We start from the raw sequence: 106,413 nt of genomic DNA, 5'->3' as shown, positions 1-106,413 counted from the left end.
CCACAATTTCACGCTAGTTGTCCTCAGCAAAAGCCTTTATGCCAAATGCACAAAATTTGAACAAGTCTAAAAGCAATTCAAGAAATTGATTGCTAATATTTGTAATTGTTCTTGAAGACTATAAGCAATAAAAAGTCTTAGGAGTAGGCTTTGTGTCTTATGTTCTAGTTTCATGACAGGCTACTCGCTATAAAGTATAAAGTATGAGGATTAATATTTTACATAGTGATCATTTATAAAGTACAAGGATCAATTTTTTATACAGTGATCATTTTTAGTTGATAAACTTTTTCTCGTTAAATAAAGACTCTAAATTCGGACATAAATTTTTGTTAGCCTATAGAGAGACTCCATATTTGATAAATTCGAGTTGTTAGACTTGCTGAATCGGGCTTTGGTAAACCCCGACTTGGCACATTCAACAACTCTTAGGCCCAGTGTCGCAATCCGCACTAAAAAGATTAAGGTCTAGACTCCGCCCATCTTGGACATGGGCTTTAGGGTGTGCCATTCTATAGCCATGGCTCGAAGAAATTGAAGACAAATCTTCGATGGTTTCTGCAATATCGATTCTTTGAAATCTAGAGATAAGAGTCCGAGATTAAAAAAGGGGGAAAAAAAAAGGCAAGAGGTCTCCAATAAAATAAGTGCCCTGCAGCCGCAATAAAATTGGGTTTCTGCAATATCTTTGAACCTAGATTGCTATATTTGGACCAGAAGTAAGAAAAAAGAAGTTGAAAAAGAAGGCAAACATCTAGAGATAAAGAGTCTGAGAGTGGAAAGAAATAAAAAGAACAAAAAAAAAGGAAAAAAGAAAGAGTGTCCATTACAATAAGTGCAATGCAGCCGCAATAAAACTGGGTTTCTTTTCTGCAGTATCTTTGAACCTAGATTGCTATATTTGGACCAGAAGTAAAATAAAAGAAGTTAAAAGAGAAGAGAAACATCTAAAGATAAGAGATAAGAGTATGAGATTAAAAAAAGAGAAAAATGCAATTTTGGTACCTAAACTTTGACGCACGAGCGGTTTTAGTCCCTACATTTTGGACGAAAACAAATTTGGTACCCGAACTTTCAAATTTTGAGCACATTAAGTACCCTTGACGATTTTTTCCCAAATTGTTACCGGAAAAAGCCATGTGACTGTCACGTGTCCGGCCAAAATGGAATAAAAAAAGATCAAAAATGCAGTTTTGGTACCTAAACTTTGACGCACGAGCGGTTTTAGTCCCCAAATTTTGGACGAAAACAAATTTGGTACCCGAACTTTCAAATTTTGAGCACATTAAGTACCCTTGACGATTTTTTCCCAAATTATTATCCAAAAAAGCCATATGACAGTCACGTGTCCGGCCACAATTGTATAAAAAAAGGCCCAAAAAATATCAAATGCCATTCTAATACTAAGTATTAAATTTAAGGACTAATAGCGTAATAAAGAAAAAATCCAAGGGCTAAATAACATCACATGAGTCAACAAAACCCAAGAACCGATACAAATGAGCTCCAATTCCAGACAAATTTTGTGACTTGATTCTTAGATTAATGTACTGGAATTGGAGCTCATTTGTATCGGTTCTTGGGTTTTGTTGACTCATGTGATGTTATTTAGTCCTTGGATTTTTTCTTTATTAGGCTATTAATCCTTAAATTTAATACTTAGTATTATAATGGCATTTGACATTTTTTGGCCTTTTTTTATACAATTGTGGCCGGACATGTGACTGTCATATGGCTTTTTTTGGTAACAATTTGGGAAAAAATAGTCAAGGGTACTTAATGTGCTCAAAATTTGAAAGTTTGGGTATCAAATTTGTTTTCATCCAAAATTTGGGGACTAAAACCACTAGTACGTCAAAGTTTAGGTACCAAAACTGCATTTTTTGCCTTTTTAATTCCATTTTGGCCGGACACGTGACAGTCACATGGCTTTTTCCGGTAACAATTTGGGAAAAAATCGTCAAGGGTACTTAATGTGCTCAAAATTGAAAGTTCGGGTACCAAATTTGTTTTCGTCCAAAATTTGGAGACTAAAACCGCTCGTGCGTCAAAGTTTAGGTACCAAAACTGCATTTTTCTCTTAAAAAAAAGGGAAAATGATCAGTTTCATCCTTCACATTTCACAAAAATATTTTTTTCATCCCTCACTTTTAAAATGAAGCAATTTTGTCCTTGACATTTAAAAACTAAAATTATTACATCCCTGAACCCAAATTTCAATTTAAATCAAATCACCAATCAACCTGATTACAAATTTTGGGGGTGTAATTGGTAGATCACTTGGTTAACTCAACTTGATATTCATGTAAAATTTAATGAATCTAAAAAGAAAAAAGAAAAAATTATAATATAAAAAAGAAAGATTAATCTTTTCTACATTATCATTGTATATACTGACGGTTTTATGTACCACCATATCATTTTAATTTAAATTTAAACACTAAATTTTATATTTATGATACACATCTAGATTCGCAAGCGGATATACTAACGGTGTATGAAAAGATTTATCAAAAAAAAAACTCTACTATTCCAAGACAAAAAATGGCCTTTTATGTTATAATTTTTATTTTTTTGGTTTAATAAATGCCATGTGAATAAGATGAAATTGACCAAATGATCTATCAATTTTATTTTCGAAATTTATTACTGGGTTATTGGATGGTTTGATTCAGATTGAAAATTAGGTTCAGGGATGTAATAGCTTTAATTTTTAAATGTCAGGGACGAATTTATTTCATTTTAAAAGTGAGAGACGAAAAGAATATTTTTGCGAAATGTGAGGGATGAAACAGGTCATTTTCCCTAAAAAAAAGAAGGTCACCAAGCAGAAAGAAACAAAAGGAGAAAAAATTGCTGTTGTGGTACTTCATCGCATTTAATCAATCACATTGTGAAGAAGGAAATCAAGAACGAAGTAACGATAACATGCAGATTATATAGCACAAGATCCCATTTTTTGTAGCATTATTATCTAGGAAAGCAAATATTAGGGATTGCATGTTGATTATATAGCACAAAATTTCATTTTCTTGGCAACCACGGAAGCAGATATTATCCACATTACCTAATTACCATTGATAAAGTACATCAACCATGAAATGAAACTAGTTTTTGCAACTTTGCAAACTTGCGAAATGTCTCAAAAGTAGAACGTACTATAAAGTGGAGTCTAAAACATACTACAATAGTCATATCTCATAATCTCACTCATGCGTTTTTGCTTCTTCCCCTGGTCTCCACAGCACGTGAGACTCCTACCTTTGCGCGTCTAGGAATCCGCCCATTGCAAATGTATCCCTCCTCAAAAACTTGAACTATCATGCCCGGAGGATTCTTTAGATCAAGTACAAGATGAACGACAGAATGTTTTTCCATGTCAAGTTGTTCACCCACCTCGGGGGTGAATTTTTCAACCCCTGCAAACTGAAGCACCTTCATATAGTATCACATAATAGTCAGTCTATTCACATAAAACTATAACAACAATAATAGCCACATATATTCCAGTCCAGTATATTTTGCTAGGATCCAAATGCGGAACAAACAACTATTGAGATTTCAATCACACAACAATTTAATGAGCAAACAAGCCACAAGCATGAAAGATAAACGACACACAGTATTTAACGTGATTCGGCTCCACCATTGAGCCTACGTCCATGGAGAGAAACCCATTATTTATTATGAGAGAAAAATCCTATACAAGAATACAACTTGAACCCAAGTCCAACCTTTGTATACCATCTCTCATCTCCCAAGAACCCTCTCTCATCCCATGTATAAGGTTACATGATGCCATCTTGTGTGCCCTTGTGTATATCTGTGTAGTATGCCAACCCACCTATTTATAGGGAATATTATTTGGCCAAAAATCAAATAACAATAGGAAACCAATTCTAATCCCTACATTTGTAGGAAATAACTTCTAATTCTAAACTAAATAGAATATTTCTTGGCTACTACTTCAAGTAACTAAAATCAATTAGAAAACTAGTTACTTCCACACAAAACAAGAAATCTACCTAAAAGAAATTAAGCCCATTTCTTAACATATTCCAGTCGTAAGAAAATGGATACGTACCTCCTCTAAGTGTGCTTTTCTTTTCATGATCTTGTACGTCAATGTCCAAAATCACATTAGCCAACCCTAAAATGAACAACCCGAAAGACAAAATAAAACCACTGATTAAGGGAACAATTAATGTTCAGTAAACCCAATACAAATAAGCACTAAATCTGCCATATGAATATCCCAACAAATGCAAAATATAAACAAACACTCGGAGCATCTAAATCGATTCAGTAATCTAAGTCCAATCAAAACACTATTAAAAGTGAAATAGAGAGGAAAAAAGGTACTGGGAACTTTTAGAACTCAACATGCTAAAGACAAAGTCAGATTGTTTCTTCCTTTTTTCAACGCTATAAACACGATATAAAGAAGTAACACAAGTCCTTTCTGAGATTCTTAGAAAAACACACGTGTTAGACTTGAATCTAAGTCGTTCAAAAGCTGACTTAGGTATAAGATCCAAAAATCTGAAAACTCATCAACCCAACATTTTTTTTTTACCTGAATGGCATCCAGGTACATCTTCTCCTTCACCTCAGCCTCCATCTCAAAACTTTATATCTTCGCTTGGAGAAGGTTGATCCTTTTGTCGGTCCAAAACCAAAAAGATGAGTATTGTTTGTCACGGGTTTTCATCAACTCTTTCAAATTTTTTGTGAGCTGAGTAGCCTCTTTTTTGACTGCAAGTATAATCTTTCTTTTACTCTCTCTGACAGTCTTCTTCATCTCCCCACATCTTTCATCATGATTTAACTCATTCTGCTTATCAACATTCCTTGCTTATTCCATTTGTGTCACAGCTATCAAAATAGAAAGGGTATTGCTAGCACAAAACCCTATCGTATTAGGACTAGAAGCCATCTCCTTTCCAAACTTTTTAGCTATCCAAACAAACTTTTGAGCCATGCCACCAAAATGAGGAAGAACTTTCATGCAACCAAAATCAGGAAAAACTGGCATCGTTTTTTATGTGTTTGAAAAAGGTTATAAAAAGATAAAATTTTGGTGAAAAGTTGCCTTGGGTTGTATTTATTTAATAGATAGAATAGGTTGGTCTAAGGGGGATTTTGTCATTTTGATAGGAAGCTAAGCTGATGTGTGCTAGTGCAACAGTTGAGCTATACAAACAACACAACTTTTCTGTACAAACTTGCTACTTAATTTGTTCACCCCAAAGAAAGATTAAAAATAAGATTTTTTTTTGTGCTTTTTTATTCTGATTTTTTAAAATTAACCTTTACACAATTAGAAGCAGTTAAAAACACGATCAACATCAATTAATTTTTTAAAATATTAGATTACCATCAAGTCATACATACACATTATAATTAATTTGTAAATGATGCAATAAAAACTAGAGTAAAATTCTTAGAACCAAAAATTTCTAAATTTCATGGTTCTTAATTTTTCTTTTTTGTGGTTTATCTCACTGGACTTTAGCATGAGGTGAAGTTTACACCTGCTCATTCTTAGAAAAACACACATGTTAGTCTTGAATCTAAGCCATTCGAAAGCTGACTTAGGTATAAGATCCAAAAATCCGAATGCTCATCAACCCAACATTTTTTTTTACCTCAATGGCATCCAGGTACATCTTATCCTTCACCTCAGCCTCATTCTGAAAACTTTCTGGTTTCGCTTGGAGAAGGTTGACCCTTTTGTCGGTCTAAAACCAAGAAGATGAGTTTTGTTTGTCATGGGTTTTTATCAACTCTTTCAAATTTTTGGTGGGCTGAGCAGCCTCTTTTTTGAGTGCCAGTATAACCTTTCTTTCACTCTTTCTGACAGTCTTCTTCACATTTCTACATTTTTAATCATGGTTTAACTCATTCAGCTCATCAACATTCCATGCTTGTTTCATTTTTTTGGTTTAATAAATGCCATGTGAATAAGATGAAATTGACCAAATGATCTATCAATTTTATTTTCGAAATTTATTACTGGGTTATTGGATGGTTTGATTCAGATTGAAAATTAGGTTCAGGGATGTAATAGCTTTAATTTTTAAATGTCAGGGACGAATTTATTTCATTTTAAAAGTGAGAGACGAAAAGAATATTTTTGCGAAATGTGAGGGATGAAACAGGTCATTTTCCCTAAAAAAAAGAAGGTCACCAAGCAGAAAGAAACAAAAGGAGAAAAAATTGCTGTTGTGGTACTTCATCGCATTTAATCAATCACATTGTGAAGAAGGAAATCAAGAACGAAGTAACGATAACATGCAGATTATATAGCACAAGATCCCATTTTTTGTAGCATTATTATCTAGGAAAGCAAATATTAGGGATTGCATGTTGATTATATAGCACAAAATTTCATTTTCTTGGCAACCACGGAAGCAGATATTATCCACATTACCTAATTACCATTGATAAAGTACATCAACCATGAAATGAAACTAGTTTTTGCAACTTTGCAAACTTGCGAAATGTCTCAAAAGTAGAACGTACTATAAAGTGGAGTCTAAAACATACTACAATAGTCATATCTCATAATCTCACTCATGCGTTTTTGCTTCTTCCCCTGGTCTCCACAGCACGTGAGACTCCTACCTTTGCGCGTCTAGGAATCCGCCCATTGCAAATGTATCCCTCCTCAAAAACTTGAACTATCATGCCCGGAGGATTCTTTAGATCAAGTACAAGATGAACGACAGAATGTTTTTCCATGTCAAGTTGTTCACCCACCTCGGGGGTGAATTTTTCAACCCCTGCAAACTGAAGCACCTTCATATAGTATCACATAATAGTCAGTCTATTCACATAAAACTATAACAACAATAATAGCCACATATATTCCAGTCCAGTATATTTTGCTAGGATCCAAATGCGGAACAAACAACTATTGAGATTTCAATCACACAACAATTTAATGAGCAAACAAGCCACAAGCATGAAAGATAAACGACACACAGTATTTAACGTGATTCGGCTCCACCATTGAGCCTACGTCCATGGAGAGAAACCCATTATTTATTATGAGAGAAAAATCCTATACAAGAATACAACTTGAACCCAAGTCCAACCTTTGTATACCATCTCTCATCTCCCAAGAACCCTCTCTCATCCCATGTATAAGGTTACATGATGCCATCTTGTGTGCCCTTGTGTATATCTGTGTAGTATGCCAACCCACCTATTTATAGGGAATATTATTTGGCCAAAAATCAAATAACAATAGGAAACCAATTCTAATCCCTACATTTGTAGGAAATAACTTCTAATTCTAAACTAAATAGAATATTTCTTGGCTACTACTTCAAGTAACTAAAATCAATTAGAAAACTAGTTACTTCCACACAAAACAAGAAATCTACCTAAAAGAAATTAAGCCCATTTCTTAACATATTCCAGTCGTAAGAAAATGGATACGTACCTCCTCTAAGTGTGCTTTTCTTTTCATGATCTTGTACGTCAATGTCCAAAATCACATTAGCCAACCCTAAAATGAACAACCCGAAAGACAAAATAAAACCACTGATTAAGGGAACAATTAATGTTCAGTAAACCCAATACAAATAAGCACTAAATCTGCCATATGAATATCCCAACAAATGCAAAATATAAACAAACACTCGGAGCATCTAAATCGATTCAGTAATCTAAGTCCAATCAAAACACTATTAAAAGTGAAATAGAGAGGAAAAAAGGTACTGGGAACTTTTAGAACTCAACATGCTAAAGACAAAGTCAGATTGTTTCTTCCTTTTTTCAACGCTATAAACACGATATAAAGAAGTAACACAAGTCCTTTCTGAGATTCTTAGAAAAACACACGTGTTAGACTTGAATCTAAGTCGTTCAAAAGCTGACTTAGGTATAAGATCCAAAAATCTGAAAACTCATCAACCCAACATTTTTTTTTTACCTGAATGGCATCCAGGTACATCTTCTCCTTCACCTCAGCCTCCATCTCAAAACTTTATATCTTCGCTTGGAGAAGGTTGATCCTTTTGTCGGTCCAAAACCAAAAAGATGAGTATTGTTTGTCACGGGTTTTCATCAACTCTTTCAAATTTTTTGTGAGCTGAGTAGCCTCTTTTTTGACTGCAAGTATAATCTTTCTTTTACTCTCTCTGACAGTCTTCTTCATCTCCCCACATCTTTCATCATGATTTAACTCATTCTGCTTATCAACATTCCTTGCTTATTCCATTTGTGTCACAGCTATCAAAATAGAAAGGGTATTGCTAGCACAAAACCCTATCGTATTAGGACTAGAAGCCATCTCCTTTCCAAACTTTTTAGCTATCCAAACAAACTTTTGAGCCATGCCACCAAAATGAGGAAGAACTTTCATGCAACCAAAATCAGGAAAAACTGGCATCGTTTTTTATGTGTTTGAAAAAGGTTATAAAAAGATAAAATTTTGGTGAAAAGTTGCCTTGGGTTGTATTTATTTAATAGATAGAATAGGTTGGTCTAAGGGGGATTTTGTCATTTTGATAGGAAGCTAAGCTGATGTGTGCTAGTGCAACAGTTGAGCTATACAAACAACACAACTTTTCTGTACAAACTTGCTACTTAATTTGTTCACCCCAAAGAAAGATTAAAAATAAGATTTTTTTTTGTGCTTTTTTATTCTGATTTTTTAAAATTAACCTTTACACAATTAGAAGCAGTTAAAAACACGATCAACATCAATTAATTTTTTAAAATATTAGATTACCATCAAGTCATACATACACATTATAATTAATTTGTAAATGATGCAATAAAAACTAGAGTAAAATTCTTAGAACCAAAAATTTCTAAATTTCATGGTTCTTAATTTTTCTTTTTTGTGGTTTATCTCACTGGACTTTAGCATGAGGTGAAGTTTACACCTGCTCATTCTTAGAAAAACACACATGTTAGTCTTGAATCTAAGCCATTCGAAAGCTGACTTAGGTATAAGATCCAAAAATCCGAATGCTCATCAACCCAACATTTTTTTTTACCTCAATGGCATCCAGGTACATCTTATCCTTCACCTCAGCCTCATTCTGAAAACTTTCTGGTTTCGCTTGGAGAAGGTTGACCCTTTTGTCGGTCTAAAACCAAGAAGATGAGTTTTGTTTGTCATGGGTTTTTATCAACTCTTTCAAATTTTTGGTGGGCTGAGCAGCCTCTTTTTTGAGTGCCAGTATAACCTTTCTTTCACTCTTTCTGACAGTCTTCTTCACATTTCTACATTTTTAATCATGGTTTAACTCATTCAGCTCATCAACATTCCATGCTTGTTTCATTTTTTTGGTTTAATAAATGCCATGTGAATAAGATGAAATTGACCAAATGATCTATCAATTTTATTTTCGAAATTTATTACTGGGTTATTGGATGGTTTGATTCAGATTGAAAATTAGGTTCAGGGATGTAATAGCTTTAATTTTTAAATGTCAGGGACGAATTTATTTCATTTTAAAAGTGAGAGACGAAAAGAATATTTTTGCGAAATGTGAGGGATGAAACAGGTCATTTTCCCTAAAAAAAAGAAGGTCACCAAGCAGAAAGAAACAAAAGGAGAAAAAATTGCTGTTGTGGTACTTCATCGCATTTAATCAATCACATTGTGAAGAAGGAAATCAAGAACGAAGTAACGATAACATGCAGATTATATAGCACAAGATCCCATTTTTTGTAGCATTATTATCTAGGAAAGCAAATATTAGGGATTGCATGTTGATTATATAGCACAAAATTTCATTTTCTTGGCAACCACGGAAGCAGATATTATCCACATTACCTAATTACCATTGATAAAGTACATCAACCATGAAATGAAACTAGTTTTTGCAACTTTGCAAACTTGCGAAATGTCTCAAAAGTAGAACGTACTATAAAGTGGAGTCTAAAACATACTACAATAGTCATATCTCATAATCTCACTCATGCGTTTTTGCTTCTTCCCCTGGTCTCCACAGCACGTGAGACTCCTACCTTTGCGCGTCTAGGAATCCGCCCATTGCAAATGTATCCCTCCTCAAAAACTTGAACTATCATGCCCGGAGGATTCTTTAGATCAAGTACAAGATGAACGACAGAATGTTTTTCCATGTCAAGTTGTTCACCCACCTCGGGGGTGAATTTTTCAACCCCTGCAAACTGAAGCACCTTCATATAGTATCACATAATAGTCAGTCTATTCACATAAAACTATAACAACAATAATAGCCACATATATTCCAGTCCAGTATATTTTGCTAGGATCCAAATGCGGAACAAACAACTATTGAGATTTCAATCACACAACAATTTAATGAGCAAACAAGCCACAAGCATGAAAGATAAACGACACACAGTATTTAACGTGATTCGGCTCCACCATTGAGCCTACGTCCATGGAGAGAAACCCATTATTTATTATGAGAGAAAAATCCTATACAAGAATACAACTTGAACCCAAGTCCAACCTTTGTATACCATCTCTCATCTCCCAAGAACCCTCTCTCATCCCATGTATAAGGTTACATGATGCCATCTTGTGTGCCCTTGTGTATATCTGTGTAGTATGCCAACCCACCTATTTATAGGGAATATTATTTGGCCAAAAATCAAATAACAATAGGAAACCAATTCTAATCCCTACATTTGTAGGAAATAACTTCTAATTCTAAACTAAATAGAATATTTCTTGGCTACTACTTCAAGTAACTAAAATCAATTAGAAAACTAGTTACTTCCACACAAAACAAGAAATCTACCTAAAAGAAATTAAGCCCATTTCTTAACATATTCCAGTCGTAAGAAAATGGATACGTACCTCCTCTAAGTGTGCTTTTCTTTTCATGATCTTGTACGTCAATGTCCAAAATCACATTAGCCAACCCTAAAATGAACAACCCGAAAGACAAAATAAAACCACTGATTAAGGGAACAATTAATGTTCAGTAAACCCAATACAAATAAGCACTAAATCTGCCATATGAATATCCCAACAAATGCAAAATATAAACAAACACTCGGAGCATCTAAATCGATTCAGTAATCTAAGTCCAATCAAAACACTATTAAAAGTGAAATAGAGAGGAAAAAAGGTACTGGGAACTTTTAGAACTCAACATGCTAAAGACAAAGTCAGATTGTTTCTTCCTTTTTTCAACGCTATAAACACGATATAAAGAAGTAACACAAGTCCTTTCTGAGATTCTTAGAAAAACACACGTGTTAGACTTGAATCTAAGTCGTTCAAAAGCTGACTTAGGTATAAGATCCAAAAATCTGAAAACTCATCAACCCAACATTTTTTTTTTACCTGAATGGCATCCAGGTACATCTTCTCCTTCACCTCAGCCTCCATCTCAAAACTTTATATCTTCGCTTGGAGAAGGTTGATCCTTTTGTCGGTCCAAAACCAAAAAGATGAGTATTGTTTGTCACGGGTTTTCATCAACTCTTTCAAATTTTTTGTGAGCTGAGTAGCCTCTTTTTTGACTGCAAGTATAATCTTTCTTTTACTCTCTCTGACAGTCTTCTTCATCTCCCCACATCTTTCATCATGATTTAACTCATTCTGCTTATCAACATTCCTTGCTTATTCCATTTGTGTCACAGCTATCAAAATAGAAAGGGTATTGCTAGCACAAAACCCTATCGTATTAGGACTAGAAGCCATCTCCTTTCCAAACTTTTTAGCTATCCAAACAAACTTTTGAGCCATGCCACCAAAATGAGGAAGAACTTTCATGCAACCAAAATCAGGAAAAACTGGCATCGTTTTTTATGTGTTTGAAAAAGGTTATAAAAAGATAAAATTTTGGTGAAAAGTTGCCTTGGGTTGTATTTATTTAATAGATAGAATAGGTTGGTCTAAGGGGGATTTTGTCATTTTGATAGGAAGCTAAGCTGATGTGTGCTAGTGCAACAGTTGAGCTATACAAACAACACAACTTTTCTGTACAAACTTGCTACTTAATTTGTTCACCCCAAAGAAAGATTAAAAATAAGATTTTTTTTTGTGCTTTTTTATTCTGATTTTTTAAAATTAACCTTTACACAATTAGAAGCAGTTAAAAACACGATCAACATCAATTAATTTTTTAAAATATTAGATTACCATCAAGTCATACATACACATTATAATTAATTTGTAAATGATGCAATAAAAACTAGAGTAAAATTCTTAGAACCAAAAATTTCTAAATTTCATGGTTCTTAATTTTTCTTTTTTGTGGTTTATCTCACTGGACTTTAGCATGAGGTGAAGTTTACACCTGCTCATTCTTAGAAAAACACACATGTTAGTCTTGAATCTAAGCCATTCGAAAGCTGACTTAGGTATAAGATCCAAAAATCCGAATGCTCATCAACCCAACATTTTTTTTTACCTCAATGGCATCCAGGTACATCTTATCCTTCACCTCAGCCTCATTCTGAAAACTTTCTGGTTTCGCTTGGAGAAGGTTGACCCTTTTGTCGGTCTAAAACCAAGAAGATGAGTTTTGTTTGTCATGGGTTTTTATCAACTCTTTCAAATTTTTGGTGGGCTGAGCAGCCTCTTTTTTGAGTGCCAGTATAACCTTTCTTTCACTCTTTCTGACAGTCTTCTTCACATTTCTACATTTTTAATCATGGTTTAACTCATTCAGCTCATCAACATTCCATGCTTGTTTCATTTTTTTGGTTTAATAAATGCCATGTGAATAAGATGAAATTGACCAAATGATCTATCAATTTTATTTTCGAAATTTATTACTGGGTTATTGGATGGTTTGATTCAGATTGAAAATTAGGTTCAGGGATGTAATAGCTTTAATTTTTAAATGTCAGGGACGAATTTATTTCATTTTAAAAGTGAGAGACGAAAAGAATATTTTTGCGAAATGTGAGGGATGAAACAGGTCATTTTCCCTAAAAAAAAGAAGGCTCACCAAGCAGAAAGAAACAAAAGGAGAAAAAATTGCTGTTGTGGTACTTCATCGCATTTAATCAATCACATTGTGAAGAAGGAAATCAAGAACGAAGTAACGATAACATGCAGATTATATAGCACAAGATCCCATTTTTTGTAGCATTATTATCTAGGAAAGCAAATATTAGGGATTGCATGTTGATTATATAGCACAAAATTTCATTTTCTTGGCAACCACGGAAGCAGATATTATCCACATTACCTAATTACCATTGATAAAGTACATCAACCATGAAATGAAACTAGTTTTTGCAACTTTGCAAACTTGCGAAATGTCTCAAAAGTAGAACGTACTATAAAGTGGAGTCTAAAACATACTACAATAGTCATATCTCATAATCTCACTCATGCGTTTTTGCTTCTTCCCCTGGTCTCCACAGCACGTGAGACTCCTACCTTTGCGCGTCTAGGAATCCGCCCATTGCAAATGTATCCCTCCTCAAAAACTTGAACTATCATGCCCGGAGGATTCTTTAGATCAAGTACAAGATGAACGACAGAATGTTTTTCCATGTCAAGTTGTTCACCCACCTCGGGGGTGAATTTTTCAACCCCTGCAAACTGAAGCACCTTCATATAGTATCACATAATAGTCAGTCTATTCACATAAAACTATAACAACAATAATAGCCACATATATTCCAGTCCAGTATATTTTGCTAGGATCCAAATGCGGAACAAACAACTATTGAGATTTCAATCACACAACAATTTAATGAGCAAACAAGCCACAAGCATGAAAGATAAACGACACACAGTATTTAACGTGATTCGGCTCCACCATTGAGCCTACGTCCATGGAGAGAAACCCATTATTTATTATGAGAGAAAAATCCTATACAAGAATACAACTTGAACCCAAGTCCAACCTTTGTATACCATCTCTCATCTCCCAAGAACCCTCTCTCATCCCATGTATAAGGTTACATGATGCCATCTTGTGTGCCCTTGTGTATATCTGTGTAGTATGCCAACCCACCTATTTATAGGGAATATTATTTGGCCAAAAATCAAATAACAATAGGAAACCAATTCTAATCCCTACATTTGTAGGAAATAACTTCTAATTCTAAACTAAATAGAATATTTCTTGGCTACTACTTCAAGTAACTAAAATCAATTAGAAAACTAGTTACTTCCACACAAAACAAGAAATCTACCTAAAAGAAATTAAGCCCATTTCTTAACATATTCCAGTCGTAAGAAAATGGATACGTACCTCCTCTAAGTGTGCTTTTCTTTTCATGATCTTGTACGTCAATGTCCAAAATCACATTAGCCAACCCTAAAATGAACAACCCGAAAGACAAAATAAAACCACTGATTAAGGGAACAATTAATGTTCAGTAAACCCAATACAAATAAGCACTAAATCTGCCATATGAATATCCCAACAAATGCAAAATATAAACAAACACTCGGAGCATCTAAATCGATTCAGTAATCTAAGTCCAATCAAAACACTATTAAAAGTGAAATAGAGAGGAAAAAAGGTACTGGGAACTTTTAGAACTCAACATGCTAAAGACAAAGTCAGATTGTTTCTTCCTTTTTTCAACGCTATAAACACGATATAAAGAAGTAACACAAGTCCTTTCTGAGATTCTTAGAAAAACACACGTGTTAGACTTGAATCTAAGTCGTTCAAAAGCTGACTTAGGTATAAGATCCAAAAATCTGAAAACTCATCAACCCAACATTTTTTTTTTACCTGAATGGCATCCAGGTACATCTTCTCCTTCACCTCAGCCTCCATCTCAAAACTTTATATCTTCGCTTGGAGAAGGTTGATCCTTTTGTCGGTCCAAAACCAAAAAGATGAGTATTGTTTGTCACGGGTTTTCATCAACTCTTTCAAATTTTTTGTGAGCTGAGTAGCCTCTTTTTTGACTGCAAGTATAATCTTTCTTTTACTCTCTCTGACAGTCTTCTTCATCTCCCCACATCTTTCATCATGATTTAACTCATTCTGCTTATCAACATTCCTTGCTTATTCCATTTGTGTCACAGCTATCAAAATAGAAAGGGTATTGCTAGCACAAAACCCTATCGTATTAGGACTAGAAGCCATCTCCTTTCCAAACTTTTTAGCTATCCAAACAAACTTTTGAGCCATGCCACCAAAATGAGGAAGAACTTTCATGCAACCAAAATCAGGAAAAACTGGCATCGTTTTTTATGTGTTTGAAAAAGGTTATAAAAAGATAAAATTTTGGTGAAAAGTTGCCTTGGGTTGTATTTATTTAATAGATAGAATAGGTTGGTCTAAGGGGGATTTTGTCATTTTGATAGGAAGCTAAGCTGATGTGTGCTAGTGCAACAGTTGAGCTATACAAACAACACAACTTTTCTGTACAAACTTGCTACTTAATTTGTTCACCCCAAAGAAAGATTAAAAATAAGATTTTTTTTTGTGCTTTTTTATTCTGATTTTTTAAAATTAACCTTTACACAATTAGAAGCAGTTAAAAACACGATCAACATCAATTAATTTTTTAAAATATTAGATTACCATCAAGTCATACATACACATTATAATTAATTTGTAAATGATGCAATAAAAACTAGAGTAAAATTCTTAGAACCAAAAATTTCTAAATTTCATGGTTCTTAATTTTTCTTTTTTGTGGTTTATCTCACTGGACTTTAGCATGAGGTGAAGTTTACACCTGCTCATTCTTAGAAAAACACACATGTTAGTCTTGAATCTAAGCCATTCGAAAGCTGACTTAGGTATAAGATCCAAAAATCCGAATGCTCATCAACCCAACATTTTTTTTTACCTCAATGGCATCCAGGTACATCTTATCCTTCACCTCAGCCTCATTCTGAAAACTTTCTGGTTTCGCTTGGAGAAGGTTGACCCTTTTGTCGGTCTAAAACCAAGAAGATGAGTTTTGTTTGTCATGGGTTTTTATCAACTCTTTCAAATTTTTGGTGGGCTGAGCAGCCTCTTTTTTGAGTGCCAGTATAACCTTTCTTTCACTCTTTCTGACAGTCTTCTTCACATTTCTACATTTTTAATCATGGTTTAACTCATTCAGCTCATCAACATTCCATGCTTGTTTCATTTTTTTGGTTTAATAAATGCCATGTGAATAAGATGAAATTGACCAAATGATCTATCAATTTTATTTTCGAAATTTATTACTGGGTTATTGGATGGTTTGATTCAGATTGAAAATTAGGTTCAGGGATGTAATAGCTTTAATTTTTAAATGTCAGGGACGAATTTATTTCATTTTAAAAGTGAGAGACGAAAAGAATATTTTTGCGAAATGTGAGGGATGAAACAGGTCATTTTCCCTAAAAAAAAGAAGCTCACCAAGCAGAAAGAAACAAAAGGAGAAAAAATTGCTGTTGTGGTACTTCATCGCATTTAATCAATCACATTGTGAAGAAGGAAATCAAGAACGAAGTAACGATAACATGCAGATTATATAGCACAAGATCCCATTTTTTGTAGCATTATTATCTAGGAAAGCAAATATTAGGGATTGCATGTTGATTATATAGCACAAAATTTCATTTTCTTGGCAACCACGGAAGCAGATATTATCCACATTACCTAATTACCATTGATAAAGTACATCAACCATGAAATGAAACTAGTTTTTGCAACTTTGCAAACTTGCGAAATGTCTCAAAAGTAGAACGTACTATAAAGTGGAGTCTAAAACATACTACAATAGTCATATCTCATAATCTCACTCATGCGTTTTTGCTTCTTCCCCTGGTCTCCACAGCACGTGAGACTCCTACCTTTGCGCGTCTAAGAATCCGCCCATTGCAAATGTATCCCTCCTCAAAAACTTGAACTATCATGCCCGGAGGATTCTTTAGATCAAGTACAAGATGAACGACAGAATGTTTTTCCATGTCAAGTTGTTCACCCACCTCGGGGGTGAATTTTTCAACCCCTGCAAACTGAAGCACCTTCATATAGTATCACATAATAGTCAGTCTATTCACATAAAACTATAACAACAATAATAGCCACATATATTCCAGTCCAGTATATTTTGCTAGGATCCAAATGCGGAACAAACAACTATTGAGATTTCAATCACACAACAATTTAATGAGCAAACAAGCCACAAGCATGAAAGATAAACGACACACAGTATTTAACGTGATTCGGCTCCACCATTGAGCCTACGTCCATGGAGAGAAACCCATTATTTATTATGAGAGAAAAATCCTATACAAGAATACAACTTGAACCCAAGTCCAACCTTTGTATACCATCTCTCATCTCCCAAGAACCCTCTCTCATCCCATGTATAAGGTTACATGATGCCATCTTGTGTGCCCTTGTGTATATCTGTGTAGTATGCCAACCCACCTATTTATAGGGAATATTATTTGGCCAAAAATCAAATAACAATAGGAAACCAATTCTAATCCCTACATTTGTAGGAAATAACTTCTAATTCTAAACTAAATAGAATATTTCTTGGCTACTACTTCAAGTAACTAAAATCAATTAGAAAACTAGTTACTTCCACACAAAACAAGAAATCTACCTAAAAGAAATTAAGCCCATTTCTTAACATATTCCAGTCGTAAGAAAATGGATACGTACCTCCTCTAAGTGTGCTTTTCTTTTCATGATCTTGTACGTCAATGTCCAAAATCACATTAGCCAACCCTAAAATGAACAACCCGAAAGACAAAATAAAACCACTGATTAAGGGAACAATTAATGTTCAGTAAACCCAATACAAATAAGCACTAAATCTGCCATATGAATATCCCAACAAATGCAAAATATAAACAAACACTCGGAGCATCTAAATCGATTCAGTAATCTAAGTCCAATCAAAACACTATTAAAAGTGAAATAGAGAGGAAAAAAGGTACTGGGAACTTTTAGAACTCAACATGCTAAAGACAAAGTCAGATTGTTTCTTCCTTTTTTCAACGCTATAAACACGATATAAAGAAGTAACACAAGTCCTTTCTGAGATTCTTAGAAAAACACACGTGTTAGACTTGAATCTAAGTCGTTCAAAAGCTGACTTAGGTATAAGATCCAAAAATCTGAAAACTCATCAACCCAACATTTTTTTTTTACCTGAATGGCATCCAGGTACATCTTCTCCTTCACCTCAGCCTCCATCTCAAAACTTTATATCTTCGCTTGGAGAAGGTTGATCCTTTTGTCGGTCCAAAACCAAAAAGATGAGTATTGTTTGTCACGGGTTTTCATCAACTCTTTCAAATTTTTTGTGAGCTGAGTAGCCTCTTTTTTGACTGCAAGTATAATCTTTCTTTTACTCTCTCTGACAGTCTTCTTCATCTCCCCACATCTTTCATCATGATTTAACTCATTCTGCTTATCAACATTCCTTGCTTATTCCATTTGTGTCACAGCTATCAAAATAGAAAGGGTATTGCTAGCACAAAACCCTATCGTATTAGGACTAGAAGCCATCTCCTTTCCAAACTTTTTAGCTATCCAAACAAACTTTTGAGCCATGCCACCAAAATGAGGAAGAACTTTCATGCAACCAAAATCAGGAAAAACTGGCATCGTTTTTTATGTGTTTGAAAAAGGTTATAAAAAGATAAAATTTTGGTGAAAAGTTGCCTTGGGTTGTATTTATTTAATAGATAGAATAGGTTGGTCTAAGGGGGATTTTGTCATTTTGATAGGAAGCTAAGCTGATGTGTGCTAGTGCAACAGTTGAGCTATACAAACAACACAACTTTTCTGTACAAACTTGCTACTTAATTTGTTCACCCCAAAGAAAGATTAAAAATAAGATTTTTTTTTGTGCTTTTTTATTCTGATTTTTTAAAATTAACCTTTACACAATTAGAAGCAGTTAAAAACACGATCAACATCAATTAATTTTTTAAAATATTAGATTACCATCAAGTCATACATACACATTATAATTAATTTGTAAATGATGCAATAAAAACTAGAGTAAAATTCTTAGAACCAAAAATTTCTAAATTTCATGGTTCTTAATTTTTCTTTTTTGTGGTTTATCTCACTGGACTTTAGCATGAGGTGAAGTTTACACCTGCTCATTCTTAGAAAAACACACATGTTAGTCTTGAATCTAAGCCATTCGAAAGCTGACTTAGGTATAAGATCCAAAAATCCGAATGCTCATCAACCCAACATTTTTTTTTACCTCAATGGCATCCAGGTACATCTTATCCTTCACCTCAGCCTCATTCTGAAAACTTTCTGGTTTCGCTTGGAGAAGGTTGACCCTTTTGTCGGTCTAAAACCAAGAAGATGAGTTTTGTTTGTCATGGGTTTTTATCAACTCTTTCAAATTTTTGGTGGGCTGAGCAGCCTCTTTTTTGAGTGCCAGTATAACCTTTCTTTCACTCTTTCTGACAGTCTTCTTCACATTTCTACATTTTTAATCATGGTTTAACTCATTCAGCTCATCAACATTCCATGCTTGTTTCATTTTTTTGGTTTAATAAATGCCATGTGAATAAGATGAAATTGACCAAATGATCTATCAATTTTATTTTCGAAATTTATTACTGGGTTATTGGATGGTTTGATTCAGATTGAAAATTAGGTTCAGGGATGTAATAGCTTTAATTTTTAAATGTCAGGGACGAATTTATTTCATTTTAAAAGTGAGAGACGAAAAGAATATTTTTGCGAAATGTGAGGGATGAAACAGGTCATTTTCCCTAAAAAAAAGAAGCTCACCAAGCAGAAAGAAACAAAAGGAGAAAAAATTGCTGTTGTGGTACTTCATCGCATTTAATCAATCACATTGTGAAGAAGGAAATCAAGAACGAAGTAACGATAACATGCAGATTATATAGCACAAGATCCCATTTTTTGTAGCATTATTATCTAGGAAAGCAAATATTAGGGATTGCATGTTGATTATATAGCACAAAATTTCATTTTCTTGGCAACCACGGAAGCAGATATTATCCACATTACCTAATTACCATTGATAAAGTACATCAACCATGAAATGAAACTAGTTTTTGCAACTTTGCAAACTTGCGAAATGTCTCAAAAGTAGAACGTACTATAAAGTGGAGTCTAAAACATACTACAATAGTCATATCTCATAATCTCACTCATGCGTTTTTGCTTCTTCCCCTGGTCTCCACAGCACGTGAGACTCCTACCTTTGCGCGTCTAGGAATCCGCCCATTGCAAATGTATCCCTCCTCAAAAACTTGAACTATCATGCCCGGAGGATTCTTTAGATCAAGTACAAGATGAACGACAGAATGTTTTTCCATGTCAAGTTGTTCACCCACCTCGGGGGTGAATTTTTCAACCCCTGCAAACTGAAGCACCTTCATATAGTATCACATAATAGTCAGTCTATTCACATAAAACTATAACAACAATAATAGCCACATATATTCCAGTCCAGTATATTTTGCTAGGATCCAAATGCGGAACAAACAACTATTGAGATTTCAATCACACAACAATTTAATGAGCAAACAAGCCACAAGCATGAAAGATAAACGACACACAGTATTTAACGTGATTCGGCTCCACCATTGAGCCTACGTCCATGGAGAGAAACCCATTATTTATTATGAGAGAAAAATCCTATACAAGAATACAACTTGAACCCAAGTCCAACCTTTGTATACCATCTCTCATCTCCCAAGAACCCTCTCTCATCCCATGTATAAGGTTACATGATGCCATCTTGTGTGCCCTTGTGTATATCTGTGTAGTATGCCAACCCACCTATTTATAGGGAATATTATTTGGCCAAAAATCAAATAACAATAGGAAACCAATTCTAATCCCTACATTTGTAGGAAATAACTTCTAATTCTAAACTAAATAGAATATTTCTTGGCTACTACTTCAAGTAACTAAAATCAATTAGAAAACTAGTTACTTCCACACAAAACAAGAAATCTACCTAAAAGAAATTAAGCCCATTTCTTAACATATTCCAGTCGTAAGAAAATGGATACGTACCTCCTCTAAGTGTGCTTTTCTTTTCATGATCTTGTACGTCAATGTCCAAAATCACATTAGCCAACCCTAAAATGAACAACCCGAAAGACAAAATAAAACCACTGATTAAGGGAACAATTAATGTTCAGTAAACCCAATACAAATAAGCACTAAATCTGCCATATGAATATCCCAACAAATGCAAAATATAAACAAACACTCGGAGCATCTAAATCGATTCAGTAATCTAAGTCCAATCAAAACACTATTAAAAGTGAAATAGAGAGGAAAAAAGGTACTGGGAACTTTTAGAACTCAACATGCTAAAGACAAAGTCAGATTGTTTCTTCCTTTTTTCAACGCTATAAACACGATATAAAGAAGTAACACAAGTCCTTTCTGAGATTCTTAGAAAAACACACGTGTTAGACTTGAATCTAAGTCGTTCAAAAGCTGACTTAGGTATAAGATCCAAAAATCTGAAAACTCATCAACCCAACATTTTTTTTTTACCTGAATGGCATCCAGGTACATCTTCTCCTTCACCTCAGCCTCCATCTCAAAACTTTATATCTTCGCTTGGAGAAGGTTGATCCTTTTGTCGGTCCAAAACCAAAAAGATGAGTATTGTTTGTCACGGGTTTTCATCAACTCTTTCAAATTTTTTGTGAGCTGAGTAGCCTCTTTTTTGACTGCAAGTATAATCTTTCTTTTACTCTCTCTGACAGTCTTCTTCATCTCCCCACATCTTTCATCATGATTTAACTCATTCTGCTTATCAACATTCCTTGCTTATTCCATTTGTGTCACAGCTATCAAAATAGAAAGGGTATTGCTAGCACAAAACCCTATCGTATTAGGACTAGAAGCCATCTCCTTTCCAAACTTTTTAGCTATCCAAACAAACTTTTGAGCCATGCCACCAAAATGAGGAAGAACTTTCATGCAACCAAAATCAGGAAAAACTGGCATCGTTTTTTATGTGTTTGAAAAAGGTTATAAAAAGATAAAATTTTGGTGAAAAGTTGCCTTGGGTTGTATTTATTTAATAGATAGAATAGGTTGGTCTAAGGGGGATTTTGTCATTTTGATAGGAAGCTAAGCTGATGTGTGCTAGTGCAACAGTTGAGCTATACAAACAACACAACTTTTCTGTACAAACTTGCTACTTAATTTGTTCACCCCAAAGAAAGATTAAAAATAAGATTTTTTTTTGTGCTTTTTTATTCTGATTTTTTAAAATTAACCTTTACACAATTAGAAGCAGTTAAAAACACGATCAACATCAATTAATTTTTTAAAATATTAGATTACCATCAAGTCATACATACACATTATAATTAATTTGTAAATGATGCAATAAAAACTAGAGTAAAATTCTTAGAACCAAAAATTTCTAAATTTCATGGTTCTTAATTTTTCTTTTTTGTGGTTTATCTCACTGGACTTTAGCATGAGGTGAAGTTTACACCTGCTCATTCTTAGAAAAACACACATGTTAGTCTTGAATCTAAGCCATTCGAAAGCTGACTTAGGTATAAGATCCAAAAATCCGAATGCTCATCAACCCAACATTTTTTTTTACCTCAATGGCATCCAGGTACATCTTATCCTTCACCTCAGCCTCATTCTGAAAACTTTCTGGTTTCGCTTGGAGAAGGTTGACCCTTTTGTCGGTCTAAAACCAAGAAGATGAGTTTTGTTTGTCATGGGTTTTTATCAACTCTTTCAAATTTTTGGTGGGCTGAGCAGCCTCTTTTTTGAGTGCCAGTATAACCTTTCTTTCACTCTTTCTGACAGTCTTCTTCACATTTCTACATTTTTAATCATGGTTTAACTCATTCAGCTCATCAACATTCCATGCTTGTTTCATTTTTTTGGTTTAATAAATGCCATGTGAATAAGATGAAATTGACCAAATGATCTATCAATTTTATTTTCGAAATTTATTACTGGGTTATTGGATGGTTTGATTCAGATTGAAAATTAGGTTCAGGGATGTAATAGCTTTAATTTTTAAATGTCAGGGACGAATTTATTTCATTTTAAAAGTGAGAGACGAAAAGAATATTTTTGCGAAATGTGAGGGATGAAACAGGTCATTTTCCCTAAAAAAAAGAAGGTCACCAAGCAGAAAGAAACAAAAGGAGAAAAAATTGCTGTTGTGGTACTTCATCGCATTTAATCAATCACATTGTGAAGAAGGAAATCAAGAACGAAGTAACGATAACATGCAGATTATATAGCACAAGATCCCATTTTTTGTAGCATTATTATCTAGGAAAGCAAATATTAGGGATTGCATGTTGATTATATAGCACAAAATTTCATTTTCTTGGCAACCACGGAAGCAGATATTATCCACATTACCTAATTACCATTGATAAAGTACATCAACCATGAAATGAAACTAGTTTTTGCAACTTTGCAAACTTGCGAAATGTCTCAAAAGTAGAACGTACTATAAAGTGGAGTCTAAAACATACTACAATAGTCATATCTCATAATCTCACTCATGCGTTTTTGCTTCTTCCCCTGGTCTCCACAGCACGTGAGACTCCTACCTTTGCGCGTCTAGGAATCCGCCCATTGCAAATGTATCCCTCCTCAAAAACTTGAACTATCATGCCCGGAGGATTCTTTAGATCAAGTACAAGATGAACGACAGAATGTTTTTCCATGTCAAGTTGTTCACCCACCTCGGGGGTGAATTTTTCAACCCCTGCAAACTGAAGCACCTTCATATAGTATCACATAATAGTCAGTCTATTCACATAAAACTATAACAACAATAATAGCCACATATATTCCAGTCCAGTATATTTTGCTAGGATCCAAATGCGGAACAAACAACTATTGAGATTTCAATCACACAACAATTTAATGAGCAAACAAGCCACAAGCATGAAAGATAAACGACACACAGTATTTAACGTGATTCGGCTCCACCATTGAGCCTACGTCCATGGAGAGAAACCCATTATTTATTATGAGAGAAAAATCCTATACAAGAATACAACTTGAACCCAAGTCCAACCTTTGTATACCATCTCTCATCTCCCAAGAACCCTCTCTCATCCCATGTATAAGGTTACATGATGCCATCTTGTGTGCCCTTGTGTATATCTGTGTAGTATGCCAACCCACCTATTTATAGGGAATATTATTTGGCCAAAAATCAAATAACAATAGGAAACCAATTCTAATCCCTACATTTGTAGGAAATAACTTCTAATTCTAAACTAAATAGAATATTTCTTGGCTACTACTTCAAGTAACTAAAATCAATTAGAAAACTAGTTACTTCCACACAAAACAAGAAATCTACCTAAAAGAAATTAAGCCCATTTCTTAACATATTCCAGTCGTAAGAAAATGGATACGTACCTCCTCTAAGTGTGCTTTTCTTTTCATGATCTTGTACGTCAATGTCCAAAATCACATTAGCCAACCCTAAAATGAACAACCCGAAAGACAAAATAAAACCACTGATTAAGGGAACAATTAATGTTCAGTAAACCCAATACAAATAAGCACTAAATCTGCCATATGAATATCCCAACAAATGCAAAATATAAACAAACACTCGGAGCATCTAAATCGATTCAGTAATCTAAGTCCAATCAAAACACTATTAAAAGTGAAATAGAGAGGAAAAAAGGTACTGGGAACTTTTAGAACTCAACATGCTAAAGACAAAGTCAGATTGTTTCTTCCTTTTTTCAACGCTATAAACACGATATAAAGAAGTAACACAAGTCCTTTCTGAGATTCTTAGAAAAACACACGTGTTAGACTTGAATCTAAGTCGTTCAAAAGCTGACTTAGGTATAAGATCCAAAAATCTGAAAACTCATCAACCCAACATTTTTTTTTTACCTGAATGGCATCCAGGTACATCTTCTCCTTCACCTCAGCCTCCATCTCAAAACTTTATATCTTCGCTTGGAGAAGGTTGATCCTTTTGTCGGTCCAAAACCAAAAAGATGAGTATTGTTTGTCACGGGTTTTCATCAACTCTTTCAAATTTTTTGTGAGCTGAGTAGCCTCTTTTTTGACTGCAAGTATAATCTTTCTTTTACTCTCTCTGACAGTCTTCTTCATCTCCCCACATCTTTCATCATGATTTAACTCATTCTGCTTATCAACATTCCTTGCTTATTCCATTTGTGTCACAGCTATCAAAATAGAAAGGGTATTGCTAGCACAAAACCCTATCGTATTAGGACTAGAAGCCATCTCCTTTCCAAACTTTTTAGCTATCCAAACAAACTTTTGAGCCATGCCACCAAAATGAGGAAGAACTTTCATGCAACCAAAATCAGGAAAAACTGGCATCGTTTTTTATGTGTTTGAAAAAGGTTATAAAAAGATAAAATTTTGGTGAAAAGTTGCCTTGGGTTGTATTTATTTAATAGATAGAATAGGTTGGTCTAAGGGGGATTTTGTCATTTTGATAGGAAGCTAAGCTGATGTGTGCTAGTGCAACAGTTGAGCTATACAAACAACACAACTTTTCTGTACAAACTTGCTACTTAATTTGTTCACCCCAAAGAAAGATTAAAAATAAGATTTTTTTTTGTGCTTTTTTATTCTGATTTTTTAAAATTAACCTTTACACAATTAGAAGCAGTTAAAAACACGATCAACATCAATTAATTTTTTAAAATATTAGATTACCATCAAGTCATACATACACATTATAATTAATTTGTAAATGATGCAATAAAAACTAGAGTAAAATTCTTAGAACCAAAAATTTCTAAATTTCATGGTTCTTAATTTTTCTTTTTTGTGGTTTATCTCACTGGACTTTAGCATGAGGTGAAGTTTACACCTGCTCATTCTTAGAAAAACACACATGTTAGTCTTGAATCTAAGCCATTCGAAAGCTGACTTAGGTATAAGATCCAAAAATCCGAATGCTCATCAACCCAACATTTTTTTTTACCTCAATGGCATCCAGGTACATCTTATCCTTCACCTCAGCCTCATTCTGAAAACTTTCTGGTTTCGCTTGGAGAAGGTTGACCCTTTTGTCGGTCTAAAACCAAGAAGATGAGTTTTGTTTGTCATGGGTTTTTATCAACTCTTTCAAATTTTTGGTGGGCTGAGCAGCCTCTTTTTTGAGTGCCAGTATAACCTTTCTTTCACTCTTTCTGACAGTCTTCTTCACATTTCTACATTTTTAATCATGGTTTAACTCATTCAGCTCATCAACATTCCATGCTTGTTTCATTTTTTTGGTTTAATAAATGCCATGTGAATAAGATGAAATTGACCAAATGATCTATCAATTTTATTTTCGAAATTTATTACTGGGTTATTGGATGGTTTGATTCAGATTGAAAATTAGGTTCAGGGATGTAATAGCTTTAATTTTTAAATGTCAGGGACGAATTTATTTCATTTTAAAAGTGAGAGACGAAAAGAATATTTTTGCGAAATGTGAGGGATGAAACAGGTCATTTTCCCTAAAAAAAAGAAGCTCACCAAGCAGAAAGAAACAAAAGGAGAAAAAATTGCTGTTGTGGTACTTCATCGCATTTAATCAATCACATTGTGAAGAAGGAAATCAAGAACGAAGTAACGATAACATGCAGATTATATAGCACAAGATCCCATTTTTTGTAGCATTATTATCTAGGAAAGCAAATATTAGGGATTGCATGTTGATTATATAGCACAAAATTTCATTTTCTTGGCAACCACGGAAGCAGATATTATCCACATTACCTAATTACCATTGATAAAGTACATCAACCATGAAATGAAACTAGTTTTTGCAACTTTGCAAACTTGCGAAATGTCTCAAAAGTAGAACGTACTATAAAGTGGAGTCTAAAACATACTACAATAGTCATATCTCATAATCTCACTCATGCGTTTTTGCTTCTTCCCCTGGTCTCCACAGCACGTGAGACTCCTACCTTTGCGCGTCTAGGAATCCGCCCATTGCAAATGTATCCCTCCTCAAAAACTTGAACTATCATGCCCGGAGGATTCTTTAGATCAAGTACAAGATGAACGACAGAATGTTTTTCCATGTCAAGTTGTTCACCCACCTCGGGGGTGAATTTTTCAACCCCTGCAAACTGAAGCACCTTCATATAGTATCACATAATAGTCAGTCTATTCACATAAAACTATAACAACAATAATAGCCACATATATTCCAGTCCAGTATATTTTGCTAGGATCCAAATGCGGAACAAACAACTATTGAGATTTCAATCACACAACAATTTAATGAGCAAACAAGCCACAAGCATGAAAGATAAACGACACACAGTATTTAACGTGATTCGGCTCCACCATTGAGCCTACGTCCATGGAGAGAAACCCATTATTTATTATGAGAGAAAAATCCTATACAAGAATACAACTTGAACCCAAGTCCAACCTTTGTATACCATCTCTCATCTCCCAAGAACCCTCTCTCATCCCATGTATAAGGTTACATGATGCCATCTTGTGTGCCCTTGTGTATATCTGTGTAGTATGCCAACCCACCTATTTATAGGGAATATTATTTGGCCAAAAATCAAATAACAATAGGAAACCAATTCTAATCCCTACATTTGTAGGAAATAACTTCTAATTCTAAACTAAATAGAATATTTCTTGGCTACTACTTCAAGTAACTAAAATCAATTAGAAAACTAGTTACTTCCACACAAAACAAGAAATCTACCTAAAAGAAATTAAGCCCATTTCTTAACATATTCCAGTCGTAAGAAAATGGATACGTACCTCCTCTAAGTGTGCTTTTCTTTTCATGATCTTGTACGTCAATGTCCAAAATCACATTAGCCAACCCTAAAATGAACAACCCGAAAGACAAAATAAAACCACTGATTAAGGGAACAATTAATGTTCAGTAAACCCAATACAAATAAGCACTAAATCTGCCATATGAATATCCCAACAAATGCAAAATATAAACAAACACTCGGAGCATCTAAATCGATTCAGTAATCTAAGTCCAATCAAAACACTATTAAAAGTGAAATAGAGAGGAAAAAAGGTACTGGGAACTTTTAGAACTCAACATGCTAAAGACAAAGTCAGATTGTTTCTTCCTTTTTTCAACGCTATAAACACGATATAAAGAAGTAACACAAGTCCTTTCTGAGATTCTTAGAAAAACACACGTGTTAGACTTGAATCTAAGTCGTTCAAAAGCTGACTTAGGTATAAGATCCAAAAATCTGAAAACTCATCAACCCAACATTTTTTTTTTACCTGAATGGCATCCAGGTACATCTTCTCCTTCACCTCAGCCTCCATCTCAAAACTTTATATCTTCGCTTGGAGAAGGTTGATCCTTTTGTCGGTCCAAAACCAAAAAGATGAGTATTGTTTGTCACGGGTTTTCATCAACTCTTTCAAATTTTTTGTGAGCTGAGTAGCCTCTTTTTTGACTGCAAGTATAATCTTTCTTTTACTCTCTCTGACAGTCTTCTTCATCTCCCCACATCTTTCATCATGATTTAACTCATTCTGCTTATCAACATTCCTTGCTTATTCCATTTGTGTCACAGCTATCAAAATAGAAAGGGTATTGCTAGCACAAAACCCTATCGTATTAGGACTAGAAGCCATCTCCTTTCCAAACTTTTTAGCTATCCAAACAAACTTTTGAGCCATGCCACCAAAATGAGGAAGAACTTTCATGCAACCAAAATCAGGAAAAACTGGCATCGTTTTTTATGTGTTTGAAAAAGGTTATAAAAAGATAAAATTTTGGTGAAAAGTTGCCTTGGGTTGTATTTATTTAATAGATAGAATAGGTTGGTCTAAGGGGGATTTTGTCATTTTGATAGGAAGCTAAGCTGATGTGTGCTAGTGCAACAGTTGAGCTATACAAACAACACAACTTTTCTGTACAAACTTGCTACTTAATTTGTTCACCCCAAAGAAAGATTAAAAATAAGATTTTTTTTTGTGCTTTTTTATTCTGATTTTTTAAAATTAACCTTTACACAATTAGAAGCAGTTAAAAACACGATCAACATCAATTAATTTTTTAAAATATTAGATTACCATCAAGTCATACATACACATTATAATTAATTTGTAAATGATGCAATAAAAACTAGAGTAAAATTCTTAGAACCAAAAATTTCTAAATTTCATGGTTCTTAATTTTTCTTTTTTGTGGTTTATCTCACTGGACTTTAGCATGAGGTGAAGTTTACACCTGCTCATTCTTAGAAAAACACACATGTTAGTCTTGAATCTAAGCCATTCGAAAGCTGACTTAGGTATAAGATCCAAAAATCCGAATGCTCATCAACCCAACATTTTTTTTTACCTCAATGGCATCCAGGTACATCTTATCCTTCACCTCAGCCTCATTCTGAAAACTTTCTGGTTTCGCTTGGAGAAGGTTGACCCTTTTGTCGGTCTAAAACCAAGAAGATGAGTTTTGTTTGTCATGGGTTTTTATCAACTCTTTCAAATTTTTGGTGGGCTGAGCAGCCTCTTTTTTGAGTGCCAGTATAACCTTTCTTTCACTCTTTCTGACAGTCTTCTTCACATTTCTACATTTTTAATCATGGTTTAACTCATTCAGCTCATCAACATTCCATGCTTGTTTCATTTTTTTGGTTTAATAAATGCCATGTGAATAAGATGAAATTGACCAAATGATCTATCAATTTTATTTTCGAAATTTATTACTGGGTTATTGGATGGTTTGATTCAGATTGAAAATTAGGTTCAGGGATGTAATAGCTTTAATTTTTAAATGTCAGGGACGAATTTATTTCATTTTAAAAGTGAGAGACGAAAAGAATATTTTTGCGAAATGTGAGGGATGAAACAGGTCATTTTCCCTAAAAAAAAGAAGCTCACCAAGCAGAAAGAAACAAAAGGAGAAAAAATTGCTGTTGTGGTACTTCATCGCATTTAATCAATCACATTGTGAAGAAGGAAATCAAGAACGAAGTAACGATAACATGCAGATTATATAGCACAAGATCCCATTTTTTGTAGCATTATTATCTAGGAAAGCAAATATTAGGGATTGCATGTTGATTATATAGCACAAAATTTCATTTTCTTGGCAACCACGGAAGCAGATATTATCCACATTACCTAATTACCATTGATAAAGTACATCAACCATGAAATGAAACTAGTTTTTGCAACTTTGCAAACTTGCGAAATGTCTCAAAAGTAGAACGTACTATAAAGTGGAGTCTAAAACATACTACAATAGTCATATCTCATAATCTCACTCATGCGTTTTTGCTTCTTCCCCTGGTCTCCACAGCACGTGAGACTCCTACCTTTGCGCGTCTAAGAATCCGCCCATTGCAAATGTATCCCTCCTCAAAAACTTGAACTATCATGCCCGGAGGATTCTTTAGATCAAGTACAAGATGAACGACAGAATGTTTTTCCATGTCAAGTTGTTCACCCACCTCGGGGGTGAATTTTTCAACCCCTGCAAACTGAAGCACCTTCATATAGTATCACATAATAGTCAGTCTATTCACATAAAACTATAACAACAATAATAGCCACATATATTCCAGTCCAGTATATTTTGCTAGGATCCAAATGCGGAACAAACAACTATTGAGATTTCAATCACACAACAATTTAATGAGCAAACAAGCCACAAGCATGAAAGATAAACGACACACAGTATTTAACGTGATTCGGCTCCACCATTGAGCCTACGTCCATGGAGAGAAACCCATTATTTATTATGAGAGAAAAATCCTATACAAGAATACAACTTGAACCCAAGTCCAACCTTTGTATACCATCTCTCATCTCCCAAGAACCCTCTCTCATCCCATGTATAAGGTTACATGATGCCATCTTGTGTGCCCTTGTGTATATCTGTGTAGTATGCCAACCCACCTATTTATAGGGAATATTATTTGGCCAAAAATCAAATAACAATAGGAAACCAATTCTAATCCCTACATTTGTAGGAAATAACTTCTAATTCTAAACTAAATAGAATATTTCTTGGCTACTACTTCAAGTAACTAAAATCAATTAGAAAACTAGTTACTTCCACACAAAACAAGAAATCTACCTAAAAGAAATTAAGCCCATTTCTTAACATATTCCAGTCGTAAGAAAATGGATACGTACCTCCTCTAAGTGTGCTTTTCTTTTCATGATCTTGTACGTCAATGTCCAAAATCACATTAGCCAACCCTAAAATGAACAACCCGAAAGACAAAATAAAACCACTGATTAAGGGAACAATTAATGTTCAGTAAACCCAATACAAATAAGCACTAAATCTGCCATATGAATATCCCAACAAATGCAAAATATAAACAAACACTCGGAGCATCTAAATCGATTCAGTAATCTAAGTCCAATCAAAACACTATTAAAAGTGAAATAGAGAGGAAAAAAGGTACTGGGAACTTTTAGAACTCAACATGCTAAAGACAAAGTCAGATTGTTTCTTCCTTTTTTCAACGCTATAAACACGATATAAAGAAGTAACACAAGTCCTTTCTGAGATTCTTAGAAAAACACACGTGTTAGACTTGAATCTAAGTCGTTCAAAAGCTGACTTAGGTATAAGATCCAAAAATCTGAAAACTCATCAACCCAACATTTTTTTTTTACCTGAATGGCATCCAGGTACATCTTCTCCTTCACCTCAGCCTCCATCTCAAAACTTTATATCTTCGCTTGGAGAAGGTTGATCCTTTTGTCGGTCCAAAACCAAAAAGATGAGTATTGTTTGTCACGGGTTTTCATCAACTCTTTCAAATTTTTTGTGAGCTGAGTAGCCTCTTTTTTGACTGCAAGTATAATCTTTCTTTTACTCTCTCTGACAGTCTTCTTCATCTCCCCACATCTTTCATCATGATTTAACTCATTCTGCTTATCAACATTCCTTGCTTATTCCATTTGTGTCACAGCTATCAAAATAGAAAGGGTATTGCTAGCACAAAACCCTATCGTATTAGGACTAGAAGCCATCTCCTTTCCAAACTTTTTAGCTATCCAAACAAACTTTTGAGCCATGCCACCAAAATGAGGAAGAACTTTCATGCAACCAAAATCAGGAAAAACTGGCATCGTTTTTTATGTGTTTGAAAAAGGTTATAAAAAGATAAAATTTTGGTGAAAAGTTGCCTTGGGTTGTATTTATTTAATAGATAGAATAGGTTGGTCTAAGGGGGATTTTGTCATTTTGATAGGAAGCTAAGCTGATGTGTGCTAGTGCAACAGTTGAGCTATACAAACAACACAACTTTTCTGTACAAACTTGCTACTTAATTTGTTCACCCCAAAGAAAGATTAAAAATAAGATTTTTTTTTGTGCTTTTTTATTCTGATTTTTTAAAATTAACCTTTACACAATTAGAAGCAGTTAAAAACACGATCAACATCAATTAATTTTTTAAAATATTAGATTACCATCAAGTCATACATACACATTATAATTAATTTGTAAATGATGCAATAAAAACTAGAGTAAAATTCTTAGAACCAAAAATTTCTAAATTTCATGGTTCTTAATTTTTCTTTTTTGTGGTTTATCTCACTGGACTTTAGCATGAGGTGAAGTTTACACCTGCTCATTCTTAGAAAAACACACATGTTAGTCTTGAATCTAAGTCATTCGAAAGCTGACTTAGGTATAAGATCCAAAAATCCGAATGCTCATCAACCCAACATTTTTTTTTACCTCAATGGCATCCAGGTACATCTTATCCTTCACCTCAGCCTCATTCTGAAAACTTTCTGGTTTCGCTTGGAGAAGGTTGACCCTTTTGTCGGTCTAAAACCAAGAAGATGAGTTTTGTTTGTCATGGGTTTTTATCAACTCTTTCAAATTTTTGGTGGGCTGAGCAGCCTCTTTTTTGAGTGCCAGTATAACCTTTCTTTCACTCTTTCTGACAGTCTTCTTCACATTTCTACATTTTTAATCATGGTTTAACTCATTCAGCTCATCAACATTCCATGCTTGTTTCATTTTTTTGGTTTAATAAATGCCATGTGAATAAGATGAAATTGACCAAATGATCTATCAATTTTATTTTCGAAATTTATTACTGGGTTATTGGATGGTTTGATTCAGATTGAAAATTAGGTTCAGGGATGTAATAGCTTTAATTTTTAAATGTCAGGGACGAATTTATTTCATTTTAAAAGTGAGAGACGAAAAGAATATTTTTGCGAAATGTGAGGGATGAAACAGGTCATTTTCCCTAAAAAAAAGAAGCTCACCAAGCAGAAAGAAACAAAAGGAGAAAAAATTGCTGTTGTGGTACTTCATCGCATTTAATCAATCACATTGTGAAGAAGGAAATCAAGAACGAAGTAACGATAACATGCAGATTATATAGCACAAGATCCCATTTTTTGTAGCATTATTATCTAGGAAAGCAAATATTAGGGATTGCATGTTGATTATATAGCACAAAATTTCATTTTCTTGGCAACCACGGAAGCAGATATTATCCACATTACCTAATTACCATTGATAAAGTACATCAACCATGAAATGAAACTAGTTTTTGCAACTTTGCAAACTTGCGAAATGTCTCAAAAGTAGAACGTACTATAAAGTGGAGTCTAAAACATACTACAATAGTCATATCTCATAATCTCACTCATGCGTTTTTGCTTCTTCCCCTGGTCTCCACAGCACGTGAGACTCCTACCTTTGCGCGTCTAAGAATCCGCCCATTGCAAATGTATCCCTCCTCAAAAACTTGAACTATCATGCCCGGAGGATTCTTTAGATCAAGTACAAGATGAACGACAGAATGTTTTTCCATGTCAAGTTGTTCACCCACCTCGGGGGTGAATTTTTCAACCCCTGCAAACTGAAGCACCTTCATATAGTATCACATAATAGTCAGTCTATTCACATAAAACTATAACAACAATAATAGCCACATATATTCCAGTCCAGTATATTTTGCTAGGATCCAAATGCGGAACAAACAACTATTGAGATTTCAATCACACAACAATTTAATGAGCAAACAAGCCACAAGCATGAAAGATAAACGACACACAGTATTTAACGTGATTCGGCTCCACCATTGAGCCTACGTCCATGGAGAGAAACCCATTATTTATTATGAGAGAAAAATCCTATACAAGAATACAACTTGAACCCAAGTCCAACCTTTGTATACCATCTCTCATCTCCCAAGAACCCTCTCTCATCCCATGTATAAGGTTACATGATGCCATCTTGTGTGCCCTTGTGTATATCTGTGTAGTATGCCAACCCACCTATTTATAGGGAATATTATTTGGCCAAAAATCAAATAACAATAGGAAACCAATTCTAATCCCTACATTTGTAGGAAATAACTTCTAATTCTAAACTAAATAAAATATTTCTTGGCTACTACTTCAAGTAACTAAAATCAATTAGAAAACTAGTTACTTCCACACAAAACAAGAAATCTACCTAAAAGAAATTAAGCCCATTTCTTAACATATTCCAGTCGTAAGAAAATGGATACGTACCTCCTCTAAGTGTGCTTTTCTTTTCATGATCTTGTACGTCAATGTCCAAAATCACATTAGCCAACCCTAAAATGAACAACCCGAAAGACAAAATAAAACCACTGATTAAGGGAACAATTAATGTTCAGTAAACCCAATACAAATAAGCACTAAATCTGCCATATGAATATCCCAACAAATGCAAAATATAAACAAACACTCGGAGCATCTAAATCGATTCAGTAATCTAAGTCCAATCAAAACACTATTAAAAGTGAAATAGAGAGGAAAAAAGGTACTGGGAACTTTTAGAACTCAACATGCTAAAGACAAAGTCAGATTGTTTCTTCCTTTTTTCAACGCTATAAACACGATATAAAGAAGTAACACAAGTCCTTTCTGAGATTCTTAGAAAAACACACGTGTTAGACTTGAATCTAAGTCGTTCAAAAGCTGACTTAGGTATAAGATCCAAAAATCTGAAAACTCATCAACCCAACATTTTTTTTTTACCTGAATGGCATCCAGGTACATCTTCTCCTTCACCTCAGCCTCCATCTCAAAACTTTATATCTTCGCTTGGAGAAGGTTGATCCTTTTGTCGGTCCAAAACCAAAAAGATGAGTATTGTTTGTCACGGGTTTTCATCAACTCTTTCAAATTTTTTGTGAGCTGAGTAGCCTCTTTTTTGACTGCAAGTATAATCTTTCTTTTACTCTCTCTGACAGTCTTCTTCATCTCTCCACATCTTTCATCATGATTTAACTCATTCTGCTTATCAACATTCCTTGCTTATTCCATTTGTGTCACAGCTATCAAAATAGAAAGGGTATTGCTAGCACAAAACCCTATCGTATTAGGACTAGAAGCCATCTCCTTTCCAAACTTTTTAGCTATCCAAACAAACTTTTGAGCCATGCCACCAAAATGAGGAAGAACTTTCATGCAACCAAAATCAGGAAAAACTGGCATCGTTTTTTATGTGTTTGAAAAAGGTTATAAAAAGATAAAATTTTGGTGAAAAGTTGCCTTGGGTTGTATTTATTTAATAGATAGAATAGGTTGGTCTAAGGGGGATTTTGTCATTTTGATAGGAAGCTAAGCTGATGTGTGCTAGTGCAACAGTTGAGCTATACAAACAACACAACTTTTCTGTACAAACTTGCTACTTAATTTGTTCACCCCAAAGAAAGATTAAAAATAAGATTTTTTTTTGTGCTTTTTTATTCTGATTTTTTAAAATTAACCTTTACACAATTAGAAGCAGTTAAAAACACGATCAACATCAATTAATTTTTTAAAATATTAGATTACCATCAAGTCATACATACACATTATAATTAATTTGTAAATGATGCAATAAAAACTAGAGTAAAATTCTTAGAACCAAAAATTTCTAAATTTCATGGTTCTTAATTTTTCTTTTTTGTGGTTTATCTCACTGGACTTTAGCATGAGGTGAAGTTTACACCTGCTCATTCTTAGAAAAACACACATGTTAGTCTTGAATCTAAGTCATTCGAAAGCTGACTTAGGTATAAGATCCAAAAATCCGAATGCTCATCAACCCAACATTTTTTTTTACCTCAATGGCATCCAGGTACATCTTATCCTTCACCTCAGCCTCATTCTGAAAACTTTCTGGTTTCGCTTGGAGAAGGTTGACCCTTTTGTCGGTCTAAAACCAAGAAGATGAGTTTTGTTTGTCATGGGTTTTTATCAACTCTTTCAAATTTTTGGTGGGCTGAGCAGCCTCTTTTTTGAGTGCCAGTATAACCTTTCTTTCACTCTTTCTGACAGTCTTCTTCACATTTCTACATTTTTAATCATGGTTTAACTCATTCAGCTCATCAACATTCCATGCTTGTTTCATTTTTTTGGTTTAATAAATGCCATGTGAATAAGATGAAATTGACCAAATGATCTATCAATTTTATTTTCGAAATTTATTACTGGGTTATTGGATGGTTTGATTCAGATTGAAAATTAGGTTCAGGGATGTAATAGCTTTAATTTTTAAATGTCAGGGACGAATTTATTTCATTTTAAAAGTGAGAGACGAAAAGAATATTTTTGCGAAATGTGAGGGATGAAACAGGTCATTTTCCCTAAAAAAAAGAAGCTCACCAAGCAGAAAGAAACAAAAGGAGAAAAAATTGCTGTTGTGGTACTTCATCGCATTTAATCAATCACATTGTGAAGAAGGAAATCAAGAACGAAGTAACGATAACATGCAGATTATATAGCACAAGATCCCATTTTTTGTAGCATTATTATCTAGGAAAGCAAATATTAGGGATTGCATGTTGATTATATAGCACAAAATTTCATTTTCTTGGCAACCACGGAAGCAGATATTATCCACATTACCTAATTACCATTGATAAAGTACATCAACCATGAAATGAAACTAGTTTTTGCAACTTTGCAAACTTGCGAAATGTCTCAAAAGTAGAACGTACTATAAAGTGGAGTCTAAAACATACTACAATAGTCATATCTCATAATCTCACTCATGCGTTTTTGCTTCTTCCCCTGGTCTCCACAGCACGTGAGACTCCTACCTTTGCGCGTCTAAGAATCCGCCCATTGCAAATGTATCCCTCCTCAAAAACTTGAACTATCATGCCCGGAGGATTCTTTAGATCAAGTACAAGATGAACGACAGAATGTTTTTCCATGTCAAGTTGTTCACCCACCTCGGGGGTGAATTTTTCAACCCCTGCAAACTGAAGCACCTTCATATAGTATCACATAATAGTCAGTCTATTCACATAAAACTATAACAACAATAATAGCCACATATATTCCAGTCCAGTATATTTTGCTAGGATCCAAATGCGGAACAAACAACTATTGAGATTTCAATCACACAACAATTTAATGAGCAAACAAGCCACAAGCATGAAAGATAAACGACACACAGTATTTAACGTGATTCGGCTCCACCATTGAGCCTACGTCCATGGAGAGAAACCCATTATTTATTATGAGAGAAAAATCCTATACAAGAATACAACTTGAACCCAAGTCCAACCTTTGTATACCATCTCTCATCTCCCAAGAACCCTCTCTCATCCCATGTATAAGGTTACATGATGCCATCTTGTGTGCCCTTGTGTATATCTGTGTAGTATGCCAACCCACCTATTTATAGGGAATATTATTTGGCCAAAAATCAAATAACAATAGGAAACCAATTCTAATCCCTACATTTGTAGGAAATAACTTCTAATTCTAAACTAAATAAAATATTTCTTGGCTACTACTTCAAGTAACTAAATTCAATTAGAAAACTAGTTACTTCCACACAAAACAAGAAATCTACCTAAAAGAAATTAAGCCCATTTCTTAACATATTCCAGTCGTAAGAAAATGGATACGTACCTCCTCTAAGTGTGCTTTTCTTTTCATGATCTTGTACGTCAATGTCCAAAATCACATTAGCCAACCCTAAAATGAACAACCCGAAAGACAAAATAAAACCACTGATTAAGGGAACAATTAATGTTCAGTAAACCCAATACAAATAAGCACTAAATCTGCCATATGAATATCCCAACAAATGCAAAATATAAACAAACACTCGGAGCATCTAAATCGATTCAGTAATCTAAGTCCAATCAAAACACTATTAAAAGTGAAATAGAGAGGAAAAAAGGTACTGGAAACTTTTAGAACTCAACATGCTAAAGACAAAGTCAGATTGTTTCTTCCTTTTTTCAACGCTATAAACACGATATAAAGAAGTAACACAAGTCCTTTCTGAGATTCTTAGAAAAACACACGTGTTAGACTTGAATCTAAGTCATTCAAAAGCTGACTTAGGTATAAGATCCAAAAATCTGAAAACCCATCAACCCAACATTTTTTTTTTACCTGAATGGCATCCAGGTACATCTTCTCCTTCACCTCAGCCTCCATCTGAAAACTTTATATCTTCGCTTGGAGAAGGTTGATCCTTTTGTCGGTCCAAAACCAAAAAGATGAGTATTTTTTGTCACGGGTTTTCATCAACTCTTTCAAATTTTTTGTGAGCTGAGTAGCCTCTTTTTTGACTGCAAGTATAATCTTTCTTTTACTCTCTCTGACAGTCTTCTTCATCTCTCCACATCTTTCATCATGATTTAACTCATTCTGCTTATCAACATTCCTTGCTTATTCCATTTGTGTCACAGCTATCAAAATAGAAAGGGTATTGCTAGCACAAAACCCTATCGTATTAGGACTAGAAGCCATCTCCTTTCCAAACTTTTTAGCTATCCAAACAAACTTTTGAGCCATGCCACCAAAATGAGGAAGAACTTTCATGCAACCAAAATCAGGAAAAACTGGCATCGTTTTTTATGTGTTTGAAAAAGGTTATAAAAAGATAAAATTTTGGTGAAAAGTTGCCTTGGGTTGTATTTATTTAATAGATAGAATAGGTTGGTCTAAGGGGGATTTTGTCATTTTGATAGGAAGCTAAGCTGATGTGTGCTAGTGCAACAGTTGAGCTATACAAACAACACAACTTTTCTGTACAAACTTGCTACTTAATTTGTTCACCCCAAAGAAAGATTAAAAATAAGATTTTTTTTTGTGCTTTTTTATTCTGATTTTTTAAAATTAACCTTTACACAATTAGAAGCAGTTAAAAACACGATCAACATCAATTAATTTTTTAAAATATTAGATTACCATCAAGTCATACATACACATTATAATTAATTTGTAAATGATGCAATAAAAACTAGAGTAAAATTCTTAGAACCAAAAATTTCTAAATTTCATGGTTCTTAATTTTTCTTTTTTGTGGTTTATCTCACTGGACTTTAGCATGAGGTGAAGTTTACACCTGCTCATTCTTAGAAAAACACACATGTTAGTCTTGAATCTAAGTCATTCGAAAGCTGACTTAGGTATAAGATCCAAAAATCCGAATGCTCATCAACCCAACATTTTTTTTTACCTCAATGGCATCCAGGTACATCTTATCCTTCACCTCAGCCTCATTCTGAAAACTTTCTGGTTTCGCTTGGAGAAGGTTGACCCTTTTGTCGGTCTAAAACCAAGAAGATGAGTTTTGTTTGTCATGGGTTTTTATCAACTCTTTCAAATTTTTGGTGGGCTGAGCAGCCTCTTTTTTGAGTGCCAGTATAACCTTTCTTTCACTCTTTCTGACAGTCTTCTTCACATTTCTACATTTTTAATCATGGTTTAACTCATTCAGCTCATCAACATTCCATGCTTGTTTCATTTTTTTGGTTTAATAAATGCCATGTGAATAAGATGAAATTGACCAAATGATCTATCAATTTTATTTTCGAAATTTATTACTGGGTTATTGGATGGTTTGATTCAGATTGAAAATTAGGTTCAGGGATGTAATAGCTTTAATTTTTAAATGTCAGGGACGAATTTATTTCATTTTAAAAGTGAGAGACGAAAAGAATATTTTTGCGAAATGTGAGGGATGAAACAGGTCATTTTCCCTAAAAAAAAGAAGCTCACCAAGCAGAAAGAAACAAAAGGAGAAAAAATTGCTGTTGTGGTACTTCATCGCATTTAATCAATCACATTGTGAAGAAGGAAATCAAGAACGAAGTAACGATAACATGCAGATTATATAGCACAAGATCCCATTTTTTGTAGCATTATTATCTAGGAAAGCAAATATTAGGGATTGCATGTTGATTATATAGCACAAAATTTCATTTTCTTGGCAACCACGGAAGCAGATATTATCCACATTACCTAATTACCATTGATAAAGTACATCAACCATGAAATGAAACTAGTTTTTGCAACTTTGCAAACTTGCGAAATGTCTCAAAAGTAGAACGTACTATAAAGTGGAGTCTAAAACATACTACAATAGTCATATCTCATAATCTCACTCATGCGTTTTTGCTTCTTCCCCTGGTCTCCACAGCACGTGAGACTCCTACCTTTGCGCGTCTAAGAATCCGCCCATTGCAAATGTATCCCTCCTCAAAAACTTGAACTATCATGCCCGGAGGATTCTTTAGATCAAGTACAAGATGAACGACAGAATGTTTTTCCATGTCAAGTTGTTCACCCACCTCGGGGGTGAATTTTTCAACCCCTGCAAACTGAAGCACCTTCATATAGTATCACATAATAGTCAGTCTATTCACATAAAACTATAACAACAATAATAGCCACATATATTCCAGTCCAGTATATTTTGCTAGGATCCAAATGCGGAACAAACAACTATTGAGATTTCAATCACACAACAATTTAATGAGCAAACAAGCCACAAGCATGAAAGATAAACGACACACAGTATTTAACGTGATTCGGCTCCACCATTGAGCCTACGTCCATGGAGAGAAACCCATTATTTATTATGAGAGAAAAATCCTATACAAGAATACAACTTGAACCCAAGTCCAACCTTTGTATACCATCTCTCATCTCCCAAGAACCCTCTCTCATCCCATGTATAAGGTTACATGATGCCATCTTGTGTGCCCTTGTGTATATCTGTGTAGTATGCCAACCCACCTATTTATAGGGAATATTATTTGGCCAAAAATCAAATAACAATAGGAAACCAATTCTAATCCCTACATTTGTAGGAAATAACTTCTAATTCTAAACTAAATAAAATATTTCTTGGCTACTACTTCAAGTAACTAAATTCAATTAGAAAACTAGTTACTTCCACACAAAACAAGAAATCTACCTAAAAGAAATTAAGCCCATTTCTTAACATATTCCAGTCGTAAGAAAATGGATACGTACCTCCTCTAAGTGTGCTTTTCTTTTCATGATCTTGTACGTCAATGTCCAAAATCACATTAGCCAACCCTAAAATGAACAACCCGAAAGACAAAATAAAACCACTGATTAAGGGAACAATTAATGTTCAGTAAACCCAATACAAATAAGCACTAAATCTGCCATATGAATATCCCAACAAATGCAAAATATAAACAAACACTCGGAGCATCTAAATCGATTCAGTAATCTAAGTCCAATCAAAACACTATTAAAAGTGAAATAGAGAGGAAAAAAGGTACTGGAAACTTTTAGAACTCAACATGCTAAAGACAAAGTCAGATTGTTTCTTCCTTTTTTCAACGCTATAAACACGATATAAAGAAGTAACACAAGTCCTTTCTGAGATTCTTAGAAAAACACACGTGTTAGACTTGAATCTAAGTCATTCAAAAGCTGACTTAGGTATAAGATCCAAAAATCTGAAAACCCATCAACCCAACATTTTTTTTTTACCTGAATGGCATCCAGGTACATCTTCTCCTTCACCTCAGCCTCCATCTGAAAACTTTATATCTTCGCTTGGAGAAGGTTGATCCTTTTGTCGGTCCAAAACCAAAAAGATGAGTATTTTTTGTCACGGGTTTTCATCAACTCTTTCAAATTTTTTGTGAGCTGAGTAGCCTCTTTTTTGACTGCAAGTATAATCTTTCTTTTACTCTCTCTGACAGTCTTCTTCATCTCTCCACATCTTTCATCATGATTTAACTCATTCTGCTTATCAACATTCCTTGCTTATTCCATTTGTGTCACAGCTATCAAAATAGAAAGGGTATTGCTAGCACAAAACCCTATCGTATTAGGACTAGAAGCCATCTCCTTTCCAAACTTTTTAGCTATCCAAACAAACTTTTGAGCCATGCCACCAAAATGAGGAAGAACTTTCATGCAACCAAAATCAGGAAAAACTGGCATCGTTTTTTATGTGTTTGAAAAAGGTTATAAAAAGATAAAATTTTGGTGAAAAGTTGCCTTGGGTTGTATTTATTTAATAGATAGAATAGGTTGGTCTAAGGGGGATTTTGTCATTTTGATAGGAAGCTAAGCTGATGTGTGCTAGTGCAACAGTTGAGCTATACAAACAACACAACTTTTCTGTACAAACTTGCTACTTAATTTGTTCACCCCAAAGAAAGATTAAAAATAAGATTTTTTTTTGTGCTTTTTTATTCTGATTTTTTAAAATTAACCTTTACACAATTAGAAGCAGTTAAAAACACGATCAACATCAATTAATTTTTTAAAATATTAGATTACCATCAAGTCATACATACACATTATAATTAATTTGTAAATGATGCAATAAAAACTAGAGTAAAATTCTTAGAACCAAAAATTTCTAAATTTCATGGTTCTTAATTTTTCTTTTTTGTGGTTTATCTCACTGGACTTTAGCATGAGGTGAAGTTTACACCTGCTCATTCTTAGAAAAACACACATGTTAGTCTTGAATCTAAGTCATTCGAAAGCTGACTTAGGTATAAGATCCAAAAATCCGAATACTCATCAACCCAACATTTTTTTTTACCTCAATGGCATCCAGGTACATCTTATCCTTCACCTCAGCCTCATTCTGAAAACTTTCTGGTTTCGCTTGGAGAAGGTTGACCCTTTTGTCGGTCTAAAACCAAGAAGATGAGTTTTGTTTGTCATGGGTTTTTATCAACTCTTTCAAATTTTTGGTGGGCTGAGCATCCTCTTTTTTGAGTGCCAGTATAACTTTTCTTTCACTCTTTCTGACAGTCTTCTTCACATTTCTACATTTTTAATCATGGTTTAACTCATTGTGCTCATCAACATTCCATGCTTGTTCCATTTGTTTCACAGCTATCAAAATAGAAGTGGTACTGCTAACACAGAATCCAATCGTATTAGGACCAGAAACAACCTCCTTTCCAAACTTTTTAGCTATCCCAACAACCTTTTGAGCCATGCCATCAAAATGAGAAAAAACTTTTATGCCACCAAAATGAGGAAGAACTGGCATCGTTTTTTATGAGTTTGAATAAGGTTTTAAAAAGATGAAATTCTGGTGAAAAGCTGCCTTCGTTTGCATTTATTTAATACATAGAATAGTTTGGTCTAAGGGGGATTTTGTCATTTTGATATGAAGCTGAGTTGATCCATGCTAGTTCAACAGCCCTGCTTTACAAACACACAACTTTCCTGTACAAACTTGCTACTTAATTTGTTAACCCCAAACAAAGATTAAAAATAAGATTTTGTGGGTGTTTTTTATTCTGATTTTTTAAAATTGACTTTTACACAATTAGAGACAGTTGAGGACACGATCAACATTGATTAAATTTTTTTAAAATATTAGATTACCATCAAGTCATACATACACATTACAATTAATTTGTAAATGATGCAATAAAAACTGGAGTAAAATTCTTAGAACAAATAATTTCTAAATTTCACGGTTCTTAAATTTTTTTTTTGTGATTTTTCTCAATGGACTTTAGCATACTGTGAAGTTTACATCAACTCATTCTTAGAAAAACACACCTGTTAGTCTTGAATCTAAATCATTCAAAAGCTGACTTAGGTATAAGATCCAAAAATTCGAAAACTCATCAATCCAATATTTATTTTTACCTAAATGGCATTCAGGTACATCTTCTCCTTCATCTCAACCTCCTTCTGAAAACTTTTTAGTTTCGCTTAGAGAAGGTTTACCCTTTTGTCGGGCCAAAACCAAGAAGATGTTTATTGTTGGTCATAAATTTTCATCAACTCCTTAAAATTTTTGATGGGCTGAGCAACCTTTTTTTTTATTGCCAGTATAACCTTTCCTTCACTTTCTCTGACAGTCTTCTTCACCTCTCTACATCTTTCATCATGGTTTAAATCGTTCTGTTTATCAGCATTCCTTGCTTGTTCCATTTGTTTCACAACTATCAAAATAGAAAGGGTATCGCTAGAACAAAACCCTATTGCATTAGGACTAGAAACCACCTCATTTTCAAATTTTTTAGTTATCCCAACAACTTTTTGAGCCATGCCATCAAAATGAGGAAGAACTTTCATGCCACCAAAATGAGGAAGAATTGGCAGCGTTTTTTATGTGTTTGAAAAAGGTTATAAAAAGATGAAATTCTGGTGCAAAGCCGACTTCGTTTGTATATATTTAATAGATAGAATAGTTTGGTCTAAGGGGGATTTTGTCATTTTGATAGGAAGCTGAGTTGATCCATGCTAGTTCAACAGCCCTGCTTTACAAACACACAGCTTTCCTGTACAAACTTGCTACTTAATTTGTTAACCCCAAACAAAGATTAAAAATAAGATTTTTTGGGTGTTTTTTATTCTGATTTTTTAAAATTGACTTTTACACAATTAGAGGCAGTTGAGGACACGATCAACATTGATTAAATTTTTTTAAAATATTAGATTACCATCAAGTCATACATACACATTACAATTAATTTGTAAATGATGCAATAAAAACTGGACTAAAATTCTTAGAACCAAAAAATTTTCAAATTTCACGGTTCGTAATTTTTTTTTGTGGTTTTTCTCAATGAACTTTAGTATACTGTGAAGTTTACACCAACTCATTCTTAGAAAAACACACTTGTTAGTCTTGAATCTAAGTCATTCAAAAGCTGACTTAGGTATAAGATCCAAAATTCGAAAACTTATCAACCCAACATTTTTTTTTATCTAAATGGCATCCAGGTACATCTTCTCCTTCACCTCAACCTCCTTCTGAAAACTTTCTAGTTTCGCTTAGAGAAGGTTGACCCCTTTTTCGGGCCAAAACCAAGATGATGTGTATTGTTGGTCATGAATTATCATCAACTCCTTAAAATTTTTGGCGGGCTAAGCAGTCTATTTTTTTACTGCCAGTATAACCTTTCCTTCACTTTCTCTGGCAATTTTCTTCACTTCTCTTCATCTTTCATCATGGTTTAACTCATTCTGTTTATCAGCATAGCTTGCCTGTTCCATTTGTTTTACAACTATCAAAATAGAAAGGGTATCACTAGCACAGAACCCTGTTGCATTAGGACTAGAAACCACTTCCTTTTCAAAATTTTTAGTTATCCCAACAACTTTTTGAGCCATGCCATCAAAATGAGGAAGAACTTTCATGCCACCAAACTTAGGAAGAACTGGCAGCGTTTTGATGTGTTTGAAGAAGGTTATAAAAAGATGAAATTCTAGTGCAAAGTTGCCTTCGTTTGTATATATTTAATAGATAGAATAGTTTGGTCTAAGGGGGATTTTGTCATCATATATATATATATATAATAAAGTCGTATTCTCATACTTATCCCTTCAAATTTTCTCTTTCCTACGTGGCTTAACGAGACGACAAGTAGTTTCCTACGTGGTTTGCTACTTTTTTGTTTGGATATATATCAATTCTTATTTTCTAAAAAAATTCTTAATATTATATGATTCTTATTTCTTACCCAAAAAAAGGAACTGGAAAGTAATGCGATATAAATAAAAGAGACATAAATCTCCTCTATTAGATATATAGGAATAAATGATAATATATTTTTTTATAGTGTCCTATTCTTTTTTTTTTTTAACAGCTTCATCATAGATCCTTTTTATTTTAAGATAATCTACCCATATATAGAACAACATACAAACAATCTAGATGTGAAAATTAAAGAAAATTAGCTCGAGAAAATTTTTACAAGACTTACAGTCCCTATGCATAATTGATGTACAAAGAGAAATGACATTTCATCTGATTGAAAAATTCTGGAAAAGTCCATAAAGAAAATGGAGTGTCATCAACCAAAAAAATAAAATCCCATTATCATAGCTAAAGAAAGATGAGATAAAACATTAGATATTTGTTGAAGTTTTGCACCCCAAAGGCCCCTACCCAACCCTCCGTCCATAGTGTCCTCCAATCCAAGAGAAAAGCCTCCTCCGTAGTGTCCTCCGCCCGTCTTTTTTTTTAATATATTTCTGCTAATAATTCCTTAATCGCAATACATCTCTGCCCAGATGATAGGGAGTATTTCGTGCGTGGACCCACATCATCGGAGTTCATGCACTTAAAGGACTCGATATAGTGGAAGTGGTCTTTTAAGGTCGGTAAAATCTATCTTGATAATGCATTTGTAAATTTATTACGTACAAGTTTATATACGTGCATAGTATGGGTCACATAAGATCTTATTTCCTATTCAAAGTTATTTGGACGATTATGGTTTTATTTCCTATAAGAATTCTTAATATTATAGGATTCTTATTTCCTACTCAAAGTTACGTACTTTAAACAACTTAAATTAAGATAAACATACTTTTAATGTTCTTATCAATATCTCTTTTTATTCTTATCAATTCTTATTTCCTATGTCTACAATATATATAGCCTATAATATATTGATTTCAAACATCAAATTCATGGTTAAGTATTTCCAGTGCAAGCGGTTGGTATATTAAAGTATCAATTTTGGATTTTCACTCCTCTTTATTATCACGTACATCTTCTTTCAATATATATATATATATATATTTTAAAAAGGCATGTTGATCTTGAATTGTAAGAGCTTAGTAACATATCTTGAATTTTATTTTTTTAATTTTATTTTCTATTTGTTTTGTATGAAGACATAGGATTTAAACAAGTACTTTCATCGTTATTTTTTTAGGATTTTTTCTAACATGTTTGTTAATTGATTTTTGTGATCATATACTATGATGTTTGTTAATTTGCCTTCAGGAAAAATAACCAAAAACAAAATGCACTGGAAAGTAATGCGATATAAATACAAGAGACATAAATATCTCTATTAGATATATCTGCAAATTCATTAGTTAATTAAAAGATTCTGGCAGTTTATTTAATTATAATCTTTACGTATTGTTATACACAAACTTGAATGCGATAAATCATTTATTTTTTTTATACTTAGTTATCCTACTTTGCTATCATGCAGTGATAATAGAAAATCAATAAATGCTGATTTGCACGGACAAATCGAGGAGAATGTTCAAACAGAAAAAAATAAAAACAAGTTCCTGAATAGTAGAATATTATTTGATACTATTTACTGCACTTTTTATTTATTTTCAAGTTTTTGAATGTTATGGTATTGTTGATTGTTATTTTTTCTATTTTTAAATTATTATTCACTAAATTAGATGTTCAAATTTATATTATAAGAATACTTTACATTACAATGCGCACATAGTAATATACTTAAGACAAGTTATAATAGATTATACATTAAATATGTATTTTATATCGACATTTTTATAAATTGACTAAAGTTTGTTATTTTTCAACGATTCCCGTTCAACGAACGGGTACAAAACTAGTTTTGATAGGAAGCTGAGCTGATCCGTGCTAGTGCAACAACCATGCTTTACAAACAACACAGCTTTCCTGTACAAACTTGCTACTTAATTTGTTCACCCTGAAAAAAGATTAAAAATAAGATTTCTTTAAGTGCTTTTTTGTTCTGATTTTTTAAAATTAACTTTTACACAATTTAAAGCAGTTAAGGACAAGATCAACATCAATTAAATTTTATTTAAATATTAGATTACTATCAAGTCATACATACACATTACAATTAATTTGTAAATGATGCAATAAAAACTAGAGTAAAAAACTTAGAACCAAAAATTTCTAAATTTCAATGTTCTTAAATTTTTTTTTCTGATTTTTCTCACTGGACTTTAGCATGAGGAGAAGTTTGCACCAGCTCATTCTTAGAAAAACACACGTGTTAGTCTTGCATCCTAGTCATTCTACTTATCAGCATTCCTTGCTTGGTCCATTTGTTTTACAGCTATCAAAATAAAAAGGGTATTGCTAGCACAGAACCCTATCGCATTAGAACTAGAAACCACCTTCTTCCCAAACTTTTTAACTATCTCAACAACGTTTTGAGCCATACCACCAAAATGAGGAAGAACTGGCATCATTTTTTATGTGTTTGAAAAAGGTTATAAAAAGATGAAATTTTGGTAAAAAGTTGCCTCAGGTTGTATTTATTTAATAGATAGAATAGTTTGGTCTAAGGGAGATTTTGTCATTTTTATAGTAAACTGAGCTGATCCGTCCTAGTACAACAACCCAGTTGTACAAACAACACAGCTTTTTTGTACAAACTTGCTACTTAATTTGTTGACCCTAGAAAAAGATTTAAAGTAAGATTTTTTTGGGTGCTTTTTTATTCTGGTTTTTAAAATTAACCTTTACACAATTAGAAGCAGTTAAGGAAACGATTAATATCGATTAAATTTTTTTAAAATATTAGATTACCATCAAGTCATACATACACATTACAATTAATTTGTAAATGATGCAATAAAAACTAGAGTAAAATTCTTTGAACTAAAAATTTCTAAATTTCACGGATCTTAAATTTTTTTTGCTTGTTTTTATCACTTGACTTTAGCATGAAGTGAAGTTTACGCCAGCTCATTCTTAGAAAAACACACGTGTTAGTCTTGAATCTACGTCATTCAAAAGCTGACTTAGGTATAAGTTCCAAAAGTCTGAAAACTCGTCAACCCAATATTTTTTTTTACCTCAATGGCATCTAGGTACATCTTCTTCTTCATCTCAGCCTCCTTCGGAAAACTTTCTAGTTTCGTTTGGAGAAGGTTTACCCTTTTGTTGGTCCAAAACCAAGAAGATGAGTATTGTTTGTCATGAGTTTTCATCAACTCCTTCAAATTTTTGGTGGGCTGAGCAGTCTCTTTTTTGAATGCCAGTATAACATTTCTTTCACTTTCTCTGACAGTCTTGTTCACCTCTCTACATCTTTCATCATGATTTAACTCATTCTGCTCATCAGCATTCCTTGCTTGTTCCATTTGTTTCACAGCTATCAAAATAGAAAGGATATTGCTAGCACAGAACCCTATCACATTAGGACTAGAAACCGCCTCCTTTCCAAACTTTTTAGCTATTCCAACAACTTTTTAAGACATGCCACCAAAATGAGGAAGAACTAGCATCGTTTTTTATGTGTTTGAAGAATGTTATAAAAAGATGAAATTTTGGTGAAAAGTTGCCTTAGATTGTATTTATTTAATAGATAGAATAGTTTGGTCTAAAGGGAATTTTGTCATTTTGATAGGAAACTGAGTTGATCCGTGCTAGTGCAAAAGCCTAACTGTACAAACAACACAGTTTTTCTGTACAAACTTTCTACTTAATTTGTTCACCCTAAAAAAAGATTAAAAATAACATTTTTTTGGGTGCTTTTTTATTCTTATTTTTTGAATTAACATTTACACAATTAGAAGCAGTTAAGGACATGATCAACATCGATTAAATTTTTTTAAAATATTAGATTACCATCAAGTCATACATACACATTACAATTAATTTGTAAATGATGCAACAAAAACTAGAGTAAAATTCTTAGAACCAAAAATTTCTAAATTTCACGGTTCTTAAATTTTTTTTTTGTGATTTTTCTCACTGGACTTTAGCATGAAGAGAAGTTTGCAGCAGCTCATTCTTAGAAAAATACACGTGTTAGTCTTGAATCTAAGTCATTCAAAAACTGACTTAGGTATAAGATCCAAAAATCCGAAAACTCATCAACCCAACATTTTTTTTTACCTTAATGGCATCCAGGTACATCTTATCCTTCACCTCAGCCTCCTTCTGAAAACTTTCTAGCTTCGCTTGGAGAAGGTTGACCTTTTTGTCGTTCTAAAACCAAGAAGATGAGTTTTGTTTGTCATGGGTTTTCATCAACTCTTTCAAATTTTTGGTGGGCTGAGCAGCCTCTTTTTTGATTGCCAGTATAACCTTTCTTTCACTCTTTCTGACAGTCTTCTTCACATTTCTACATTTTTAATCATGGTTTAACTCATTCTGCTCATCAACATTCCATGCTTGTTCCATTTGTTTCACAGCTATCAAAATAGAAGTGGTATTGCTAACACAGAATCCAATCGCATTAGGACTAGAAACCACCTCCTTTTCCAAACTTTTTCGCTATCCCAACAACCTTTTGAGCCATGCCACCAAAATGAGGAAGAACCTTTATGCCACCAAAATGAGGAAGAACTGGCATCGTTTTTTATGTGTTTGAAGAATGTTATAAAAAGATGAAGTTTTGGAGAAAAGTTGCCTTGGGCGGTATTTATTTAATAGATAGAATAGTCTGGTCTAAGGGTGATTTTGTTATTTTGATAGAAAGCTGAGCTGATCCGTGCTAGTGCAACAGCCCAACTGTACAAACAACACAGCTTTTCTTTACAAACTTACTACTTAATTTGTTCACCCTAAAAAAAGATTAAAAATAAGATTTTTTTTTGGGTGCTTTTTTATTCTGGTTTTTTAAAATTAACTTTTACACAATTAAAACCAATTAAGGACGCGATCAACATCGATTAAATTTCTTTAAAATATTACATTACCATCAAGTCATACATACACATTACAATTAATTTGTAAATGATGCAATAAAAACTAGAGTAAAATTCTTAGAACCAAAAATTTCTAAATTTTACAATTCTTTAAATTTTTTTTTTTTTTTTGTGATTTTTCTCACTGGACTTTAGCATGAGGTGAAGTTTACACCTGCTCATTCTTAGAAAAACACACATGTTAGTCTTTAATCTAAGTCATTTGAAAGCTGACTTAGGTATAAGATCCAAAAATCCGAATACTCATCAACCCAACATTTTTTTTTTGCCTCATTGGCATCCAGGTACATCTTCTCCTTCACATTAGCCTCCTTCTGAAAACTTTCTAGCTTCGCTTAGAGAAGGTTGACCTTTTTGTCGGTCCAAAACCAAGAAGATGAATATTGTTTGTCATGGATTTTCATCAACTCCTTCAAATTTTTGGTGGGCTGAGCAGCTTCTTTTTTTACTGCCAATATAACCTTTCTTTCACTCTCTCTGACAGTCATCTTCACCTCTCTATATCTTTCATCATGGTTTAACTCATTCTGCTTATCAGCATTCCTTGCTTGTTCCATTTGTTTCACAACTATCAAAATAGAAAGGGTATTGCTAGCACAGAACCCTATCGCATTAGGACTAGAAACCACCTCCTTTTCGAACTTTTTAACTATCCCAACAACCTTTTGAGCCATGCCACCAAAATGAAGAAGAACTTTCATGCCACCAAAATGAGGAAGAACTGGCATCATTTTTTATGTGTTTGAAGAAGGTTATAAAAAGATGAAGTTTTGGTGAAAAGTTGCCTTGGGTTGTATTTATTTAATAGATAAAATCGTTTGGTCTAAAGGGGATTTTATCATTTTGATAGGAAGCTGAGCAGATCCGTGCTAGTGCAATAGCCCAGCTGTACAAACAACACAGCTTTTCTATGCAAACTTGCTACTTATTTGTTCACCCTAAAAAAAGATTAAAAATGATTTTTTTGGGTGCTTTTTTATTCTAGATTTTTAAAATAACTTTTATACAATTAGAAACAGTTAATGACACGATCAACATCGATTAAATTTTTTTTAAATATTAGATTACCATCAAGTCATACATACACATTACAATTAATTTGTAAATGATGCAATAAAAACGAGAGTAAAATTCTTAGAACCAAAAATTTCTAAATTTCACGGTTCTTAATTTTTTTTTTTGTGGTTTTTCTCACTAGACTTTAGCAAGAGATGAAGTGTACACCAGCTCATTCTGCTTATTCACAATGAACGAAGGCGGAAAAGTCGATGGATCCACTCAACCCAGAGTTCCACTGACCCATTTCAGCGTGCTGGGCCGAGAGAACTTTCCGTGGAGTCCAGTTTTCCTTCTAGAGTAGAGAGTCTTTTCTCTTCTGTTACTTAAAAAATATAACACACACCCCTAAACCCCAAAAAAAAAAAAAAAAAAAAAAGGATTAGAACCTGAAGTTGGAAAAGTAAACACTTTCGTTAAAAGTCACTGGGAAATTCAATCTCAGTTAATGCTCCATTTATTTGTATGTACACGTGTTTGAGTTTGAAAATGACTTTCAAACTAACTACTGATTTATCATTTCTGTGCTACTACAAGATTGCCTATACAGATATTTTTTTAGTAAAATTTTGTCTATCAAACACGTCTCCGTAGTTCCAGATGCACATTTTCATATTACAGGATTAGGCTCCTTAGTTCGACCGTTCTCTGTCGATAAAATTTCTACCGAGTTTGTGTCCAAATCAAATCAGCTAACTTCTACTTTATTTTAGACCATATAATATAAGTGAAGTAGGATTGAGTCATGGCATGGAATTTTCATGCCTCGCCGGGTGACCAAAGTGTCTCCCTCCGTAGAACTCTCCCTCCCGAGTTGAAAAGGTGAGCTACCTACCAAATGGATGAGCTGACTTTGAAGTATAAACTTTAAATGGAGGATCGGTCATGATTTATTTATTTAAGGATAAAACTGTTTTTCTTTTTTCGTTTTGTAATCTGTATACCAACGGCTGGTTTGGGAGTGTAGGATAGAAATGAAAAGATGAGATGTACACACATGTTTAGGAGATTTGGAAGGAAACTAGTAATATACATAGTAGTGTGTTTCAGTTAGTATTTTACTAAAGTGGCCATGCTTCTTGTCATGTCATTTTGAATTATGTGTTCACGACAAACATTATTATTGTAATTCACAAGTGATTGTATGAGTGTTCCTTTTTTTTCTTTTCATTTTATCCCACTTCTAGTTGGAAAAAAAAAAATTTTTTTTGATGGGTCTTTAAAGTCCATTTCCTTTGCTTTATTTTCCTTTTTCAAACAAATGATTCCTAAATTTTTTTTTTCTCACCACATCCTTTCTTTTCCATTATTTTCTTTCCATCCAAACACACCATATTATAGAGAAAAATAGGAAAAAGGAGGCCTGAAGTCTTCTCTTAGAGCTTTCCCACTTGATGCATATAAAGGTCTCCAGCCTCTACCCAATTTTTATGCTACTCTTATAATTCTTAACCTCTAACTAATTCTTTCCAGCTTGCACATTCCGTTAAAAAAGAAAGCAGACATGGGAATCATCAAGGTATCTCAGTCTTTCAAGACTCAAGTTACCCCAGATCGGATGTTCAAAGCCCTGATCATGGATTCCCATAATCTTTGCCCGAAGCTCATGTTTTCATCAATCAAAAGCATTGAATATCTGCAAGGAGATGGTGAAGCTGGGAGCATCAAGCAAATGAATTTCACAGAAGGTTAGTCAAATAAGTGGTATCGTCTTAAATTTCAACTTGGTTTGGTGCAAAATCCTACAGAAACACGTAATCATGTATTTTTCTTCTTGTTGAAAATTCTGTGATGCAGCTAGCCCCTACACATATGTGAAGCACAGAGTTGATGCTCTGGATAAGGAGCATTACATGGTTAAATTCACTCTGATTGAAGGGGATGCTTTGATGGACAAATTGGATTGGATCTCTTACGAAGTTAAATTTGAACCCTACGGCTATACAGGCTGCATTTGTAAGATAACATCCGAGTACAAGACCAAAGAAAATGTGGAGATCAAAGAGGAAGAAATTGAGCTTGGTAAGGACAGAGCTATTGGGATGTATGAGGTTGTGGAAGCCTATCTTTTGGCACACCCTCGTGCCTATACTTGAATAGATTTTGCACTTAATTTTTGTTGGAAATTGTTGCTCTTTGTTGCGGAGATATATACCAGATAAATAGTATAGTTATAGTTTTTTCTTCTTTGCAGAAATAAAAATTCCATTTTCTTGTACATAATTGTGTGCCAAGTTATATCCAAGAAACTTAACTACACTGAACTTAACTTACGTACTCATGTTACAGGAAGTTATAACACTAGTATCAGTTCCATCTTAGATATGTTAATTCACTTTTGAGTTTCAAATATTCTTGATACCACATGATTCAAAGTTGGTTAATCAACTGGATATGCATTCAAAGATCATTGGAGGTAACAAAGGCGAAAGAGTTGCATGCTAGAAAAACTATGAGTGAATTACAGGAAGGTTGAAAAATCACACTCCATAATTTCTGAGGACTAGCTGACACGGTTATTCTTCAAAGCAAGAGGGAGCAGATGACAGGACATAAAGATCATAAATTCAGAGATTTTTGTCTCAGACTTTGAAGAAACATAGAATTAAACATAGGCATCAGGGTTTTGGAGGAGATAGGCTTCAACTGCTTTGTCGATTCCAATGGCCTTTTCTTTACCAGCCTTGATTTCCTCTTCGGTAACTGCAGCATCATCCAAGACGTAGTATTTGCTGGTCATTTTGGAAAATGGTCCATCCTTCTTGTGAAGCCTCGAACTTAGCTTCATACGAGATTTTCTCAAGTTTGCCTCCCAAGGCATCACCTTCAATCGAAGTGTAATTGTATGTGCAATTCTCCACATCGATCACGTCAATTCTATGCTTTATGGATTTGAAATGAGTTCCTGGTTACATGTCATGGATCATATGTTAAAAGGTCTCCAATACCAATGCGTAAAGCATTTGCAATCTCTTGAAATTGAAAATGAGATATTAAAAAAAAAGAAAAGAAAAACCCAAAGGGAAATCAAGTTTCATGTAGGCTAAGAGTCTACCTTCAGCAAAGTTCATTTGCTTGATGGTTCCTTCCCCTCCATCACCTTCAACAATGTCAATGCTCTTAGTGATCTGTGGCAGGAGTTTAGGCACCAAATTGTCTGCATCAAGAATCAAGGACTTGAATATTCTTGCACGGGGGATTACAGAAGTATATTCATCAGACACAGTAGAGGTGGCAAAATGGGCGGGATTTGCTTGGGTTTGAGATGGAACCGAGTCATATGGGTTTGGGCCCAACCTTACCCATATGTGTTTTGGGACTAACTTGGGCGGGATCATTTTGGGATTGGTTTAGATTGATCCCGCCCAATACCCAAATCCATTTTCTACATATTTTTTTTCCTTTAATTCATTTTTTATTTTTATATAATTTTAATATTTTTGATTTATTAAATTTCTTTTAGTTTTATTAAATAAACATGCAAGTGCTTTATACTCAAGATTCCCACCAAAAATTGGATTAACAAATAAAGGAAAAGATAGATATACAGCCATATTCCAACATATATCAAGATGGCCAAGGTCCTTAGGATGTTGAATATTTATCCTTATCATTGTCCAAGGATGACAGGTCTAAACTAACTGAAATGCTGGAAATTCTTGTGGATAATGACTAGGAAGACTACTAGATTATATTCGCTGGTATGACTATAAAAATTGTTAAAGATAATTTTTGAATCTAAGATTCCGTTTGGATTGACTTTTTTTTCAAAAAATAAGTTTTTCAAATACAATGTTACAGTAATATACAATAACTCAAGAAACATCCCATCCATATTAATATATCAAATATTTCAAAAAAATTTTATAGTAAAAATTTTTCATATACACTGCTACAATAAAATATTTCAAAAACACCTACCAAAAACAGCTAATCCAAACGGAGCCCTTGCCATTTGAGCCCAATGGGTACCCAAGTATTTCCCATCCTTTCCCATTCATTAATGGGTATAGTTGGGATGTGTCCCAACTTAAACCCAATACCAAATTATAATACCCATCCCGCCCAAAGTTCCTTTGGGCATGGGTAGCCCATTGGGACTTGGAACAAATTGCCAGCTCGAAGACACAGTGATGATCCCCATGTCCTGAAGGCTCGAGTAAAGCTACAGAGAAATCAGAAAGAATAAACTGTTTTGTTGGATGGGGAAATGCTTCAGGGAGAAGGCACACTATTCACAAGTTCAGAGGAAGAATGCTTTGGTTGGCATCTTAACCAAATTCTAGGCAGACACATCCAAATTCTTGTCAGTTATGCCTGCCAGTTTAGACAGGATAAGCTTCCAAAGGGATTGCCATTGTGTAACAAATGTGATCACCTCAAGGCGAGATGAATCAATCTTGAAAACCGCTTCAGAAAGAAGCACGAAAATGCTGAATCTACTTGGTTCCAAACAGCAAGAGGCTTCAATTTACCTGATAAATTCGAATCCAAAGAAGAGCTGCTGCAAAATTATTGTCATTCTCTATCCAATAATTAATCCTACAGGTGCAATTTAACTTTGACTACTCTATCCAATAAATGTCATCATATGTCGGCTGTCATATGTGTTTTTTGTAGTTGGAACAACCAACAAATTTAACACTTCACAAGAATCATCTTATTTTCTAGAAAATCCAATTTTTTATTCTTATAATGCTCCACAATTTTACGCTAGTTGTCCTCAGCAAAAGCCTTTATGCCAAATGCACAAAATTTGAACAAGTCTAAAAGCAATTCAAGAATTGAATAATGGAAAGAAATTGATTGATAATATTTGTAATTGTTCTTGAAGACTATAAGCAATAAAAAGTCTTAGGAGTAGGCTTTGTGTCTTACGTTCTAGTTTCATGATAGGCTATTCGCTATAAACTATAGAGTACGAGGATTAACTTTTTACATAGTGATCATTTATAAAGTACAAGGATCAACTTTTTATACAGTGATCATTTTTAGTTGATAAACTTTTTCCGGTTGAATAAAGATTCTAAATTCGGACATATATTTTTGTTAGCCTATAGAGAGACACCAGATTTGATAAATTCGAATTGTTAGACTTGCTGAATCGGGCTTTGGTAAACCCCAACTTAGCCCATTCAACATTCGTACTTTTAGGCCTAGTCTCACGATCTGTACTAAAAGATTAAGGTCTAGACTCCGTCCATGTTGGACATGGGCTTTAGGGCCAATTCCACATGAGCAAAGTGTGCCATTCTATAGCCATGGCTCGAAGAAAATGACTTAAAAATTCTGTTTTAGTAGAAGGCGTTAATTTAATCTTTTTGTACCAAGAATATTGCTACTTATCGGCTACATGGTTTTATAATACGAAAGGAATCGGTAATGAGGTAAGCTTCCACAATTTTGTGTCGAGTTATTGTAAAACTATTTTTGAAAACCTTAATTTCTTCGTCTTCAAAGTTCAAGCTCAAAATTGCCAAATTCTGGAGCTCAGACTTGATTTTATAGGCAACGGGCTCTTATATTTGACAGAGTACCACGATGGATGAGTATGAGAAGTAATATACATACATATAGGTATATGCCCATGTATATATAGGATAAATTTTTTAATATATACTATTAATGTATAATTTTTTTTTTTGTATACGAATAAATTTAAATTATATCGCATAATATGAATTCAAGTTTAAAAGTTTTTGAAATTGTCCGGTGGTATCATTTGGGGCTGTAATGATTGAATCAAAAACTATTAAAAGGCTGTCAAAAGCGGGACAACCCAAGTCGACTCTCAATTGTTCAATGGACCATAGTGTTGGGGAACTCGAGTTTACCTTATGTGGACTTGACTGATTGGGATTTCTCAGAGGGCTGAATTTGGAGTCCCCTAACATTTAGAGTCTCCTCAAGTAACTAATCAATAAATTAGCTAAAACGGTTAGGTTGTGAACATTTAGCAGAGTAAAAAGAACACAAGTCAAATAAATGGCCTTACTTCTTGGTCCAAGCATAAAGATGATAATTTCGCCTTATGTATCCTCCTTGGATATGCAATATATCATGATTTCCTTTTGAGTTTTTTGACATAAACAACAAAATCTTTGCCTAACAAAAGATACCAACCAAATCCTTAGGTACAAGTTATCGTAAGAAAATGTTTTATTAGATACCAATTTAGAGTCTAATGACAACTTTTACGTGACATAATATTCTGAGCACGGCACGGTAAAGCCAAAAAAGATAAATTGAAAAGAATCCTCATTCCAGTAGACGGCTCCAGTTTGATCTGCTCTTAGGGCTGGTTGACTGGTCTATTTTATTTTGCATCTTTCACTCGGCCAAAATTGCCATCTGCAAATTGCAACGAAGCCAAGAGAATACGACCCCAGAAGGTCTGGAAATAAAGAGAATGGAATAAGCAGCTCTGTGATTCTAAGCGGACTCTGGTAAATGACGCCAAAAGGGAGCTTCAATGCCACAAAAAAGTCTCACCAGAACAATTCTTGCCACAGAGTAAATTCTCACCACAGCATTAAAATCCAATATTAGCTAAGAGGTTAATTATACAAGCAGCCACTAAAACTAGCATCGTTTAGAGTTAACAATACGATAATATACTAATCCAGTTCATTCACCCATTCATTCTGGTGCATGGCAAGATCCACTAGTAATTTTCTACAGCCTTCTGCGAGGACCAGCAGCCAGAAGGTTGTCATGCCCAATCTTGGACTTGTCCGAACTGGAGAAAATCATCAAACATCAAATCAGTAAAGATGAACTCCAGACAGATCATATCAGAGTGTAAGAGAATAAATTTTGGCAATATAGCCAGATTTTTACTCTTTTCTATTGTAATAATTCCCACTGAGGAGGAGGTGAAAGCAGTAGCCAAATTGCATACCCAGCAAAATTGAACCCGCAGGCCCAATAGAATTAACTGCCAAAAGAATCCAAACAATCATACGAGGAGTTAATAGTAGGAAGTACTAAAAAATGAATCCAAAAATCACAACAAAGAAAAACCGAAAAACACAACACGGGGAAATTGTAAGTTGCAACTCACGGAAGTTCAAGAAAACCCCCATTCAGCAAGTCCTGTACACATCACCAAAGAAATTCATAATAAGCGCAGTTCAATTTTCTTGGGAGTCAGGAAAGCAACAAAAATTTATTAAAATAAAAATCTAAGGAATTGACCTCAAAAGATCCGGGAAAATGGCCATTTTCGTTCCTAAACTTTTTTTGTCCGTCAATTTAGTCCCTAACTTTTATTTTTAGCCAATTTAATACGTGAATTTAATTTTTGGATCCAATTAAGTCCTTCTACGGCGGCGCCACACTAAAAGTAATTTAGCTCCTAATTTAACATTAAACAAGGGCATTTTGAGAACTTTGAATTATCTCCTCTCCACTGCCAGCCTCCGCCACCAACCACCCGCCTCCTCCTTCATGATCGGCGATTTTGGAATGCCAGCAACACCAGTAATCCACACTTTGGCAATTTGGCAACCCCAGCGAGGCCCCTGCAATCTCAAGACCCCACCAACGAAGATGAACCACCACCACCACTGCCACCCCAGCAGCTGCCCCTCTCACCACTACCACAGCCACAACCACCGCCTCAACTATCCCAAGAAAACCAACCTTCCACCTGCGAAATTTGCATCGAACCCATAATTTCACCAACCCAATTATTCAAAAGCCCAAACAATGAAAAATGCGGGCCCCACCCATTCTACAAATTGTCGACCATAACAACTATAGTACCAAAGTTCTTCCATGGCGATAAAAATCACAAAAGCCTCAAGTCTCCAAGAGTGGAATCCCATGTTTGAAAGAGAAGCCTAGCCACCTTAGGCATGCATGTTTAGAGTAGAAATAGGAATTCCCTCTTCCAGACTCACTGACACAATAAGACAAAATCAGAGCATCTCAAGGAAGGCTGAAGAGTTAACGAAGGCAAAGGCAGCAGCCAAGTTGAGGGAGCAACGGCGACTAGAGGAGAAAGCTAAGGCTCTGGAGGCACTGGAGAGGAAAAAGAGGATCGTAGAGAAAGCGCAAATGAGGGCTGAATTACGAGCACAGAAAGAAGCCGAGCTGAGAGACAAGGTAAGAAATTTTGAATTTCCAATTCATGTGCCTGAGTAAGTGTGCTTTTCTTCACTTGGCTTTCCATCAATGACGTCCGTTTGATTTCTCTAGGAAAGGGAGAAGAGGTTGAGGAAGAAGGAGAGAAAGAAGGCCGGTGGAGCAGAAGTTCCCGATGGAAACGATATTGGGGAATGCACTCCAAAATCTGAAATCGTACCTGGAACAATAAAGGAATCTGAGGTTAAGTACTGTTTTCCTACCGTTACCAAAAGATCTCAAAAACCATCAGTTGTGGTGAAGCAAAGCAAGACAAAATCTATCCCTCCGCCACTTAGGAGGTAAAAGAAAAATGCAGCAGTGGATGTGAATAATTTTGACATGCGTGGTTGTTATTGCTCTGTTCTTGCTGGGAAACATTGGCTTCTTCTCCAATCTTTCAAATTTTAGGCCGCGGAGCCAAAGTAATCCCTCCGCCGGTGGATTATTGGTGTTGCTGGAATATCCAAAATCCCCCGATCATGAAGGATGAGGCGGGTGGTTGGTGGCAGAAGCTTCCCAAAATACCCTTGTTTAATGCTAAATTAGGAGCTAAATGAATTTTAGAAGGACTTAATTGGATCCGAAAATTAAATTCTTGTATTAAATTGATAAAAAATAAAAGTTATGAACTAAATTGACGAGCAAAAAAAATTTAGGGACGAAAATGGTCATTTTTCCCAAAAGATCCCAAGGAAAAAGCTACAAGCTACAATCTACAGAGGGGGAGGAGGAAACAAAACAATTTTTTATACTCGAAATCCAGTGGACGAAGAAGAACTATTCCTACCGAAAGGAACAACAAGAGAAGATCTCAACCCCAAAGAACAAAAATGGCTACGAGTCGCAATAACCATTCAAGGAATCGAAGATCCAAAGAGAAAAGATAGTAGTTACAATAAACACCCACGGACTTGAAGATCTTAAGAGAAAAGCTAAAAGCTACACCCCAGAACCAACCGATTTGCAGCAAACCCTAAAACAAGCACCTACGAAGCAAACAGGTAGCCTAAAAAAAAGAAAACAAACAGAAAGTGCGGAAAAAAAAAGCACAATTTCAGACGACATATCCACACAAAAAATCGCAAAAAAAAAATCAGCTAAAAACCACGGATTGTCGAACCTATAAGGTAAAAAGACCAAAGAGGAACTGTATCAGAGAGAATTAGGGTTCCGCAAGCATGCAGCAAAAGAGAAAAAACATGTTATGGTATTGAACCTAATTACAGCAATGGTGACAGATTTCTTGCAGCAGAAGTGAGCTAATCTCTTAGCGAGTTATTTGAATTGGAAATGGAGAACAAATAATGAACTCCAACTTCTCATTAATAGCGGGAAAAGATCAATTTCAGAAACAGAAACAATGGATACAGAATGAAGGGGAAAGAATGAAGGAAAAAGAGAAAATGGAGGGAATTTGGCAAAGCCAAATCACCTTTACAATCACTTGGAGAATTATGACAAAATCTCCTATCATCCGGATTCCTTCATGCTTTTATGGACAATTCTGGACTAACTAACTTCTAAACAGACTAATAAGGTTATGACACGTGGAGTTCTAGAATTATCAGCTCCACTTGCGCATAACAGAAGTATAATTCTGTTAAACCAGAGGAAAGGCGTGGTTTCGAAACCACGCCTTTGTCTTCTTCAGGCTGATTGACCGCGCCTTCTTTGTAATCTTGGACACGCCTTCTTCACTCCATGACAGAGCCTTCCCCTAAAAGAAAATCTTGTCCTCAAGATTGGAATTGAGGGAACTGTTTCCTAATTTCTTCTGCAAATTCCCATGTTGCCTCTGCTGGATCTGTTCCCCACCAATGAATCAGCCATTGTCATTTGAAGGGTTAATCTTTTCTTCCGGTCCTGTTTCAGAATGAGCATCAGACTTCTGGATCTCAACCTTTTCATTAACCTGATTGGCTGATGAATTTTCTGAACTTTTCTCTGTACCCCCAACAGTATCGCTACCAGCATTTTGTCTATTGCCCACATCATTTGAACCTTCTCCATATGCTGAGCCCTCCTTCATATTTGAACTTGTATCGGATTTGTCATTGTTTGTTGCAGCATCCTTGTTCTCGGTTTGCTCCTCTTGAGTAGACTGCGCACCATCTCCCCCAGGAAGGACATCACCAATAGCATTTCTCTGGTTTTGATCAGCATCAGCCTTAGAATTGTCGCTAATGCTCTGCTGTTGATTAGCTTCCTTTGTTCCTTCTGTGGGATTGGAAGATTCCCTTGATTCCTGCTGTGTGGTCTCATTGCCGTTGCCTTGTTCTTGATTAGCTTCATGTGTTCCTTCTGCAGGATTGGAATCGTGACCTGATCCCTGCTGTGTGTTTTCACTGTCATTGCCTTCATCAGTCGCAACAGTTGATGGACTATTCTGTTCATTTGACTCACCTTCTTTTGCATTTGAACCTGATTCATTATCGTGTATCTTATTTGCCTCTGTCACATATTCACTGTTGCCTTCAGACTTGTCCTGGACCTTCTCAGTCGACTGTTCTTCCCCATTTACGTTTTCCTTATTTACTTTCTCAGTGTCTTTCATACCTTGAGCATCCTGAACCTCTTCACTCTGGGCATTCCCACCATTGGTGTTTTCCCGTGCAGCAGCTTCGTTTGTCTGCTCATTTGCTTGATGAACCTTCTCATCTGGTGATTCCTCAGATTTACCTTCTTTTGGTTCCTTCACTTCATGGTCTTCCTGTTTCTCTCTACCTTGATCTTCATTGCCTAATTGTTTCTTCTCTTCCTTTTCTGTTGCCTTGCTCTCATCGTTAACCTGCTCCTTCACCTCATGCTCTTCACCTCCATCCAGGTCATTCTTATTTTCCCTGGTCTCTTCATTTTCCCCATTCTCTTCTTCTACATCCTTTTCCTCATTACCTTTCTGCTCAGCTCCATTTTCTTGTGTGTCTTCATTAGCATTCTCATTGTTCTCCTCCTTCGTTTCATTCTCTTTTTCTGCGCCACCATTTTCTTTATTTTCTCCTGTCTCCTCACCACTTTGCTCTTCACCATGCTTTCCCCGGTCGTCTTCTCTAGTTTCCTCCTCTTCACCATTATTTTTATTTCCATCATTCTCTTTCTCTTGATTTTGCATCTCATTTCCCCCTTCACCCTCTGCATCTTTGTTCATTGCTATTTTAGTACTGCCCCCAGGATCAAATATCAAGTCATCAAGTGGTCTATTTGGTTGCGAAGGAACAATATTGACAGCACCATCCTTGCAGCTGACCGAAGACCAATTTCTGGGACAATGGAGCGGTGAAGCAGAGTTAAATATTTCCTTGTCTATAGAGCCTTGTTGCCAAGCTAGCTCCCCTATAAGCAATTCATAGCTAAGCCCTTGAGAGATAACACAATCGTTGTGAGCCAATCTATCAAACACTTGGTTTATAGCTTTTTCTTCTTGATAGTCCCTTGCTGATGTTTTATGTTGGTTCTCCTCTAAAAAATCCATTGGAGTCCTTTGGCACAATTCATCAAACATGTGGCTGACTGCACTTTCATCCTTCAAGTTAGTGATTATATCATTGTGTTCAGCCTCCATAACCTCATTTTCTCTCATAAGCTGCTCTCCTTTTGGTAAATCAAGAGCAGAATCATGCTTCTCCATCACGGCTTCCTCGATTTTTGCTCGGACATATGCTTCATACATGATCTTGGGTGGATTCCTAAATCCCTTTAGCTTCATCCGGATATTCCAATGAAGCCCAAAGTTAAAACCATCAATAAAGTATTCTTCACTGAGTTCTGGTTTCAAAGCCAACATCTCGTTTCTCCACTCTTCAAATTCCTCATAGTACTCTGCTACGTTAGTTGTTTGTTTAGGCTTCTTATGCTCCACCAGGAAGTAATTCAGCATTTTAGAGATTTCTTCAAGGGTCTCCATATATATATATATATATTTTGGTTGGTCGGAAAAGAGATGAAGATGGATAGGGAAGAAAGTGAATCAGAAGTGAAGGAAAAAAATTAGGAGGAAAGATTTTTAATCAAGCAGCCAAACCCAGACGGATCGTAGCTGCTCTGATACCACTGTTATGGTATTGAACCTAATTACAGCAATGGTGACAGATTTCTTGCAGCAGAAGTGAGCTAATCTCTTAGCGAGTTATTTGAATTGGAAATGGAGAACAAATAATGAACTCCAACTTCTCATTAATAGCGGGAAAAGATCAATTTCAGAAACAGAAACAATGGATACAGAATGAAGGGGAAAGAATGAAGGAAAAAGAGAAAATGGAGGGAATTTGGCAAAGCCAAATCACCTTTACAATCACTTGGAGAATTATGACAAAATCTCCTATCATCCGGATTCCTTCATGCTTTTATGGACAATTCTGGACTAACTAACTTCTAAACAGACTAATAAGGTTATGACACGTGGAGTTCTAGAATTATCAGCTCCACTTGCGCATAACAGAAGTATAATTCTGTTAAACCAGAGGAAAGGCGTGGTTTCGAAACCACGCCTTTGTCTTCTTCAGGCTGATTGACCGCGCCTTCTTTGTAATCTTGGACACGCCTTCTTCACTCCATGACAAAACAATCAAGCCAGTAAAAGCAAATTAATTCCGATCAAAATCAAGGGGAAGAAAATTTCTTTTACCGGAAAGTAGCGGCAAGAAACCAAGAGATCTCGAAAAAAACAGGGAAAAGTTAAAGCAGGCGAAGAATTGATAACTCTGGAGGAATTATAAGCGGAAGGACCGGATACGGTGGACATCTATACTATATATAGAGCCGATAACTACGAAAGGCGGGAAACCCCTGAGACCCCTAAGAATCTACCTTCAGCAAAGTTCATTTGCTTGATGGTTCCTGCCCCGCCATCGCCTTCAGCAATGTCAATGCTCTTGATGATCTGTGGCAGGAGTTTAGGCACCAAATTGTCTGCATCAAAAATCAAGGACTTGAATATTCTTTCACGAGGGATTACAGAAGTAAATTCATCAGACACAGTGATGATCCCCATGTCCTGAAGGCTCGAGTAAAGCTACAGAGAAATCAGAAAGAATAAACTGTTTTGTTGGATGGGGAAATGCTTCAGGGAGAAGGCACACTATTCACAAGTTCAGAGGAAGAATGCTTTGGTTGGCATCTTAACCAAATTATAGGCAGACACATCCAAATTCTTGTCAGTTATGCCTGCCAGTTTAGATAGGATAAGCTTCCAAAGGGATTGCCATTGTGTAACAAATGTGATCACCTCAAGGCGAGATGAATCAATCTTGAAAACCACTTCAGAAAGAAGCACGAAAATGCTGAATCTACTTGGTTCCAAACAGCTAGAGGCTTCAATTTACCTGATAAATTCGAATCCAAAGAAGAGCTGTTGCAAAATTAATGGCATTCTCTATCCAATAATTAATCCTACAGGTGCAATTTAACTTTTACTACTCTATCCTTAACTAGATTCTCGTTTCTCTATTTTGTCGCCATCCTGTTGAACCTTCCTAGAGAATCTAAATGACAACTCTGTCCTGTTCTTGGAGGTTACACCCTGCCTGACTGTTTTTGAGGAGGAAAATAGGAGAAGTAGAACCATGGCATGCACTAAAGACTCTCAGCTTACACTTCTATAATGTTGCATTCCCTTACCAGTACTCTGGTTGAGAATCAGCAAATTCTCAACCAGAAGGTTAACCTCCACAAATCTTGTGTCTGCATACTACTAGATCATTCAATCTGTTGTAGTAAAGTATTGATACCCTGAATTAAATCAGTCCAAATTGTACCATTTTGGATGCTCCCCAATAAAACCGAATCAATTGCTTACTTACAGGTTCCTTTTTTTTTTTTTTAGGTGTATAGGTTCATTTTTTAGGGAAAAAATGAAGTGAGAACTAGGGTTGGCTTTATTATTACTTAAAGCACCAGAAAACTGAAGTAGTAACCGATGGTGGAGTACTTCTACGAGACCAAGCCGAACTTCCCAATTGACACTTTGTTCACTTGAATCCAAATAACACGGCTGTGTCATTTTCAGGCTGTAAATGGTGATCTTTGCCATACAAACACTGCCGAAGCATATATCCTGGTTGTGAAAATTAAGTACCATCTGATTCTGAACCCAAATTACTATATCTTCTTAAGTTTGTCCTTTTTAATCTTCCCTCAACTGAAACTATGCATTCATGAATTACAAACTAAACATAGGTTTAGGAAAAGAGACTTTAGGTTCCATCCAGAAATTGATCAATATGAATAATCTGATCTTTTCAGGAACCAGCATTTCCGCAACATACTTAAAAGGGAAAAGGATTAATATAGAGATCAACACAGACTCTTCTAATTCTAATAATGCCCAAGAGCATTATTAGAAGCTCACAAGATTATTGGCATACAAACACTCATTATCCATCCAGAATGATAAATTAGAACAAATAAACATGCATAATTAGGTAAATTATGCATAGGCCTCAGGGTTTGCCAAAAGGTAGCCTTCCACAAGTTTGAAGACACCTGCAGCCTTTTCCTTGCCATCCTTGATCTCCTCTTCTTTGATCTCCACGCCTGGTTTTGTATGGTATGTGCTAACATTCTTGCCTTTGCAACCCCCATCAGGAGAAGGCTCAAACTTCATTTCATAAGAAATTGAATCAAGCTTGTCCATCAAAGCATCGCCATCAATCAGGGTATAAGCATAGGTCAAATTCTCCTTGTCTACTGCATCAATCCTATGCTTCACATACTTGAACTGGCTACCTGCATATGTTACCCAAAAAAAAAAAAATATCCAAAGCACAATCCATCTTAATCTACACATTGGTAAGTATTGTTAATGAACCATGTCAAGAGTAGAATTAATGGTCTTGCCTTCTCCAAAGTTCATTTTCTTGATGCTTCCAGGGCCTCCATCGCCTTCGATTAGCTCAACATTCTTTACAGCTTGGGGAGCAATCTTGGGGATGAGATTGTCAGAATCAAGGATCAAGGCCTTGAACAATCTGGAGGCCGGGATGGTGCTGGTGAACTCTTCAGTGAAGGTAACAGCACCCATGATTGATCTCCTAGGAAGTTTTAAAGATGCTGAACTACTAGAATGGGATGACAATTTTGGGGTGTGAAGAGAATGTGAGAGATGCGATTCTATTTATAGACTGAAACATGGCTTCATCATTCACGCACTTCACCATTGTTTGATAACATTAAAGATTATCAATTATTAGATGGTAAAAACTAGTGAGGAATTTAAATGAGGAAGTTACAAGCCCATTACTCCTGTTGTTAGCCTATTGAGGTGGGATAGAACTAACAACTTTTATTGCAACAAATTCAGCTATTCAATATATGCCATTTAGAACCACATATGCATAACAAATCTGTAATTCCCACATTTTTTCTTTTAAAAATAGATTTTGTACCTTTTTTTTTTTGGCAATTACATGTCATGTGAGCAATGCTAGACCATAGTATCCTGCTGCCATATCAAGTTTTGAACTTGAAGGGCCTGTTTCCTTCTTCTTCTTCTTCTTGTATTAAATGCTCGGCTTTTTATAGTTATAAACTCGTTACTAGCAACTGGAAGTATTGCTGATCCATCACCACAGCTGCCAACATAACTACTGTCTAGATACTATTTTAACAATGTTGCAACTTAGTAATCCTATAAAACTTTAAAATTGAGCTATGGAAAGTTTGCATATTATCCTCCAAGAGTTCTACAGGCTGATGTTTCATTCAATTTCTTCCATCCCTCAAACCCCTAATGAATTATATCCTGATTCAAGGTATGAAGCTTTAACTAAACTTGTATTGGGATGAGGTTATATACCACAGAAAAACTAATTTCGAAGTTGATTCTAAGTTTTGATTTCGCTGTCAAAAGTGGGTGAAGGGCAAGAGGAGCAGAGAGTAGCATTTTAAATGGCCGAAAAGTCTGGTTGTTGCAATAGACATCCTGTTATTAATTTCCAAAATAGGCCCCAGCATATACTTGGCAAATGCATCTGGCAAAACTATTTAGACAACTTTGATTCTTGAAAACTACCAGTGTTTCTTGCAAGATCAAGTTTCGTTATCACTAGCTTGATTCTTTACATACATGTAATCCAGAACGTTAATTTTCTGGACTTTAAAGAAAGCAAAGAGTACTAGTCTAATTGCCCTCCAGTCTCCAATCAGTGCAAAAGTTGACCCATTCAAAGTTAAACAGTCGATCTTCATTTTCTATTTATCTCTTGATTATATATCCAATTAGCAGTGAGCAAAAGCAGTCATTTTTTTTCTGTTGATACAGTAGTTAGTTGGCAAACCGCTTTTGGAATTAGGTTGGCTTTGAGTAATTGAAATTAATTGTTGGACTTGAACTAATTGTACGATGGATGCTTAGATAGTTAGACGGGTAACTCAATCTAGTTCTTTGACACCAACAAAGACTAAAACAGCAAAGAAACTTTTCAACTGATTATACAAAATATATTTCAACGTGGTAGTGAAAACTATATGATATAGTAGTATTTGCTTCTTTACGTGTATTCTTTACAAATACATATATACCATCTCTTCAATCCAAACCGTGCAACATAATCAACATCATCATTTTTATACCACCCAAAGCTTCAGTAGCATTTATTATGAAGGCAATGATCTAGTACTTAATTAATAGCCTTGCCTTGGGTGTAAAAAAAAAAAAACCCAAAAATTAAAGTAAAGGAAAAAAAAAAACCCACACTTTGGAGTTTGAAACCAGGCACACGCTAAAAGATTTATTCTTGCTTCTGCAGAAAATTCAAAATTGATGAAGAAGAGTGGAATTGATTAGTAGGCATCAGGGTTGGCAGCGAGGTGAGCCTCAATAGCCTTGAAGACTCCAGCGGACTTGTCTTTGCCAGACTTGATTTCCTCTTCGGTGATCTTGGCATCATCCTTGGTGTAGTAGGTGCTCTTGCTCTTGGTAATGGATCCACCGTCAGCAGAGGCTTCGATTTTAACCTCGTAAGAGATTTTCTCAATCACATCCCCCAAAACATCTCCCTCGAACACGGTGTATTTGAACCCGAAATTCTCCTTGTCGAGCTCATCAACGCGGTGCTTCATGCTCTTGTATTGGCTGCCTGTTTTGTTTTATTATGAATAATATATATGTAGTTCAATTGAAATAAAAGAGTACTTGTGCACGCATGCATATGTTGCATGATGATGGTGATGATGATCATGATGGGTAGAGTAGGAGGTACTACGTGCTGACCTTCACCAAAATGGGTGAGCTTGATGGTTCCAGCTCCACCATCACCTTGGAGGGTTTCGACGCTCTTGATGGCCTGAGGCAAGATCTTGGGGATGAGGTTGTCAAAATCAAGGATGAAAGCCTTGAAGAGCTTTGCTGCTGGGACTGAGGAGGTGACCTCGTGATCGTAAGTGATGACACCCATGATACCTGCGAGAAGTTGAAAGGAAAAATGACCCAGAAAACACTCGAAAGAGAAGACAGCGAATGAAGCTAGCTACTGTTGAGTGGGAAGATGTCTATCTTGGTTGGTTGGCTGGCTGGTGGGTGCACGATAGTTTGAGGAGTTTGGGGCAGTATTTATGGAGCGAAAAATCCAGGGCTCCTCATCTCATGACTGAAAACGGGCATTAAAATTTAAAATATGTACGTGTCGTGCAGTTTCTGGGGGTCAAGGTCTTCCTTCCCAGTTCATACGCAAAAAGTCAAAAGATTATACTCCAATATTTTTGCTACAGTGTTGGTATAATTGAGCCAATTATTTTCCTTTAATTTCATTGCAAATTTTGGAAAGAGAGAGAATAAGAAGAGTGAAAATTCATAAATAGGTATAAGTTTTAGGAAATTTGTACACAAGGTCAGGGTTATTATTCATAAATTATAAAAAATTTTGTTGCAATCTAAATTACAAATTAACCCTTATGCGCGCATTAAGGGCACTTGTATTGTATGTGCACACTTGCACGTGCGCATAAGGGTAATTTAGTCATTTTGCAATAAAATTATTAGTTGCTTTAATTTAATTCGTGAGTTATTTACAACCTACTATTAGATTGTTAATATTCGTATTCCTTTTTTTTCAAAATTTAATTTTCCCAAATTATTTTTACGACATCATACTCTTCTGCTTGATAATGCCGTCCCATTTTTCTGACTTAATAATGAAAGCTCTTCCAGGAAGTATGGGACATTTCCAGGAAATGGTGCCGCAAGACTTTGTTGACTCGAGGGAAAAAGCCATTGTAAACTGTACAGTCCATCATATCATGTAGCAGCCCAAATTTCTGACCCTTAAAAATAAAAGGAGGAAAAATATACAAAATGAGAGGCTGGAGGCAGGGGCCATCTTCTAGATATTGGGGAAAAAAGGTTTGCTATTTGCTATGTATATTGCCATTAGGGGGAAAAATTAGAACGAAGAAGAGGTGAAAATCGAACTAGCATTTTTTGTAAAAGATGAGAATTCTCTAATGGAATATACTACTTTACAGCATCAAGCTGTGTCTCCAAGATATCTTTCTTTTCTTAAAAAAATATATATATATATATTTTTTTTCTTCTTTTGTTAGGATGATCTCGAGCATTATCTTCTAATAAATAGCAGGGCCTAAACTGGAAAATTTGGAAAAAAAAGTACATGAAAATAACTAATTATATATATATTTACCAGGAAAGTATATTTATCGTGCATGTCAATGTTGAGTTGTTGACTGCCAACATCGTAGGCCAACCCCGCCATACGACTATTATTTGCTTCAGAAATAGAGAAGCCTACTTGGTCATTTGCCGGTACCATCATCGTAGCCTCACAAGTTGAACTCTATCCTGTTCAAATTAGTTCGTGTAATTTTTATAATTTTTTAATAAAAATTCATACCAATATTTGAATGCTGTAAAAATTACAAGTATGAGTTTGAATTTATAAGGTCGGTCACTATGGATTTTCATCGTTGCGAAGTTTCTCACGCACTTGACCAGCTACAGTCATGTTCAAAAGAATTTCAATTCCATCTGATTTTGAGTCATGCAACCCGTCAATTTATGTAGAAAACATCCTTTCCAATCAAGGTTTCAGCATGTTGATGATAATTCTATTTGTTGTATTTATTTTTTTTTTTTTGGCTCTTTTTGAGTAATCAGTCAACTACGTACCATATATGTAAATATATATACATGCACGTATGCGTGCGCATGCGTGTGTGTTGGTTACAACTACTCATTTTAGATTAAAACGACGATATCCTTAATGCATGATGAGTAGACATCAAAAGTTTGAAGTTATACAATTATAGCAGAAAACACTAAACGCAAACTAGAAATATCTGTTGTACCAATCCAGCTGGTAAAATTTATTTTCTTTCCCATGCAGGCTAGTTTTCAATGTTTCACGAACTTGATAATATATGAAAACTGCCGCCTTTTTCTTCGTCCACTATTGTTCAGTTTTGAGTAACTAGCAAAGAGATCAAGATAAAGTTTCTAACCGTAATTAGATAGATTTAACTGCAAAGTTCAAAAGAAGCTGTGTCTAAGTACTTTACGTTTGGTTCTATCATGTCTGGGCAATTCATCACTCACGAGGCGTGAGTCATCAATCTAATTGATTTGTGGAATGTCCTTCTCTGCCTTTTGCTTTGTCGTGGACTTTCTCAGATTAATCACTCATGACAAGTGGAATTCAGGAGGAATTTCAGTACAGTGCGAGAAGAGATTTCAGGAGCAAGTCTGTATTGCACACTGGATTACAGTGTAGAGTAATAAAACAATGAGATGATAGGAATTATATATAGTAAAATGGAATCATCTGAAGGTAGATGTTGAGGTTATGGAATTTGGAAATGAAAACTTCGAAATGCCCTCAAAAGGACATGTAATAATCCCGCTAATTAATTTTGAGCCAAATAAAGTCTAATGACACTAAAGAAATCAGACAGAACAAAGCTGTACGTTTAGTTACTTGTGCTCAGAAGACTGCGGTAGCAAATATTGCTTCAGTCGTAAGCATCAGGATTAGCCAGCAGGTAAGCTTCAACTGCTTTGAACATTGCCAATGCCTTCTCTTTGCCACTCTTTATTTGTTCTTCTGTCATCTGGATATCACCTTTCGTGTAGTAAGTGCTGGAGGTTTGGCAAACGGATCCTCCCTCTGGAGATTCCTCAATCTTGATCACATAAGAGATTGATTCAAGCACGCCCATCAAAGCATCACCTTCCACTGTGCTGCTGTACTTGCAAGTGAAACTTTCTGTGTCAAGCTTGTCGACTCTGTGCTTCACGCTCGTGAACTGGCTACCTGCAGTGTTAGGATCAGTCGATTTAATTTCCTATTTGATTGACGAGTTCTATACAAAGAAAATTAAGTGTAAGACTACTAGCCTTCTCCAAAAGTGGTGATCAGCTTGATGGTTCCAGCCCCACCATCTCCCTCAAGGATTTTATGCAATTAAGGATTATCCATCATGTCTTATGAACTACTTGCTCATCTGCAGTGACTTGTTCTGCTCTGTGATTCCTGTCTTTCACAACCAAAGTTAAAAGTGGTGACATTCAGGCCGCGGGTTGACCAAGCAAGCCCTTGTTCTATGATCTAAGTTCAATATGATATCAGTTTTGAAGGATTCCTACGTAGTATATATATTAAGCATTTTAGTTATTAACACGATAGAAACTTTGCTTTTGTTTCTGTCTTCTTCTGTTAAAGACAAGTATGTCCAGTTCAGGCTCAGACCATGGATGTGATAAGCTCCACACAATTGACACCTTCGGTATTTATTACTTCTGCATTAGGTTTGGGCACCCCACCATTGCTCTTATCAAAACTCAGCAGCAGCACAAATTAAAGAAATTTCACACACCTAAACATCTCAACCATTACCCAGAAAAGTCATTTTGTCATTTTCACTTGGGGGACATGAAAGTTACTGCAACATCTTTCTTCAAGGCATGCAATGAAATTGAAAACTTCTTCAGACAATTCCTGACTGAAAGTACTCAATTTTAGGACACGCAAGCAAATCCTGTCAGCTGAATCTTTCTTGACTTGTACCACATTTTCACCTATTCTTGACTCCAAAACATAAAATACTACTGCTAAGCTTTTGCCAATTAGGTTTTCTGACGATGACGAATAGCTTGTAGGACTTGTATAGACCTGGCTTGTAACATTCGATGATTCTAATGTTGCCAGTTAGTAGTTACTACCAACTTTAGGAATTGGTGCGTGCTGATTTTCTTGTTTACAATGTTGAACTGATCCATCTTCGTTCTTCTTGTCGCCTCAATGTCTTGTACGTCACGGGGAATGTGCGAACCGGATGGATTTTTTTTTTTTTCTTTTGGCATCCATGGTACGGAAGTGATAGATAAAAGATTGTTGTTGCTCGAATCAAGCCTGGATTTTAAGTTTCCAAATCTTTTTCCAAGGAAAAGATGATGGTTTTGAAGAACACAATTGTCCTCTCCCACGTCCCACCTACCGGTCGCATGTGTTACTACTGTAAGGAAGGCCAAACGATCGAAAAGCTGACAAAAAGGAACCCAACTAGGCCCTTTCAGCCTTGATGCAGGCTTCACTAAACCAGCAATGCAATAATTTGTTACTCTTTTTTTCTCCTGTTTTTCGAGGGTCAAATGCAAGCAATGTTCCTAGATTCGCAGAAAAATTATCAGAGCATTCTAATTGGTGGCTATTTGGGAGCCGAGGATGAAGGATCTGCTCCTCATCCTCAAAGCTGTTAGCTTGAGGTCCAGGTCTACCTCGTTGCAACCGTGTATTTGGGGCACATCATCATTTTACACACACCGAAGAAAAAGATCAAAAGGCCCTGTACAGGACCGACCGCACAGCACATATCAACTAAAAGCCACTTCTTCACCGTTTCCTCTATATTTATGTACAATACATAATAACCTCTACAACAATGAACCACAGACCCTTTTAACCATTACACAATGTGGCATGTTCTCTTGGCCACACTCTCCACCTAGAACTCCAATTCCTAGCACATAATGAGCACAGCTGCTGCATACTTATAAATCATCATCGACAAAAGTTGATAGAAGGAGGCCCTGAACAAATTCACATTTCCGGCCCCTCTCTTCCTGGTCCTTCTCTGACAGCCGAGATGGCTGTGCACTCCTGCCACCATAAAATTTGATTTTTAGTAACACTATCGTAAAATGCATTAACAAGTATTACGGAATTAAATAAAAAACTTTGCATATGGCAATTCTTCTACTGCCTGGTACTGAGAGATGAAACTGGAAAAGCAATACAATCTTGGTTATGATATCAAAGAAACTAGAACTGTTGTGTTACAAACAAGTACCCAAGAAAGCCAAAGCCCAATCAAGTGTCACATTGAAGTACAGAATACATCCATCACCATATAAATAAATTTCAAGATTTTCCAACCTTGGTCCTTCTGCCGCCCTAAGTCCATGATTTCAAGTGTGTTTTTTTTTTAAATCTCAATTCTTTTCACATTCCAATTTCTTACTATGACAAACTGATTGGGCACTGAATGCAGCACTTCACAGTAAAATGACATTACTTGTTTCGTATGTAAGAAGAAATATTTTCTTTCAGACAAGTACCAGGACTTGATCAACATCCACCATTCTGTACCATGTTGAATTGTAGATTGTAACTTCATTGCTTCAATCATAAACATTCAAATAAATGTCACAATCTTTTTCCACCATTTTTAGAAGAACAAATTACAGGTTGGTTAGATTTTGTAGAAATCAAGTATTGTATATTTGGCGTCAGGATCATTCTCCCTCCAAATTGTAACTATAGTTTGGATGTAATTACGGCACATAGTGAATGATCAGTAATTGACTTCACGCAGAATCATAGAATTCAACTGCAAAAGTTTCTAAAAGTAAAACTAAATGAAGAACAATAAAGCCACAAATGATTAGGCTACTGCTGAAGTAACAAAAGAAGGCTCAAGTAATCATCCGATTGACATGACACTTTCATGATATACTTGAGTACTTGAGTTCTTAATGCATCATTGCCAATCATTTGCTCTCATCATTAGAAAAACATCGAACCGTAAGTCCAAGAAAACGGTAACTAATGATTATGTTTTGATACATGAGCTCATACCTCTCAGACAAGTCCTCAGCAGAGCCATTCCACTGGGTGCGAGCTTCACTTGAGGAGAAGGGTTGAACTGTCAGTGGTTCATCAGCTGCTGGTGGATTACATATAAATGAAGATAGCAGTGAATCAGGTTGAGAAGTAGAGGAAGGGATAAAGCTTGAGGAACCACCAAGGAGGGATTGAAAGTTTCCTTCCCTCAACTCCCTTTTTAAAATCGATAATGGTGTACCAGATCCACCTCTGCGGTATCTCCTCTTGCGTTGCACGTAATGACCAGTCAAGAAGAAGCAAAGGGCCAAGAATCCCAAATACATACCCAATGCACTAGTCCTATTCTTCACATTCCTTCTAAACTATCAAGCCTCCCCAACACAGAAATTCATTTGAATATGTCTCTAGACATAGGGTAGACAAAGACACAGAAAGACACATGCAGCACAAATTCACACACACACGTACAGACACACACACACACACAGAGTGCAAGTGCAAGCGAGATCGAGAGAGAGAGTGTGTGTGCGCGCGCTAAAAGACTGCAAGTAATATTAGATTAAATAGCAGAATGAAAAGGATATTTTTAGAAGATTTCCATGTTGTATGGTAACATGATCGATTAGATCAATCCCCACTCTTTTTGCACAGACAGGGCAAACCTGCATTTGAAATATTATTCCAATATAAGTAGATCAACACACAACTAAGATAAATTAACAGATGCAAGCAACACATAAGACCTTCAATCAAGTGAATTTGCTACTGAATCAGTAAGACACACCACATCCTAGCACTTCTTTTTAAGTATAAATAATGAAAGCAATCAAGCAAGGCCATCACTTCAGTCCACTGGACTGTCACCTAGATCATCATATTATACTCATTTTGAAATATTCAATGACAAATATTTTCCAAGCCTCACCACTAATTAACATCATTCAGACATTTGAGATCATGATTTACTTTTCCATGGAAAGATAATTATTTGTTTAAAGGAAGGACTCTTCATGCTCTTAATGGCCCATTTGAATGCTCAATAACAACAAGTATCCCCTAAACTGAATGATAACTTCTTAAGCAGCATTGTTATTTGCCACCAAAGAAAGAAAAAAAAAAAGTAATAACTTGGTACACAAATCGTCAGAGGCCAATTGCGCACTGAACCATGAAATTACAGCTAGTGAACTTACCATCGGCCAATACCAAAAAACCTTTCATTTTGCAAATTTCATAAAGGTAATACGTCGTAACTGAATTAAACTGTACACCTGGGTCAAAACAATAAAATGAAGAAACAGAACCTACCCCATTCTTGGCTTCAACGGCATGCTCTTCATCAATGTGACAACAGAGGCCAACAATGTCAAAATCCTCAGCGCAGAAAGGGCACAAAAATTCTGGTCGCAACTCCTCTTCCCCACCCTGATAATACTCTTCTCCTACATTGTATACATCTACATAATCATTACAAGTCACAACCATTTCCAGTCCCAACAAAAACATAACAGTAGAAACATGTGCAACAAGCAACTGAAAAAAAATGAAAACTAAACTTATTTCTCCAATAAACCACCAACAAATAAAGACCCAAGTTATGATTTCCACTGAAATTTAATACTTTACTTAAAAAAGGAAAAAGACCCAGAATAACAAGCCGGTCTGCATATATCATGATATAAAAAGATAAATGGAAACCCAAGTACCAATTCTCTAATGCCAAAACCGGTCAAGTACACAATTAGAGTATAAAGAGCACAAGAAAAGAAAAAAGAACAATAATTTCAGAACAAAGTAAAAAAGCTTGAAACTTTACTTTCAACTTGCTTCATGTCCGAACCAAAAAACATCATAAGGTCACATTTTCTACTTCATCTAACTTCTCAACCTTCTAAACATTTTTCCTTACACCCAAAAAAAAAAGGATTGACGAATCAATAAACAAAGTCAGCAAGTCTTAATTTCCATGCAATTTCCAGGTAAAAAAGAACACGGGAAATGAGTAGAAAAAGGAGTAATTTAATTAAGACAAACCTGATCGTGATTGGAATCGTCGAGAAGAAGGGGCAATTCGAATCCATGAATCAGAGTCCATTCTCTTTTTTCTTCTTTTCTTTCTTTAAGGAAAAAAGGAAAGTTTTTCTTGGAAAAAATAAAAAGTTCTTACGGTTCTGAATCCTTAAACTAGATATTCTCTCCAATGTTCCAACCTTCGCACAGAATATAAATATATATATATATATGTCTATAAAAATTTGCGCACGCTAATAGATACAAAAGGAGAAGAAGGGAAATGAAGGTTCCAAGAAATGGAGAAGAGAGCAGAGAGAAACACCCCACCAAACTTCTGGTTACGAAAATTGTCCAAATGTTTATATACGGGTTCGGTGGTAAAACTGGGTTTGGGTTTGGGTTTGGCGACATTTCCTTACGTGCCACTTGCAACATGTTTTTTTTTTCCCTTAATTTCTACTAAATCCACATCTTCCACGAACTGATGACTCGTACAAGAGTGACTAGCCTTGTAAAATTTGTGGGCTTGGGATAAAAAAAAAAAAAAAAAAAACACGTATACGTAGCCTTTGTCATCCCATGACCTACTACTCGTTGGAGATGAAGCATCTGATTGAAATTACCGAGTTGATTATTTTAGAGATAGTTAGTTCAAGCAGAACCAGCTTATTTTGTTAATGTTATACTGCCGTGTATTGTGTATTAGTCCAATGAATAGTAATTAAATTGAGACCTCTCTTGAATTTTCTTTAAAATATAATTTACATCTATCCGTTTGGATTGCTATTTTTAAAAATTTTTGTTAAAAAATGTATTATAATAATTCAATATATGTAAGGTAAAAGAAAAATGAGTGAAAATATGTTCAATAAAAATGTAAAAAAATTTCTACAGACAACTACAATCCAAATTGACCAAATAACTCCGATAATTTGTGCATGCATAGTTCTACTTGACTTGTAACTTTATTGTACAATCAAGTAAGATTAAGTAAACTGCGCTGAATTTAATACCTCTTACTTGGATTAAGTAGTTCTACTTGACTTATAACTTTATAGGTTTAAGTAGAATGTGCTGAATTTAATACCTCTTACTTACTAAAAAAAAAAATTTAAAAGAGACTAGTGTATTAATTGTTAATATTGAAATCCTAGAATTTAAAGTTTTAGATTTAAACTTTCCTTGTTCCCCTTCCAATTTTTTAAATCCTACACCTCTCTTGCTAAAATAAAGTTGATGAACGATTGTTTTCCATGTTGTTGCTCCGACAAGACAAGAGAACAATAGTCATCAGTCGGAGTCGGGGGTTTGGTTCCAAAATACGTGTTTGACCATTACTCCTTTTGCCTTTGAATTTTTAGTGAGATCAACAGTTCAGTTGATGCGGTTTGATCATCAAACGCTCTGGCTTTAACTATAAATTTGCCATTAGAGTAACACTTCACTGCTCAAGTCAAGTGTCGTGCCATTTTGTCATATGACATACTACTACTATTAAGCTCTCACGATAAGTTGATGGGAATTCCCTGGTTTGGTTCGCTAATTATTTCGTCTCCAAATCATCTAGAAAAATGCTCATTCATTGACCGTTCTAATAAATTGATACTTTTGGACTGTCCTGACACTCATCGTAGCTGTTTTTTTTTTTTCCTTTTTTTATTTGATGCCCTCTGAAAAGTAAATAATAGTAATTAACTTTGTAAGCCCTTCAATGATCTAGAGTTACGATGCTGCTAAAGAGCAAACCAAGGTCAAATATATCAATGGAGAGGGTTGGATCAGGTGAAAATGAGAAATAAATTAAAAGTAAGAAGTTTTTTTGTTCAAAATCTTTCACTTACAAAAAAAAAAAAATTTTAAAATATCAATAATTTTAATATAACTTCCCTATTTGTATATTGAAATGAATTTAATGCTTCTACTTTCCCTCGGCCCTAGTCTAAGAGCCCACACCTAAGCATTTCTCAACAAAAGCTATGTCTTGTTTGGATTGCTTGTTTCCGTCGGAAAATATATCGTTTTCCGTGATCACATTTTCCTATCACCTTTTTCTCTCATATATATATCGCTACAGTAATTTTTCCATGAAAAATGACGGAAAATGCAATCCAAACACAACCTTCATTAAGATAAGGAAAAAAGGTCTAAAGTGCAACATTTCAGTTACGTACCCGTCCCTCTATAGAGGGTTAGGCTTCTCTCTTCTCTCTCTCGATAGCTGTCTATCTATATTCTATCTATCGAGAGAGACACGCGCACCCCCTTATACAGTAGCACACTCCATAGAGTGTTAGGCTTCTCCCGCATTTACCACTAGCTTGCTTTTTTCAATTGATCCAACACTCACTGAATGCTATCATGGCATTACTGGCCAAATTCTAACTCCAAAACAAATTTAGCAAAGAGGTAAAAATCTCTATACCAAAAGCATATTCACATTATACACTGGCCAAAGATTCATATGTACATGGTACATACGTGCGTACTTATTAGACAAAGAATATATACTTATGTAGTTATATTTGTTTAAAAATTTAAGAAAGAAAATCACGAAAGAATTGTCTGATATGCCGGAGTAAGAGGGAGACGAAGACGACGACGACGAAGAAAATTGTGGCGCATGAGCTACCAAGAAGGAAGCCAAGATTGCGGAATGGGCCGAATGTGAAAGGTTGAAGAGACGTTGGAAATGTACGGCCCATGTCACCGCCTCATTTGATTCCCTATCTTCTTTTGAATGCCTGACGCTGTAGTTCACAGCTGGTCTGGGGACAGAGATGGAAAGAAAAACACAGACGCAGACACAATTTCAACCTCTCGTACTGTGGACTAGTTTCAACGGAAAGTGGTTCCCTTTCGATCTTGCTTCGCGCATTTGGTCCCCTGGAGGCTAGCTTTTGAATGTTTGATCTAATTCACTACTGATTTAGAGATTGTTTGGATTATATTTTCTTTTCTGAAGAGTTTTTGAATTTTCCTTTAAAAAAAAAAAACAAAAACAAAAGAGAAAAATGATTTTGCACCGTCCAATTAACCTCTAGCACTCTTTGGAGGTTATATTTTTAGTGAGTAAATTGGAGTGCAAGAGACTAAATAGGGAGTGAGAATATCAATTTTCAGAAAGAATTATTATAATACCTTCTGTTATGTGATGTGTGTAACGTCAGAAAGTGAATTTTTTCCTTTTTTTTTTTAGCAAAACGGCAACATTTTATATCATTCATAACATTATGATTTACATAAGTTGGGCAACTGCCCTAAGTCCTGATTGAGTTGCATCAAGCAATGATAAGGGAAAGGATTCTTTCCACCTAACATCATGACAAAGTTTAATACACAAATTTTGATAGATCTAAGTTTATTTAAGATCTTATTTGGAATAATTATTGTAGCAATTTTATGTGAAATAGAAAGATTATTGGAAAAATAAAAAAAAAATGTGACTTGAAAATTATGTTTATGATGCAAACAAATAACTTTTGTGCAAATAATGACTATCCAAACACATACAGTTTATTTCTAAATCTCTTAACATGAGTAAAAGAGATATTCTGGTACCTGCTCTTCAAGGCTATAACAAACTATGTAAAAAACAAAATTTGGGAATTCTTTTATTGTTCATTCATTTTTTTTTTTTTTTGGCTATAAGAAAGATTCTAGAAATTACAAGGGGGAAGGGGAAAAAAAAAGTTTGAGAGTCAAACTAGTGATTACATAATGACTAATTTCTCTACCAACTTACTTGGGTCTTAGGGATTCTTCTTATTTAACTTGAATATTCACACAATACAATAAAAGTGAGAGCATCATTATGTGGTGTTAATACATAATGTTACTTTTTAAAATTTCTAATATATCTTTAATGACAAGGACAAATTTGTTTAGGTTTATTAAAAATAATTTCCCATAATTAGTAGAGAACCATTTGAATCAATGGTGGTTATTTATTGAGATTATCCACTTTTTTGTATTAACTTCCAATTCCGACATAACCTACTCATGTACTTCCATTATCTTTACATACGATTATCTAAAAGAATTTGACCAATCATATATATATATATATAATAAAGTCGTATTCTCATTCTTATCCTTTCATGTTTTCTCTTTCCTACGTGGTTTAACGAGAGTCAAGTAGTTTCCTAATAGGATTCTTAATAAATCATATATATATATATATATATATATATATATATATATAATAAAGTCTTATTCTCATCCTTATCCTTTTAGTTTATCTCTTTCCTACGTGACTTATCGACATAGCAAGTATGTGCAACGCACTCTATGAGTTAACCCCCTAATAACCTACGCTATTCTATCTCTCTTTTTTCTCTTAACTTTACAATTCTAGATAATCCTTCCATAATTATCTCTTTCATTTTCTCACTTTTTTTCCCTTCACCCTAATCGTCAAACCTAAATTTCCAGGGGATTAGTATAAATAATTTTGAATTATGTTTTCAACTCTCTCTCATCTTCAACTCAAAGTTCGAAATATCAATTCAAATATTAGATTATTTTTATCAGATTATCGCTATCGAAGATACTCTACATTTTTACTCATATATATGGTTATCAATCTATTACTTATCACTTTATCAAGCAGTGCAGATGTTTACACTTTTCCACAATGTTTTTGGAAATTTTTTTTTTCAATCCAAGGACCAGATTTGGAACTTCGTTTTTATTCCCTTCAATGCAAGGACCGCATTTGGACTTTGTTTATGCTCGCTGTATGTGGTCTGTAATTTCCTACACCTTTTTCATAGTTAGGTCATTGAATTTGAATTTTCTAACTCTTCAAAAGTTACAGTTTGGTTTTTATTTCTGGCAAGGTTTTTGTAATTAATTTGTTATTTCAATTTATGGATTCACTCTTCAATTTAAGTAGAACACATATTACTTTTTTGGTTAGTGATTTAGAAGTGATATTTTAAACTATGTGTTTTCACACGATTTTTTAATTGCCTTTGACAATTTATTAATTTTTTTTATTTTCTGGGTTTCTGGGGTTAAAAAAATTTTGTGCAGTTTTCAATGTTTTTTTTTAAGACTTTGATACAAAGCTTCTAAAGAACAAGAAGGTGTCATTGATTACATAAATGGCAAGGCATCAAGTTCATTGTCATACAGCAGTTCACGTCATGCAATAAACATCAGACTATTTAGATTTTTTATATTTTTGACTTAATAGCAAAATATATCTTATGTTTTCGTTTTGGTTTCTATTAGCCATGAACAGATTTAGAAGGTTGCTATGTTCCTGTGACTTGATTGATTCTGAATTATTATCTTTTATTAATATGTCACTCGGTTTTTTTTCTTTTCACATTAACCTTTAAGCCATTTATATTAAGTACCAAAATTGATGTTTTGGTAACGGGTTGGCCATTCTTTTGTTTACAGAAGATCAGCCAAGATTTGATCTTCCCTATTTTCAAATTTTTGAATGTCATCATATTGTCGATTTTTTATTTTTATTTTTGCATTTTGAATTATTAATCACTGAATTAGATGTTTAAATATACATTATAAGACTATTTTTTAATAACAATGTATTTAAGAAAGGTTATAATAGATTATACAATAAGTTTGTATTTTTTGAAAATATTTTTATGAACTACACTAAATAATTTATTATTTTTAGACAATTCCCATTCAACGAATGGGTACAAAACTAGTTAAAATATATTATAAAGAGATAATTTTAAAATATATAATTTTTATTACCTGCACACATGTTAGGGTGTGCTTCAACCACTTGTAACATTTACGTCCCTAGTTGTCCTCAAATTGGGCAATTAGAGAGATAACTGACAAGATATGCCAATAGCAAAGATTAGGGAACAAAACTAGGATGAAACCAAAACTTAGGGCGCGAAATATGTTTAAAGTGAAACATGAGTGGCTAAAATGAAACGACGGAAGCGAGTGCTACTGAAAGGAGTAAAATACATGTTCTTTATTTTGACAGCCAAACAAGCTCTCGTAGCTCAGTTGGTTAGAGCACCCGTTTAGTAAGCGGGAGGTCTTGAGTTCGACTCTCAACGAGAGCAAATTATATGACTGTTTCTTAGTTTTTTTTAACCTTTTTCCGAAACCAGACGGCCTATGAAGCTTTTCTCCACATGCTGTTGCCCTGGCGAGGCAATGGGAATGGTGCCTGGTATCTGCAGGAAGTCTCTCTGGTGATGGAAAAATTACAAAAACATAGATTCCTATAGCACTATTGGTTCAGAAATCAGAAAGAAGTGCCTCAAATTCTTAGAAACTTTCACGAGTTGCATTGAATTATTCTGTGTACTTTTTTTTTTTTTGGATGTTAGATTGAGGGCGAAATAGACAGCGAAATATTCTATTGCTTGTGAACTTGAACTTGGATGCTACTACCAATTTTAGTGATGCACTCATACGAACTCCTTTATTATGGTGACTCTTCTAGTTTCTTGAGATGTTTAGAGCTGAGAATAAGTTGCACTTTCAGCTAAATATTTTTTTTTCATATGAGGGTTTAACAGTTGTCAAAAAATGTATATATGGGGGTATAACAAGATTTGTCCTAGTTGGGATACGAGAACAAATTATGATGAAGCGTAATTATGGTCAGAGATGATTAAACTGATATTTTAAGAAGACTAATTGAAATTAGATTATCCTTTAATTTTTGTTTTGTTTTTTTTCATGCTTATTCTTTTGAGTACTTACCCAATGAACGTACCTATTCTCTTAAACATAACTATACAATGGCAACTTGTCACAAAAAGTAAATAGTGATACGTACTATGTATCCCACTTGCAGCCAAAAAAATTCAAAAGAGGCGTCGGAGCACCCCTTTGATTTAGTCAGATTCTTATACCTATTAACCCCTTATACACAGTCTCTTTAAACTCTCCTTCCTGTAAATTAGGATAAATTAGATTATAAAAGTATTATTATAGTCATAAAAAAATACGTACTAAGTAATAGTAGTTACCAATCCAAGTTAGACAAACCAAGATCAATGAAAATTTGTTCCCAAGAAAAATCATCCTCCTTTGCAGTTTGCACTGACCAAGTGTATTGGAGTCGAGGAGGTTTTGGTCGAAGTCGAGATTCCAAGATTTCGAGGTTTTGGATTTAATTCATATTTTTATTTCTTTTTTTTGCTTTTTAAATCTCGCTCCTCCTTAGTTAAAAAGAAAAAAAAATTTAAAAAAAAAAAAAGAAAAAGCCAAGTGTGTCATACCTGCAGGCTTCAACAAACAAAGCATGAGGTTCCAATATGTAACGTCCAAATTTGGAGAGTTTTGGACCATAGATGAAAGTTTGTATGAGTCAAGCCTAATGAAGGGGCCCAGCCAGAAGCAAAGGCAGACTGGGCGTCGGTTCTCGTCAGTCCGAGCAAATTTCAGATTTGAAATGAACCATTTATTTGCATTTCCTTTTCTTTTCGAGGCTTTATATATGTGAATGTTCATCCTTGGCATATGACTATGTAATTCTAAGACGTGCTTCAAACTTAAGTCGAAACAGCAAAAACTTTCATAATCTCAAAACCGTGAAGGCACACAAACCAATCAATCTACATTTGAAGAAAAAATTGAAATGTTGTGCTGGGGACAATAGATGTGTACAAAATTACGCTCCCAATTCCCATTCTTTGTAGCTTGTGCCATAAAAATAAATAAATAAAATAAAATAGAGTATCATAAAAATAAATGAGTAAGTCTTTCATACATCGTCTGTCAGTTAGTGTAATTTTTTTTTTTTACACGAACATGATTAGATCATGTCTATAACATAAATTTAAATTTAAAATTCAAATTATATATACATTCATTATCATCGTTAGTGTAAAAAGATCACACTAATATCACCATAAAAAGTTAATCCTAAACAAATAAAAAAAAAAAAAAAGCAAAAAGGAGAAAGTGAGAGAGAAAGGACATGAATGAGCCGAACGAATGTAACCGAGTGAGCCATCTCCTAACCCATTTTTCCCATCTTCACAGACGCACTAAGATGAAAAGGTCTCTGTCTTGCCTTCGTAGGATCCGAATTGATTGACAGGGATGCGTCCGATAGCCACACGTACGTGCAGACTGTGGGCCCAATGTTTAAGTATGAGTAGGGGTCCAATCCAAGTACGCCTTTCCGTGTTTGGGCCACTTTCTCCCCAAACAACTTCGGGTCTTTTCTGGGCTACAGCCTCGTGGGGTCCGTTACAGTCGTAGTAAGACAGCACCACGTGTTCGTTTGATTTCAGCCTCCAAAATTTATAAATAAATAAAGTAAATCGTCCAACACGACACGTCTGACGTCTGTTTGAGAATTGAGAGTCCTTGGGTTGGTTGGTTGATGATGTGGATTGTATGGATGCGGGTATTTGTTGGCCGGCCCTCCTTTATTATTTATTTATTTATTTTACAACTCATTTATGAGTAAGCAAATAATTTTTTATCGAAATAACAATTGATTGTGTTGCTTTCAAAAGATGTATAATTGCAAGCAAAGGTTCGAGCTGACTTTATATTCAGTGTTATTGACACTGAAAAAACTAGAGTTCCTCGTCTAAAGTGATGCCCAAGACATATTTGCTAATCTTAGAGCTTAATTGATTTTTTTATTATTTTTAACTAGACAAAAAGAGCACGTATAAAACAATCCTGACAAATATCTTCCACCAAAATAATTTCTTATATTTGCTTCGCCGAATTTTGATTCATGAGTTGACGGAGTTCAAGTCCAAATAAATTGATTTGTCGTAACTTCAACTGTAACAGTACGTAATTTCAAATACAGAACAGCACATCTGCGTGGATTAGGATTATCTCCATTTATTGGACAATATTACTTCATTCTTCATTCTTAAATATTCACGTGTGGACAGGCTTTCAGTCTACATGTACAGCTTGCACATCGAGAGAAACTGGTCATCTGATTTGGACCGTTTTATGACAATCCAGGAAATTTCTTTGCTGTTTGCTCTAGTAATTAACTTCAAAATTACAAGTCCTTGGATCACCTTCAAACGCGTAGTAGATAACAGAAGAACTGAGGGAAAGAATTTGGAAAAAAAAAAACTCTTATTTTTTGTAAAATATATTTTTTCTATGACATTTTTATTTTACGTATATTACGTTAAAAAAATGTTACAATAAATAATGCAAAAAAAAAACTATAAAGTTTTCATCATTGTGCCGATTTGACAGCCCCCACTCCTTTTCTCTCACACAAATATTTCATGAGAAATTAGAAGTTGAATAAAATCAGTTCATCTGCTACATAACATCTAGATAGAGTAGGAATTAAGAAGTTTGGTCCATAACGGCTTAATGAGTGGAAACGCAAAAGCAGCAAATCATTTTCACTTTTCCTTTTTTACAATATATATATACTAGTAATAATAATAATAAATGTCACTTGCAAACTGCAAATCTCGTTTTCATGCCCAGCTGGAGCCTGGAAGTCAAATGTCTCTCCTCCTGGCTCCTGTCCTGTCGCACCGGCACCACTCATCCACATTGAGTGCGGCAGAGTCGTCTACTTTGACTTCCCGCGAGATAACAAACTATTATTATTGGCATTTGCTGTGCTATCATGTTACCTGAAATCGTGATCCATCTCAATTAATTTTTCTTTAGCCCAAAACATGGCTTAATTATTTTCTATCATATATAATTACGTCTGTAATTAACCAAGGAAACAGCCAACTTTATTGGCCAGTTTTGGTTTCCACATTCTTTTTTTATCAATTGTCATCATCTACACCTATTCTTATTACTATTCTAATCTATTTTGAGGAGATGATTCAACAGGATTACGGGGAATCAATGAGGACTGAATCATTGTCGAATCTCGAACATGGGATGTTTTCGTTTACGATCCATTACGTGCAACGATGAGAATCCTGGTTGTTTTGTAGCGTTACGTTACCATCTTTAATGAGGTGCACGAAGACATAAGAGTCTGCGTTGAATATTACCAAACAAATTGACGCCTACTCGATGGAGTTTTTTTTTTGGTTAATAATAATTTTCAAGTATGCAAACGTGAGTACCATCTCTAACATGCACCTAAGGCCTAACGTGCATCCTCTAACATGAAGCAGGAATCCACTCACCAAAAAAAAAAAAAAAAAAAACAAAGACCTCTCTCTCTTTCTCTCGTGCAAATTAAAGAAATACTTAAGACAATGAAGAGTAGTCAAGTCTCAAAGAGCATGCTTTAAGTTGAGAACGCAAGAACCCTTGACGGAAAAAAGAAAATTACTGTATAAAACATGCGTTGATTTTTATTTTTAATACACTATCGAATTTGGATGGATGTTAGTTAAATTTTAATATGAATTTTGTATATTCGATGTGCATCTAACTTTGCTAGTGTATATATCGTGTCACCGAACAAAAGATTAATTTATAAAATATATGTGTCAGGCCTTTTTTTTTTTTTTGGTATTAACACAGGCATGCATTTAAAAAGTGACGACGGGTATATTCATCAGCAGCCAACTGAACTGAAGAAGGCTAAAGGCCCGGAGCAGAAGAAAGGGCATTGAAACGAGATAATGGGATGGCACCAATCATTCCAGAGCCAGAGGCAAAAGAGCCACAAGGGAACATTACTACATTTGTTGAAGAAGAAAAGAGGTCGGAAAAAAAGCAGCCTCGTAGACTTTTCCCTTCAACTTCCGCCGGATGCCACGTGTCGTGATCTCGTGCCGTGAGACCCACTCCCCATCAACGATTAGTTTAATTCGCGCGTGGAACAATGCTCGGTCGGTCATCCTTGCTAGTTGCATATGATAATATTCGTTTTTCCTTAAAAGCATCTCTCCCTCCACCAAAAGGCCAAAAAGCCTCTTAAAGCAGCAACTAAAATATGGGACTAATCAAATAATTAATGGATTCATTAAAAGAAGATGAAAGCAAGTATTTAAGTAAGTAAAAAAAAGCCAGCGGTTGTGCTAAAACCAAGACCCTTGCTGATAACGGTTTGTAGTTGGTCAAGTTTATTCATCCGGATGGTTAGAATATTTAAATTGATTATTGATTATTTAGAGCAACTAATTAGTCCCCCCAAGAACTCGTTTTTTTTTTTTTTTTGTTGAAGTGAGTATGGAACCAATTCCGCAATAGAGGGCCTTCAACTGGGAAAGCGATGGCGTGCCTTTAGTTTATTATTCATTGGAAGGGAGGAAAGGTTCCACGGAATATACTTTGGAAGTCCACAACTACTTTCTCTCTGTCTATCTATTAACTTTTAAAGTTTCAAACAAACGAACCAAGAAGAAGAAGAAGAATTACATACAAAAATGTACCATATGTCTTAGTACAAGATTACATCACCTCGCCATTCTTATCCATTTCACCCATTGATTGTCATTACATCTTAGTTGAGATTTTATGCTTACGCATTCCAGGTTGAAATATTTTAATTTAAAGACCAGTCTAGTTCATATTGCTGATGCTACTTAAACTACTTGTCAAAAAAAAAACTATAGATCAAATCTTTTTTTTTTGGCTAGCTAGCATGAGAGAAAGACTTACTTTTTTTTTGCTTCCCCATTGGTAAATTACTTAAATTGATGTTAAATTCACACGCGGTTTCTTGAGTCAATAGCAAGACGTGGCACAAGCCCTTCGGAGTTAGATCACCTGATCTTGGGTAGTCTCGTTCAAGTCCCAAGGTTCAGGATTTGAACCTCTCTTAACGTCTGGGTGCTCTTTGGGGTGGGGTACTTCAGGTGCAGGGTGATTAGTCTAACAAAATTGGGACACACCCCGCATCAACAGAAGGAAAAAAAAAAAACAAAAGCAAGCCGTGGCACGCCCCAACTACAGTTGACAGTTGACACGTACTGATTGGTATACACTGCTCGTGGCTTTGTTACTGCAAGTGGAACATAACATGGATGAACGTTGGCTCATCTGTGAAAATTATTTTATTTCCTGAAAAGGGGTGCTGTAAAATCAGAGCGGATAAAATTCAACGGATTTAGGTACCATCATCCACTATTATTAAGGGAAAAGGACGAATGTTTAAGAACAAGATGTTGATAGGCCTCCACGATTGCATCAATCCAAACTTTTGAGGAACGAACAAGTGGCGACAGAGGGGAAGACCAAGTCTATATACAAAAGGGCTAAAGAAAAAAGAGGCACCAAAACATGAAAAGAGTCATATGGGAGAGAGAAAGAGAGAGAAAATAGGGAGAAAAAAAAAAGAAAAGTACTACTAGTACATGCTACAAACAAAAACAAGGGGAGGAGAGTACCGAAGAATGGCCACCATCAGAAGACATGCTTGAAAAGAAGAGCTGAAGAAAAGAAACAAAAAGATTGTTCAATGATACAAATATCGAGTAACTATTTGGATTCAGAAATTGTAATTGTAATGTACTATTTGGATTCGCTTTGTTGTATAGGGTTTTCACGGGAATCAGCGAGTAGTACCAGTACTTTTCTTTAACCTTTATTAACCAGTAATAATAAAGAATGCCATATTGCAGAAAGCTTTTTCAGAACTCGAGTAAATTCAAGATTCAACTCGAAAGAAATATGCATATATATTATGGTCTCGTCTCATCCCTTAGGTCTGACATTATGCTAAAAAACCTTCAGTCAAGAGGCTTTTAGGCGTTTAAAATCACCATTGCTATTTTGTTACTTTCCCTGTCCTATGCATATATATACATGTGTGTGTATTGCGTTTAATAAATTAATATGCTTTACTAAGTAGGAATTTTCTGGCATTTTAAGGATTATTTAGGTTTACCGGTCATAAAACTCAGGAAAGTTAAAAGAAAATTCCAATATGGTTCTAGGAGACTTCTAGCATTTGCTTTTGTTAGTCTATAAAGTAATTCCCCTCGTACTTTATGTAACTTCAATTGCACATGTTGGTTGGTAGCCTATGTAGTCTCTCAGATTTACTGTACTGATTGTTTACTGATTTAGCTTTGACCATGTCTTCAATTTTCCTTGTCAGTCGGAGAAATTCATAGTTATCCTCTTTCCATTTCTTGTTCTAAATGCATTGAAACACTTACCTGTCGTAAAATCTTATTATCCCTTGTAAAATTTAAAATATGGTTAGTAGAATATTGATCATACCACTTCACACTCCAAAATTACAATTCAATCCCCAATTGAATACTTTTCTAGAATTTTTATTAATAATACATCATAATTTAATTAAAATCTACACTAACGGCAGAAGTTACATCATCAAATATTCAAAGATATCAACAAAAAAAAATATATATCTAAAAAATGGATACAACGGATCTAAATAACAGATAAAAATTGCATTTTAAAACTCCACAAATATTTTTAAAAATAAGATAAAATAATTGTAGCCTCACAAATATTTGTGCATGCTTGTCAGCTCTGCTGACTAATTATTTCAACTCACGATATTACGATGAGATTTGCCAAATAGTTCGTTCTTTTTAGTCTTGATCCAGAGAGTATGGTGCTTGAACATTTACAATACAATGACAAAGTGTTATTTCATTGAAAAACTTAACTTTTTGGGTTAACATTTTTTTCACATTTTTCCATATGTTTGCCTTAAAAGGAAATAAAAGACTATATTTTTACATTTGTTAAAACCTTATGAGTTTTTAACCTAAGAATGTTGATTTTTGTAATTTGTGACCTAATCTAAATCTGAATTTCTGATTTTGAGAACCACGGTTTAAAATGTCTCACTTAGAAAAAATTACAAGGATATTGTCCTCGTCCGTTGATATGCATATTGATGCGGACTATTTTGGTAAAAATAATAATGTTAAATATTAATGTATCCAAAACTCACAAAAGTACTAAACTTTCATAGGGAAAAAAGAATATTGCTTATTTGATAACTAAATGTGAAATTAAATGTTCTGAAATAAGGGAAGAATTCAAATTAAAACACTAACTAACGGATGGGTCAATTGGGGAAGGTAAATATTTACCTATCAACAAAGATTTACCAAACAATCAAATTATAAATGGCTTTATGATGAAAAGATTTATATGATCCTTGCATTTACGGTGAAAAGATTTCTATGATCCTCCCAAATTTGCTGATTTTCCAAAATTTGATATGTTATGATCCTTAACAACCACATGCTAAATATAAGCAACAACATATAATTTGAATTTCGGTTATGTTCAAAGTTTGAACTCTGTGTCTCGCAATCTGAGTGCGGGGAAAGAGCACGAGGGTTTAAAAAAAAAAGGAAAAAAAGAAATCTTGATTATTATTTTACCACATAAATTGGTGAACTCTTAAAAAGTGAGAATATATGTACTAGAACATAAACAATCAAAGTTTGCAATTCAAACTAAACATGTTTCCTAAAATAATTACTAACCCAATTTCACATAAATTAGTGAATAAGTTCCTTAAAAAAATTGTAATAACAATATCCCCAAATTTTGCAAGAAAACATATTTTGATTGCATACTTTTTGTTTAGATACACAATTTTTTTCAAATATTATTTTGATTGCATCACAAGACACGTTTTGTTTATTTCACATACATCACATTATACAAAATATTATGATAATTATTTTGAATAATAATACCATATTCAAACACCCCCCAATTAGTTTACTTAAAGTAACACAATCATCATTCAGTTGGAGGATATAACACCTATGTACTATAAAATGATTTGAGCTGGACGTGGGGTTTGTGAAGCTCATACGTGAGCTGTATCCAAACTCGCACTCAACTCGGGTTGACCCACCCCTCAAATAACAAACAAATACTAAAAAAATTTAAAAATCAAAATAAATTGGAGCACACAATATCCTAATAAATATATAGTATTCAACTCTTATAGCGTAACCACAATATGTCTCCATTCTCAATTGCACACATATGCACATGCAACTAGCATCCAATATAAATACTTCTCCACATTTTTCCTCCCTCTCTTCCTTTTCTCTCTCCCGAGGAAAAAAAAAAATCTTTCCCTTAAAATTCTCACTCTCTCTTGTGTTTTATCACAGATATTCTCTTGAACTTGGCTTTCACAAAATTCTGAATCCTCGTAAGCTTGAAATATGTGATTTTTTGTGTGGCTTAAGTGTTTATAATCACTGTATGTGAGGAATATAAGTATTGAAGGTTGGATTAGGAACATGAATCTTGGTGGTGGTCAAACTGCAAAAGCCATGTCTGCTCCCAGCTCTAGTGCTTCATTGAAGTCCGGTGATGTGGTTTCCGACCAGTTTCCGGCGGGCCTGCGGGTTCTGGTTGTTGATGATGATCCCACTTGTCTCAGGATCTTGGAAAAGATGCTCAGAAACTGCCTCTACGAAGGTATAGACCATAAATAAAGCTTGTTAATTTGATTTTGATTGGTTCTAGTTGTCTCAATTTTGGTTGCTTTCTATTCTATTATGTTTATATTTGGAGCCCAAGTCTTAAATTTGGGTAGTCCAGGTTTCAGTGAACTATCATAACACTAGTAAACCTGGTCATTTTTATTGTTTACTTCCAAATCATACGTCGGTGGGAAAGATTCAACCTTGATGTGAAGCTTTAGTTTGTTTTCACTGAATAGAAATGCAGGGCAGCGTAAAGATTCAATTTTTAGCGGGACTTTTGGTTGTTTTTATGGAACAATATTGGTGGGGTGAATTAGTTTTGGATCTCTTATGCTGTGTGCAAAATCCTCCATTGTTTTTTTTAAAAAAAAAATTGAAAATAAAGTTTCTTGATCTATTTATGTTATCTGGTTGGATGTATTGATTTGAAATTGCTTGAAAATTAAATTGAATGTTCTTGGGATTTGCAGTCACCAAGTGTAATAGAGCTGAGATTGCATTGAAGCTGCTAAGGGATAACAGAAATGGGTATGATATAGTAATAAGCGATGTTCACATGCCAGATATGGATGGTTTTAAGCTGCTCGAGCAAGTTGGTCTCGAGATGGACTTGCCTGTTATCAGTAAGTACCCATTTTCATTTGGATTGGATTGATTTCAACTCGATTGAAATTCTGACATCACGTTATGTGATTGCAGTGATGTCAGCGGACGACAGTAAAAATGTTGTGATGAAAGGTGTTACTCATGGTGCATGTGATTATCTGATCAAACCAGTCCGCATTGAGGCATTGAAGAACATATGGCAGCATGTGGTTCGCAAACGGAAGCACGAGTGGAAGGACAAGGATTTTGAACAATCAGGAAGTGCAGAAGAAGGAGAAAGACTGGTGAAACCACTTGAGGATGTTGATTACTCATCATCAGCAACGGAAGGAAACTGGAAAACCTCAAAGAGAAGAAAGGACGAGGAAGATGAACCTGAGGAAAAGGATGATACATCTTCATTGAAAAAACCACGTGTTGTTTGGTCAGTTGAGCTACACCAACAATTCGTAGCTGCTGTTAATCAACTTGGAATTGATAGTATGAACCAACTACCTTTCTTTCCCCCTATTATCTTTGAATTGTACAAAAGTTTTATTTCTCAATTATTTTATTCTAGCAAATTCCATCAGTTTATAAGTTTGGTATTTGTATTATTCACCATTGAATTGATGTCGTCCTCCATTGCCGTTTAGAATTGAAAAGTTGGATAAATTTTCAAATCTTATTTTGCACATTCATTTGAAATCTCTATAATGTGCTGATAGTGATAGTGATGGTTAGTATCGTTGTCACATATCTGCCTTGTGGTTAGACAGAACTTTTTAATATATTGCTTCCAAATGGTTGGGTAAAAGTTTGATAAGCTATCTACTAGGTTCAAGTTTCACGACTTATCTTTATAATCTTTACTGTGTTTATTCTTTTGATATTGCTGCATGAATGCAGAGGCCGTTCCAAAGAAAATCTTGGAATTGATGAATGTCCCTGGATTGACAAGAGAAAATGTTGCAAGCCACCTTCAAGTATGTTGACCTTTCGTTTCGTGTGCTTTCTGCTCCAAAATTCTTTTGATGGATGAATTATCACATGAATTAAATTTTGATCATAACACGTGTTCTTAAATTAATTATCTGATGTGCAGAAATATCGGCTCTATTTAAGAAGGTTGAGTGGTGTATCATCACACCAGAATGGACTCAATAGTTCTTTTATGGGACCTCCTGAAGCAACTTTCGCTTCCATGTCCTCACTTGGTGGGCTTGATCTTCAAGCTCTTGCTGCCACTGGTCATATTCCGGCACAGAGTCTTGCTTCGCTCCAAGCACTTGGTAGGCCTACCACAAAAAATTCCATATCAATGCCTATGGTTGACCAACGGAACCTCTTTAGCTTCGAAACACCAAAATTAAGATTTGGAGATGGGCAGCAGCAATTGAACAATAATAGCAAGCAAATAAATTTACTTCATGGAATCCCGACAAACATGGAGCCGAAACAACTAGCAAGTTTGAACCAATCTGCCCAAACATTTGGTGGCCTTAATATGCAAGTGAATCCCCAGGCAAGCCAAAGTAGCTCTTTACTAGTACAGATGTCTCACCCGATGTCCAGGACACAGATGTTGAATGAAAATAAAGGTAATCATGTTCCTAGGCTTCAATCATCAATAGGTCAACCTATTTTGTCAAATGGCATGCATAGTGGAGTCCTATCACGAAATGGTATTGTTGACAATGTTCGTGGAGCAGTTTACAACCCAGTGTCCCAAGCATCATCATTGGTGGATTTTTCCATTAACAAAAGTGCAGAATTGCCCGGTAATAGTTTTGCTCAGGCAAGTAACTCTGGAATTTCCTCTCTAACATCAAAGGGAATCATTCAAGAAGAGGTCAGTTCAGAAGTAAAAGGATCGAGAGGCTTTATTCATAGTTATGATATATTCAATGAATTGCAACAACATAAAGCCCAGGATTGGGGTATGCAAAATGTTGGGTCAACCTTTGATGCCTCCCAACATTCAGCTTTACAAGGAAGCCTAGATATCTCGCCATCAAGCTTTGTTCAACAAGGCTTCTCTTCTAGCCAGAAAGATAGAAATGTGTCTATTGGGGATGCAATCTTCTCAGTTGGGGAAGGTGCACATTGTAACAATTCAAAATTTGGGCAACAATTCAATTCATTTGTAGCTGACAATACTCTAAGGGTTAAGGCTGAAAGGCTTCCAGATTCTGGTTGCCAAAATAACCTCTTCCCTCAACAGTTTGGCCAGGAGGACCTCATGAGTGCTCTTCTTAAACAAGTGAGTTTGATGTTGCCTTTCCTTTTTGCAGCTTGTTTTTGAAAGTATTAAATGTTATACACAAGCCATTGGCTTGATAACTCACTTCTTTTTTATGCTTTGTAACAGCAAGAAGGCATTGGATCAGTGGAAAGTGAATTTGGATTTGATGGTTATCCTTTGGATAATCTCCCAGTATGATGCCTCATCTCTAGTGTAGATGGTTTAAAGATTGTGGTTAATGGTGTATATAGTTGTTGTTAGAGGTAAGTGATCTCCATTCGGCTAGGAGATTCAGCTCCTAGTTCACTCAAAAGGAAAACATCTTGGTTTTGACTACTTGGCGTGAATAGGTTTTAAGGGTTGTTTTTGAGGTTAAGCCGGAAGAATGTAGTCAGATGAATCAGCCGGGGTAAGGTGAAGAAATGTGTTGACACTGCTGCATGATGTGCAAAGGCATGCATGCAAAATTTTGACTGGCTTTAGGTAGGTGATTGTAGCTAGAATTAGGCACTTGCTTTGGTATTTTTCATTCTGGTTGCAAGTCTTTTTGGTTTGGGGATAATTTCCTCGTATTTTTATCAAACTTGAGCCCTTTCATAATTCGAATAAGGAATTTTTTTTCGCTTTTTCCTTTTGGAATCAATTATTATGTACAGATTTTGTTTGATGTTCTTCCCAATTGTTTTCGTGCTAGATTGTGTTTCTAAGCCTTTATAAGCCAACTCCTTCATACTATCGAATTGTTCTTATCACTCAATAATTATTTGATGGAAATGAATCTCTTCATTGGTTTGTGGGATTTTCATGTCGTTCTTATTGATCATGGTCTTCAAGCCTTAATATCGTCACACTAGATCTAAGTATGTTGTTGGGAATGATGAGCTTAATATTTTAGATAGGAGATTATTTGGAATAATTTTTTTTATGTAATGTATGTGAGATAAAAAGATGATTCGAAAATGTGTCAATGATGCAAGCAAGTCAGTGTGTGTAAATAAGGTAAGGTACAATCCAAACACACTCAAAAAGAATAATAAGGTTGAATAATTAGCTTGTTTCCATTGTTATTTTGAACTCGAACGAAAGAATACTAATAAGGCTGAATAATTCTGCCAAAGGTTGGCATTCCAAACAATGTTTAGTAGAGTGGAACAACCAATTCAGTCAGAAGTTCTCCACATTTGTGGGTATATTCCGCAAGTAATTGATGCTAGAACCAAATCATTGGTAGAAATTCTACCTTCCAGCGTACGCTATTGGTATACTATATATATCTAACGAATAACAAAATTCTTTTGTTTTCTGTTCAGAAATCCAATGGTGCACATTCACTCTGTTTTGTGATACCAATTTTTGAGTCTTTCATATTTGTTTTTCAATAAACTTAGAGCCTGATTTTGCCCCAACCCCAAGACTATTTCCTTGTATACGCTCACGGAATTGCTACGATGTGGCAAGTAATGGCAAAAACGTATCAGAGCGCAAGCCCAAAATCAATCCGTAGCTGTCCATTCCTAAGCTAGTCCGTTAAACAGCCAAAAAATGAATCCTGCGGTGAAGTTCACAAGCCAACATTTTGCCTTTTGCTTCCCAACCTTTTTCTCATTCAAGTTGCATTGGTAATTCAAGAAGCTAGAGAAAGAAATAATTAAAAAATCACTGTAATGCACTTTCAGGAGATAATGATATAAGCGAATAAACATGAATTGTACAAAACTATAAAGCATGGTATGGAAGCTAAATGTGGTGGCTGCGAGCCCAAGTATGGTTTTCTGCACAACATTCACCATTGAGAATCGACAACCAAATTTGTAGCAGCAATTTGTACGTCTACCGATGGTTGAATGCAGAAGTTCTCTCACCGAAACACTGAACACTGACCAATTGGTACGTCATCAGCTGATTCACCAATAAAAGAATAAACGAATGAGCAGCACAATTCTCAATGAATCACACACCTAATCCATTGTTATTGCTGCATAAACAAGAAAACTGCAAGGGCAAAAATGAGAGAGATTATAATGGATGAGCCCATCCTGTAGGAATTATTGGTTGGAAGTATTCTGGGGAGGGAGCATTCCTCTCCATTGAAGTAAACTTTAGTGGGGAATCCATCACCACCAGCAATGTCAACTCCTGGTATATTCTTTTTTGTGAATGAGATAACTGACTGTTGCTTCCCGGGCACTCTGAAATCCTTCTGCGGGTCAGCTCCATCCGATTCTGCCACCAGATAATTCAAGCCTTCCATACCCTGCATAACAATAGTGTTGTTGACACCACTTAAGGTACTTCCGTTGAAAGAGTAAACCTTTTCAAAACCAGAAGCAGTTTTGTCCAATTCAACTGCTGCAAACCAGTCAGGAAAAGAGAAATCGTCCCAGTTGAAAATTGTAATACGTGCAGACCATCCACCACTGTAATCTGTAGCCACGTGCCAATTGATGCTGACACCACAATTATCTGCGCAAGGCAGTGGATTTGGCACTGGAAAATGGTGAAGACCAGCCCAAGCCTTGGCCAGCTGAGTTCGATTTTCAACAGGAATGAGGAGAGCCTGGGATGGCAGGAGGAGAGCTGGAGCCTTGGCACTACATGTACTAGTACTAGTAGAAGGGCAACCACAAGCACATGTTTGGCATGGTATGATAGATTCATTGTAGTAAGCAGAAAATGATACGCAGCATCTTGGGCTTGCTCCCTTTGGTTGTGTGATATTGCAGACTACTTGCCAGCTAGCAACGGCAGCAGTATTTGAGAGCAACCCACTTGGGTCTGGAAATTCACTGGGACTTACCCGTACTGGAGGTCCACACTGGTAATCAGGATTCACCGTGCCAGTGATGTTCCAGTTCTGTGGAGGATTTAGCTGGGAACGATTATTATCCGGTGGCATTTTGAAAACATTAATCTGGAATGACGAAATTGACTTGCTTGGGTCCATAGATGGTGGCAAAATTGTCCCATTCCGGCAACAAAAAGGTATCATCCCCAGATTTGTGTCATTAGTCTTTGCCAGAGGCAGGTCAATTATGGTTGGCCTTCTCTCACAATTCAGGGCAGTGGAAAAGTCAAGGTCTCGATAAAACTGACCCTGTTTGCCAAAGATGCATTCAGAAGTATCAACCACTGCAGGATATGCACCCTTCATTGCAAAGATAAACTCATCTCTCATCCAGTCCCAGCTCAATTTCCAGTTATCAAGACGGCCAAGGGGATTATGGTTGGAGATCGTAACTTGTGCCCAGTAATTAGAGTCATACGTTCTGATTACGTCATACATGATTGTCAGATCACCATTTTGACGAGGAAGAAATTCTTCAGTTGTCACATTGGCCTTAAACTTTGAATCTTGGGTGCAACATACTTGCATTACATTCTTTCCTGAAAAAAATAAAAAGCTCAAGAAATTCCTCAAGACAATGGATGATGTCAGTAATAATGAATGCGTGACAGTTTTTGAAGCCAAGAAACTTGCCAACACAAATCTGCGAGTCAACTGTTTACTCACTCATAAGCCCTTAATTCCAGACATTGCATAATATCAGATGACTAGAGTTAATCTCTCCTTCCCTCTTCCTTCAATTCTAAATACATGACCATGACAAGTGCAGACATGCCGTTTCGCAGATGTACTCGGTGTCGTAATATGTTTTTTTTCAAAATCAATGACAAAGTTTGCACAGCTCAACTACAAGCCTTAATTCAGATTATTGGTGGAAGTCTACTTACTACGATTTATGAATCAGAATGCTGAGTGGAATGATAATTTGATATACGTACGGTTTTCGTGGAGTGATTTTCTTCGAGTCCTCCTATATGGCTTTGTGTCAATATATGTGGTAAAATCAGACAAACTACGAAAGGGCATCAGCTAAAATGCCAACAAAGCCGTTCTAGAAACAAGGAAATGAAAATATGAAAGTCCGAACAAAACTAGCATGTATAAATTTGCGGAGAAGTACCCAAACCGTATAAAACAAACCACAATTAAATAGCTTATAAGGAAGCAGCCCCAAATACCAATAACAGCCAAAAATCACGGGAAAATTCCTAATAAATAGGATTTCATAATTCCTCATATCATGCTACAAAGACATAAAAATCCTACACAGAACACAAATCTATGATTCTCCCGCCTACCAACATCATCTCTTTTCCAATGCAAAAGCACATAAAAATCAAATCTTTATTCAATCTTCAGCACTTTCCTCAGCAACCACCCACTAAAACCCAAATCACTCCAAAACAGAGGGAGACAACTAAAACCCAGTAACTTAATTTGATTAATTCCTACTAAAAATGATCATAATTTGTTTTTTTCTTTAAAAAAAAAAGAAAGATTAAACCATAAATGTTCAAGGCCAAAAAATATATATGTATATATTACCTTGCGTGCTGGGTTTCGGGCAAAGCCAACCATCATTGACTAAAGAGATGTTTTGGGGCATAGGGACATCAGGCGACCCAACACCGAACTGGGTCCCGACCAAATCGACCTGAACACCCATCTGAGTCTGATCTCCAGCTGTTTCAATGGCAGTCTTGAGATCCGAATTCGGGTAACCCGCGAAGACGGTCCCATTTCCCACACCCACAGGCAAAGAGCTTCCATCTGCTAACACAGCGTTAGAAGCAGACACCAAGAACTCGTCGTGCTGGAAACCAACAAAAACCCGCCACGACTTGAGTTCCTGAAGGCCATTGTTGAGAACATGGAGGGTAGACTGGAAGCGGTATGGCTGTCGGGCCGGGACGGATCTGAGCGTGGGTGGGATTTTCCGAGACGACGTGAAAGTGTAGGAGAGAAAAACTCCGTTGCAGACATCCGCGGCGGGTGACGGCGCCGTGGGTTGGGCCCGGACTTGAGACAAGATGAACAGAAACAGAAAACAGGTGCTGGTGGTGGTGGTGGTCGTGGCTGCCATGTTCTTCTTTTCCTTTTCTTTTAGAGATGGAAGAAAAGTTTCTGGGAGGGATATATTTGTTTGAAGTTTTGAACTAGTAAAAGGGATGATTGATAGGAACAGCGTTAGAGTTTGAGTTACTACTACTAGTACATTGTGCGTGTTTCTTAGCGTGTGGGAGTGTGCGTTAATCTCATCATGGAAATGGTAACGCAGGAAGGAAAAGCGAAGGAAGACGCGGAATGCAAATGGGAAAGGAAATAATAATAATAATAATAAAATAATAATATGGGGACAGCCTAGGGGAAGCTGTAAGGTTGTGACTTGTGAGCCCGTGGTTTAAGGTTTGCAATATTAGCGTAATTTGGAAATTTTTTGGAATTTTTTAAAACACTTTCGAGTAATTAATTATACACTACACTCCTGACACCAAAAAGTTGAATTGCGCCATTTTTACCTAATACTCCCTCCGTCCCATTGTTATTGTCATAGTTCACCTTTTTTCATGTCCCAAAATTTGAGTCACACTACAATTTTTTTCTCTAACATTCCATTTGTAGCCTCAAAAGAGACATTGATAAAATAAAAAACAAGTATGATGGAACCCACAAAAGCAATAAATAGACATCCAAAAGAAACGTGTGTGGATAGCACCAAAAATTTTGGTGGCCATAAATAGGTGCGTGCTTGGCAATTGCATGAAAAAAAACTTTGATTTTGCATGAACCCATAGATTCTTTTAACATCACCATAGACAGCCATTAAGATTTGACATCGGTCAAAAGGGCACAATTGGAAAAAGATGTCTCACATTCAAATTGGTTGAACTGTGCATAACAAGTTAGAATCCCCAAAAACGTCCCTTATTCTGGGACGGAGGAAGTACTACTCTATAGGGGTGGCAATTCGGGTCCAAATCAGGTTGGCGGGTCGGGTTCGGGTCAACCCGTCAAAAAAACTGTTGACCCGCCAACCCGTGACAGGTCAGGTATGCTGACCCGAATCCGAAAATTTCAGGTTGACGGGTTGGCGGGTCAACCCGAAATGACCCGAAATTTAATTTTAATTTATTAATTTATCACTGTAATTTCTAATAAAATCAATTTCTCACAAAACTAATTACATAATCAAGTAATAAAAATTTAAATAAATAATTCTAAACCAAATCTAAAATAAATTAAACACCGTAAAAGTGTTTTATCCCAAACAAAATATAAAATAAATTAAAACAGTATAAAAGTAAAATATAATATAATATATTATTTGTCTAAATATAATAATTTCAACTTCACACAAATTAAATAAATTCATTTAAGATTAAGTAATTAATGTCTTTGAAAAAAAGAATAACTTAGTTTAGTTAGATAAAATTATTTTTATGTTTATTAAATTATTTTTAATTCGTAAACGGGTTATATCGGGTCATATCAGGTCGCCACGGGTTGACCCGAAATCGACCTGTTTTCTTTTCGGGTTCATCGGGTCCAACCCGATTCTGACCCAAATTCCCAAAACCTCAACCCAAACCCATTAATTTCGTGTTAGGTTCGTGTCGTGTTTTCAGGTCGTGTCGAAAATTGCCACCCCTACTACTCTATATAGGTTGATGTTATTAGTATGCTAAATATACCTGAACTCTATATAATAGTTTCTATGCTTATGTTACTTCAGGCGATGTGTCATTTTTTTTACTAATTGCAATTTAATCTAACTTACATTATATCACAAAACTACCAGAATACAACATTTTTCCATTGTTACTGAAGCAGTAGTTGAGTCGAGTCGAGTTATATCGATAAGAACTTTCTGACGAGTGTCCAATAAATACTTGTCAAAACACTTCAATCATACTCAATTTACTGTGCGTCGCATTAGACATATCCTTACTCATATATTATCACGTTTTATTATTAAGTTCTGGGTGAGATTAGTTGAGCATAGTACCCATTTTGATTAAGCATGATTTGATCCTATTAGCAGCAAGTTTGAATTTCTATCTTAATTTTACCTAATTATGCTTGGAATTGTAATTAACTCGTTAAATGTACATATAAATCGTAATTTTCTTGAAGACTTTTGCCATCAACCAAAAGTAACAATTAATAAAATCTCGTAAGCTTCAGGTCAAAATGTGACGCGAACATAAAATATTTGTTAGATGTAGCAGGAGCGTAGCAACATCGCCGGTTTATACGCACCAGAGGACAAAGACGAAATTGTCGTTTCGATTATTTTTTTTCTTTTTTGAAGTGATAATGATGTATTAGGCGGCGTGGCGTCTCAAAGTGGGTCACCGAATTCTTTTTTGCCTTCTTGTTCTTAGGAAGAAAAGTAAGGGAAGTTTTTTTTTTCCCTTTCAATTTGTTTAATATGTATCCATAGAGTACTTGGCAAGATATATTTTAAATGTTATATTTTTTTCAAATATAAGATTAATGAGAAAAAATAAATAAATACAAGATAGGACATGTAAGATTAAATAAGAAAAATATATAAATATAACAGAGAGCAATAATTATTAGCATGTGTATATATATAATAGTATTGGTGAATAGTAAATGTGTTATCGGATGCTCTTAAAAAAAAACCTTTTTTTCTTTTTTCAGCTTTTCTCTTTGAGACCTAATAATAGGAGTAATAATTTTGGAATATTTGGAGGAAGGATTTCGGTGGTGCTGGAACTTGGAAGTATATGTGAGGGAAGAAATGGTGACCGTTTGTCATGTAACTTTTCCATTTTTGTGTGGGTTTCTTTTCTTTAAATTGCTTTTTAAACTTTCTGATTAGCTTTTGTTCCTGGTAGACCGTTGGTCTGTGGGCCTCTGTAGAAAGAGTTTGAAACTTTTGAATTGGGGAAGTAATGAAATAAATAATGAAATAGAGTGATTAGCTTTTGAATTGGGGAAGGAAGTAATGAAATAAATACTATGAGGATTGTCTACTCTCGAGGCAGAGAAGGAAAGGTGGTTTGTTTGAATAGAGTTTTGTGATTATATATATATATATATATATGAGATAAAATGGTAATTAAAAATATAAAAAAATAGATTAAAATGTGTTTATGATACAAATAAAATATTACTTAAAAAATTTTGATATCCAAACAAAGCCACTGTACTGTAGTCTAGTACTTGAGTATTTGTGAATTTGTGAATTTGTTCAGAGAAGGGAGATAATTGAGGAAGGAGGTAAGCTTATTAGGCATTAATTTTGTTTGATTTGGTCGGACAAAGGGACTTGGTAGGTCATGAATCAGTCAGTATTCAAAATGGGGGTGGTTAAGAGAAGATGTTTGAAATTGAGGAATTGGAGAACTCTTCTAAATAAATTGTCAGGGTGGAAGATTTTTCTTTGTTTGCACTTTGACTTCTTGCTTTATGTGTTGCGTGATTAACTCTTGATAACGTGCACACTGCTCATGCATCTCTCTCTAATTTTAAGTTTTTTAAAATTTTGCTGAGAAATAGGAATTATTAGTTTTAATGGTGAATCAATGAAATAATCCTATCATATCATATAATTGTTGTCTTTAAAAGCTCACGTGTAAAAGCTTCGTTTTTTTTTTATTTTACGTACGCAGCCACCCTTGTTGAGAGACTCACCCACCACAGTAAGGTGTGCGACCAACGGATTAATCAGGGCAAATCCCTGGATACCGTAGCAGGCAACCAAAAAAAAAATTTCGCTTTATCGTAAGTACGGTAGTAGTCCTTGGATTAATTTGCACATATATCAAAATATTTGCTTCTGATTTTCATGAACACGATTATAATTATAATGAGAGCCAACTCAAATTAAGGTGCTTCTTTTGACCGGAAGATGAAAAAAAATAAAAAAGCCCAACATTTAATGTTGACTTTTGATGTTTCAACTGCGTCTAAGCTTCAATACCATCCACGAGTCATCATCCATCATATGCACTTAAACAAAGAAGATTCCAATTGCAGCTTGCCCGTAAAATTGTACAGTACAAAATACCACTCCAAGTTTTTCTTTTTCATCTTTTTTTTTTTTTTTTTGTTCTTCTTTCCGTTCTATACCATTAAGATTTACAGTGGGAAAAAGAAAAGATTTTACAGTAAAATTAGATGATGAAATTCTGCTGTTTCTCATTCCAAATGCTCCATTCGACACCAAAATACTGGACCAAATTAGCAAGTTGGTGGGCCAAATTTCTGGGCCACTAAGTTTGTGTAAGAAAAGTACGGGCAGAAAATTAAGAGGTTTTGCTACAGACTTCCTGGATCAATATACAGGTTTCTGTGTTTAACTCAAAAAAATGTCCAAAGGAATATCATGGGCCACACTGACTTAAGTATGTTCAAAGAGGACACATGGGCCTTAGTTCATTGTCGCCTGGATATCCAAACTTCTAACAGCATAGCCTGGTCCAAATTACTCGTGTCAAAGTAATGAGCTGGCACATAAGACCAAACTATGTGAAAGTCAAATTGAGTTCAATTTGATAAGAAATCGTTTGAGCTTGATTCACTGGCAAATTAAACCAAACCAAAACAGCATTTTGTGTTTGATAACTTTTAAACTCGATAAGAAAAAAAAAATTAGTCAACTTTGGATCAGTAACAAAATAAGTTAAATTTGAACAATATTTCAAACTCGTTAAAATAATCAAATAAATTTAAATATTAGGATGTTTGATTTGATTAATCTCGTTTGCACCCGTACTAGCACATAAGGAGTTGTTGGTTCTCTACCTACACTGGTACAAGGAAACTAGTGGTGGTACATCAGGAAAAGCACTCCAGAGCAAATTGACAGTGTGTAAAAGCGAAAAAACAAAAGCGTGTAGAAATACAGGAACTAAATAAAGTGGAAGATAGGAATTACGTACTATTTAACTGAATGGTTAACGAATATGGTACATTTCTTCCGCTTTGGATATGCAAATTTTGAAGCATCCTCTGCTATTACCAACTTTTTGAGCTATCGAAGAAATTGGAAAGAATAAACAAGTGTGCCGACCTGTTTGTGTGGATAAGATTATTAACAACACGTGGATTTTACATTTACCAATGATCAACAGTTTTCACGTTTTATGTTCCTAATATTTGCTTATTCCAAAATTAAGAAAAATAATTGTTACTGCCACCCTTCTTTGTCTCAAAGAGAGCACGATAGAAAGGCCATCAAACCTGGCTACAATATTTTTATGGTAAATCAGGCATGGAGTGCAATAGGAAAGCTCTTGTGACAGGAGACTCGAGACTAGGGCTGCAAACGAATCGAGCCGCTCGCGAGTGGCTCGAGTCAAGCTCGAGTTGAGCTCGATATTAATCGAGCTCGAGTCGAGGTCGAGTTCAGAATATTAAGCTCGTTAGCTCGCGAGTTTGAGTATATATATATATATATTTATTTATTTATTTAATAATAAAATTACGTATATTATATATTTTTTATTTTCATAGTAAAATTACGTATATATCCTTAATATTTTATTATTTATTAAGAAAAAAAATATTATTTTATTTATTTTTTAAAAAATAAAATAATTAATTTTTATTTTTTTCGGACTCGAGCTCGGCTCGACTTGATTCGAGTCGAGCTCGAGCTTGAAAATTGCCGGCTCGTCGAGCTCGAGTTTGGTAAAATTTAGTCGAGGTTCGGCTCGATTAGCTCAAAACTCGACTCAGCTCGGCTCGTTTGCAGCCCTACTCGAGACTGGGCGGCTGCAGTGGGGCATACTACCGACCAACCAAGCAATGACCCTAATTACGAAGTTCAATTGAAATTTGGGTCCCGGTCACCATATGTCCTTTTGGATGTGGGACGAGCAAATAGTTCCATTAATATTCGACTTCAAATATCAAGTTGGAAATGCATGCTCTGGAGCCACAATGTCTACAGAAATATCTCAGGTCTTTCTTCTTTTTTTTTTTCTTTTTTATAGTTGAATTCAATTGTGAAGAATCGACTGTGTTTATACCTTGTAACGTCAAGTGGAGGACCTCTACGCCTGTCTCTCGTGGTTAGACAAATATGCTATTATGTTATGGTTGAGAGGCACGCATCACTCATTTTCATAAACTGTCACATTTAGGCAACGAATATGTGTGACATAGATTTTGTACTAGAGTGAAGTCCCTACCTTATATCAATGTCTACGAATAATTGTTTGATCCAAATTCATTTATTGATAAAAGCGTATGCACAAATAACCTGTGTAGTTTTAGTATCCTACAATATCTCTACAATAATAAAGCTTGAGCAAAAGCAGGAATGGTGTTTTTTTTTTTACTCTTCAAATAATTTCTCACCAGTAATCCATTTCAATTCAACCACTAACATCACATAACCAATGAAATAGGTGTCTGTCACTTAAATATAACAGTAATTGCTTGATTTGATTTTTATGATTTTTTTTGTATTAATTTTTTAAATTTACTACTACTAGATTTTGTTGTCAAATAATGAAGCTATAATCATTAGTTCAACTGAAGATTTCTTTTAATCACTAATTCTACTAAATATTAGAAGATCACTTATCACTACACATACACACACATATGTATATGTATGTGTGTGTGTATTACTGCCTAAGTAATAGCAGTTGGT

At 35.1% G+C, this 106,413-nt stretch overlaps 7 protein-coding genes, 1 long non-coding RNA gene and 1 other non-coding gene across 10 annotated transcripts; 3 read left to right on the top strand and 6 right to left on the bottom strand.

Annotated features, from left to right (window-relative positions):
- Positions 1 to 52,958: 52,958 nt before the first annotated feature.
- On the top strand, positions 52,959 to 53,851 carry LOC113737984 (major allergen Pru ar 1-like). Its single transcript, XM_027265111.2, has 2 exons — positions 52,959 to 53,266; positions 53,376 to 53,851. The coding sequence occupies exons 1-2, from the start codon at positions 53,083 to 53,085 to the stop codon at positions 53,672 to 53,674; spliced, it is 483 nt and encodes a 160-aa protein (XP_027120912.1). The 5' UTR covers positions 52,959 to 53,082; the 3' UTR covers positions 53,675 to 53,851.
- A 4,195-nt stretch (positions 53,852 to 58,046) lies between these two features.
- Positions 58,047 to 58,622, bottom strand: LOC113738069 (uncharacterized). The gene is made up of 2 exons (XR_003460027.2): positions 58,419 to 58,622; positions 58,047 to 58,317 (listed from the first exon to the last, which is right to left on the bottom strand). It is a non-coding gene; the product is annotated as an uncharacterized lncRNA (long non-coding RNA).
- Positions 58,623 to 65,901: 7,279 nt separating this feature from the next.
- LOC113738067 (major allergen Pru ar 1-like) lies at positions 65,902 to 66,797 on the bottom strand. Its single transcript, XM_027265231.2, has 2 exons — positions 66,540 to 66,797; positions 65,902 to 66,428 (listed from the first exon to the last, which is right to left on the bottom strand). The coding sequence occupies exons 1-2, from the start codon at positions 66,721 to 66,723 to the stop codon at positions 66,130 to 66,132; spliced, it is 483 nt and encodes a 160-aa protein (XP_027121032.1). The 5' UTR covers positions 66,724 to 66,797; the 3' UTR covers positions 65,902 to 66,129.
- Positions 66,798 to 68,116: 1,319 nt separating this feature from the next.
- Positions 68,117 to 69,238, bottom strand: LOC113736476 (major allergen Pru ar 1-like). The gene is made up of 2 exons (XM_027263483.2): positions 68,914 to 69,238; positions 68,117 to 68,779 (listed from the first exon to the last, which is right to left on the bottom strand). The coding sequence occupies exons 1-2, from the start codon at positions 69,095 to 69,097 to the stop codon at positions 68,484 to 68,486; spliced, it is 480 nt and encodes a 159-aa protein (XP_027119284.1). The 5' UTR covers positions 69,098 to 69,238; the 3' UTR covers positions 68,117 to 68,483.
- A 2,425-nt stretch (positions 69,239 to 71,663) lies between these two features.
- LOC113737874 (major allergen Pru ar 1-like) lies at positions 71,664 to 72,219 on the bottom strand. Its single transcript, XM_072084022.1, has 2 exons — positions 72,148 to 72,219; positions 71,664 to 71,996 (listed from the first exon to the last, which is right to left on the bottom strand). Exons 1-2 carry the CDS (start codon positions 72,217 to 72,219, stop codon positions 71,664 to 71,666), a joined length of 405 nt encoding a protein of 134 aa, XP_071940123.1.
- Positions 72,220 to 73,425: 1,206 nt separating this feature from the next.
- LOC113736884 (protein DEHYDRATION-INDUCED 19 homolog 7-like) lies at positions 73,426 to 77,114 on the bottom strand. Of its 2 annotated transcripts, none has more exons than XM_027264078.2 (5): positions 76,811 to 77,114; positions 76,085 to 76,218; positions 75,361 to 75,438; positions 74,789 to 75,051; positions 73,426 to 73,810 (listed from the first exon to the last, which is right to left on the bottom strand). In XM_027264078.2, the coding sequence occupies exons 1-5, from the start codon at positions 76,869 to 76,871 to the stop codon at positions 73,702 to 73,704; spliced, it is 645 nt and encodes a 214-aa protein (XP_027119879.1). In that variant the 5' UTR covers positions 76,872 to 77,114; the 3' UTR covers positions 73,426 to 73,701. The 2 variants fall into 2 exon arrangements, with proteins under 2 accessions (XP_027119879.1, XP_027119878.1); XM_027264077.2 differs by having other exon boundaries at positions 73,525 to 73,810; positions 76,085 to 76,233; positions 76,811 to 77,010.
- Positions 77,115 to 82,774: 5,660 nt separating this feature from the next.
- Positions 82,775 to 82,848, top strand: TRNAT-AGU (transfer RNA threonine (anticodon AGU)). The gene has a single exon. It is a non-coding gene; the product is annotated as a tRNA-Thr (tRNA).
- Positions 82,849 to 91,719: 8,871 nt separating this feature from the next.
- On the top strand, positions 91,720 to 95,576 carry LOC113738065 (two-component response regulator ARR2). The gene is made up of 6 exons (XM_027265229.2): positions 91,720 to 92,095; positions 92,574 to 92,726; positions 92,803 to 93,189; positions 93,598 to 93,674; positions 93,794 to 94,951; positions 95,060 to 95,576. Exons 1-6 carry the CDS (start codon positions 91,915 to 91,917, stop codon positions 95,129 to 95,131), a joined length of 2,028 nt encoding a protein of 675 aa, XP_027121030.1. The 5' UTR covers positions 91,720 to 91,914; the 3' UTR covers positions 95,132 to 95,576.
- Positions 95,577 to 96,810: 1,234 nt separating this feature from the next.
- On the bottom strand, positions 96,811 to 100,047 carry LOC113738064 (COBRA-like protein 7). Its single transcript, XM_027265228.2, has 2 exons — positions 99,324 to 100,047; positions 96,811 to 98,317 (listed from the first exon to the last, which is right to left on the bottom strand). The coding sequence occupies exons 1-2, from the start codon at positions 99,859 to 99,861 to the stop codon at positions 96,903 to 96,905; spliced, it is 1,953 nt and encodes a 650-aa protein (XP_027121029.1). The 5' UTR covers positions 99,862 to 100,047; the 3' UTR covers positions 96,811 to 96,902.
- Between the last annotated feature and the right edge of the window lie 6,366 nt (positions 100,048 to 106,413).

Source organism: Coffea arabica, chromosome 3e, assembly GCF_036785885.1.
Source record: "Coffea arabica cultivar ET-39 chromosome 3e, Coffea Arabica ET-39 HiFi, whole genome shotgun sequence".
NCBI classification, from domain to species: Eukaryota; Viridiplantae; Streptophyta; class Magnoliopsida; order Gentianales; family Rubiaceae; genus Coffea; species Coffea arabica.
Note: the sequence above shows the minus strand (reverse complement) of the source record. Positions and strands in the feature narration are given on the sequence as shown.

Coding starts and splice junctions, on each gene's coding strand:
- LOC113737984 (XM_027265111.2), top strand. CDS start 53,083: ATGGGAATCATCAAGGTATCTCAGTCTTTCAAGACTCAAGTTACCCCA. Junction 53,267..53,375: donor GCAAATGAATTTCACAGAAG/GTTAGTCAAATA, acceptor TCTGTGATGCAG/CTAGCCCCTACACATATGTG.
- LOC113738067 (XM_027265231.2), bottom strand. CDS start 66,723: ATGGGTGCTGTTACCTTCACTGAAGAGTTCACCAGCACCATCCCGGCC. Junction 66,429..66,539: donor GAAAATGAACTTTGGAGAAG/GCAAGACCATTA, acceptor TAACATATGCAG/GTAGCCAGTTCAAGTATGTG.
- LOC113736476 (XM_027263483.2), bottom strand. CDS start 69,097: ATGGGTGTCATCACTTACGATCACGAGGTCACCTCCTCAGTCCCAGCA. Junction 68,780..68,913: donor GCTCACCCATTTTGGTGAAG/GTCAGCACGTAG, acceptor AAAACAAAACAG/GCAGCCAATACAAGAGCATG.
- LOC113737874 (XM_072084022.1), bottom strand. CDS start 72,219: ATGTCACCACTTTTAACTTTGGTTGTGAAAGACAGGAATCACAGAGCA. Junction 71,997..72,147: donor AAGTCACTGCAGATGAGCAA/GTAGTTCATAAG, acceptor TCAATCAAATAG/GAAATTAAATCGACTGATCC.
- LOC113736884 (XM_027264077.2), bottom strand. CDS start 76,871: ATGGACTCTGATTCATGGATTCGAATTGCCCCTTCTTCTCGACGATTC. Junction 76,234..76,810: donor ACGATTCCAATCACGATCAG/GTTTGTCTTAAT, acceptor ATGATTATGTAG/ATGTATACAATGTAGGAGAA. Junction 75,439..76,084: donor CCGTTGAAGCCAAGAATGGG/GTAGGTTCTGTT, acceptor TTTCAAATGCAG/GTTTGCCCTGTCTGTGCAAA.
- LOC113738065 (XM_027265229.2), top strand. CDS start 91,915: ATGAATCTTGGTGGTGGTCAAACTGCAAAAGCCATGTCTGCTCCCAGC. Junction 92,096..92,573: donor CAGAAACTGCCTCTACGAAG/GTATAGACCATA, acceptor TGGGATTTGCAG/TCACCAAGTGTAATAGAGCT. Junction 94,952..95,059: donor TGAGTGCTCTTCTTAAACAA/GTGAGTTTGATG, acceptor GCTTTGTAACAG/CAAGAAGGCATTGGATCAGT.
- LOC113738064 (XM_027265228.2), bottom strand. CDS start 99,861: ATGGCAGCCACGACCACCACCACCACCAGCACCTGTTTTCTGTTTCTG. Junction 98,318..99,323: donor CCCGAAACCCAGCACGCAAG/GTAATATATACA, acceptor TATTTTTTTCAG/GAAAGAATGTAATGCAAGTA.